The following is a 138720-nucleotide window of genomic DNA, read 5'->3' as shown; positions in this document are numbered from 1 at the left end:
TCTCGCTCCACGGAGGTGGGGGGCGGGGGACAGGGGATTGATGAGCGATAATCTTTTACTAATACATGGTTTCCAAACCTTTTATGAGGAACATGCCTCACTTTATAGCTTCTATATATATATATAATTTTTTTTTTTTTTAAAGACTGGTTTACTCTTTCTCTTCCTCTTTCCTCCCCAGGCTGAGAATCTGTTAAGGCAGGACCTGGGTCTGCCTGTGAATTAAAAAGGCCAACCACAGCCACTGTGTTTGCTGCACTCTGATGGGGTGAGAGGCACGGTTCTGAGGGGTTGGCCTGTATGTACCATAGACCACAGCACAGAAGTTTAGAGATCTGGACCCTGCCGCTGACTCTCTGTGATCGTGGACCAGTGCCACAACCTCCCTGGCCTTCGTTTTCCTAGGTGTAAAATGGGGCTAAGTCACAACCTACCTCATGGGCTCCCGTCTGCCTTCAGAACAGCTCCGGGCAGTAAAGTAAAGGCTGAGTATCATTTGTTTACTAAACACACCCTCTCTCAGCGACCCACAGAGCCATGGGCCAAGCTGGTCTTCATCACCCCTTGCCAACATCCACATCACTCTCGTAAGGCTCAGGTCCACTCAGCTGCCTCTTCATCCCCTCCCGACCACCTCTGCGGCCTTCATCGTCTCCTCAGTGTCCACCTTGTCCCCTCCACCGGATGTGTGTACTCTCCGAGGGACAAGGGGATGGAAAAGGAGCCAGAATGAAGGCAGGAAGCTGGGTGGTGGGCCCTCAAGTTAAGTCACCTCTCCCCTCTGGGCCTTGATTTTTTTTATCTGGGTAATGGGACTAATACTCCTTCATAGGGTTGTTGAGAGGATTAAAGGAGATAATCCAGGTGAGGACTTAGTGCCCTGTTAGACTCAAGGTGGGGAAAAAGGCATTTCGTGAATCCAAGCTCACGGTCATTACTCACTTGACCGCTAGAGGGCGCTCCAGCTGCGCTGAGAGGCTGTCACACAGCCCTCCCGCCCTCCAGCTGCTCCGCCCCATCCCTCCTCCTCTAAGAAGCATCAAGGGTTAAGGGCGCTCCTCCATGGATCCCCTAATGTGTGTCGGTTGGGAACAGGAGTCATGGAAATAGGTCATTCTGGAAACCAAAGGTTCTTTCATGTTTGCTTTAAGTTCAAACCCTTAGCCAGGCACACACCTTTTGGGGTGGGGGTGGGGCTGGAGAGGCCCACCCCACCTTCATGGGGCTTTGCGCCTTTTGCAAGAACTGGAGATGCTGAGGCTGTGCCTTCTGCACAGTCTCTTTCCTGCAGAGTTCTCCCTGCCCTGCCGATGCCGATCACCTGAGTCACAGGCTGTCAGGGTGGGAAGGGGTCCCGAGGCAATGTCAGCACTATTGGGCCGACTATGGTGTCCCCCGGAGGCCTGCCTGCAGTCTTGCCCATCTCCTAGGGTCATCTCACCTTAGCTCTCCGACTCTGACCTTTCTCACTAAGAAAAATAAAACAATCCCCCCCAAAAGCCCTAAGATGGCTTCCTCTGGGGCTAGGTCTCCCTCCCTTGCCAAGGCTAATGTGCTATGCTCCCACTCCCCCCAGGCCCCATCCTCATTAGAACCTCCAGAAACAGCAAGAGGGGGGCGGAAAGCGTTGGGGGAGGGGAGGCAGTGGCCCGGCCCAGGTGATAAACTCAAAGTAAAGTGATCTAAGGTCAAATTCAAGTTGCATTCCCCAGTGAGGAGGCGAGGCACACAGAGCAAATCCTAAGACAGAGAAGGAAGCTGAGGGTAGGGAGGCAAGTGGCCCCCAAAGGCTTCTCCGGTTCCCAGCCCTGAGGGAAACTACATTTACTCTCCCCACGGATCCTAATTCCAGGCAGAGCCCTACCAGCTCAAGGCTGGGGGAGATGAGGGTTCGCCTCATCTGGTGAGTAACCTCCCTGCTACCCGCTCAGGTAGACAGCCCCCACCTGCCTCACCCACCCCCATTCTGGAGCCCCGCTGGCCTGCCCCAACCCTGGTTTCTTCAGCGAGGATTATCCTCCTCCCTCACTCCCCACTCCCAGGCCCCTCTTGCTAAAGCTGGAGCTGGCCAGGGCCGGCTGCCAGGGGTTCGGTCTGGGGCTCACAACCACCCCCTGCCCAGCTGGGGCCCCTCTGGAAAGGTCCGCCTGCCCGGGCAGCCGAGGATCTGTCCCTCCCTTGCAGGCCCCGTGCTGCGCCAGGGCTAGGGGCCCGAGAGGGGGCTGCTGGGGCTGGGCCAGGTTACCTTCAGGAGGAAAGTTTTGGGTTTGGGTCCCCTCTTCTTGGGCCCATACAGCTCACGCTCCCTCTCCCTGCGGCCGAGAAACGCCAAAGGTTAAAAAGAGCCCCTTCGCGGGCCCCACTCCGCGCTGCCCTCCCCGGCTCTCCCGCTTCTCCCGCTTCCCCCGCGTCCCCGCGCGGCGCCCCAGCCGAGCCTTGGCCCCGCCGCCCCTGCCAGCTCCGCAAACTCACTTCTGCTCGAAGGCTGCAATGAGCCGCGAGTCCAGGATGTTCTCCTCAGGCTCCCAAGTGCTGTACCTGCCGAGTCACACATGCACAAAATAAAAATGAAAACCTAAGAGGCAGAGGCACATGCGAGGCAGCAAACGTGCACACTTACCCCCCCCACCCCCCACCACCAAAGGAAAATAAAGGCCCTGGCTGTCCGCTGTCTCCCCTCCCCCCTCGCCCCTGGACCCCAGTGGCACTTACTTGATGGCCCATCCCTTCCATTTCACCAGGTACTCGATGCGTCCCTGAAAAACAGAGAAAAAAAGGGGGGGGGGAGTGGGGGTGGGGAGGATGCGGGGACGCGAGGAGGCGGCGGCGCGGGGGTGGGCGAGAGAGCCCTGGTTAGCGGGACCACTTGGCCCCGACGGGCCGCGGACCCGGACACCGGCTGCGGGGCAAGGCGTCCCGCCTCGGGAGGCGGCTCACCTTTCGGATCCGCCGTTTGATGATGGATTCGGCCGCGAAGACCCGCTCGCCCACTGCAGACAGCTCCATCTTGCTCAGCGGCACCCACAGCCCATAATACTCCCAGCTCCCGCGGCCGGTGCTGCACCGCTCGCGCACGCGCCGCAGCGCACAGGCCCCGGCGGGCGGGCGCGCGGCGGGGCGCGCGCTCGTGTTCCAGCTGCGGGCCGTCACGTGACCCCTCGGGGCAGGCGCGCCGTTGCCAGGACCTCCCCCTCCCCCGGGGCGGTTGCTAGGGAAAGTGTGCGCTCCCGGGGCGGGGGTGCGCGCTGACTCTTAAAGGGGCCTCGCCTGGCGGCGGGAGTCTGGGCCCGGAACCCGGGGGATGTTTGGCTTGCGGGAGGCCTGGTCGGCGCAGTGCAGTCTACCAAACGCTTTCTTACTCCCTCTCCATCTTCCCGGCCCCCGACAGCTGACAACTTCTGCCTCCTTTTAACACCTCTCCCTTGCAAGTCTCCGTAGGCCCCAGCAGGGGAAGGGCGATGGAGTCTCCGCAGCTGCCGCGCATCCTCCCAGCAGAAGTTTGCAAACAGTTAAATATGATACAGCAGAAATGCATTTGCTGTTGCCTTGCCAGGCCCTGCGGGAATTTCTTTAAAACATTGCCCTCCCCCTCCCCAATCCATTATTTATGTATTCGTGGGAGTGTGGTTTTGTAACCAGTTCAGATGAATTAAAACAAAAACTCCACCGCAGGAAGAGGGGTGGGGGCGGTGACTTCGGGTGGAGGAAGACCGGGAGGATCCAGTGTGTCTGTTCTTCGGCCGGGGTCTTGGGCGGCACCTGCCTTCACCCTGGAGGCGGGGTGAAGATCGCAGCCAGGACTATGTGGCGGCGAGGGGAGGGACAGAGAGGCTGTGGGGTGAGACGGGTTTCTGGCACCCCAGATCAGGCCCGAGTGGGTCATCCTTGGGTCATTTGGCAGAAACCACCCACAGGACCTTGTCTGTATGTTTTCTGATTCCCAGGCCCCCTGGCCTCGGCGCTCTTCGGCTGCGTGCAGCTCCTTCGTTGGGTCCGCCATTGCTCCCCGGGAGACCAGACCCCAGCTTCCTATTTTAGGAGAGACCAGGAGACCTGGCTGTCGCGGAATGGACAGGAAATAGCCCTGCCACACAATACGCTCCATTTATTTTCCTTTCAATTATGTAGAATTTATTTTTAATTACACCAGTGGTCTTGTTCTTTGTAAATTAAAAAAAAAAGGCTGACCGTCCATAATCTCCATCAAGCCGTTGTTAATATCTTCATGAATCCTCTCCCAGCCTCTGTTCTACTTCTATACAAACACACGTCTATATGCATATGTATACATTATTGTACATAGTATATATATTGATTTCTTTTTAACAAGATGGGTTCTTATGAATCACACTGTTTGGAATCTGCTTTTCTCCCTTCACGATATAAAGCAAACCTCTCTTGGTGTCAGTTGGAAATTTTGCCACCATTTGCGTGGCTGTGGTGGGGCTGAGGTGGAGGTGGAGAGGAATGGGGATGGAAGGATCAGGATCCTCTCCTGCTTTCACCACTTGCTTATTAGAAAGGAGGATTTTTACATTTCTGTATCGTAATACCAATTCTTGTGGTTTCAGATCAGTCGCATCAAAATTTCTGCTTCTCCTCCCTGTATCTATGCAGATTTGTTCAATTATTATCTTGGGAGAAATCCCCCTCACCTTCCTTAAAATCAACATGCTCTTGAAAAATAGATATTTGCTGGCCAGTCCAAAGCGGGCTTTGGTCTAAGAGTACAGCTGCCTTCCTGGGGTTGATCAGGGTGCTCGGAAGATGAGCTATGTGCATATGAGTGTGTGTGTGAGTGTGTGTTCAGACTGAGAGAGACGGGCAGCCAGATAAAGTGGGTAAACAGTTCACTCAGCGGCTTTTGTGATCCTTTTTAAGATTGTGTTCAGCCACCTAAACAAAGCTGCCCCAGGCTTGAGGAGCTCTTATATGAGAGGTACCTGCCCCATAGTATGACTAGTGCTGCAATAAACACGCAGTACTTTCCTACGCTGCTGTAACAAATTACCACATACTTAATAGCTTTAAGTAGCACAGACTTATTATCTTACAGTTCTGGAGGTCAGAAGTCCCAAATCAGTGTCACGGAGCTAAGGTCAAGATATCCCTAGGGCTGGTTCCTTCTGGAGGCTCTAGAAGAGAATCCATTCCTTCCTTGCCTCTTCCAACTCCTGGAAGCTGCTGGCATTCCTTGGCTCATGGCTGCCTCACTCCAAAGTTTACTTTTGCCTTCCCCTGACTTAACCCCTGCTTCTTTCTGATAAGGACCTTTGTGATTACATTGGGCTCACTCAAATAATTGAGGATTATCTTTTCATCTCAGCATCCTTACCTTAATCATATCTTCAAAGTCCCTTTTACCCCAGAGTGACATATTACACAGTGTATGTAAGGTATCAATCCCAGGAGCTCGGCGTCATGACCTGTGCTTCAAAGGCAGACGCTTCGCCAACTGAGCCACGCAGGTGCCCCTCATAGAGCATCTCTATCCTATGAGAGGAAGTCCCTTCTACCTCTTCCACAGTCTGTCCTTCTGAGATTTGGTCCAGCACTGCAAGGGAAAAGTTTAATCTCCTGGACTGTGCGAGTTGTTGCCCAGAGAAAGGGCATTTCAGCTAGTCTGTGCTATAAACCACCATCATTTGGTGGTTTCATACACAAGAATCTATTTTTTATAAATCTGTGGGTTGCCTGGGCTCGGCTGGGCCATTTGTGTGTGTGTGTGTGTGTGTGTGTGTGTGTGCGCGCGCGCACTTTGTTTTGTTTTTACCTGGCCTTGCTTTGGGTCCTTCGTGGGGCTGCAGTCAGAGACATGGCCAGAGTCTCTCATGTTGGGGGGCTTCGTCCTGGGTGTTAGCTGCACCTCGCTCTCCTCGTGGCTTCTCACAATTCAGTCATCCAGTGCAGGCTTCCTTCCAGCCTGCAGGGCCCTATAAGGAGGCAGAACACCACAAGGCCTTGCAAGGTCCAGCCTTGGAAGTTACACAACAGAGCTTCTACCTTGGGCTGTTGGTCAGAGTCGGTGGCAGAATTCAAGGTCATCAAGATTCCTGCTTCCCTGTGCACCCTCCCCGGGCCCCCTGTGCTTGTCTAGCATAATCTCTTCCCCCTGCCCACCATCCTCATGGGGATCCCCACCATGAGGATGGCGCTTGCCATGAGCTGGATTTTCTCCCATGATCAGGTTAAATGAAAAGGTAAGGGCTTTTGCAATGTAATGAATGTCCCCAACCCACCGACATTGACTTAATCAAAGGGAGTCTGTGATCCGGTTCTCTTCTCACAGTACTTGTAACACCAAACATGTGGGTTTGCTCCTCACCCCAACAACCAGATTTCCAGCCTTTTTTTTTTTTTTTTAAAGATTTTATTTATTTATTTGACACAAAGGGAGAGAGATCACAAGCAGGCAGAGAGCCTGATGCAGGTTCGATCCCAAGACCCTGAGATCATGACCGGAGCGGAAAGCGAGGCTTAACCCACTGAACCACCCAGGCGCCCCCAGATTTCCAGCTCTTTAGATACCAGCTGGATGTCCAATGTTTCAGTCCAACTGAGATGCCAGCACCCAGAGTGAGCGCGGATCCTGCAAGACCCCCCACTTCAAGCACGGATAGCAGACTTCTGGCTGGACAGCTGGACATAAAGGATTTCCACGACCCTCTCCTCAGTGTTCATCATTGGCTACACTAGCTCACAGGACTCCGGACAGAAAGGCCATAACTCAGAACAGCCAAATGGAGGAGATGCGGAGGGCAAGGCGCACAGGGCGGGGTGCAGACCTACCATGCCCTCTGGGGCATGCCCCCTTCCCAGCACCACAGTGTGTTTGCCAGCCCAGATGTTCATCTGAGCTCCTTCAAGGCTGTCCAGTGCTGAATCCCCTTCTCAGAGGCTGGTGGGAGCGCTTAAATTTCCAACCACTTGTTCTAATCCCTTGGTCTCTCTGGTGACGAGTCTGGTCCTGAAGCTACCCAGGGGCGGGGCACCAAGCATCACTTCTTTAATATTAACTCAGGTGTGGCTGAAGGGACCTAACGACCGAATTAACACAAGACCCTTCTCTCATCCCATCACTCAGGAAATTACCAAGGTTTTCGGAGCTTTGTGCCAGGAGCCCAGGAAGAAAACCAAGTCTTTCTTTCTTTCTTTTTTTAAAGATTTTATTTATTTGACAGAGAGATAGAGAGCACAAGTAGGCAGAGCAGCAGGGAGAGGGAGAGGGAGAAGCAGGCTCTCCGTTGAGCAGGGAGCCAGATGCGGGACCCAATCCCAGGACCCCGGGATCATGACCTGAGCCCAAGGCAGACATTTAACCCATTAAGACACACAGGCACTCAGGAGAGCAGTTTAAAAGAGATTCCAGGAACGCCTTGCTTCTCCCTCTTCCGCTCCCCCTGCTTGTGTTCCCTCTCTCGCTGTCTCTCCCTCTGTCAAATAAATAAAATCCATTAAAAAAAATAAGTAAATAAAAGAGGATCCAGGTGTTTGCTGAGGGGAGAGGTTTGAAGCAGCAGTAATCTTCTGGAGGCAAACTGCCATGGAAAGGACCACATGGCAGGAACAGTGGGTGGCTTCCTGGCCTCGAGAGCCCCAGTTGTACAATCTGGAGGACCTGAATTCTGTTAACAACCAGTGAGCCTGGAGGAGGATCTCCGCATTCAGGTGAGAACACAGCCCCGGCCAACACCCCGACTGCAGCCGGAGACCCGAAGCAGACGATCCAGTGGAGGTGTTCTGGACTTCTGACCCACAGAGAATGAAATGGTACATGAGTGTTGTTTTAAGCCACTAAGTTTGTGGCAGTAATTTGTTACAGAGCAATAGAAAACTAATACAGAAGTTTTCTTTTCTTTTCTTTTTTAAGATTTTATTTATTTATTTGACAGACAAAGATCACAAGTAGGCAGAGAGGCAGGCAAAGAGAAAGAGAGAGGGGGAAGCAGACTCCCCACTGAGCAGAGAGCCCGATGCAGGGCTCGATCCCAGGACCCTGAGATCATGACCTGAACTGAAGGCAGAGGCTTAACCCACTGAGCCACCCAGGCGCCCCATATGTAAATTTTCTATTCAAGTTTTCAAATTCAAGGATGGGGAAATAGAGTACACCCCGGAATAGGAGAACTGACAAGGTCACATTGAAAGGTGAATTCAGGCCATTCTGGTAATAATTTATGACAGTGGCGTTCCTAGTTGGGGCACAGCTCACACTCAAAGCTAATGGGATCCTTGGGGTCAGATGCTCTCTCCATCTGGGCCCCTGCAGAATTCTGGGCACCTGGCTTAGTGTCTTCGATCAGCTGGCTAAGCGGGTCCTTGGTAAACGTCTGCTGGACAAAGGAAGCAATCAGATGTGTTGAAGCCTGGGGCTTTGCCAGGGCTGAGGGTGAGGCCTTTGCTAGAAAGGATTTGCCTGCACTTGGGGCAGGGAAATACTCAGATATGGAGAAGGAGTTTTGTGACAGGCTTGGATGCCAGCCGGGTGTGGTTGATATGCTCAGACCGTCTCTTGAGGCTTTGAGTAACCTTAGAATTGGAAAAGAATATCTTAGTACTGGGGCTAAGCCTGGGTGGCTCAGCTGGTTAAACCACTGTCTTTGGCTCAGGTCGTGATCTGAGGGTCCTGGGATCAAGTGCCGCATTGGGCTCCTTGCTTGGCGGGGAGCCTGCTCTCTTTCTGCCTCTGCCTCTCTCTCTCTCTCTCTGACAAATAAGTAAATAAATAAAATCTTTTAAAAAAATACTATCTTAACTTCTTTCTCTCTGAAGATTGATCCAAGTTCACTTTCCAGACAGGACCCTCCCCTTCCTGATACTAAAAGACAGTGCTTTGAACTCAGAGCCACAGGCCACAGACCTGAATGCTGCCCCCAGTTTGGGACCCGGAGGACTGGACTGGGGGATATAATACAGACGGGGTAGCATCTTATGTGCATAAAACTCGACACAGCCAAATCTATGTATTCGTTGCCATCATTTAAAAAACAGAAACTGTTCTGCAGATGTATTTATTACTATGTTCTGCAACATTACCCATTGTATGTTTGTTTCAGGTAGTCAAGTGACTTAGCAGGGATGTGCTCCCATGAGGATGCTAAGGGGAGTGGGTGAAGCAGGACAGGAAAGGAGAGAAGCCAAGCGGGGAACAGAGGGGTCATCTCTGATGCCATCCTGAGAGTGTGGCTAGCCCAGACTGATCCAGGAGGAGAGCGCTGGAATGAAAGTCACTCCTCCATACTTGTCCCCACCCTCCAGGAACTGGTTAAAGGCTGCACGGAGATGCCAGGAGGGCACCTGTCAATTCCCAGGTTCTTCCTACTTTCTACCTCAGTGTGCAAAGTGGCTTCAGTGTCCTGGGGAGGTCAAAAGGAGAGGCACAGGTGCTGGCTGTTGGAAGGAAAAGTACATAGCACCTAGGTGGGGTGGGAGTGAGGATTTGACAAAGGGGATGCCCTGGGGGATCTAGGTAGCTGGCAGATATCGCTGTACAGGGCTGAGCTACAACACCATGTTGTTTCACTTATGGGCTCTGCAAACTCCAAGCTTATTCCCATCCCAGAACCTCGACACTTGCTGTTCCCTCTGCCTGGACACTCACATTTTCTCCTGATGGGCACATGTCTTGTTTCCTCACCTCTTTCAAGCTCTGTTCAAATTTCATTTCTGCAGAAATGTATGCTCTGACCTCCTTATCTGAAGTAGTACCTGTCACCCTTTATTCCCTTAGTTACCTCGTTGTTTCTTCCTGGCTTTTAACACTGCCTGGTGGGATATTAACCATCGAGTTAGTGCCTCCCTAGACTCCAAGCTCCATGGGGTCAGGGAGGTGCCAGAAGGGCACCTGTCACTCCACGGGGACTTTATCTCCAGTGTTGGTCAGGGCCCTGCACATAGTAGGTGTTCAATAAATAATTTTTGGATATATAAGTAGACCATAGAAAGGGCTTTCAAGAGTAATTTTGACCATATAACATATACAGGGATACAGACCCAGCAAACACACACTGGGTATCCCAGTCACTCCCTGATTTGGGCTTTGCGAATACAAAGAGAGGAAGAATGGGGTTTTTGTCCTCTAGGTACGGAGGTGCAGGGGGGATGATGGTCCAAACAAGTGCAGTTTGAGCTGTGCAACTTTTAGTTGTCAACCTCTCTGTGCCTCAGTGTTCTTCATCTGTAAAATGGGGGTAATCATTCCTATCTTGCAGGTTTATTGTGTGAATGATGAGATAACACATGTATGGCACCTGGAACTCTATTGGACACATAGTAGGTCTGTGAGAGTGGGAGTGGAAGTATGGATAGCCCCAGGCTGGCTCATAGCTCAAGGGGAACGGACACACTCATGCACACACAACGTATATAGTTATGTGTTTTTCTCCCACTGAAACTCAGTTTATTGGGTCAACTCTAGAAATTGAATCTGCGTTGGTCAGAGAGAACACCGAACACTTTGATACACTATATCAACTAACTTAAAGCTCAAAACAGTCTTAGCGGCCAGATACTAGTACTATGATCTCCTCACCGTTGCGGTTGCTGGGTTTCTCTCCAAAGATGAAAGACATGGAGTTAAGCTGAATGAAGCGTAAGTCTTAGTCTATCAGACACTCTTCGTCTCCTCCTGCTACCCCACGAGATCTGTCATGTGATGTGACTTAACTTCCGAAACTGGACCCCCCCCCAAAAAAAAGCTGAAAACATGCGGTCAGGTGACGACATGAGTCTCAAGGAATTGAAGCATGTATAGTTCCTTCTGTTCCTTCTGAAAGATTGTGCCACGAACTTCTGTGCCCCCGAAGAAAAACTAACTATTTTTAGAAAGAGGGCAGTAGAGTCTTTTGGAAATATGCCTGAATATGGTCATAATTGGGCAAGGGACACAGGGAACTCCAATTTTGGCAGAGGGATCTTTTGGAAGTGCAGTTCTGAGCAAGTCATCCCTCTGTTTAAGACTCTTCAGCATGGGAAGGAGCCAAAATATCAACAGGGAGAAACCCTCATAGTGGCCAATTGCTGTGTCTAGAAGGAAGCCCAAGTTCTTTCTCTTGAAAGAGGGACCCCTCCTGAGGGTCTCTGCTCTCTTCCTTTGGTCTAACCAAACTGCTTATTGTTTCCTGAATGATCCCTGGTTTTTTGTTTTGTTTTGTTTTGTTTTGTTTTTTAATACCTTTATACCTTTGGTTCACCTGGGAAACATCCACATATCTTTCAAAACTCAGTTCTGGGGAGTCTTTCCATATGAAGTTATATCTGGCCTCCCAGGTGGAATGAGCCAGTCTTAACTGGCCACCATTTGAGGGTTTGCAGAACACAGGAGAGTTCTGTTTGGTCCCTTGTCATCTCTGGTAAAGCCCGAGCTCTCTGCGGACGGGGACTTTCCTGACACTGGGCAGTCAGTCAGCTGTTACTTACTGGCCACCGACCTTGAGCCTAGCACCTAGGCATGGGGGATGTAGCAGAGAAGACAGACAGACCCTTGCCTTCAAGAAGCTTAGATTCTTATGAGGGTACCAGACAGACAATGAACACACGAGACAAGGAGATGATTTTTCAGGCCAGAGTTGTGTCGTAAAAAGACTAAATTCAGTCATGTGGTAGAGAGGGACAGAGGGTATGGATTGGGTGCTCAGCTAGGGCCGGCAAGGCAGGCCTCTTGAGGAGCCACACCTGAGATGAGACCTGATGAGGAAAAGGAGGCAGCTGCATTAATCTGGGAGAAGTGCAGCAGAAGAAGGAGCAAGTGCAAAGGTCCTGAGGTGGAGACATGCTCAGCATATCTGAGGGACAGAAGGAAGACAGTGGGGCTGGAGTGGAGTGGTTGGGAGGCTGAGGTTTGTTTTGTTTTGTTTTTTTAAAGATTTATTTATTTATTTATTTGACACGAGAGAGAGAGAGAGAGAGAGAGAGAGAGAGAGATATCACAAATAGGTAGAGAGGCAGGCAGAGAAAGAGGAGGAAGCAGGCTCCCTACTGAGCAGAGAGCCTGATGAGGGGCTCGATCCCAGGACCCTGGGATCATGACCCGAGCCGAAGGCAGAGGCTTAACCCACTGAGCCACCCAGGTGCCCCAAGGCTGAGGACTTTGAGGAAGGCAACCCCACATGCAAACCTTATAGCCACAAAGGAGAGCTCAGTCTTTGTTCCGAGCACAGCAAGGAAGCTCCAGGAGAAAACTGATTGCAAGAGGAAGAAGGACCCATCACAGTGAGCTTGATGCAGAGGCAAAGCCTTGCTTGGGTTGTTGGCAAGGTTCCGAGGCCCAAGTGGTTACTGCTTCTCAAACCTGACACCGCCCAGCCTCCTCCATGTACATTCAGGGAGGTTGAGGCTGTAAGTAAATGTGGAAAGAGCTCTTTCTAGAATTTCCAAGCCTGGGTACCCTCCAACAGAAAGGTGGACAAAGGTGAGGAAGCCATTCCCCCGTTGTGCTATTTAGTTTGGGCAAATGTTAAGCTTCTCTGCAAAGATACCCCAAATACAATGATGTTTCTCTCTTGGATAACAATCTGGCTTGTCAAGGCTGGTGACCCCCAGCAAAGTCAGCAGAGCTGTTGTGGGGAGGGGTCAAGACCTTGGTTGGGGGGAACAGATGCCTAAGCAATTACGAATAAAATCAGGGATGATTCTGGCTCCTGTGAGCCCCTGGGGTCCCCGACGATCCCTCCCTCTTCTAGAGAATGCAGAACAGAAGAGAAGGGCCTTTCTCCCTCATCCCCCAGCCCAGTGCTGCCGGCTCTGGGCAAACTTACCCTCTGTCTGCTCTTCCTGTTATGCTGGGAAACTTTTTCAAATACTTTTCTGTTGTTGGGGGGATGTTAATTTCCCAGATGCTTTTTCGAGGCAAGGAGGGGTTGGGCATCGGGACAGGTGGATGCCAGGAGGCTGCATCTGAGAGGGGGTGAAGGAAGAGGCTGATGCTTCTTTTTATTCTATCCTGCCAGCTCTGTCCAGCAGTGTGGTCCCTGCCCAGGCAAGGGCAGTGGGCCAGCACCGGGGCCAGAGAAGCCCAGAGGCTGACCGCGTGCTTGTCCATCCTGGCCTCAGTCCCCTGCTTCTGCTCACGGGGACAACAAGTGTCGCACCAAGGCCAGCCGTCCTGCCGGACTCTAGTGTCACATCACCCTTGTCTCCTTCCCTGGGTCCTGAGGGAGACCTTAGAATGGTAATAAAGATCAAAATCTTATATATATAATTAATATATAATATATAATTATATATATATACATATATATATGTGTGACAGTAACTCTGTAACTGTATCAACCCACTGAACCTTCACAGTGATCCTTAATCCTATGATGTAGGTTATTGTGATCACCCCAGATTTCAATATGAGTCAAAGTAGGATTACATGACCCAGCCAGGATCACAGAGCTAGAGCACAACCTGATTCAGATGGAACCCAGGCGGTCTGACACCGGCCCCCCGCTCTAACTATTTCCGTGTGCTGCAATTGTTCAGAATTTTCAATGTGGAAGCAGCATCATTAAAAGAGAAACAAATCTCAGGCTTAAATTCCAGGTTTTAATAGAACCTGCATGGAAGGGTGCAAAAACAGGGCAAGCAGTGCACTGAAGTTTTACCATGTTTAGAATAGAATATCATGCCTGTGGACCACCTCTTTCTTTCACTGACATAGAGATGACCTGCAACATCATGTTGGTTGTAGGTGTGCCACATAATGATTTGACATACGTGTATGTGGAGAAAATATTCTCTTGAAACATTTCAAAAATGCCAACAGTGCGTTCTTTGTATTCCAAGATGTCAATGACTTTATTTTTCCTGGTAGGAAAAAACCACATATGCTCACAGTAAAAAATTAAATAGAACATAAAATGTAAATGAGAAGATAAAAATCATCCTAAATTCCACTACCCAGTGATAATCTTTGGTGAAATTTGGTACAGCTCGACCTTCTGGAATCCTCTTCATATATATATACACGTATATATATATATATATACACGTATATATATATATATACACACACACACACATATGTCTTAGTCTCTATGTATGTATGTATGTATGTATCATGTCTCTCTTTCCATACCAATGAATATTGATCTCTCATTACCCCTTATTACTACATAGTAGTCCACTGTTCAGTTGAGCATTATTCATCAATGCCATCCCAAATTGATGGATCTAGATGTTGTTTCCATTTTTTTTTAATTACAGAGAAGCTGTGACAAAGACCATTAAGGACACATCTTCTTGAATTTGCCCAATTATCTTCTTAGAATATGTCTAGTAGCCTGAGTTTCAAGAAGGTCTTAAACGTTAGAGGAGGATAGACAGCTGATCTTGTTCCATCAGGTCCAGCTGCAGATTCTCATTTCTCTGCAAACCCTGGGGCTCCCTGACTTCTCTGAACAATGGTTTCATTCTGCTGGGGACCCCCTGAGGATGTAGCACAGCCTCATACCCAAAAATGGAGCTGTCTTCACCTGCTGCTGGGAGAACTGGCCAGGGAGGAGACTTTTCCCGTCCTAGCTGGGGAATTTCCATACCCTGAAATTTCCCCGTTTGGACAGATATAGTCATATTTTGGCCACAAAAATCCTCTGCCATCTGCCCTCCTTCCCACTGTCAGGGCTGGGCTTGTACATAATGTTTTTCCCTCCCTGATAGACCAGAATAAGAGAAATGAAGGAGGTAAGGGAGTTGGGTCCAGAATTTTGCAAATATAGAGCCAAGACAGAGGCTGGGTTCTATGGTCCTACTGATTTTGTTTGCTCGCCAGCCAGGCTAGGTGCTGGGGAGACCCAGGGAAATTAGACAGTCTCTGATCTTGAGGAGTTAGCTGTACAGTAGAGGAGGCAGGCCCACGAACAGATTACTGAGAGAGATATGAGTGATGATAAACCTGCTCTAGGTTTTGTGAAACAAAGGAGGGGGCACGGGGGAGAGGTTACCCCCTCATCAGAGTCTTTAGAGAGAGCAAGACCTACCACACAATCTGTTTCTGAAGTCCACTGGTGAGTCACTCAAAATAATATTTTCAAGTGTCTTCCATTTACCAGATACTAGGTGCTGGGGACCAACTTTTGTTATCATAGCAGCAGAAGTGTCTATTATTATTGTAATAGTTTGACAATGATGTCAGCTGTCCTCTGGCACAACCAAAGCACTGGCCATCTAGAAAGGAAGGACACTTGGATGCCCTTGGACCAAGATAGAAGGGACCCAGGAGTTAGATGGTCCCAAATCAATTGTCCCCCAAATGCTGTGGTTTTTCTAAATCAAGATGCAGGGTCCAACCTGTTTACATTCCCAAAAATCTCTTTAACTTTAGAACAGTCCCTATTTCCCTAACATTAGTTGAAGGGGCTAAGCTACTGTTTTGTAGAACATTCTGTCTTCTGGAGGTGTCTGATGATTTCCTTGTGAGTTTAACTCATCCTTCGGTCTCCAGCTTTTCCAACATCTAACACCTTTCACCCAGTAATTAGCTGGGGCAAACAACCCTAACAAACAAGCAAACAAAAGGGTAGAGAAGACAGGAGTTACAGGATGGCAAGGGATCACATAATGGGGATGCCTAGAACGTTTCACCAAGTAACTGGAGACATTACATTCTCTTCAAGCACACCTGGAACATTTATGAAAATTGATCATTTATCTCACCAAAATGCAATCTTTGGTTACTGCTCAAAAAGTTGGATTGAACAAATAACATTTTCTGACCACCATGTAACTCAAAAAGTTAATCACAAGAATATATAGATATTTAAAAAAAAACTCTCTTTAAATAATTCCTGGGTAAAAATGAAAGAATTGGCTTCAGAATATACCAGAAGGGAACAATAATAAAAATTTCACATATCAGAACATGCAAGAGGCTTAGAGGAGATAAAAATGCTGAGAACCTGACAAGCCAAACATTCAACCTACGAAGTTAGCAAGAGAACAGCTGAATAAAGCCCAAGAAAGTGGGAAAAAGGAAATGTAAAAGATAAGAGCAGAAATAAATGACATAGAAACAACCATAAAATAAATGTGAATAATGAAGCCAAATCCTGGTTCTTAGAAAAGAGTAATAAAACTGCCACACATCTGGCAGATCTCATGGGAAACCAAAGATAGAACCCGCAAACTATTGAAAGGAATTGAAAGGAAACTTGACTTCAGACAAAGAATAAATTAAAAATATAGTAAAGGATATTATGAGCAACTTTTGGGCAATACTTTGAAATTTTAAATCAAATGCATAGTTTTTCCACATTTACAAGTAATGAAATTTGTCTCTAGAAAAAATTTAAAATGTGAAAAATAGGAACCATCCCCAAAATTAAGTTGGTGATCAAAAATCTTCATACCAAAGAAATACCAGAACCAGATTAAAAAAAAAAAAAACCCAGGGAGTTTCACCAAATATTTGAGGATTGAATAGTTTCAATCTAACACAAACTCTTCCAGAGAGGAGAAAAAATGCCAGTACTCCCTAATTCATTTTTTTAGGAAGTTGGCATAATCTTGATGTCTAAACCAAAGGCTATTGTAAATAAGGAAATGTAGGTCAAGTTTTTCATAAACATATGAAAGGTAATACATCATGACCAGGTTGGACTTGTCCCAGGAATGCTTCAGAAAAATCATGTAATGTAATTCATCACATTGACCGATAGAAAGAGAAAAACCACATGATCATCTCAATAGATGTAGAAAAGTGTTTGATAAAATTCAACCTCCCTTTATGATTTTAAAAAAGTTCCAAGTAAACTAAGAATACAAAGAAATTCTCTTAGCTCGATAAGATTTTTGAAAACCTACATATTTGTACACCAGCTATCTTTGGGGTAGTACTTTCCTGTTATGTATTTTTCATTCTTTTATTTTCAAACTTAGATTTTGTTTCTACCAAACTTGACAAATACTTGCCTTTTTTTTATTGTTGTGAAATACACATAAGATTAACCATTTAAAGTGAACAACTCAGTGGCATTTAGTACATTCACAGTATTGGACAACCCCCACTTCTATTTGGTTTCAAAACATTTTATCACCCCCAAAGGAGACCCCATACTCATTAAGCATTTACTCCTCATTCCCCTCATTCCCAAACCCTACAACCACGGATCTGCTTTCTGTTTCTATGGGCTTACATGTTCTTGATATTTCATATAAATGCAATCATACTGTTAGGTCCGTTATTAAGCGAAATGAGACTGAGACAAAGTGAAATTTATTTAAAGCTTTATTTTATGACAAGTATTAGAAATTAGACTGATTGACCAGGGGAACGACACTGAGACAAGGTGAAAGTTATGCAAAGCTCTATTCTGTGCTAAGCATTAGAAGTCAGACTGACCAGCCATGGCCGTCTCTGAAGAGAGCGACCCCTCCCAATCTTACAGGCTACTTTTTATTGGGTAAAACTGCAACCCATATCTTGGTATCTCACCTACTGGGTTTGTGTGTCTCTTGCTGATTGGCTAGTTCCATCTGGTCTGGTGACTTGTTATTCAAGATTACCCCCATACAAGGAACTGTTACAAACAGTACTTTCTGGGAAGGCTTAGTCAGTTAACATATTCAGTGTGAATAGTAAGATCTTCGTCCTTCCCAAGATGGAGTCATTTAGGTTTGGGCAAGACCTTCTCACTGTTGGAAACAGTACTTTGTACTGATTAGATGTCTCCATCTGGCCTGACTCGTCCTCGTATTCTGGGATCTGTTATCAGGAACTAGCCGACTACATTTTACTGGTTTCCCAGACTTGTTTCTAAGTAAGTTTCTCTGGTGGGGGAGGGTCAATTGAAGTTTTACTGTACAAACAACAAAATGGCTATTTAACCAAGACGGAGTCGCTCTGGCTAAATAGGTCCTTACACATACAATATGTGACTTTTTGTGTCTGGCTTCTTTCTCTTAGGATAATGTTTCCGGGTTTATCCGTGTTGTAGCATGTGTCAGTATTTCATTCCTTTTTATGGCCAAAGAATATCCCATCATATACTACAATTTGTTTATCGATTCATCCACTGAGCAGCATTTGGGTTGTTTCCACCTTTTGGCTATTTTAGTGCTGTACGAAATGAGTGCATGTATATTTATTTGCATACTTATTTCTAAGTCTTTTGGGTATATACCTTGGCATGGAATTGTTGGGTTATAGGGTAATTCCATGTTTAACTTTTCGAGGAACTGAAAAACTATTTTCTGCAGCAGCCGAACCACTTCACATTCCCACCAGCAATATACAATAATTCCAATTTCTCCATATCCTCACCAGCCCTTGATATTGTCTGTCTTTGATTATAGATGTCTCTGTGGGCTTAAAGTGGTATCTTATCATTATTTGGTTTGGACTTTCCTAATAACTATTCATGTTGGACATCTTTTCATAGGCTTATTGACCATTTGTACATCATCTTTTTTTTTTCATTTGTGTAAGATGACACTTACCTTCTAAGCTTATTTTCTTTCTTTTTTTTTTTTTTAAAGATTTTTATTTATTTATTTGACAGACAGAGATTACAAGTAGGTAGAGGAGATAGGCAGAGAGAGAGGAGGAAGCAGGCTCCCTGTTGAGCAGAGAGCCTGATGTGGGACTAGATCCCAGGACCCTGGGACCATGACCTGAGCCGAGGCAGAGGCTTTAATCCACGGAGCCACCCAGGTGCCCCCTAAGCTTATTTTCATTGTAAAATCTTATCTTCTTTAAAAAATGTCTTTTCAAGTCCTTTGTATGTTTTAAAAATTGTGTTGTCTTTTTGTTGTTGAGTTCTAAGAGCTCTTTACATATTTGGATATTGGACAAAGTTGAATATAGAATGGTGAATTAGAGCTGAGAGACAATACCTTTAGGTATATGATTTGCAAGTATTTTCTCCCGTTCCGTGGCTCATCTTTTCACTTTTATGATAGAGTCCTTTGAAATACAGAAGTTTTGAATTTGGGTGAAGCTCAATTTGTCTGGTTTTTTTTTTTTTTTTTGGTTGTTTGTCCTTCTGGTGTCCTATTTAAAAACCATTGCTTAAAAAAGAATGGATAAATAAATAACCATTGCTTTATCCTAAGTCATGAAAATATATACCTGTGTTTTCTCCTAAGATTTTACTCTTTAGCTCTTATTCCATCCTTCTCCTCATACTATCTCCTTAACATCCTTCACCTTATTGTCTCTTTATCTTATTTTCATTATCCTTCACACAATCTCCAAACTCAACCAAAATATCCAGAGACTGGCTTGCTGCTTCCCATAGTTGCCCCAACTTCCCAAATGGTTTGGTTTCAATGTCAAATTAACATAACTTAAATACCTTTAATTTACCATGAGAGTCTTTTACTAACTGTCATCATGCTATTTATCGATTTGTTAACTTGGTTACTGAAAATGAATTCCTGCCATGTCAATGGTTTGGTTTTGTTTCTAAGTAATCCTAAGTAATCCCCCTGCTACCCTACCATTTCCTTCTTTTTAATTATACAATAGATGCATAACAACACACTGCCTTCCCAGCATAAATGTTTGGCTCCAATGAAAGATCTTTGCCATTGCTTGCTCTGTCAGATAATGTGAACTGACCAAGCCAATGTGGTCAAGCCAGCTCCTAGCTTTGTTTTAGTAGATATTGGTAACTGTTAAAAGTTTGAGGTGATAATGAATACTGTTTTTCTGAAAATAAAATAATTGGAAAAAAAATGAATGAAAAAAAAAAGTTTGAGGTGAATGAGGATGTGCTACCTATTTTTTTCCATCCAGATTCTGCCACATATAAGTCTATAGACTTAGACAATTTTTTATGATGAAATATTTTAGACTAATTACAGACATTATGATAAGCATTTTTAAGATTAAGAAGTTCTAGAATGAGAGTATGCTGTTGGTAAACTCAGTTTTTGTCTGAAAGTGTCCTTATTTTGCTCCCATTATTGAAGGATTGTTTCACTGGAAAAACAATTCTTTTTCATGATTTTGTAGGTAGCTCAAGGCTTCTGGTTTGCTGTGAAGAAATTAGGCATCATTATTCCCCTGTAGGTCATTTGTTTCTCTCTACATTAGCTTTGAAGCTATCTGGCTCTTGTCGTTGTTGCTGCATAGAGTTTCTGGCAACCACAAACAGGACATAAAGTACAATCCAGTTGACCAAAGTGAAAGCTTCAGTGGGATTTTCACAGATTAAATTTACCAAAGAACTCACAATCAGAGATTTCTAAGCATACAAAAAGTTGAGGTAGTATGAGTTAGAGTCAGGAAAAGAGCAAACATAAAAACATGCAGGGGCACCTGGGTGGCTCAGTCGTTAAGTGTCTGCCTTTGGCTTAGGTCACGATCCCAGGGTCCTGAGACTGCCCCACCTCAGTCTCCCTGCTCAGCGGGAAGCCTGTTTCTCCCTCTCCTGCTTCCCCTGCTTGTATTCCCCCCTCACTGTCTCTCTCTATGTCAAATAAATAAATAAAATCTATTTAAAACAAAACATAAAAACATGTAGACCACTAGTGACTGGATATTGGAAATGATATATAATTTCAGATTAAGATTCTATACAAAACTATTGTTAACACATTTGATGAAATGAAGGATACACATACACACATGAATGAGTTTCAAGAGACTATAAGTAATGAAAAAGCGGATTGGAAAAAATAAACAAATAAAACTTAAAATGAAAAATATATTGGAATCAAATATTCATTGAATGGATTAAGCAGCATATTAGATACAACTGAAGAGAGAATTAGTGTACTGAAACATATCTCTGAAGAAATTCTCCACAATCAAGCACAGAAAATTAAAAAGACATGGAAAAGGAGTTGAGAAATATGGAAACAAAATAGAAAGGTCTGTGCAGAGTCTCAAAGGAAAGAATAGAGAGTTCAAAAGAGAGGCACAATTTGAGAAGAAAATAGCAATAAAAATTTCAGAACTCATGAAAAGAGATGAATCCACAGATTCAAGAAATACAATGGAAGCTGGGGACCTAGTTGGCTCAGTCAGTTACATGTCTGCCTTCAGCTCAGGTCATGATCTCAGAGTCCTGGGATCCAGACCCAGCTTTCAGGGAGCCTGCTTCTCCCCTCTTCTCCCTGCTCATGCTGTCTCAAATAAATAAATAAATAAATAAATCTTTAAAAAAATACAATGGAAGCATTTCACATCTGTTAATGAAGAACAAAAACAAAAAAAGACTTCATTCCATTAGTAACAACAGTAAAAACCTAAATAGAATTAAAAACATATTTTAAAAACTGGCCTAACAAGGGGCAATGTGCGTCAGAAAGTCCCAGTGAACCAAATTTACATAAAATAATGGGGGGCACCCAGGTGGGGTAGTCTGTTAAGTATCCAACTCTTGGTTTTGGTTCAGGTTGAGCCTCGTGTAGGACTCCTGGCTTAGTGCAGAGTCTGGTGGAGATTCTCTCTCTCCCTCTGCACCTCCCCCTGCTTGTCCTCTCTCCCTCTCTCTCTCTCTCTCTCATAGGACATAAAAAAAAATAATCGTTAAAAAAAATTTTTTTTAAAGAAAAAAATAATGGGTCCTTCACAGGTGAGTGGGTAACCTATGGCAGCTTCTTTCCCAGAGGCAGGCACCTGGTCAAGATATGGGTAGGTTTTTCCACTCATCAAGAGAAATTACCTGGGCTTTGGATGACTTCCAGTTCAAAATACTTTCTAATTTTTTTGTGACCTCCTCTAATAATTATTTAATAGTGTGTTGCTTAATTTCCAATTTTGGAGATTTTCTAGGCTTCTTTTTGTTACTGATTTCTAATTTATTTGTATTTTATTTTATTTTTTTTAAAGATTTTTTTATTTATTCATTTGACAGAGACAGATCACAAGTAGGCAGAGAGACAGTCAGAGAGAGAGTGTGGAGGAAGCAGGCTCCCTGCTGAGCAGAGAGCCCGATGTGGGACTCGATCCCAGGACCCTGAGATCATGACCTGAGCCGAAGGCAGCGGCTTAACCCACTGAGCCACCCAGGCGCCCCTAATTTATTTGTATTTTAGTCAGAGTACATACTCTATATGATTCCAATCCCTTTACACTTATTGAGACATGATTTGTGCCCCAGCATACAGCTAACTTGGTTAATGTTCCATAAGAACTTGAAAAAATGTATATTTTAGTTTGTGGATGTAATGTTTTGTAAGTGTCAATTAGATTGCTTTGGTTGATAGTGTTGTTCAAATCTACTGTATCTTTACTGATTTTTTTCTATTTGTTCTATCAGTTACTGAGAATGAAATATTAAAGTCTCCAACTCTAATTTTATAGTTTTTCTCTTTTCCTTTTAGTTTTCATCAATATTTATCAATATTTGTGGGGTGGAAGAAAAGCAATGCTTAGAGGAAAACTTATACCTTACAGCTATGTAGCTTATAAAGGAAAATTTACATGTTGATATTGGAAAAGGAATAAAAAGTTTAAAATCAATAATCTAAGCTTCCACTGTAACAATTTAAACAAATAAGAGTAAATTAAAACCCAACTATGCAGAAGAAAAAAATAATAAAGATAACAGTTAGAAAAAAGAAAAAGAAAACAAACAAGTGGTTAAAAAATCTACAAAGCTGAAAGTTGGTTCTTCAATGGGTAACACAGTTTAGAACTCATATAATACTGAATAACAATAGCTTATAATTAAAGAGAGGTAAATCAATGTTAAAGGGTTCTAAGTTTCTTGAATTGTTCAGGAGAGGATAGAATAAGATAATGTTTAATTTTAGACTTTGTAAATTATATATGCATAGTATAATTTCAAAGATCATCCTTAAAAAAGAATTAAATGTATAAATCAGAGAATACATAAAATAGAAAATACAAATAGAAATAGAAAATAAGAATAGGAAAATTAAAGAAAAACTCAGTCATTAAAGAAAGAAAAGAAAAGAAGAGGCCAAGAAAGAAAAACAAAGAAGCATCAAATAGAAAATGCAAAGAGAAAGAATAAGAGTGTAGAAATAAATCCAAATTTACCAATAATCACAGAAACAGATAGACTATACTTATCAGGTAAAGACAGAAATTTTCTTCCTTTTTTTCTTTTAAAGATTTTATTTATTCATTTGAGAGAGAGAAAGGGAGAGAGTGCACAAGGGGAGAAGAAGAAGCAGGCTCCCTGCTGAGCAAGGAGCCCCACTGTGGAGCAAGACAGAAATTTTCAAAATGTATTATTAACCACCTATCTCCTTCCAGCTCTCTAAGAGATGTCTTCAGTATAAAAGGGTGCAGAAACCTTAAAAACAAAAAAGATGGAAAAAGTGTACCAAAATAAACTATTTAAATTATATTAACATGAGGTAAAATATTCATTAAAGAAGAGCCATTACTAAGAATAGAGAGAGTAACTATGTAGTGATCAAATATTCAATTTACCAGGAAGTCAAGTCAATTCAAAATTTACATGCATCTTATAAGATAACCTTAAAGATGAGTAAAGCAGAAATTGGCAACAAAAACTTGACAGATCCATCGCCACTGTGGAAAAGGCTAACACATTTCTTGCTATCATTGACAGATCAAGCAGAAAAAAACCCTGTAAGGATGTAAAAGCTATGAAATATAATTACCAAGTATGACTGAATGTTAATTTATATAATTTTTTTAACAGGAATTTGAAAATACACATTCATTTCAAGCTTCTGTGGAACATTTGTGAAAATTCACTGTATGTCACTAAGCAAATCTCAACATATATCAGCAATTGAAATTATACAGATCACCTTTTGTGGTTGTATTGCTTATGTTATAAACAGACAATAAAAATATAATAAATTATTAACATATTTGGAAATTAAGATGCTTACTTTCACGTAATCTGAAAGTTGGAGATGAAATTATAACATTGAGCTGAAAGAGAATATAAAAATACCACAAATTAAAATTTGTGACAAGCTGTTAAAATAGTACATAGGAGAAAATTTATAGCCTTAATTTCATTTTGGAAAATAAGAAACTGAAATTAATGATTTGCTCATTTCAAGAAGTTAGTAAAAAAAATACAGCAAAACAGACCCAAAGAAAGAGAAGGAAGGGGCGCCTGGGTGGCTCAGTGGTTAAGCCTCTGCCTGTGGCTCAGGTCATGATCTCAGGGTCCTGGGATCAAGCCCTGCATTGGCCTCCCTGCTCAGTGGGGAGCCTGCTTCCCCCATTCTCTCTGCTTGCCTCTCTGCCTACTTGGGATATCTCTCTCTCTCTGTGTCAAATAAAGAAATAAAGTCTTAAAAAAAGAGAAGGAAGGAAATAATTAAGAGCAGAAATTAATGAAAAATAGAATATACAGTAGAAGACATACAAAGACAACAATTAAGTCTTTAAAAATACTAATTAACTCTTAATTATAGAGAAACAACTTATGGTTACAGAGGGTTGGGGGTGGGGGATGAGGGAACCAGACAATGGGAATTAAGGAGTGCGCCTGTGGTGAGCACCTGGAGAGGTATGGAAATGCTCAATCACTATATTGTACACCTGAAACTAATATAACACTGTGTTAACTGACTGGAAGTAAAATAAAAATTTAAAATAAAACTAAAATTAAATACCAATGAACTCAATAAACTTCTGCTGAGACTGATCCAGAGAAAGAGGGAAGGTGCAAATAATATAATAAGAATGGAAGAAGGAGAATATAACTCCAGAAGCTGCTGATATCTGTAAGATAATAATGGGATATTATAAACAAATTTATACCAATATATCTGAAATTTTATACTGGACAATTTTTTAGAAAAACATGTCTTACTACTAATGACTCAAGAAGATGTAGAAAACATGAATAGTCCTATAATCATTAAAGACATTGAATGAATAGTATGTAAGTTGGGTCTATTCAGGGAATAAAAACTACACATTATTTGAGACAAGAGAATTGAAAAGAAAGAATTGTTAACTAGGTATAAAAGCATTGACTAGGTAACTGAAAGGGTAAAGAGATCCTTTTAAGATACGGAGGAAGTAAATTTATGATGCAGCTGTCACTCCTAGGGTTGGGGAAACAAAGGGAAGATGTTGGAATTATTAAAATTTAGTGACTTAGAGGAGGGGCCTCATAGAGGAGAAACTCAGATCTCTGAAGAAGAGGTCCTATCAGGCTGGAGCAAGTGTTGCTCAGTCTGGAGGAGTCCTCCAGGGTTGGAAAACAGACTTCCTAGGAGGGAACCCAGGCTGGCTGGTGCTAGTGTCTTTGGATTATGCATGAGGAGCATGAAGAGGGTGGTCTACAGGTGTTGGACTTATTTCAAACTGGGCTCAGCCGCTGTGGTAGAAAAGACCTGCTAGGTGACTCTCACAGGAAAAGCAAGCTAATGGGAATCAAGTAAGAAGCAGATGAAAGTAGCCGGCCCCTTTTTCCCCCTCTCCTGGGTTCCTACTGTTCCCCTAGTGCCCCCTACTGGCAGAGTCTAGAATGGCACCAGCCGACCAAACTGTAATATGGTTTAGAGTCCCACGTCCTCATCACAAAGCTGAGTATAGAAGGGTGCCTTTAGAGCTGGGAGACATTACTTTGTGTGGCAGTCCTTCTCGTTGGCTTCTTAGCATTCATAGTCACCATTACACATACATTTGACCTTCATGCAATAAGAAAATAACTCTATGTTTCCATTTAACATGATACAACTACTTTCATACAAAAAAGACATTCTCAGTCTCTCCCCAAAATGAGAAGACACAAAGTCCCAAGGGGCCATATTCATCTCTGGTCAACTAATAACTTCTTGAATCCAATTACAGTCCTGCCTGAATATTCTGTTACCTAAATATGAAATTGGAAAGTCAACCTCCAATAAAAGTCACATAAAGTAATAACGGGAAGCGAGAAGAAAAAATGGTTAATATACACAAACACACACGTATTATAGAGCAAACAAGGAAGAAAATATTCACAGTTGATTCAGTCTTTGTTTCTGTGACCGGTCATGAGGCTGTGGCTGACACTTCTAACTCCTTCTTCCCCTCTTCATTCTACATATCCTTCCTTCTCAGCTGGATAGGATTCTTTACCTGATGAGGCATGCTAAATTTTCTTTTCTGAAGTCTCTGAGTCCTTAGTGGTTCTGCCTTTTGAAACGCTGTAGCTTTCCATTCATTTTTACAATGGGACATGGAAGTACTAAGAGACATCCCAGAACATCCTCTGGGTTTACAGATATAGTCCCCTCCATCTCCACTGTGTAGCAGCAAACGAATTTCACCTTGTAATCAAGATCAATTCCCTAGGGTAATAGAGTAACCCCTTTCTTCTCCTCTTGGTTTAGTGCAAGGAAGACTCAAATCGGCTGGTAGCAATCCAACTTCCCATTTAATGAAACTATACTTGTGCCCTCTGGTAGAAACATTCTTCTCTTAGGAAGCGAGACTTCCAAATATACAGAGCTCAGAGTTGGGGGGAGGGAAGTAAAAATTCTGCAAGCAGGTTACTAGGTGTAATGGTGAGAGGACTCACTCCTATTTCCATCTCTTAATTCCTGGACACCTATATTCCAGGGATGAGAGAGAAAGTATCAGATATACGTTTCTTTTTTTTTTTTCCCATATATAGGTTTCTATCCCAAAATATAAACTGAATCCTGTCAGATACAACTCCATCCTTCTAAGCTCTCCTACCTGGAAGCCTGGAAGATTTCCTCTTTTTTTTCTCTGAGATATGTGTCTTACCAGGATGTGCCCTCATACATGACTTTCTCATTAACCCAGATAGAACTCAACGAGCCTTTCAATCAGCTGATGGATGTATTTTCCTCAGCTCAGGAAGATTTTCTTCTGGTATTCAATTAAGACTACTTCTCCATCTGTTCATGCTTGTCTCCATCTGGAGCAGCTATTATTTGTCCATTAGATCTCCTGGTTTTGTTCACTCTGTCTCTTTTCCCTCATAAATTACATTTTAAAAAAAAAGATTTCTTCTCCATGTTTTTGAGGTATTTCTTGCCTGTCATCTTTGGGGTCATTAATTGGGTCTCAGGAATCTTTCATTTACCTGCTGAGGTTTTTAGTTGAAAATCGTGTTTTGTGCTCCAGGAAGTTGTGTATGTGTGTGTGGATGCAGCACTTGGATTTTTTTTTTAAGATTTTATTTATTTATTTGACAGAGAGAGAGAACACAAGTAGGTAGAGCAGCAGGCAGAGAGAGAGGAGGAAGCAGGCTCCCTGGTGAGCAGAGAGCCCGATATGGGACTCGATTCCAGAACCCTGAGATCATGACCTGAGCCGAAGGCAGAGGCTTAACCCACTGAGCCACCCAGGTGCCCCAGCACTTGGATTTTAGATCTTATTTTTAAACTAAGCAGTTCCATTTCTCTAGGCATATTAATTCTCAACTGCTCATGTAACAAGCACAAAGTGACCATAACAGAACATGAACGTATTATCTTAGAGTTCTGGAGGTCCGAAGACCAAAATACGTTTCACTGGAGTAAAATCAAGGTGTCAGTTTCCTTCTGGAGGCTGCAAGGGGAGAATCTGTTCCTCACCTTTTCCAGCTTCTGGAGGCCACTTACGTTCCTTGGCCCATGGCCCTACCCTGTATCTTCAAAGCACATCACTCTAACCTCCTGTGCTATTGTCCCGTCTCTTCCTTCTGACTCTGACCCTCTCGTCTCCCTCTTATACAGATCCTTGTGATTACACTGGGCCCTTCTGGATAATCCAGGATAATCTCACCATTTTACAATCCTTGGCATACTCACAACTGCAAAGTCCCTTTGGCTATACCAGGTAACATATTCAAAGGTTCTGAGGCTGAGCTGTGAATGTCTTTGGAGGAGTAGGCCATTAGTCAGCCTTCTACATCAGGCATGGGTTCAACTTGGTGCTCCTCCCTCTGGCAGCAGGGATGCCTCGTTTTATTCCTCCGTCAGCCTGTTGGGACTGAGGTCTGACTCTGGGAATTTTCTTAAGGGCAGGAGTCCAGCAAGCCCTGAAAAGCAGAGGATTTATATGCTGTGTGTGCCAGTGGTTCAAGGGTGGGGTCTGGCGTTAAGCCCGCCTCCCAGAAACTCCAGGAGGTATCTCCCAGCCTTGAGTCGGAGCAGGCATTCAGGTCATTGAATATTCTCAATATACTTCTTTAAAGTCATTGTCATATAAGATTACTTAATCTGTAGTGTCTTCATGCATTGATTTTGCTGGCTTCTTTCTTAGCATTCCATTTCCTCGTAGGTTTTGGGATTCTGGTTTGCAGAGTTATTTTGAAAGGAAATCGTTTTGTTTTTGTATTTAATTTCCCCCATTCTCCTCCCCCACCCTGACTGCACTCCTTAACCAGCATTTTTCAGCTGCTGGGTCTTTCAGGCCCCCAGTATTGATACTATTTCACAGTGGTAGTTCTGGTGGTTCTGCTGTTAAATTGGGCTATGACTGATTCAGTTACAGGACAGTGGAAGGTCGGCACTGCCCCTGCTCTTTTATACCCCCATATCCCCCCACCCCCAGGCTCCTGATCTTCTCACAGGCAGGGGGCAATCCATCCAAGATCCAAGACCTCAAACAGTGAGCCTGGGTCCTGCCCTCTGTTTTGTGAGCAGTCCCTGGGGGGCAAATCAGCTTTGTTTCTGGGTTGCACTTCCCTCTGTGTATCTAAGCATCACTGGCTTTCTCTTCTCCATCTATTTTCAGTCTCTCAGATTACTTTCTTTTCTATGACTTCCCTTCCTTTCTCTTCCTGATTATGGGCTCATTCATTTTTAAATCTTTACTGTCTCAGAGGAGTCTCCAGAGACAAATGGGCTGGCTGCATGTGATAATCTCATCAACTTCAACTGTCTGTCCAGACTATCAGCTAAAACCCTATTCTTCAGGGGCGCCTGGGTGGCTCAGTTGGTTAAGTGGCCAACTCTTGGTTTCAGCTCATGTCGTGATCTCAGGGTCGTGGGATTGAGCCCTGTGTCTCCAGTGTGGAGTCTGCTTGTGGATTCCCTACTTCTCCCTCTGCTCCTTCCCCCGCTTGTGCTCTCTCTAAAAACAAACAAATAAATCTTCATTTAAAAAAAAAATCCCTCTATTCCTCAACCTACATATATTTTGGTTCAGAAAATATTGGGGGAACTGGTGATTTAGAGACTCTTCTAATGAAAGGATGAAAGGTTTCATTAGCAGATTTAACAAGGGAGGGAGGGACGGACAGGAAGAATCGCAGGTAATTCTATATTGCTAGCTTAAGGGACTGGAGTTTAAGAATCCAGGATGGTGGGATGCCTGGGTGGCTCAATTGATTAAACAGCTGCCTTCGGCTTACGTCATGATCCCAGAGTGTTGGGATCGAGTCCCACATCAGGCTCCTTGCTTGGCAGGGAGCCTCCTTCTCTTTCTGCCTCTCCGCTTCTCTCTCTGCCTCTCGGCGGGGAGCCTGCCTACCACTCTGTCTGCCTGTGCTCATGCTCTCTCTCTCTAACAAATAAATAAATAAATATTAAAAAAAAAAAAAAGAATCCAGGATGATGAAACAGACTTGGGCGGCAAAGACAGGGAAGTGAGATCAGAGGTTTGAGACAGAAGGAAAGGAGGACAGAGAGAAAGAGAACAAACGTAGTAGTCCAGACTTGCTGTTGTAGAAGGAAGAAGAAATGTCGGTTGAACAGTTTTACTATGAGAGACATCGCTCTAAAAACAGAGTCTCGAGGAGGGGAAAAATCAACCCTTTCAAGTGCCACATATGGGCCAGCAGAAAAGGATCAGGCATACCTTGGACTCGGCTCTGGGCTTCTCTTACTGGGGTATTCCTCTGTGAACTCTCATGCTTGGAATCATTGACTGGCTTGAAGAGGAGGCTTAAAGCAGAAAAGCACTGTGACTTGGCTTAGAAATTGCTCTTGGGCAAATCCACAAATGCCAAGTCCCTTTACATCTGCTTACCCCAGAAGGTGACAGTTGGGTTTTCCCTTTCTCCGTGCATTGGTCCAAATGGAAAGCATTCCTGGGTATTTTGGGTTTTCAGACTCATCTTCCAGCCCCCAGAGTGTTGTAATAGTTCACAACACAAGCTCTGGTGTAGATCGTTCTGTGGTAGCAGGAGCCAATCCTACAAGAGGCAGGAAACTCTGCCATCAGAATGGGGGCAGTAAGGCCATGGGCTGGTAGGACTCACCTGTTTCCACTAGGAGACCAAAGCCTGGTGCTGTTCATGGTCCTGAACTACAGTTACCGGTCTCTATTGAGCTGTTAACTCCACTTTCCATAGTGACTCCTATTCAACCCCTCCCAGGAGTTGCAAATCAGGTGAGCAAGGGTGTGTGAGAGAGAATATTCGGAAGAAAGCAGACCAAATCCTTTGGAGAATCCTGTTGCTGGGACATTTCTGGAGAGAGGAAAATGGGATTTTTTTTTCCTTGCAATCATCATTTACAAAGTTTTACATTCTCCAAGGTCTCTGTTGGGAAACACATGACCCCATTATTTCTCTCTGATGTGTATATGGTAGGTGTTCAGTAAATGTTGGTTGAATTTATAAGATGTGTGTAAGAGATAGCCTAGATTAGGTACTCGTTTACTTTCATCCCTGCTCTGAAGGAGGGCAAAGGAGCTAGCATTTGAGAGTCGCCTGTGCCCATCATTCGAAATTAGTTTCCTTAATTTAATCCTCACGAAAGATTTGTCATAAATTTTTCAGTCAAGAATTAAGCTCATAGAAACAAGCCTCTTGAGTGAGATCCCATTGATCTAGCATGACTCTAGGGCTTGAACTTGGGCCCTATTTTTCCCACCCCCATTGCTATTTTCTTCTTATGCAAGGAGAGACAAATTTCACAAGGGAAAGATGGGCTTGTGGTCTGTACAAGCATCTTGTTTAATGCCTGGAGATTGTGTCAATGATAAGAAAGCTGATTTTGTGATGGTAACTACTGCTGATCAGGTTTTGGAACCAGGAGCTGAGATCTAAGGTTAAGGAGGGAAAAGAAATGAGCTCAAACCTTGACAGGTCCCAGAGTTTCCCCCTATCTTAGTGCCTCATACAAAACTAAGGAGAAATTCCTAACAACAGAAGAAGTCATTAGGAGATCCCATAAAGACACAGTGGATCTGATATGGGAACAAAATACAGCTCAGGTGATGAAGTATAAGGCTTCGCAGTCTGAGTCACAGCCAGGAGGTTTTCTCCAGCTCCTGAAAGAATCAGCTTGGCAGTCGCCCAGATTTCAATCAGATCCAGAGATGCGGCCAGCCCTCCCCTCATATTACTGGGGAGCAGGGTTTTCCAGTCAGCTGGGGGCTTACCCTGAGCCCGCAAGGTCTGCTTGAGTGCTACTCTTCACTAGTTGGGCAATACTGTCCCTGTCACCCTGAAGAACTGTCTTTTCATGAAAGATATACTTCGCAGAGGAAGTCGGTATGTCTTCCACAGGATATGTAAACTCTTTGAAGTACTTACTGAGCCCTTTGCTGCCATCCCCCTTCCTCCCCACACCAGTGGGCCCCCCAGGCTTCCATGGCTAATTGGACCAGGTGTGGACACCTGACACAAGAGGCACGGATCAGAGTCTCTATTCTGGAGAGTGAGACGTGCGAGAAGACGTGGTTCTTCCAGGTTAGCCTTGGTTGCTAGACCTGGAAGGTCCAGGAGATCTGGGGTTTAGGGAGCCACTTTGGAACAGACATCCAGTATAATCCTTGCACAAACAGAGAAACCAGACTGATGAGGAAACAGAATGAAGGAACTGAAGAAGGGGAAGCAGAAACAAACAGGGAGAGGCAGACAGAGGTGCGGTCATGGCAAGGACAACCTGCAGGGAACACTGACATTGTGGGGCTGGTGCCCAGTAGGCACAGAGTTCAGGGCCATGGTATAGTAGAAAGTCCCGTCTGGTGCTTCCAGCCATCTCCCTGCCATTTACCGACTCCATTCACCACAAGGGGAATGGATGAAGGAAAAGTTTTTATGCAAGGATTGTGCGTCAGGGATCAGATACTTGAAGCATCCTTGTAAGGCACAGTGCCTCAAAGTTTTCACACCACAGATCACCAATTGGTAGTAAAAAAAAAGGAGAGTTTCATCAACAATTTTAAATTACAAGATAAAACAGTATTTTTAAACCTTAAGAACAGCTTCATATCAGTGAGAAGTTCTCCCTCCTGCCCTTCTTGCTCCAGATTTCCTGGCCCTCTGCCATCAGGGCAGGAGTGGAGCAATCAGAGGGTTCCACACCTGCCCCCCCCAGCCATACTGTGATTGGTGTGAAAGTGGACATGTGACCTAAGCCAATCCAATCCTTGTGAATTTCAGATCTTTTTCGGGGAACTTGGGATTGGTCTGGATGGTGTGGGGTGAACGTGGGGGGCTTGATGCTGCTGTACCATTTTTCTACCACAAGGGAAGCGGGTCTGAAAAGAAGCCAACGCAAGGAGGCAAACAGAGCCAAGGCACCTGCAGCGAAATGGAGCCAGAGCCCTGACATCACAAATGATCTAATTAGTTCCACTTATTGCTTAATCCACTTGGAACCAGGTTTCTGTCATCCCTGAATGAAAGCATACTGACCTGTGCACTACCTGGTTTTCCTCACAGCATGCCGAAAAGATGTGCATTTAACTCTGCCAGGATTCAAAGATATTCTTTATTATTATTATTGTCATTATTATCATTATTACTTCCAACCCTGAATCAAAGTCCCGACGCATTTTGTTGACCATCAACTCTTTTCTGTGAACAAAGCAGTGCGTGGAGCAACCTCTTTTACTCACAGAGCCGAGCCCTTCCTTAGGGCAGCCGTGGTTCCCTCAACTCTGGCACTAGTCCCAAAGCACCATTGCTAGCACATGACTCACAAAGTAAATAATCTATAAATGAAAAGCCTCTTATCATACTTTGGCGCGACAAACAAAATGACAAGCCAGGCAGCGTTTTTCCTCCATGTTTGAACCCCGTATGTGCCAAGGGCTTGCTTCATAACCCCTCACGTGAGAGCTTTGGCTCGCTCAAAGCCAAGTACCCACTAGCCTGTGTATGCACTGATTGCTTTTCTACTTTGTGTGTTCTTGATGTTGTGTAACCTCCAACCGTGTTATCTGATAAAGGAGTTCTGCCAATAGTCCTTTGGCTTGCTCTCCACGCACAGTCTTTATCATTATTTTTGCAGCTGGCTTACAGGCTTCTTGGTAATTGTACGACTGACTTTTCTGTGCGTTTGTGAATAGGACAGCAATTTCGAATGGTGCCCTGTACCTCTGGCCTCCTCTGTTATCTTTAGTAACAAGAACAATCAATCTTACATTAGAAAGCATTATTTGGGGTTTGTCCTGTTCTGGGAAAACTGGATTGGTCGCTTTCGGGGAAGATAATGGAAAATATTTTTTATGGCCTCAGACTACTATTTATTCCAGCTTTAATGTTATGGTAACATAATGCGGGCTAGGGGCAAACACACTGCTGGTACAATCAGTGAAAATTTCAGGAATTTCCCATTGGACTTACTGTCACAATTTTCATTTATGGTTTTATGTGTGCAATAATTACCCAAAAATTTGTTTGTCCCGGAACACATGGTTCCCTATTTCTTTGCCACACTGGAGAACCGCTTATTCATGATGTGTGCTGAGTTCTTCTGAGAATTTATATTGCCATTCTCATCATTAGTTTACAATGTGAAGAACTTGTTCGAGCCATTGATTTGCTTTTGTGAACTGGAGAGATAATGCAACGTAATAGTAAACACAGAAATTCAAAAATAGCAAACACAGCAGCTTGCAAGCCAGAAGCCCTATGTCAATCTGATCTGTGTTCAGTTAGGAGAGGCAATATACCTCTCCCACCAGCTCGTTTTTAGGATTTATTTTTATTCCCAACTTTCTGAAGCTCCACGGTGTTGGTTTTTGGTGTGTGTGTGTGAGAGAGAGAGAGAGAGGGAGCGATGGGAGGGGAGGGGAGGCGGAAACAGATGTATAAGACACTGCAAATCTGAAAAAATATATCAGGGGACACCTTGTGGCTACATCTATTGAGGGACAGACTCTTGATTTCAGCTAAGGTCATGATCTCAGTGTGGTGAGCTTCGGATCCACACTGGGGCTCCATGCTCATCAGGAAGTCTGCTTGTCCCTCTCCCTCCTCTTCTGCTCCCCCCCTTCAACTGCTCTCTCTCTCTCTCTCTCAAGTGAATAAATAAATCACACACACACACACATATATATCAGGATTGTGAGACCATTAATACTTTGTCTTCAGCTCTTTCCCTCTGTTCTGGTCTTTCTGTAACCTAGAAATAATGACAACTGTTTCCTCTTCCAATGATCACACCTCTTTCCCTTTCCTTCGCTGATGCATTGGCTCCAACCTTCACCAGGAAGCTGGCTTAGGGCGGTGGTGCTAGATGCAACGGCCATCAGCGCTGCTTGTGAACATTCCCGTTTTTCTTCTTCTGTCGCCTCGGGGAGCTCCACTTCGCCCACACCTTCGAGTTTAGGTGTGAGCGGGTGATTTGCTTTGGCCAATGAAATGTGAGCAGAAGTGTCACATCACTTCCAGGTGGAGGCTTTAAAAGCCGGGGGTCATGGGCTGTGGCCCTGCCAAGATGCTGAGCAGTGATTGGGCTGAAGGCTTCGGGTCAGCCCCCCTATCTGGAGGAGGATCGCTAGGCAGTGTCCCCCCCCCCACCTCCCCCACCTCCCCCACCTCCCCGCCGTGGGCGGTTAGCATGAGCAAGAAAGAGAATTCGTTGTTTCAAACCACCGAGATCTTGAGGATTGCTGGTTCCTGCAGTGCGGACCCAAACGGGGGTGGCGGTGGGGCCGAGTGCGCGTGTAGATGAACGCGGGTCCCATTGCCAGACTGGCTTCCAGAAAGCTGACCCCGACCCGCCGCCAGCAGCATGTCCTCAGGGTGCCTGTCCTGCACTCCCCAAAGCCCTCGTTTTTTTCACAGAGAAGGACACCCGTATATTTCCAAGCGTTCATCATTCTAGTGGCCATTCTTGCATTTTCGGTTTGTCAATCACGCACCAAGAGTCAGGAATATTCTTAATAGATCTCAGTGTGGATGTTCAACAAACAAAAATAAGCCCATTCGCATTAAACAAACAAACAGACCCGGCACTGAACGTAATGGTGGCCTGCAGTCCCCGGTGGTAATGAGAAGACAAAGATCTGTTTAACATTCAGAGGTTTCCGGGGCGCGGAGAATAAGTCACTGCGCGGACCACCGGGTCGCTGACGCTGGGGCAGGCGGCGGCGGGAGGGGCCAGTTGGCGAGCGGGCACGCCCACTGGCACGCGCGCCCGCGCCCCCGCCTCGCCATCGCCCCCCGCCGGCGGCCGCCGGAACTGCAGCGGAGGGTGGGCGCGGACCGAGCGAGCCGCAGGAGCCGGCGGTGCTGGCCAGGGCGTCAAAGGCAGATTCTGGAGACCCCGGGGCGGATCCGATCCGAACCAAGACATATTTAACAAATATGATTGCTATTAGAAATAGAGGGCTGTTGCACTTCAAGAAAATTGGTGTCTCCTTCGAAAACGCCGATGCCTCGCAGGACGTACTTAACATCTTAGCATCCCTGGGATATTAGAAGGTTGGGGAGATTCTGTGGATATGGCAGGGCAGAGATGGAGTCCCCGGAGAAGAACCGATCACAGTTCTCCATTGTCAAACTGAACACGCAGAGCTCTGCAAAGCCCCTTCCCTCCAGACCACTTGTTTGGGACCAAGCGCAGACCTCTGGGTGTCACAGAAGAGGAAGGACCTGACACCAAGACTGGCGGGGAGAGGCCGCTTTATGTCCCTTGGCAACCATCTGAATGCGGCTTGCAAGCTGCATTTGCCAAGCGGTGTTTTCAAACAATTTGCACGTTTTCCAGATGTTCCGAACCCCCCCTTTTAAATAATGTAAAATATTTTGATAGGCCAAAGCCATGTGGATTTAAAGATTTTAGCTGAGCCCTAACTGTGCTCCCTCCACCTTGTGTTTCCCTGGTTGTCATTTTTTCCCCCAAAGCATTCAGATGAGTTTTGTCCATTTGACATCAGTCTGTGGGCTATTTTCTCCTGGTGGCTTCTAAAAGTCAGACCCACTTGAACTTGTGGGTACATATCTTCCGTTTCCTCTTTCACGGGATCAGCGTATTCCACAGCGCCTTCTGGGGTGGAAATTGATGAAAATGATCATTTGGGGGCCTAAGGAAATTTCACATCTACTCCAAAACTTGTTTCATAGGGTCACTATTTAAATTTAATTTAATGCAAATTTCAGATTTGGGCTAGTTTTATCTTGTCCAGTATTCCTTTTGACAAGTGATTTAATTTGCTCTTTTCAGGAATTTGCCAACTCCTTCGTGCCAGTTTTCACAAGAAGCAGTAGTTTGACACCAGCGTCCTGCTGTGATTATGTCCTCTACTACGTCAAGAATAATTGGGACGCCTGGGTGGCTCAGTCGGTTAAGCCGCTGCCTTCGGCCCAGGTCATGATCCCAGAGCCCTGGAATCAAGTCCCACATCGGGTTCCTTGCTCAGCAGGAAACCTGCTTCTCTCTCTCTCTGGATGCCACTCTGCCTGCTTGTGCGCTCCCTTGCTCCCTCTCTCTCTCTCATTCTGAGAAATAAATAAATATTTTAAAAAAGAATAATTTAGGGGCACATTGGTGGCTCAGTAGGTTAATTCTCTGCCTTCAGCTCAGGTCATGATCTCAGGGTCCTGGGATCAAGCCCCACATCAGGCTCTCTGCTCAGTGGGGAACCTGCTTTTCCCTCTCTCTCTTTCTGCCTGCCTCTCTGCCTACTTGTGATCTCTCTCTGCTAAATAAATGAATAAAATCCTTTTAAAAAAGAGGATAATTTAACAAAGTATCTCTGGACAGAGCTAGGGATGTTCAGGGAGGCATTGTTAACAAAATGCAGTTTTCATCCTGAGATGTAATTACTAGTGGCCGTCAGTGTTGTTTGCTTGACTAGTTGACAAATGACTTTTTTTAAAGATTAAGTTCCTGCTGTCCCATTGTTACAGAATCTAATATTGCCCATACAGGGACCTCAGAATGCCTCATCTTCTATGGGTTCTTGATAGGTACTGTTTCTCACATGCCTAGCTTTCGGTGCACATACTGTGAACTCAGGATTTCTTTGTCTTTGATTTGCCTTTATACTCACTTGAAATCCAGAATCCCATCCAAAATACACAGGTGTCTTTTCAGAAACTTCTCCACTTCCTCCAACCAGGTTCAAAATGAGGGGGCTGGAAAATCCTTTGAGTAAGAGGTGGGATGGGAGAGCGAGAAAGATCACCCTGGAAGTAGATTATTCTTCCTTTCAATATATTTTTTAAAGATTTTATTTATTTATTTATCTATTTGAGAGAGAGAGAGAGCACAAGCTGGGGTCGGGGGAGAGGGCAGAGGGAGAGGGAGAAGCAGGCATCCGCTGAGCAGAAAGCCCAATGCGGGACTCGATCCCAGGACCCTAGGATCATGACCTGAGCCGAAGGCAGATGCTTCACCAGCTGAGCCCCCCAGGGGCCCTTCTTTTCAATATTATAGCTGGTAAATAGTGAGTAGAAAGTAGAAAGTAAATATAGTTAAAACATTTTGTTCTACAAGTTGTTAACCTTTTAAAAAATATAATGGCTGCTAAAAATTGAGTGTTGTTTACACTTCAGAGAAATTGGTGCCACTGTTTTGGTAATGAGATCTTGTGCCATAAATGCAACCGAGCTAAATAGAAACCTTAGTTTACAAGTGAATGCAATCAACAAATGAGTGAAGTAGAAAGTAACTTTTTACCAAAGACATGATTTCATTCTAAATCACGTAGTATGATTAAATATGGTCATCCAGAAGCCTGCTATTTTTCTTTGTACAGAAAGTATGTAGTCTGGATTTTTTTAAAAGATTTTATTTATTTATTTGACAGACAGAGATCACAAGTAGGCAGAGAGGCAGGCAGAGAGAGAGGAGGAAGCAGGCTCCCTGCTGAGCAGAGCCCGATGTGGATCTCCATCCCAGGACCCTGAGATCATGACCTGACTGAAGGCAGAGGCTTTAACCCACCGAGCCACGCAGATACCCCTGGATTTTTTTCTTTTAATTTGATGTTCTTAATTCAAGTGAAACTAATCCACAGATTGGGGGAGCACAGTGCCCCACAAACGGTGGAACGTGCTGCCCCGGGATGTTTTTTAAAAACCAGACATTTTAAATCCTACATGGTCTTTGCTATCAATCACTAGTGGACTAAGTTTTTTTTCCCACTAATCCCTTTGTTTTCTTTAAGATCTCTACCTTAGCAGTGGAAAAACCATATTTTTTTTTTCTACCTAAAAAACCATCACAAGATTTATCTTGGGGGTTTATCACGTACATGGTATTTTTTCTTAAAGATTTTTTATTTATTTGTTTGACAGAGAGAGACACAGTGAGAGAGGGAACACAAGCATGGGGAGTGGGAGAGGGAGAAGCAGGCTCCCCGAAGAGCAGGGAGCCCGATGTGGGCTTGATCCCAGGACCCTGGGATCATGACCTGAGCCGAAGGCAGACACTTAATAACTGAGCCGCCCAGGCGCCCCATGTACATGATATTCTTAAAAGAAGTAATGTATGATCCTATTTTATTTACGCTTGAACTACTAATCTGACATGTATCATGTGCATAGGATTGATGTTTGCCATCTCCCAAAAGTAAAAACGTGTTACAGAATATTCTTTGGTCATTTGGACAGAGCAGGACCAAATGGGTCAGGATTGCTTTTTCAATTCCATTTAACAGACAGCCTGTCTTTAATCAATGCAACTTGCAAAATTTTCAAGTCTGTTCGTGTATGCAACAGAATGTTTCACAACTGGCACACTCTGAATTTGTGGTTCTAGCTCCTGAAGCTTCTAGAGTCCAGTCTAGCAAAAGTAGAAGAAAGACCTGAAAGGGATTTCTTTTTCTTTGGAGAATAAGTCAGAAATTTCAGGCTAAAAGAGTTGAAACTACTGTAGGTGGCAGATAGTGTCTACTATCCTAATCCTCCAAAAATTTGCAAAGCTGGGACTGTCTTTTGTGGGTTTTGCCTGGTGGCTGAATAAAATTGGGTAGCTAATTTTACAATCCTACATGCCTTCTAAATAAAAAATTAAAAAAAAAACAGAACAGAATTCATTATTGTAAATTTAGACTTGCAGACACAAAGTAGAAACTGTCCCCCAGTTTCCTTACCAGATGACATTTTGCCAGGGGCTGAGGGGAGGGGGTAGGGAGCGTCAGCGTGTAATGGGACAGAGTTTCAGTTTGGGATAACAAAAAATGTCTAGAGACAGTGCGGATTATTATACAACCATGTGAATGTGCTTAATGCCATTGAATTGTCCAGTTAAGAACAGGATACTTGGGGCACCTGGGTGACTCAGTGGGTTAAGCCTCTGCCTTCAGCTCTGGTCATGATCCCAGGGTTCAGGGATAGAGCCCCACATTGGGCTCTCTGCTCAGCAGGGAGCCTGCTTACTCACCTCTCTCTCTCTCTCTTTCTCTCTGCCTGCCTCTCTGCCTACTTGTGATCTCTGTCCGTCAAATAAATAAATAAATAATCTCTTTTAAAAAAACCAACAAAAAAAAAACCAAGGTACTTAATGTTGCATTTTTTTTTAACCATAGTAAAAAAAAAAAAGGCCTTCTGTGTCCTGGCTTCCATGCCAACTCAGTCCCATCTCCACTCCTCTTAGCTCGAAGGTCACCTACCAGCAGCGTCAGGGACTGCTGGCCATCCCCTGCCATCCCCTCTTCTACTCGCTTCCCTGTCTTTGCTCTACTCTGCTCCTTGTCAGCAATGCCCCCCCTCATCCACTTTCCCTGGCTCAGCTGTCCCTCACCTTTCCTATTTAGAAAGTGGACAGTTGGGGGTCACATACCTTTTGAAAGTCAGCGTTGGGAGTCCATCTGGGATCTGAGTCCCCCCTCTGTCCTTTTCATGAGCAGCTCAGCTCATGAAACCTGGGCAGTTTCGGGGACCCGAACTTTTGTGTCTTTTGTGGGTTTTGCATGGGTTTTCCAAGAAACTGGAAGTCTTGCCTGAGGTTGAGGGACAGCAGCTGTCATGCAAATTTCCCCCTTGTTCAAAAGACCCACCCACTGCCTGCCACGCCCCGCCCCTCCCTGACTTCCAGAGGAGAGGGAGCAAGGCTCAAATCTGTCCGGGGGGGTCAGCGTTCTGGAAAGTCTTTGGGGATCTTGCGGGAATGTCACAGACTGAATCTTAGTGTCCCCCTAAAAGTCATATGTTGAAAGCCTATCCCTGTCCCCGTGGGATGGTATCAGGAAGGGGAGGCTCTGGGAGGCTTTAAGATTAGATGAGGCCACGAGAGTAGAGTCCTAGAGAGGGCAATGCTCTCTTCATGGACCTTGAAGTGTTTAACACGGAAGCAAAACTCTTCTTGATTCAGGAGATCCAAGGAGACCGAAAGACGGTAGCACACCCTGTCTGGGGGAACGTGGCTTCTGTGCGTGGCTCCCGTGCCCGGGGCCACCACGGCTCTGTCTGAGGATGGCTTCGGGAGACTTTTCTTCCTGATGAACTCTTGCGGCTGTAAAAACCACACTCACTTGTTGTGGGCAATTTAAAGACCCGACATAAGTTGTGACAGAAAAGGATCCGTATGACCTCCTACGGAGAGCGAACATTTTAATTTTATTTTTTATTTGTTTAAACATTTTATTTTATTTTGAACTTACAGAAAGTTGCATAGAAAGAGCGTCCATATGCTCCTTACCCAAATTTACAGGCTGGAAACAGTCTCCCCGCGTGCTTTAGCTTCAGGTTTGCCTGCTCGCTCCTTAGCTGTTCGCTGCCGCAACTGGATCTCCTGATCTATCCATCGATCTGTCATCTGTCCACCCCTCTGTCATTCATTTCGCACGTAGAGGAAAGAAATGACAGGTTGCTGTATTCCGGGGGACCCCTGCTCCTTTGCATGATATTCATTGCCAGAATTCTGTGGGGGAAGGAACGTGGTGATTGCAGGAGCCCGGGCTCCAGAACAGAACAAGAACCAGATTCATCCTGGAACAAGTGATCATCATGTTCCCGGGACCGTCCCAAGGCCAAGCGAGACTCGGCTGCCTTGCCGGCTCCGGCGTCGCTGTGGGGGACTTGCAGCAGACAGCCCAAAGGTGTCCAGAAATGCCATCCTGGCTCTGCGGAGGGATCGGCCTATTTATGTCACTATCTCTGGTCTTTTCTCTATGATCTTACAAGAAAAAGTGCTTTAGGTTAAGCACCTGCGGATAGCAGTGATATGAAATGCAGGGGACATGGAGGAAATGTGGTTTCAATAGCTCTGGGGAACATGTGGCAGGAGAAAAAGCCCAACTCTGGTCTCCCCAGAGGCTCCGCCTCACTCCCTTCTCCCCATGCCCCGCTCCTGGGCTTAGGGGGGCAGAGATGCAGAAAAGGGAGACCCTGGGCAGGCAGGGACAGGGGACCAGGGACAGCAGAGCTCAGCTGAACTGAGCACAGATACTAGAAAGAGGCAGCAGGAGCCTGGGGGAGAAGGAAAAAAAACAGAAAGGAGGATCTACCCCAAAAGGAGGAAAGGCCAGTGAGAGGGACATGGGAAGGAGAGAGGGCAAGGGGCCCAGGACTCTTCCTGCACCTGGGGGCAGGCCACACCAGGGCTCACAGGCCTCCTTGGGGTCCCTGAGTCCTCCTGGCATCCTGTGAGCTCTGTAGTGGGAGAGGAGACAAGTACCTTCCCTGCAGGGAGCAGAAGCCGCCCTGCTACACAAAACCCCTGTCTGCCTCCTCGCCCCACAGGGACTCTGTAATTCTCTCCAGTGTCACCTACCCCAGGACCCTGCCCCCACACTCACCACAGGCCAGAATCCTACCCCTGGGGGCTGGCTGGGCACTCCCCAGCACCCCTGCCAGACCGCTGAGCCCCGAAAGCCCCACCCCACCGTGCCACCCTCCTCGCCGGGTCCCAGCCCTTGTCCATCTGCGGGGATGACCCGAGGTAGGGTCCTGGCTGCAAAGTCCTCAGGCAGGGGTATCTGTGCTCAAGTTAGGGATGTAGGACGTCAGGGCACATTCGGAACCAGGACTCCAGGAAATGGCCCATGGGACCTGGCAGGCCCTGTGTGCTCCCAGCTACCCCAGAATGTTCTCCAAGCACGTGTGCCCCATTTCCACATGGCGAGATTCCTGCCCACAGGGAAGGCAAGTCTGGCTCAGTCCTTCCCTGTGTCCCCCAGCCACTGAACAGCACCCAGGAGAACCGCCTCAGGGACCCACCACAGCAGGACCCAGGGATGCAAGGCCAGGCCAGGCAGTGTCCTGCCCTCAAGGACATCGCAGTCTGAAGCAGACAGGGGAGGACCCGGGGCCCCACTTCTCCATCCCGCTGACCCGCTCTATCCATGACTTTTCTCTGGTGGAGCTGGGGACACGGTCACCCCTGAGACCCAGGGTCTGCCTCCTGCCTTCCTCAGGCCCCCTATGTGTGATGACTGTCCCCAGGGCCCCCGCCTCAGGTCACTGATCCACTGTCCACATGGCCGCTGGGCTTCCTCCCTGCCCATGGCCTCTGACCCCACGGGTCCCAACCCAAACCCCTTCTCCGTTAGGGGACAGCTTAGGTGGTCAACATAGGACTGTCTAACGGGGTGGCACTGCTGACCCCATGTGGAAGGTGGCCTTCCTCCACGGTGATGTGAGCTCAGCGTCACAGGGATTTTGTTCCAGAAGAGAGGCCAGGACCTGGTTTGGGGCTGATCTGCTCCCAGGCGGAGGGGGGGTCCTGCTCCTCCCCTACCAGGAGCCCCAGATGCAGCAGGGCTGGGTGGGGTCCCCAGGGGCCTCTCTCAGCCTCCAGGCGGAGAGGGGCTCCAAGCAGCATGTCACAGGGACATCTGTCCAAGTGGACCGACACGTCGGCATCCAGTTCCTGGGGATTTCCTCTGGCCATCTGCCTACAATGCCCGACCACCGCTAACACTCAGTGCAGTGGCTTCCTTGAGAACACTGCATGCTGGGACCGACCCTACACATGCTCCTGGGGGACTTGTGGGATCCAGTGAACAGGGGATTCTCCGCACGTAGAACATCGCGTATCCTTTTGAATATTGATGCTGTCCCCCCAGTATTTGAAGAGTGAGCATTCCTTTTAGGACAGGTTTCAGACTTGGGGCAGCGAGTATGACAGGCCGGGGGCAGAAGGGGGCCAGCAGGTGCGGACACAGTCTGGGCTCCAGTGCAGGGCAGCGGACCCCCGTGGGACAGAGGCCGACCCCTCTCCCAGGCCTGTGCCCGTGTTCCTCCCTGACTGTTGGCTCCTCCTGAGTCTCAGCTGGAAGTCAGGGGTCACTGGTTTTCCAGAGCCTTATCGTGGGCAGGAAAGGGGGAATAGGGGAGTCCTAGGTCAGCTGTCTTGGGTCTCTTTCTCAAGTCCGGACATGGCCACTGGGTGCTCCCGTGGGGTCCTATTTAAAGCCCGGTTTAAGTAAACGATAAGAAAGCGTGTTAATGGTGGGCTTAGTGTTTGACAGGGGAGGGTTTAGATCCTTGGGAAAGTTCTGTCTGTGAAAATAAAGGGCCAGTGGGCTTCCTTTCCGAAAAGTAATTGTTTCCTGTAGGAGCCTGTCTAACTTCCTCTTCCAGAGGAGCCCCTTTATGATTTCGAACAGGGCATCTCAGCTTTGGCTCCTGTTGGTCAAACTGCATACATTCTTGTCCTCACCACTCTCCACTCTGGGGAGGCCCCCGCTGCCCGCGCACTCGGCCTCCTCGGTGCCAGGCTGCTCAAGCCGGGAGCCAGAAGGGGCAGGACCGGCGGGGGAGGTTTTGTGGCCTGAGGGTCCCCAGGGGCAGAGACGTGCCCTCCATTCTGCACCAGCGTCATCTTGTGTGTGGGGGACAACCGTGTCACCCCTTGCCCTGAGCCCTGGACAACGACCAGTCACACAGCCCTGCCCAGTCCCGGTCACTCTGCATCTGCTCTAGTGACAGGCCTGGAGGCCCATCTGGTTTCCTCTGTAGCACAAAAGGGTCTCCAGAGGAACCCCCGGTGGGAACCGTGTTTCCGGGGTCTCCCGTCTGCCACCGTCCAGGGACGGCCATGGCTCTTGTCCACTGAAGGACGCACAGGCTCCGAGGCTGTCCGGTCTGTTCCTCTCTCTCCCGCCCCGGGACTGAGCCACGCCGGATAGAGGAGCTGCTCTCTGGGGGCGGCTGCCACTGGGGCCCCAGGAGTCTAGCAGGAGGAGACAGGCGCTGGGAGGGGAGCCGGGGGGGGGCAGGGCCAGGGGCAGGTGCTCACAGCAGCCTGAGCTCCCCAACTCCTGTCTCCTGGGAGAGAGCCCCGAAGCCCACAGCTGGGGGCAGCTCTCCCTGGCGGGCAGCCCCTCTCCCCCAGCGCCCTGTCCTTAGGCTGCTTCTGTCCTGTCCTCCCCTGGGCCCCTCTCCTCTCCATTCTACCCTCTCCCTGGTCCCTTTGCTCCACCAGCTCCTTCCCTGTGGGGTGCAGCCCTCCCTGACCGAGCCCCTTCCTCCCCCGGGGGCTGCGGCCCTCTCTCCCTTCCTCTCCGTCCCTCCCTTGTCTCCACCTGAGTCAGGACTCTCCCCAGACCCTTCCAGTCACCCTGGGAGGCAGGACACCCTTTGGGCCCTGACAGGGGCGCAGGGTCTGTGAGGACGGACTGCGGACTTGCTCTGGGCCTCAGGCAGGCCTCGTGCATACCCACCAGCTGCCAGGCCTCCCCTCAGGGAGTTTGGGCGCCACGGAGAGCAACGGGAGGGAGACCCTGGCCTGTGGGGGTCCTGCCCTGCTGTGTGTCTTGTGTGGGCCCCAATAGGGGGTGCTGTGTCAGGAAGGGGCACAGCTCAGCTGCTGAGCAGGGAAGCCCCTGCCTCTGGCTTCCTCCCCAGGGCAGCCCAGGGGTGAGGACTGGAGAACCTCCCACCGCCCCAAACCTCAGGTGTGCGGGTCCCTCCCCAGTATTTAGGTTCCTTCTTTCTATTCTCTTGCAGCAAGGCTGTCATTTCCACTCAGTGCCCTGACAATAGGATTGGTTGGCGGGGAGGGGGGGGTGTTGGAGGGTGGGTTCTGATTTCTAGAACCCTCCTCCCCCAGCAAGTCAGGCTTAGCAGATTCTTCTCCCAACAGAGGGAGTTGGTGTGATCCCGCTGAAGGGCCCCCCTTGAAGGGAGAGGTATCTGCCTGTGGCTCTCTGGACTCGGGACACATTTCCAGAGGAAACCTTTGGTAGAAGATCCTTGACATTGCCGTTCATTTCTCTGCATTTGACATCAATTCGTCACTTCTCTAAATGTGGAAAACTCTTCTGACAGCTGTGAGTATGATCTTAACCCGTTTATTTGAACCTAAGGTAGATTTTCCAGGACAAGTAAATCTACTCAGATTTTTTTCTTTCAAGACAATTTCTTCTGGGCTCATGGCCTTTTGCTGGTTTTCGTGGATCAATCTGGAGGGCGGTGGAGAGCAGGTCTGCAGGCTTGGGAGGAAATGTTTTATTCTGCTGTTCACAGAGGCCTCCCCTGCGTGGTCTTTGGCGAGACTGAAGTCCATCCTCAGGCTTCCTGCTGAGGGAGGAGACCGGGGACTTGCATGGCACAGGCGGGCAGTGAGACAGGTGGGCGGGGGCAACAGAGAAGGGGTCTGGCAGCCCCAGAGATGGGGAAGGGAGGGGACCCCAGGGGGTGAGGGAGCAGAGGAATCTCTCCAAGGGGGCAGGAGGGGTGGCATGGCCCCAGGAGGGAGCAGGTAACCCAGCGGAGGCTGTGAGAGGGGCAGGGAAAGGCCAGGCAGTGGAGAGGAGGGAGGAGGGCAGGGGAGGTGGCGGGGAGCGGGGAGGCACCTCACCTGGAGAATGCTCTGCAGGGTCTCAGAGAATTTCTGACTCTCCTTGTCCAGACCCTCCCAGGGCTGGAAGCTTCTTCCCTCGTGGAGCACGAAGGTGTCCCAGCAGTGTTCAAACTCTGCAGGGGTGGGGGGTAAAGGAACGTGAGCCCTGCTCCAGGGAGGGGTGGGGGCCACCTCGGGTCTGACTCTCAATGACAGGCTGTGTCCCTCCTAGCTGCACCCCTGCTCTCTCTCCTCTGGGGCACTCCTGGAACCCCCCAACCCCAGGACTCTGTCTTCAGGCTGGAACCTCAGCCAGCCTGGCCTCCCTTCTTCCTGCAAACCCCAGTGTCCCTGGCATGCCCACCCACCATTCCCCCGGCCCTTCTGCACACACCTGTCCTGCGCTGACCTCTCTCTCCTCAGCCACCCTGCTGTCCTCTGCTGTCCAGGCACCCTAGCCTCCCCTCCGCAGGCAGCCCACAGGGGGACCCCTAGGGACACTACTCTTGTCCCCCCCATAGCACCCCCACCAGGCCTCTCCCTACCCTCCACCCACCACCCCTGTGCCCTGCAGGAGGCCCACACTGACCCCTGGCGGTCATGATGGCGATGCTGGCCCCAGCCCTCTTCAGGGTGCGCAGCCCCTGCTCATACTGTCCCAGGCTGTAGATGCGGGAGGCATAGAGGTTCAGGCTCACGTGCCTATTGTCCCCCAGAAACTCAGCCATACGCTGGGCACAATCAGCACAGGGGCTCCAGGAGAGAAAGCAGGTGACCCTGTACTGGTGTTCCGGGTTCAGTTTCCAGGACTGGATCCGCTCCAGCAGGAAGGACTCCGCATGGCGCGAGAGCATGGGGTCCGGGTCACTCTGGGCACACAAGAGGCAGGAAAGGCTTCTGTCATTGGTGGTGAACATGTGGATGGGGGCACCAGGGAGAGGCAGGGAGGTCCTGGCCTCAGGCACAAGATGCAGGGGGAGCCCTTCTCAGAAGGAGAGGAATGGGATTTCCCTGCAGTGCTCCCAGGCTCCAGGCTCCCCACCACTGGCTGACAGGCCCACTAGGGCAAGTTCCCAGGGACCCGGTGAGCGACTGAGCACCTTGCATCTGCCTCTGTCGCTAGGGCTCTGCATCCCGCTCTACCTGCCGGGCCTTCTCCAGATTTTGAGATTTCACTTATCATGGGATTTGCCTCAAGTTTGACTTTGAGAAGATTGCGTTACATTACGTTTCAGCGTGACCACGGAGTTTCTATGTTTGTGCCCCAGGGAAGGGGCTTCAGGACCCTCACCTAGCGGGGCCGTGCAGACAGCAGCAGAAGAGCCCCTGGAAAGGGAAAGGGGGACCAGGGGAGCTCCGAGTTCCCTGGCCTGGTGCCCTGGCAGTGGAGGCCTCCTCCAGGCAGGGATCCAGCCCTGTCTTCACCCTCCGCCACCGAACCCCACTCCCACCTTGGCCCAGTGCTCCTGCAAGCTTCTGCCCTGGCCCTCACCCTGCGCTGAGCCCACGGGTGACCCAAAGGGCTCACTCTGCAGGGAGGAATAGGGAAGGGGCACCCAGCAGACAGGTGTTGGGCATGGGGTGAAGGTCATTGTCAGGGTTCACAGAGATGTGGAGATGGGTACAACCTGTCCAGAGAGGGATTGCCAGCCCGGGTCCCGGAGCAAGTCAGGTCAGTGGTACAAACCCAAAGATCTGGGCAGAGTGGGATGGGGACTTGGGGACCGAGGGGGGCTCCCTGGGCGATGCTGGAGTGGGGAGCAGTGCCCTGGGCAGGATCTCCAGCAGTGGGCAGGGGTGCTGCCAGGGCCCCCGCTGGTGAGCAGGGGGAGCGTCAAGAGCCAACGGATCTCAGGGTCTGTGGCAGGCAGCCGCCCCAGGCAGGGGCCAGGGAAAAAGCTGACCCCTTGTCCAGAAGCCTTTTCCCCTGTCCTAACCCTTCCTCAGAGGCTCAGCAGTTGGGGTGGGGGTGAAGGAGTGTCATTCGGTGACAAGAGGTGGTGGTGCCCGTCCCTGGGACAGTGTGACTGCTTTCTGACGTGTGGCTCCAAGCCAGAAACCACAGCAGAAACAGTCCCCACCTGACACTAGGCTGAGGGGTGGCCGTTGTGGGGACCGAAGGGGAAACATTGATGAGACCCGCTCAGGTCCAGCTAGAATATTCTACCGCAAACGTCCCAGGATGGGGAGGCCGTGCGAGCTGGGGTCCGGCTGGACTGGTCACCTTATTGCGCAGGACACCCTTCTCCTGGCCCGGAGGAATCCCGGATCCCTGACCGGGATGCTCGACCTCATAGCACAGGTAGGTCCTGGACGCCCAGATTTCATTGTGGAAGTTGTCGGTGAAGGAGCCCTCGTCCAGCCTGTGGACAAAAGGTTTGGGGAGAGGCTGACAATGTGGCCTCTCCCTGGAGTATGGAGAGTCCTCTTGCTGAGGGATGTTTGGCACAGAAGAGAGATTTTACATTAAAAGTGAAGATACTCAGGGCGCCTGGGTGGCTCAGTGGGTTAAGCCTCTGCCTTCGGCTCAGGTCATGATCCCAGGGTCCTGGGATCGAGCCCTACATCGGGCTCTCTGCTCAGCAGGGAGCCTGTTTCCACCCCTCTCTGCCTACCTCTTTGCCCACTTGTGATCTCTCTGTCAAATAAATAAATAAATAAATAAATAAAATTAAAAAAAAAACAGTGAAGATACTCAATGTATCTTTCTCAACTCTTTCTCATGGGCTCCTTGTCTTTTGCTGGTATCCCACACCCTTTTCCCCTGTACCTCACATTCTGGCCAGACCCACAGATGATGGGCTTCCACTGGCTTTGTTGGATCCACCCAACTTACCTCTGGGACCCTTTCTGGGAGATCCCAGGGGGCCTGCCTGCTGCTCTGTCAGGGGACACCCAGGAGTCGCCCAGGGCGCTCAGACCCTCTGCTGGGTCCTCTCCCTCTGCCCGTGGTAGGCTCTCATCCCTTCTGGCCTCGCTGTCCATCCTTGTCCCCGAGGAGCTACTCCCCTGCGTGGAGGGACATCCCGGGGCTTTCCCCTTTGGTTCAAGGTTGGCCCACTCCGCGGTGCGCACCAGGCCCACACACACCCGTGCAGTACCACTGCCAAAAAGAGGACGCAGGAGCCTCGACTTCTTAAATAGTGGTGGGATTTTCCCTAAGGATGAAAATACCAAAGCCCTTTGCTGGCCTGAAATCTTAAAGCTGAAAGGGACATCCTGGCCTTCAGCTCAGAGGGATCCCTCAGTAGGAAGCATAGACTCTCAAGGAGTCTACTCCCATAGATTCCCCAGAAGCCCAGGCGAAGCCGGTTGGACAAGCAGAATGGGCATGAGCGGACGGGGCTCGGTGGGCGCGGCACGGGCCAGCAGGAACAGGCAAAGAAGAGCAAGAATCCTCTAGGGTCCAGGAGGATACCTCGAGGGAGTGACATGTCCCCATCGGGCAGCCCCGAGGAGGGGCTCAGGAGCAGAGGGGATGCAAGGGGAGGTTACCTGTCCCAGGCCTCTGCGCCGGCATCCATGTCTCGGTCCCTTCACCACGTCTGGCTCTGTGTCTGCGGCTTCTCTGTCTCGTCACGTCTATGCCGTGCTCTCGGGGTGTTCATCAAGGACCCAGGCGCCTTATAAGCCATCAGAGCTCCTGGAACCAGCTGAGCTGGCATGACTGGGACACACCCCTTCCTAGACTCGGGCTACTCATGCCGCCCTCATGGGTATTGACGAAGGAGGAACTTCTCTGCCAGCGGTCACATCCCTAGGTCCTCAAGGTCAAGTTAGGTTTTGGTTTCTCTGTTCTGACAAAGGCCCTACCTGGAAGCCTCGAGGAGTGACCGAGGGCAGATGGGGTCCAGGGAGAGTCTGGTCCCTCTGGGCAGCAGGGCCCAGCACGGCAGGAAGTGAGAGGACAGGTGTCCGGGCCTGGAGGAAGGTCCTGTCCCAGGACACAGTGCCCCAGAGGGAAGGCTCCCGGGGAGCCCCACCCTGGGTACCCCTCGGCAGCCAGCAGGGGCAGGGCCTGGCCCAGGCTCCCCTGGACCAGCTGGGGGAGACCCCTGCACGCACTTGCACACAACAGGGGCGGGTGTGGCCGGGAGCTTCTGGTCCAAGAGCCTCAGCAGAGCCTTCATCCCTGCACCTGCCAAGGGAGGACGATAAACCCGGCTGAGCTGCCCTCAGGAGCCCAGCACCCAGTGGAGGATGGCAAACTGGCCGTGGGGCACTTGTACCCCGTTACCTGCAGGGGAAAGAGAGGCTCCCAGTGGGAATGGGACCTGCCAGGACCGCACGGGTTTGAAGGATGCAGCGATGTTGTGGGGATACAGGCCTCCCATGGGGCCGTTCTCTTGCTCTGGTGTTGCCCTCAGGACCACGAGGAATGAGGGGGAATTTGCATGCCCGCCCTGAGCCGGTCCCGGAGTCCCAGCTGGACTTGCGTCCCCTTGGCCTGCCCCTCTGCCCCACTGACTCCCCCATTCTGGCTTCCCCTGAACGCGCAGTCCTGGCCCAGGGCCGCCCCTCCCTGGGGGATGTGTCTGTCCTGGGGTTACCTGGGACACCTGGGGCCTGAGTCACAGCCTGTGCCTGCACCGAGAGCCGCCGGGCTCGTCCCCCTCCCAGGCTGTCGCATCTCATCCTGACGCTGGGAACCTCAACACCGTGACCCCTTCTTCTCGGGCGGGCATCCCCGGACCCGGAGAGATGGGAGGCTGCCCTCCCCGTACCTGCACTGAGGTTCCTCCCCTGTCCTCCATCCTTTAGACCCGGTCCCCTCTAGTGCTGATACCGTGCCCTGGGGCCCAGGAGGTCCCCGGCACTCTCGCCCAGTACTCCTACTTCCCAGTCCTAGCCTCTGCACACAGCAGACCCGCACACCCAGCCGTCACCGGCCCTCCTGACCTGGAGCCCTCATCCCTACCTGGGCTGGGGCTGCAGAGGCCAGACGTGGGCCCCTGAGGATTTCCCCGACCCAGTCCCTAGCTCTCGCCTTCCGTGGTGGGGTGGATGGGAGGATGCAGCCCTTAGGAGAACAAGCTCTCCTCCAGGACCCCCCGAAGTCTCTCCAGGCCCTCACCCGCTGGGGTGATCTCTGTTGGTTCCCGCACACACTAGGTTTCCTTGGAGGGACCCCTGTGCACTAAGGCCCTTACTGGGGGCAGACGGTGTCTCTAGGAGTATGGAGTCCTTCTGCACAAGCCCCTGGCCCTTGGTGGCCCTCGGCGGGCAGGGCCCCCCCACATCTGCCCCTGCCTTCCCAGGGGGCACCAGTGAGCAGCTGGAGCGCCCATGTCTCTCTGGGCTGAGCCTGCATCACTGGCTCTCCTGACCAAAGGTGCCCCTTCAAACATGCTGCCACGTTTGGCGGGGAGACAAATGGGGGCCCCGTGGCAGGGAGGGCACTTTGCTTCTGCGTCCCCAGGGACAGACTCCCTAGCAGTCTCCCTCCTCTGCTAGCAGCTCTGAGGCCTCCAGTTCTGGAAAGTTCTCTGGTACCCCATCCTTCCCAGATCCCCTGGCCCAGCCTGTCCTGACCCCCCCACCCCGCGTTGGGTGCTGCCCGCTGCCACCTGGCTGCCTGCTCAGAGGCAGACAAGACCGGTCCTGTGCGTCTCCACGTCCTGAACTCGCCTTTGCAGTAAGCGACCAGAACACGGGCAGAAAGAGGGTCTGTGTCCTGGGAATGCCAGAGGGACATCGTGGGGAACAAGGGTTTTTCTTCTCCCGAAGCTTCTGTCTTGAGTCACCTGTCTGAGTCTGGGCGATGAGGGCCAGGAGCTAGAGGGGACACTGCGTGGGAATAGGTGGACCTCCCCTCTCGGTTCTCATGCCCCGGTCCTTCCAGAAGGACCCCCGCCCCGGCATCCTCCCACCACCTCCCTAACCCCCCGGAGCTGGGCTCCCTGGCGCAGCAGAGGCCCAGGGACTAGTGTGCTCCCGGGCCTGAGCTCCCCGAGGCCAGGGGAGACCATGCTTTGGTAAAGCCTGGTGGTGAACTCTGGGTCCAGGAGTCACGCTCGACACGCCGGACGTGGCCATGACCTGAAAACACGCAGGCGGCTTTCCTCGGTCCCCAAGGCCAGAAGCTAGAGCAGGGCAATCGTGTCCTCCATGGGAATGACCGTCTCCTCCCGCAAGTGTGCCTCTGGACCACTGAGTGAGCCTGTGAAACGATCCCTACAGGAATCCTGCTGAAATTCTCCCTCAAAGCACGCCAGGGTCCCAGAAGGGAAGGGAGGACCTGGGTCCCTTGTGAAAGCAGATGTGTGCTCACCCCCAAACCCCGGGCAGGGGCAGGCCATGCCAGGACTTCTCCTGTTCCCCTGTCAGGAAAACTGAGAACAGGGCGGTCTGCCCCGGCGGAGCTGAGACTGGGATCCCAGACACAGACTGAAGCCAGAGGGCCCCAGGGAGGGTGCACGCACCCCTGCTCAGCCTGAGTCTCTCTGGCACTCGGGGCGTGGAAGGTCCCGTTCGTGTCTGGACCCCAGGCCAGGCTGCTCTGGCTGAGGTCCCAACCCTGTCTGCTTGTGGATGGCCCCCAAACACTATAGCTAGGGGCGAGGACAGACTGCCCATGCCCTGCCCAGGACGGGGTAGCGTTTCCGGGCTGTGTCATGTCGTCTTTCCTGCTCCTCGGGGTCGTCCCTGGCTCATGGGCAAAGTTCTGGGACTGGTGTCCGGGGATGACACTGTGGTCCTGGGGCGACAGGGCCCTGGGGACAGATCTTCCTGGAACCTACCCTCTGAAGACACTGGCTGTGGGGACCCTTCCTACTTTGGAGACTGTCCTCTACGTGGATTGCCCGCTCTGCCCTGAGTGACGGCATTGTGGAATTTTTTGGTGATTTGCTTCTAGCGACAGAAGTAAGGATGGTGTCAGAGCCCAGAAAACAAAACCTAAAGAGTGATTTCATGATGACTTTCTTCCAACAAGTACCCCTTGGGAAGTGTTGACATCCTCTGCTTTCCTGCCTTGGTGAGAATGATTTGGGTGTGTCTCGGAACCCCAAGGAAGTTCCCTTTTTTTACGTCACTCTGCGTGTGTGTGTGTGTGTGTGTGTGTTTATCTGTGATTCAGGGCAGCTGCCCAGGCACTGCTGTGTGCCAGGTCTCACATGTGTTTGTATATATGAGACGCCTGAGTTCCCAGGACAGCCTGGTGAAACCAGGAACTCAAATCCAGCATAAGCCTGTGGTCTCAGAGCCAGGAAGCAGTGCCACTGGCCCTGGGGACAGACCCAGCAATTAAGCAACATCCTTGACCCCTCTGTGACTCCTGCACTAGGTCTGTCTCAGTTCTGAGCACCTGCTCTGGGATGGAGTTCTGAGCTCTCCTTCTTGGTGGTTCTGTCTCTTGGTGGCTGCTCCTTTCCCCCTGGGCCCTCTCTGGGCACGTCCCTGGACACCCCATCCTTTCCCCTGCTCCTTCCCCAGGAACTGGCTCCATCCTGAATCTCACGGTGAGCGGTGAGCGCACTGTGCTGAGGCCACAGCTCACCCTGCCCCCTGCCGTGTATACCCTGTGGGGCTGCTTGGGTATGAGCTGGAGGGGGCAGAGGACGGAGGGATGTGGGTGAATTGAATGAGTTATTAAACAAGGATAACCGCTCCATTTTTTTAAAATAACATCATCATTTGTTGAGGAATAATGATCTCAGACATAGTCTAAAGCACTTGACACTTGGTTGGTCATTTAACTGCCACAGCCATCCCCATGGTCCCTCACTGACAATGTCCCCGTGTTTCCGGGGAGAAGCCCGAGGCCCCTGAGCATGGAGAAGTCAGCGCTCAGCATGAAGTCCAGCCTCTTCTGTCAAACATCCCTACAGAGACCCCATAGGAGGGACACCTGCAGGACCACAGGAGGGAGGGTCCAGCCAGGAGACTAGAGGGGGGAGTGGGGAACTGGGCTGCAGGTGAGGAGCATCAGCAGAGATGAGCGGTGGAGGAGGGTGTGGAGATAGAGGAGGGTAAGGGGCTTGCGTGGGGGACACCCCAAAGAAGGGGCCAGTAAGCAGGAGGGCTCAGAAAGGGGAAGGACAAACAGGGTCTCCAAATGGAACACCACTAGGAACCGTAAACGAGGGGGTCTCTCTCGGACCACATTCACATTAGGGAACCACGGTTTCCCAGCAGGCGCCAGGGTGTTGGGCTGGCCCTGCCCTCTCTCTGGTCCTGGGATGAGACACGGAGCCTGGAGATGCGCAACCCTCCGGTCATGGAGGAGTATAGCAGAAAACAAACAGGAAGGGCTGAGCTGGGGGAGTGGGGGGCCTGAGTTCCGACAGCATCCCCAACTTTATAAAATGGATATTTCCGTGCGACAGAGAAGGACACCCAGGAGCCCGGGGAGGGAACTCTCGTTCAGAGCCGAGAAAATGCCTAGACGGCGTGTCAGTTACATTTTGGTGATTCGTCTCTCCTGAGAGCCCAGGATGGAGGCCAGCCCCTACTTCCCACCATGGAACCTCCTGTCACCCCCAAAGTCTGTACACACACACACACACACACACACACACACACACACAGGGGCACGCAGAACACAACAGTAGGCACAGGAAAGGGAGGGGGAGAGATCCAGGAAAGGATCCAGGAGCTCACAGCCCCAAGGCCTAGGTCTCTATCCCTAGGAGGAGGGGCCGTCAGAGAAGGGAGGGACAGCACTGGCCCAGACCAGGCAACAGCCCCAGCTTTCCAGAAGGCTCAGGTTGTCAGAGCCTGAAACAGAAACAGCCTCCAGACGCCTTCCTCGGAGAACTCAGAGGTGGGCAGTGGAGGGCCCCACAAGGTTCAGTGTGTCTTGGGAATGGCAGAAACTGGGTATGCTGGGCGCATCCATAGTCTTTTCCCGCCTCAACACCTGTGTCTCTCTGCAACAGGTATATGATGGTCAAGTGAACAATACCAATATTACCAGTCAGTTGCCCCGCGAGCTTCTGGGCTGAGGGTCCGAGGGCAGAGCAGAGTCAGGATTCCAGCCCAGCCCAGGAGGAGGCCCGGAGCAGGCATGGATAGCCAGGGGCAGAAACAGGATTCTGAGCAGGGAAAATGTGCTGTGGGGAAAAGGGAAAGGGACACTGGGGTGTGGCTCACACCAGTGAGGTCCTTCTCCCAGGCTGAGGTGAGGCGGGACATCAACCTCTGTCTCCAGGCCGTGAACTTCGCATATACCTCACGTTCAGTGGGTCCCTCCTCCCGATATCCCTGGGACTTCAGGACACACCGCTATGACGAAACCTGCCGTCGCATTCACCTGTGCCTGAGCAAACCGCCCAAAACACCATGATCGAGCAACGATAGTCCTACAAGACCGGACATGACAAAAGGGAACAAGCCTGGGATTACCAGACACACCCAAGTGTCTATCTGGGCTCAGACCAATGTCAGAATGTTGAAACTTTTCAAAGGGTAGTTGTTGGAAGAAACTCATCATGAAATCACTCTTTGGGTTTTGTTTTCTGGGCTCTGACACCATCCTTACTTCTGTCGCTAGAAGCAAATCACCAAAAAAATCCACAATGCAGTCACTCAGGGCAGAGCGGGCAATCCAGATAGAGGACAGTCTCCACAAGAGGAAGGGTCCCCACAGCCAGTGTCTTCAGAGGGTAGGTTCCAGGAAGGTTCCTGTTTCCTAGCTCAGGGCCCTGTCACCCCAGGACCTGTCATCGCTGGAACCCAGTCCCAGAACTTTGCCCATGAGCCAGGGACGACCCCGAGGAGCAGGAAAGACGACATGACACAGCCCGGGAGCAACCCCGTCCTGGGCAGGGCATGGGCAGTCTGTCCTCGCCCCTAGCTATAGTGTTTGGGGGCCATCCACAAGCAGACAGGGTTGGGACCTCAGCCAGAGCAGCCTGGCCTGGGGTCCAGACACGAACGGGACCTTCCACGCCCCGAGTCCCAGAGAGACTCAGGCTGAGCAGGGGTGCGTGCACCCTCCCTGGGGCCCTCTGGCTTCAGTCTGTGTCTGGGATCCCAGTCTCAGCTCCGCCGGGGCAGACCGCCCTGTTCTCAGTTTTCCTGACAGGGGAACAGGAGAAGTCCTGGCATGGCCTGCCCCTGCCCGGGGTTTGGGGGTGAGCACACATCTGCTTTCACAAGGGACCCAGGTCCTCCCTTCCCTTCTGGGACCCTGGCGTGCTTTGAGGGAGAATTTCAGCAGGATTCCTGTAGGGATCGTTTCACAGGCTCACTCAGTGGTCCAGAGGCACACTTGCGGGAGGAGACGGTCATTCCCATGGAGGACACGATTGTCCTGCTCTAGCTTCTGGCCTTGGGGACCGAGGAAAGCCGCCTGCGTGTTTTCAGGTCATGGCCACGTCCGGCGTGTCGAGCGTGACTCCTGGACCCAGAGTTCACCACCAGGCTTTACCAAAGCATGGTCTCCCCTGGCCTCGGGGAGCTCAGGCCCGGGAGCACACTAGTCCCTGGGCCTCTGCTGCGCCAGGGAGCCCAGCTCCGGGGGGTTAGGGAGGTGGTGGGAGGATGCCGGGGCGGGGGTCCTTCTGGAAGGACCGGGGCATGAGAACCGAGAGGGGAGGTCCACCTATTCCCACGCAGTGTCCCCTCTAGCTCCTGGCCCTCATCGCCCAGACTCAGACAGGTGACTCAAGACAGAAGCTTTGGGAGAAAAAAAACCCTTGTTCCCCACGATGTCCCTCTGGCATTCCCAGGACACGGATCCTCTTTCTGCCCGTGTTCTGGTTGCTTACTGCAAAGGCGAGTTCAGGACGTGGAGACGCATGGGGCAGGTCTTGTCTGCCTCTGAGCAGGCAGCCAGGTGGCAGCGGGCAGCAGCCAACGCGGGGTGGGGGGTGAGGACAGGCTGGGCCAGGGGATCTGGGAAGGATGGGGTACCAGAGAACTTTCCAGAACTGGAGGCCTCAGAGCTGCTAGCAGAGGAGGGAGACTGCTAGGGAGTCTGTCCCTGGGGACGCAGAAGCAAAGTGCCCTCCCTGCCAAAAAGGGGCCCCCATTGGTCTCCCCGCCAAACGTGGCAGCATGTTTGAAGGGGCACCTTTGGTCAGGAGAGCCAGTGATGCAGGCTCAGCCCAGAGAGACATGGGCGCTCCAGCTGCTCACTGGTGCCCCCTGGGAAGGCAGGGGCAGATGTGGGGGGGGCCCTGCCCGCCGAGGGCCACCAAGGGCCAGGGGCTTGTGCAGAAGGACTCCGTACTCCTAGAGACACCGTCTGCCCCCAGTATGGGCCTTAGTGCACAGGGGTCCCTCCAAGGAAACCTAGTGTGTGCGGGAACCAACAGAGATCACCCCAGCGGGTGAGGGCCTGGAGAGACTTCGGGGGGTCCTGGAGGAGAGCTTGTTCTCCTAAGGGCTGCATCCCCCCATCCACCCCACCACGGAAGGCGAGAGCTAGGGACTGGGTCGGGGAAATCCTCAAGGGCCCACGTCTGGCCTCTGCAGCCCCAGCCCAGGTAGGGATGAGGGCTCCAGGTCAGGAGGGCCGGTGACGGCTGGGTGTGCGGGTCTGCTGTGTGCAGAGGCTAGGACTGGGAAGTAGGAGTACTGGGCGAGAGTGCCGGGGACCTCCTGGGCCCCAGGGCACGGTATCAGCACTAGAGGGGACCGGGTCTAGAGGATGGAGGACAGGGGAGGAACCTCAGTGCAGGTACGGGGAGGGCAGCCTCCCATCTCTCCGGGTCCAGGGATGCCCGCCCGAGAAGAAGGGGTCACGGTGTTGAGGTTCCCAGCGTCAGGATGAGATGCGACAGCCTGGGAGGGGGACGAGCCCGGCGGCTCTCGGTGCAGGCACAGGCTGTGACTCAGGCCCCAGGTGTCCCAGGTAACCCCAGGACAGACACATCCCCCAGGGAGGGGCGGCCCTGGGCCAGGACTGCGCGTTCAGGGGAAGCCAGAATGGGGGAGTCAGTGGGGCAGAGGGGCAGGCCAAGGGGACGCAAGTCCAGCTGGGACTCCGGGACCGGCTCAGGGCGGGCATGCAAATTCCCCCTCATTCCTCGTGGTCCTGAGGGCAACACCAGAGCAAGAGAACGGCCCCATGGGAGGCCTGTATCCCCACAACATCGCTGCATCCTTCAAACCCGTGCGGTCCTGGCAGGTCCCATTCCCACTGGGAGCCTCTCTTTCCCCTGCAGGTAACGGGGTACAAATGTCCCACGGCCAGTTTGCCATCCTCCACTGGGTGCTGGGCTCCTGAGGGCAGCTCAGCCGGGTTTATCGTCCTCCCTTGGCAGGTGCAGCGATGAAGGCTCTGCTGAGGCTCTTGGACCAGAAGCTCCCGGCCACACCCGCCCCTGTTGTGTGCAAGTGCGTGCAGGGGTTCCCCCAGCTGGTCCAGGGGAGCCTGGGCCAGGCCCTGCCCCTGCTGGCTGCCGAGGGGTGCCCAGGGTGGGGCTCCCCGGGAGCCTTCCCTCTGGGGCACTGTGTCCTGGGACAGGACCTTCCTCCAGGCCCGGACACCTGTCCTCTCACTTCCTGCCGTGCTGGGCCCTGCTGCCCAGAGGGACCAGACTCTCCCTGGACCCCATCTGCCCTCGGTCACTCCTCGAGGCTTCCAGGTAGGGCCTTTGTCAGAACAGAGAAACCAAAACCTAACTTGACCTTGAGGACCTAGGGATGTGACCGCTGGCAGAGAAGTTCCTCCTTCGTCAATACCCATGAGGGCGGCATGAGTAGCCCGAGTCTAGGAAGGGGTGTGTCCCAGTCATGCCAGCTCAGCTGGTTCCAGGAGCTCTGATGGCTTATAAGGCGCCTGGGTCCTTGATGAACACCCCGAGAGCACGGCATAGACGTGACGAGACAGAGAAGCCGCAGACACAGAGCCAGACGTGGTGAAGGGACCGAGACATGGATGCCGGCGCAGAGGCCTGGGACAGGTAACCTCCCCTTGCATCCCCTCTGCTCCTGAGCCCCTCCTCGGGGCTGCCCGATGGGGACATGTCACTCCCTCGAGGTATCCTCCTGGACCCTAGAGGATTCTTGCTCTTCTTTGCCTGTTTCTGCTGGCCCGTGCCGCGCCCACCGAGCCCCGTCCGCTCATGCCCATTCTGCTTGTCCAACCGGCTTCGCCTGGGCTTCTGGGGAATCTATGGGAGTAGACTCCTTGAGAGTCTATGCTTCCTACTGAGGGATCCCTCTGAGCTGAAGGCCAGGATGTCCCTTTCAGCTTTAAGATTTCAGGCCAGCAAAGGGCTTTGGTATTTTCATCCTTAGGGAAAATCCCACCACTATTTAAGAAGTCGAGGCTCCTGCGTCCTCTTTTTGTCAGTGGTACTGCACGGGTGTGTGTGGGCCTGGTGCGCACCGCGGAGTGGGCCAACCTTGAACCAAAGGGGAAAGCCCCGGGATGTCCCTCCACGCAGGGGAGTAGCTCCTCGGGGACATGGATGGACAGCGAGGCCAGAAGGGATGAGAGCCTACCACGGGCAGAGGGAGAGGACCCAGCAGAGGGTCTGAGCGCCCTGGGCGACTCCTGGGTGTCCCCTGACAGAGCAGCAGGCAGGCCCCCTGGGATCTCCCAGAAAGGGTCCCAGAGGTAAGTTGGGTGGATCCAACAAAGCCAGTGGAAGCCCATCATCTGTGGGTCTGGCCAGAATGTGAGGTACAGGGGAAAAGGGTGTGGGATACCAGCAAAAGACAAGGAGCCCATGAGAAAGAGTTGAGAAAGATACATTGAGTATCTTCACTGTTTTTTTTTTAATTTTATTTATTTATTTATTTATTTATTTGACAGAGAGATCACAAGTGGGCAAAGAGGTAGGCAGAGAGGGGTGGAAACAGGCTCCCTGCTGAGCAGAGAGCCCGATGTAGGGCTCGATCCCAGGACCCTGGGATCATGACCTGAGCCGAAGGCAGAGGCTTAACCCACTGAGCCACCCAGGCGCCCTGAGTATCTTCACTTTTAATGTAAAATCTCTCTTCTGTGCCAAACATCCCTCAGCAAGAGGACTCTCCATACTCCAGGGAGAGGCCACATTGTCAGCTCCTCCCCAAACCTTTTGTCCACAGGCTGGATGAGGACACCTTCACCGACAACTTCCACAATGAAATCTGGGCGTCCAGGACCTACCTGTGCTATGAGGTCGAGCATCCCGGTCAGGGATCCGGGATTCCTCCGGGCCAGGAGAAGGGTGTCCTGCGCAATAAGGTGACCAGTCCAGCCGGACCCCAGCTCGCACGGCCTCCCCATCCTGGGACGTTTGCGGTAGAATATTCTAGCTGGACCTGAGCGGGTCTCATCAATGTTTCCCCTTCGGTCCCCACAACGGCCACCCCTCAGCCTAGTGTCAGGTGGGGACTGTTTCTGCTGTGGTTTCTGGCTTGGAGCCACACGTCAGAAAGCAGTCACACTGTCCCAGGGACGGGCACCACCACCTCTTGTCACCGAATGACACTCCTTCACCCCCACCCCAACTGCTGAGCCTCTGAGGAAGGGTTAGGACAGGGGAAAAGGCTTCTGGACAAGGGGTCAGCTTTTTCCCTGGCCCCTGCCTGGGGCGGCTGCCTGCCACAGACCCTGAGATCCGTTGGCTCTTGACGCTCCCCCTGCTCACCAGCGGGGGCCCTGGCAGCACCCCTGCCCACTGCTGGAGATCCTGCCCAGGGCACTGCTCCCCACTCCAGCATCGCCCAGGGAGCCCCCCTCGGTCCCCAAGTCCCCATCCCACTCTGCCCAGATCTTTGGGTTTGTACCACTGACCTGACTTGCTCCGGGACCCGGGCTGGCAATCCCTCTCTGGACAGGTTGTACCCATCTCCACATCTCTGTGAACCCTGACAATGACCTTCACCCCATGCCCAACACCTGTCTGCTGGGTGCCCCTTCCCTATTCCTCCCTGCAGAGTGAGCCCTTTGGGTCACCCGTGGGCTCAGCGCAGGGTGAGGGCCAGGGCAGAAGCTTGCAAGAGCACTGGGCCAAGGTGGGAGTGGGGTTCGGTGGCGGAGGGTGAAGACAGGGCTGGATCCCTGCCTGGAGGAGGCCTCCACTGCCAGGGCACCAGGCCAGGGAACTCGGAGCTCCCCTGGTCCCCCTTTCCCTTTCCAGGGGCTCTTCTGCTGCTGTCTGCACGGCCCCGCTAGGTGAGGGTCCTGAAGCCCCTTCCCTGGGGCACAAACATAGAAACTCCGTGGTCACGCTGAAACGTAATGTAACGCAATCTTCTCAAAGTCAAACTTGAGGCAAATCCCATGATAAGTGAAATCTCAAAATCTGGAGAAGGCCCGGCAGGTAGAGCGGGATGCAGAGCCCTAGCGACAGAGGCAGATGCAAGGTGCTCAGTCGCTCACCGGGTCCCTGGGAACTTGCCCTAGTGGGCCTGTCAGCCAGTGGTGGGGAGCCTGGAGCCTGGGAGCACTGCAGGGAAATCCCATTCCTCTCCTTCTGAGAAGGGCTCCCCCTGCATCTTGTGCCTGAGGCCAGGACCTCCCTGCCTCTCCCTGGTGCCCCCATCCACATGTTCACCACCAATGACAGAAGCCTTTCCTGCCTCTTGTGTGCCCAGAGTGACCCGGACCCCATGCTCTCGCGCCATGCGGAGTCCTTCCTGCTGGAGCGGATCCAGTCCTGGAAACTGAACCCGGAACACCAGTACAGGGTCACCTGCTTTCTCTCCTGGAGCCCCTGTGCTGATTGTGCCCAGCGTATGGCTGAGTTTCTGGGGGACAATAGGCACGTGAGCCTGAACCTCTATGCCTCCCGCATCTACAGCCTGGGACAGTATGAGCAGGGGCTGCGCACCCTGAAGAGGGCTGGGGCCAGCATCGCCATCATGACCGCCAGGGGTCAGTGTGGGCCTCCTGCAGGGCACAGGGGTGGTGGGTGGAGGGTAGGGAGAGGCCTGGTGGGGGTGCTATGGGGGGGACAAGAGTAGTGTCCCTAGGGGTCCCCCTGTGGGCTGCGTGCGGAGGGGAGGCTAGGGTGCCTGGACAGCAGAGGACAGCAGGGTGGCTGAGGAGAGAGAGGTCAGCGCAGGACAGGTGTGTGCAGAAGGGCCGGGGGAATGGTGGGTGGGCATGCCAGGGACACTGGGGTTTGCAGGAAGAAGGGAGGCCAGGCTGGCTGAGGTTCCAGCCTGAAGACAGAGTCCTGGGGTTGGGGGGTTCCAGGAGTGCCCCAGAGGAGAGAGAGCAGGGGTGCAGCTAGGAGGGACACAGCCTGTCATTGAGAGTCAGACCCGAGGTGGCCCCCACCCCTCCCTGGAGCAGGGCTCACGTTCCTTTACCCCCCACCCCCGCAGAGTTTGAACACTGCTGGGACACCTTCGTGCTCCACGAGGGAAGAAGCTTCCAGCCCTGGGAGGGTCTGGACAAGGAGAGTCAGAAATTCTCTGAGACCCTGCAGAGCATTCTCCAGGTGAGGTGCCTCCCCCCTCCCCGCCACCTCCCCTGCCCTCCTCCCTCCTCTCCACTGCCTGGCCTTTCCCTGCCCCTCTCACAGCCTCCGCTGGGTTACCTGCTCCCTCCTGGGGCCATGCCACCCCTCCTGCCCCCTTGGAGAGATTCCTCTGCTCCCTCACCCCCTGGGGTCCCCTCCCTTCCCCATCTCTGGGGCTGCCAGACCCCTTCTCTGTTGCCCCCGCCCACCTGTCTCACTGCCCGCCTGTGCCATGCAAGTCCCCGGTCTCCCTCAGCAGGAAGCCTGAAGGATGGACTTCAGTCTCGACAAAGACCACGCAGGAGAGGCCTCTGTGAACAGCAGAATAAAACATTTCCTCCCAAGCCTGCAGACCTGCTCTCCACCGCCCTCCAGATTTTTCCACGAAAACCAGCAAAAGGCCATGAGCCCAGAAGAAGTCGTCTTGAAAGAAACAATCTGAGTAGATTTACTTGTCCTGGAAAATCTATCTTAGGTTCAAATATACGGGTTAAGATCATACTCACAGCTGTCAGAAGAGTTTTCCACATTTAGAGAAGTGACGAATTGATGTCAAATGCAGAGCAATGGACGGCAATGTCAAGGATCTTCTACCAAAGGTTTCCTCTGGAAATGTGTCCCGAGTCCAGAGAGCCACAGGCAGATACCTCTCCCTTCAAGGGGGGCCCTTCAGCGGGATCACACCAACTCCCTTTTTTGGGAGAAGAATCAGCTAAGCCTGACTTCCTGAGAGAGGAGGGTTCTAGAAATCAGAAACCTCCCCCTGCCTACCGATCGTATTGTGAGGGGCACTGATTGGAGATGACAGCTGCGCTATGAGAAAATAGGAAGGAGGAGTCTAAATATTGGGGAGGAACCCACACACTTGAGGTTTGGGGCTGTGGGAGGCCAGCCAGTGGCCATGTCCAGATTGAGAGAGAGACCCAAGACAGCCGAACTGGGCCCCCCGTCTTCCCCCTTTCTTGCCCACGGTAAGGTTCTAGAAAACCAGTCACCCCTGAATTCCAGCTGAGACTCAGGAGGGGCCAACAGTCAGGGAGGAAGACTCAGGGGGCCAACAGCACAGGCCTGGGAGCGGAGTCGGCCTCTGTCCCATGGGGGTCCGCTGCCCTGCACTGGAGCCCAGACTGTGTCCACACTGCCGGCCCCTTTCTGCCCCCGGCCTGTCATACTCGCTGCCCCAAGTCTGAAACCTGTCCTAAAAGGAATGCTCACTCTTCAAATACTGGGGGGACAGCATCGATATTCAAAAAGACACACGATGTTCTACACGGGGAGGAGCCCCGCTTCACTGGAACCCACAAGTCCCCCACGAGCACATGTAGGTCGGTCCCAGCGTGCCGTGTCTCAAGAATCCGCGGCCTGAGTGATAGTGATGCTCGGGCATTGTGGGCAGAAGGCCAGAGGAAATCCCCAGGAACTGGAGGCCGACGAGTCGGTCCACTTGGACAGACGTCCGTGTGAGATGCTGTTTGGAGCCCCTCTCCGCCTGGAGGCTGAGAGAGGCCCCTGGGGACCCCCACCCCGCCCCCAGCCCTGCTGCATCTGGGGCTCCTGGTAGGGGAGGAGCAGGACCCCCCCCTCCGCCTGGGAGCAGATCAGCCCCAAACCAGGTCCTGGCCTCTCTTCTGGAACAAAATCCCTGTGACGCTGAGCTCACATCACCGTGGAGGAAGGCCACCTTCCACATGGGGTCAGCAGAGTCACCCCGTTAGACAGTCCTATGTTGGCCACCTAAGCTGCCCCCTAATGGAGAAGGGGTTTGGGTTGGGACCCGTGGGGTCAGAGGCCATGGGCAGGGAGGAAGCCCAGCGGCCATGTGGACAGTGACCTGAGGCGGGGGCCCTGGGGACAGTCATCACACTAGGGGGCCTGAGGAAGGCTGGAGGCAGCCTCTGGGTCTCAGGGGTGACCGTGTTCCCAACTCCACCAGAGAAAAGTCATGGATAGAGCGGGTCAGCGGGATGGAGAAGTGGGGCCCCGGGTCCTCCCCTGTCTGCTTCAGACTGCGATGTCCTTGAGGGCAGGACACTGCCTGGCCCGGCCTTGCATCCCTGGGTCCTGCCGTGGTGGGACCCTGAGGCGGGGCTCCTGGGTGCTGTTTGGTGAAACTGGTGTTACACTGAAAGTGGTGCACCAGACTTGCCTCCCTATGAGTGGAAATCTCGCCATGTGGAAATGGGGCACACGTGCTTGGAGAACATTCTGGGGTAGCTGGGAGCACACAGGGGCTGCTGAGTCCCATGGGCCATTTCCTGGAGTCCTGGTTCCAAATGTGCCCTGAAAGCCTACGTTCCTAACTTGAGCACAGACACCCCTGCCTGAGGACTTTGCAGCCAGGACCCTACCTCGGGTCATCCCCGCAGATGGACAGGGGCTGGGACCCAGCGAGGGGGGTGGCACGGTGGGGTGGGGCTTTCGGGGCTCAGCGGTCTGGCAGGGGTGCTGGGGAGTGCCCAGCCAGCCCCCAGGGGTAGGATTCTGGCCTGTGGTGAGTGTGGGGGCAGGGTCCTGGGGTAGGTGACCCTGGAGAGAATTACAGAGTCCCTGTGGGGCGAGGAGGCAGACAGGGGGTTTGTGTGGCAGGGCGGCTTCTGCTCCCTGCAGGGAAGGTACTTGTCTCCTCTCCCACCACAGAGCTCACAGGATGCCAGGAGGACTCAGGAACCCTAGGGAGACCCTCGAGCCCTGGCCTGGCCTGCCCCCAGGTGCAGGAAGGGTCCAGGGATGGGACGCCCTGGGCCCATTTCCCGCTCTCCTTCCCATTTGTCCACTCAGTGGCCCTTCCTCCCTTCGGGGGAGATGCTCCTTTCTGTCGGTTTTCCTTCTCCCCCAGGCTCCTGCTGCCTCTTTCTAGTCCCTCTGCTCACTTCAGCTGAACTCTGCTGTCCCTGGTCAGTCACTTGTTCCTGTGTCCCTCCCTTCCTTCTTCTGTATCTCCCTCCCTCTCTCCTTGCTTCCTTCCATCTTTTTTCTCACGGATCCGTTGCTTCTCTCCATTTGCCCAGAGTGTTTTATCTTCCTCTCAACCCTGGTTCTTATCTCCCACTCCAGTTTCTCCTCTTGCCCGTCATGGTTGCCTTTATCCTTCCCTTGAAGCCTCACCTCTGTCTATTAGACATGACTCTTCTTTATCTCTCTTAGATCCAGCATGAATTAAGGCCTTTAGTTTTGTCTTCGACCCTCTGGGACTTTCCTCTCCAAGATGTCCTGGCATGAGTCGCCTTGCATGACCGTGGCCTGAAAAAGCCCTTCTTTGAGATGCCACCTTGGACCCTGAGCTACATCCCTGGCTCACTGCAGACAGATGATGCCCTACTGTTTCCCTTTTTCCGGGGTCTTTCTGGTCTCCTCATCAGAATTTGGAGTACGTCTTTGCATCCTTGCTCTTTTAGAGGAGGAAACAGCATCCTTTCCTCCCTCACATTGAAGTCCAGGTGCTACTGGAGTGACAGCCACAGCCCACTTGTCCTCAGATGCCCAGCTCAGTCCATCTTGGGAAAAAGCATGCACCTATGGACACCATGGATGGAGGCTCTGTCCCATCCCACTGCCCATTCTGTCCTTGGCTCCGCAACTCTGGTTGCCTTTCAGTTGGGGACCATAAAAAGAGGACTCCTTAAAATCGTCATGGGGTGTATTACTTACCACCACAACAAAACTCATTAGGAACCCATCCTTGTATATATTTTGAAAAAAATTTAATAGGGTTGGCTTCTGGTAAAACACGCAAGCATCTTGTAATGGGTTGAGTAAGAAGAAATTCTCTTCTTCCATGCCTCCTGCCCATCCCGCCCAACACTTTAGGGGTGACCTGTTTCTCGTGGTTGTAGATCATCAGTTTTCCCAGCTGCAGAATATTCCATTCAATGAGCACAAGACACTTCCTTTATCAGCTCTGTTGTCATGGGCCCTGGCTGCAGGCAGGAGACTGTGACAGAGCTCAGGAGGCCATAAGGTTAGGGGTGTAAGAGGAACTGAGGCCATCCGAGCTGAGCTTCGCCAGAGCTGTGCTCCTTCCCCAGAATACCCCTCATTGACTCATTCAGTTAGTCTCTTCGATGTTTTCCAATCAGATATGGGCTCTGGTGTTGGTCCTCGTGTGTACTCCCTGACTGCCAGGGAAGAGTTAAATGTGAGGTCTTTGCTTTAGATTCTTTTCAAGGGAAATCCTATCCACCTTTTTCCTTCTCTTTATTTTTCTAATAGGTGGCTCTACCAGCCTTCTAGTGGCTTCCCTGCTCACTAATAATGTTTCACAGCCTCATTCGAAAAAAATCTACAGATATTCGTAAATACAAAAAAATGTAAGATAGAGATGAAGCTGTCCCTCCCTGCCACCACAGCGATTGAGGGAGAGAGATCTTGCTGTATTATAAAATTAATGCATAGAACTAGTTCAACAAATCTGAAGATTCAAGTCTTACATTCACAGAGCATCAGTCTTGATTTTCTGTGCTATTGTGTGAACACCAGCAGCTGTTACCCAGCAGTATAGAGTAGTGGAGGGAGGAGAGATTTTGGAAGCCAGCTGCCTGAGTTCCAATCCTGCCCCTACCACTTCTTGGATGATGACATCTGGCAAGTTCCTTAGCCAAATTATAGGCATATAAATTGGAATAATAAGAGAACTTTCACCTAGGTGTTTGTGAGGCTTAAATGAATTTCTTTATATTTATATCTACATATATTATGAAGAGTGCCGGACCTATGATAAACATGATAGGAGTGTTTGCTATTATTACTAGAAATCTGTCTCTGAAAACAACACTAAACATCATCTTGCAAAAGTGTCTTAGATCCATACACTGAAAACTACAAAACATTACTAAGAAAAAGCAAAGAAGACGTTTAAAAAAAAAAAAAAAAGGAGAGCTATACCATGTTCATGGCTCAGAAGGCACTATATTGTTGAAGTGTCAATTCTGTAGGTTCCAGGTAATCCCAAATGCATTCTCAGGGTTCTGCCTCCCTGCGACAGCTCTGATGCACGGACTTGGCCAGGCTGAACTACATTTACCCTAATTCTCCTTACAGTAGTGTTAGATAGGGGTGGGTCACGAGAGAGGTTAGTTTGGCGACTTGAGTGGGACGCTCTGAAGAAGCAGTCTTTTCTAACAGGCTCCTGTGTGAGGTGCTGACTTGACTCACCTCTTTAGTGTGAAACCAAGCTGTAAGAAACGTCCCCGCATCCTTCTTGGGCTTCTCCCACCCTGGAGCAAGGCGTGTTTGCTAGTTCTGTGGCAAAGGAAGTGTTAAGAAAGAAAAAACAAGCACAAAATGGAGTCGGTTGCGCCCCATGACAAGAAGCCACGATTCCATTGCAGGCTCAATCCATCCTAAAAATGTGACCTTTTAACAGTCAATCTGAAATTTTGTAATCAACACTAGTGAAGTCATCCGCTTGATAAAAGGCCTCCCCCAACAAAAAGAAGATGTCCCGGCCTGAAACAACCCTTTCTTTGTTTTGCTACCAACTTCCTTGTTCGATACTCTACCTGTGAATACCTTCAGTGGTACAATGCCTCAGAGCATCTCTACTTGCTAGGTGGGATGAAGCATTTAATGTAGCCAATTAGATCTTCAAATTTACTCAGTTGAGGTTTGTCTTTAACAGGACCCCACAGGACACCTAGACCACTAAAGACAGGACCAAGAACAAGGATGTGGGTTTCTGCCCATTCTCTTGAGCTCTACAGCTCATCCTTTAGGTTCTAGTTTGTCTTTGCTCTCTCACACTCTACATCCACCGTCCCATCCCAAAGGGCTTGTCCCATGGGCTTCATGTCTGCTACACACCAGACGTGAAGAGAACACCTTACTGACACTGCTTAACCTGCCCCTACAATGGCATAAAGTCAGAGTCCCATAAGAAGTCCTTGTACGTTCCATATGATCTAGCAATCCCACCTCTGGGAATATAGAGCAAGATAGCTCTGTAGAGAGCAAGATGAAGTCGCTTGGGTCAAGCTGTGACTCATGTCAAGCAGTGATGTAGGCAGCCAAAGGCACTGCAGATAAGAACAAATATCCCCGAAACCAGCCCAGGTTGATAGCACCCAGCACCGATAACCAACAGACCAAAGGGCAAAGGCTGATTAAACTCCAAAGGAGTTTTAAAACGAACTGTCGTGAACTGTCCCGTCTCTCCAGATGCAGATCCTTCTTCAACTGGCTGCATCAGAAAGGCAACTATGGCCAAAGGCTCCGCAAATCGATCTCTGAACATAACACAGATCCTCCACTGCTAGACCATAGTAAGCAGCAAGTGCCAAGAGCTGACCTGGACTGGATGGAGACCTCATCTCAACTGTGTTCCCGCAGACCGGCTTCGAGTTTGGTTCATTAACTTCTTAACCCTTGTATCTTGTGTGTTGTGTAACCTTGTCTTGTGCTTTGCTTGGTGTGACACGTATGAAGTCAAGTTAAATGCATATGAAATACCATTGAGTTTTGAATCCTGAACTTGCTTTACAATTACATTAACCTTGCTTTATGACTGAATAAAGCCGGCATTGGGGAAAGACAACTCGCATACGCACCTTCGTACCGTGTTTGTGATTTTATATGTATATTACATATAGTACATATAAATTTAAATAATAGCCATATTAATTTATAAACATAGATGCAAAAATCATAATTAAACTGGTAGCAAACAAATAGTCAAACCAAGAAAGATTTAAAGAGTATAGGACTTCAACTATACTAAAAAAAAAGAAAAAAATTATTTAAAAAAAATAAAAGAACATGGGGGTTAGCATTTTCTTTTCTTTTTGATGATTTTGTTTATTTTTCTTTGTGAGAGAGAGAGAGAAAGAGTGGGGTGGGGGGACAGAGAGAGAGGAAGACTCCCTAGAGCCTGATGCAGAACTCAGTCAGAGCACCCAGGGATCGTGACCTGAGCTGAAGGCAGACACTTAACTGACTGAGCCACTCAGGTGCCCTGGGACTTAAAATGTTCTATTTCCCCTCTTAGAAGAATTTTCCTTAAAATGGAAGAATAGACGAGTCCCCCTTATGACTGCCACTGTTCAACACTGTGCTGTTGTCCAAGTCAATGTCCCAGGAGCCACAATAAAGCACAAGGGCCCTCGGGATTGCAAAAGAACAGAAACTACAGGAAATAATAAGCAAGTTCTCAGTGAGGTGGGTAAATACAACTTCAGTATAGGAAAATTAATAGTGATCCCAGTTACTAGCAACAGCAAAAATAAAAAGTATGAAGGTAGATGAAGGTTACAATAGCTCCCAAAAGGTTTACTGGAGGGGACCTGGGTGGCTCAGTGGGTTGAAGCCTCTGCCTTCGGCTCAGATCATGATCCCAGGGTCCTGGGATCGAGCCCCGCATCTGGGTCTCTGCGCGCAGGGAGCCTGCTTCCTCCTCTCTCTCTCTCTCTGCCTACCTGAGATCTCTCTCTGTCAAATAAATAAATAAAATCTTTAAAAAAAAAAAAAAGTGAACCTAACAAAATGTGTGACACCTTTATGAAAAAGTGCAAGAATCACTGAAAATGTAAAAAGAAGACCTATATAAGTTGAGGTATATACCATGTTAATGGATAGGACCTCAGTGCCACAAAGAGGTCTATGCTTCCCAAAATTTCTCTCCCTCTCTTGCTCTCTTTCTCTCTAGCAGAGGCGGGACAGTACCCAAAGGGAAGTACCTTGGGTAGAAATGTCCCCTGTCAAGGCTGGGCCTTATAATAAAGGGTAAAGTAACAGCCAAGGGAACCTGCACAGCCAAAGAGCCCAGGCTGGGGAGGCAGCAGGAGGGACCCAGTGCCTATCACTGCTCTGTCAGGATTACCCTCAGGCCAGAGGGTGTGGATGCCCACAGTCTCCACCAGAGATGCCAGCTCCAGGGACAGCTCCTCTAATTTGCACCCGCTCTGCATCTACTTCCCAGCCAACAGGGCTTTGCTTCTTTTATTCCCACCAGGAAATCCCCATCCCCCTAGGAGCAGCCCTGGCCCAGCTACCATCAGTAACATTCTGGGCCTCCCCTGACCTAGCAGGGAACATGACCTCCGATCTCCAGAGACGCAGCCGCACAGCCTGGAGATTCAGCTCCGGGTGTAAGCCAACACTCACCCCTCATGGGGCAGTGTGACAAGGTCAGCCATCCTGTCCCTGAGCCAATGAAAGGAATCCCATCAGTCACAGCTGTTATGGGCTGAATGTGTGTGCCCCCTAAATTCCTATGTTGAAGCCCTAAACCGCAGTGTGGTGGAATTTGGAGCAGGGGTGTCTTTGGGGTGATTAGGTTTAGATCATACCATGAAGGTGGGACCCCATGAGGGGATTAGTGTCCCAAGAAAAGGCAGAGAAACTAAAGCTGTCCCTTCTTCTCCCTTTTCTTCCCTCTCCATCTGTCCCTCTCTGTCAGATGAAGGCTGAGGGACCTTAGGCAGGGGACCCACTGCAGAATTAGGAGCTCAAAGCACACCTGAGCCCCCCACCGCTGGGGAGTCAGGAGAAAACACCAGAGTCCTAAGGCCATATCCACACTCCTTTTCTCTTCCATGCATTCAGCAGACAAGTGGAGAGCAACACCTGGGCCCAGACTTGGCAGCACAGGGGTGATGAGGTGAGGGCTCACTCCACTCCCCAGAGAGCCTGCCTCTCTGGGAGCTGGCCTGCAGGCCTCCTTCCTGCCTTCCCCAGCCAGGCTGTCCCAACCCCCTCTGACATCCTACTTTCTCTTTCTCTTTCTCTTTGCAGTAACACAGGTCCTGTTGCCTGGTGGGACTCCACCCGGGGCAGCTCTGTCTCAGAGAAAGAGAGATATTGGGTCTGAGCCCAAGGAAGTGCAGCCACTGGAGGGCCCTCCCACCCCACCCCACCCCATCCCCGTAGGCCAAAGCAGGAAGGAGGTGGGGCATCCCCAGCAGTGGCCTGGAGGTATCAGTTCTGGGAGCTTTCCTAAAGCAAGGCTGGTGAGAGGAATGGACCCCTGGCACCACGACCCCAGGTACCGGCCTCCAGTCTCCCTGTCTGCGGCCCTCCCGCCCCCTTTTGCAGCAGCACGCCCTTCCTGGTAGCCCTGCCCATGTCTGCCTCTGTCCCTGGCCTCCTCCTCCTCCTCCCCGCGGGCCCACTTCCCTGCTCTCCCTCTCTGAGCTTCTCTGCAGGACCCACTCCTGCTGGGTCCTCACCCTTTTCTGGGGATGCTCCCACTACAGCTTCTGAACATGCCCCTCCTGTGCCTCTACCCAGCTGCTTGGTCCTCCAGACCAGCCTCAGGGGCTGATAGTCTGTGGGGACTGCCCCTCCCGGGCTTTCTTCTGGAAGTTTCTGTGCTCTGTTTAACTAAAGGATGGGCGGAGCAGTGGGTGGATTTAGTTTGAAACACTTTGATGGATTTTTTCAGAATGCGTACAGGCAAGGGGTGAAGGCAAGGGGTGACGTCACCTGTTGCAGGGCTCTCCCAATCACAGGCAGACACATAAATGCAGCCAGTTCTCAACCCTACCCCCAGCCCAGCTTCACTTCACGCAGTTGGGGGAAGATGCCACAGTCAGGAGAAAGGCGGCATATTTAAATTGAAATGGAGGAAAAGGCAGAGGACAGCATCCTGCTGCCACTGCTGTCATGGGAGGTCCTTGCTGGAAAGAGCCTGGGGACCCACCACATGCCCATCACTCACTAGCCCTGGGCGGGGCCAGGCTACTCCACCTCCTGCCCCTTCCTCCTTCCCTCTACAGTTGGGGTGACTCCCTGGGGATCTGAGGAGGACTCTGTGAGTCCAGATATTTAAAGCACTTAGAATATTAACCTGGATGTCAGAAGGTATCCATTAACCTAATACAATTTAAAAAAATGCATTGGTTAAAAAATCAGGAAGGAATTGCATTGCAGAATTAGAAAAGCTGTTCTCTGGGGATGTGGGGGTTCCTATTTCTCTTTGCAATTTTTCTAATGCATGAGCAGGAAAATTAGTGTGGCTGGACGGAGCAGGACCCAATGGGCACCTACAGGAGAGGTTCCCGTCCCTGCTGTCCCTGGCAGTAGCCGCCTCCCCACCCCCTTGCCCCATCCAGCCTGGAAAAGCAGAAGGCAATGCTCAGGACCCCAGAGTGGGGAACTGGGCTGGGTGCCCCACCCACCTCACCCCCCACTCCTCCAATTCCACCCCCACCCTGCCCTGGCATAACTCCAGGGACCGCTCTCTGCATTTTCTGTTTTCTTTTGCCCCCAGAGACCCCCTGGAGAAGATAAGTCCTTGAATCTTCTTCCTCCTCTTCCCAAGCCTGTGCTATGCTTCAGGGCGGAGACTCTGCTACCTCTGTTTCCAAGTGGAAGGAGAGGGGAGGAGGACTCCTGGTATGACTTGGGGGTCTTTCAAAATAAGGTAAGGCCCTTGACAAGCAGGAGCTGAGTCAGCTGGGTGGTGGGAAACAATGGAATGAGATGTCACTCAGGGGCTTTCTGTGGGGCTTACTCCTTCCTCCTTCCCTATGATTTTGGCTCAAGAGCTCCTTGCTTGACCCTCCTGGAACTGGAGACAGGATAGGTTTGACTTAGCCCGTGAGCCTTGTTCAGAGTGTCTGCAGGCATCCGTCTCCAGGTCTTCTCATGGAGCTCGGCCTCTAGCAATCTTGGATGAAAGAGCATCTTTAGAAAGTCAGGGCCATTGGACACCGGAGCCTTTTCTGCCCTAGTGATGGTTCTGCCGGTCGGGTCCTACCCCGCCGCACCACGCACCCGTCTGGACCCGTCTGAACTTCTGGTCCCTCAGGGGAGTGCCCGCACCCCTTGTCTGTCTGCCCGCCCCAGGTCTGCTCCCAGACCTGTTCCCTGGAAGGCTGCCACTGCACCCATGACCAGCTTCAGCAGGTGCTGGAGCCAGGCCACCCCCACCCCCTGCCCTGTCCCCTAACCACCTGTCCCTCCCGAGAGACCTCCCACCACACCACACCCCTGCCATCTCCTCTCTCCTGACACTGCAGGCTTTTCAAAACCTCTTTGCAGGAGAGAGCCTTTGTGGGCTGGGTCAGGGGTACCCCAGTACTAACCCATAGAAACATCAGGGTCACATATGTCATTTGAAATCTAGTAGTACCAGTGTTCAAGGACTTAAGAGAAATTGATAAGCTTAGTATTGGTAATGCATTGGGAAATAGATCTAAGAGATTATTTCAGGTTATAATTAATACAAAAATTCTTGACGAGGTCCTTTACATTCATTATTTTTACTGTCATTGGAACGAATGAGTATTTACACTTGCCCCACATCTCAATTCAGACAAACCACGTGTCAAGTGTTCTGGAGACACTTGCCCCTGCGGGGTAGCATGGCTGTGTGGCCCTCCCCAACAAACAGCACCCCTGGAACCAGCCTGGACCCCAGTGGGCCTGGCCTGGGCCAGTAGGATGCCTGTAGGATGGATGGATGGGTGGGTGGATGGATGGATGAAGAGTGGATGTTGGAATTGATGGTTGATGTGGAAGGAATGGCCCAGTCAAAAATGACAGTGCAGGGAGAGTTGGAAACGAGGGATAAATCAATGAAAAACGTGCCCCTGGGCTCCTGCCCTCTCACCCTTCCTCCCATGGCAACCAGCCGGACCCACCGCCTGCTTTGCCAGCCAAGAGGATCCCCTTCTCTTCTCTGCCTCTCCCAGGTCTATCCCCAGGCTCCCTGCCACGCAGAAGCCTGCTTCCTCTCTTGGTTCCGTGACCAGAATCTGCACCCTGAAGAGCATTACCGTGTCACCTGGTTCTTATCCTGGAGCCCCTGCCCGACCTGTGCAGAGGATGTGGTTGAGTTCCTGGAGGAATACAGGAACGTCACGCTGAGCATCTATACCGCCCGCCTCTACTACTTCTGCGACCCAGATTTCCAGGAAGGGCTCCACAAGCAGGGGTCCATCTGGACATCATGTCCTTTGAAGGTGAGAGCAGAAGGAGCTGGGGAGACAGGACTGTGGGAGGGAGTAGGACTCGGGCAGGGGGTGCTGGAGGACCTAGAATGTCCGTAGGGAGAGTGCATGGGAGGAGAGCCTGGGAAACTGAGGCAGGACTGGTGGCGCCTGGCAGGGAGGTCACGGGAGGGTCATGAGAACAAGGCCCCCCAGGGCCCACCTGACAACCCTCTTCCCTCTTTACCTCAGATTATGAATACTGTTGGGAAACCTTTGTGGACCACAAGGGGATGCGCTACCAGCGTTGAGATCTATTAAGAGATAATGATTTGCTGGCCGCAGAGCTCGAGAATATTCTTGGGTGAGGGTGTCCTCGGCCTCCTGGTCTCTCCCTGCCGCTGCCGCTCCTTCTCCTGGGCTCCAGCCACCTTCACTTCCCTCCCCAGTCCCTCAGGCTTCCCGCTTCCCTCCTGCACATCCCTCAAGACTTCCCTCTGTCCCGTGAGGGTCCCCCGACCCGATTCCTGCCATCTCACCGCATTAACCAAATCATTAATAAACTGACAGTAAATGGGCATGAGTACGTCTAAGTGTGAAACTCGGAAGCTGTGAGAAGCATCCTTCCTGAGGATGTGACTTCTCAGAGAACCAGGGTCCTTGCTGACAGTGAGCTGCTGAGGAGGGCTTCTGTGGTGTGTCCTCTGCGCTCACTGCAGGGGAGCCCCTGCTGTCCCTCAGCCTGTCCCTGTCTCCCCTTCTCCTAACAATATCAGGCAGATTGGATTCGGGACCATCCTAACGGGCCTCGTTTTAACAACCATCTTTTAAAAATCTGTACCTCAAAGGTCGTCGTGTTCTGAGGCACTAGGGTTGAGACTTTAGCTGATGGATTTGGGGGGCACACGGTTCAGCCCAGACAATGACCGAGGGCCTTTTTGAGCTGAAGGTGTGCGGCCAAAGCAGGATCCTTATTCTGCGTATCTATCTCCTGGGTTATGCCCGAGCTGCCCCTGCCTCCCCTGCTTCCCTTGCAGCCCTCACTTCCCTGGACCCCTCCTCCCCAGGGCCACCACTTCTCTCCAGGTCACCACTGCACCTGCCCTCACTCCCATGTCTCTTGTCCCCTTCCCACATTGCTGCCAGAGGGGAGGCTTCAAGCAGGTTGCAGCCTGGAGACAGCCATGGAATGTGAGCAAGAAATTAATCGCTCAGTTTACATTTAAATAATTTTTTTAATTTTTTTTAATGTAGGATGGGATATAGGAGGACTGAGTTCATCAGAACTTTTCCAAAAAAGCAGAATCAATAGTGGCAGGTGGCTGAGAATCAAGTCGGGGAGACAGGGAAACACGAGCAGTAGAGGTGAGACAGGGACCATCTGGTTCTTTGCCCACAGAGCTGAAGACACCATGAACACAGTGGGAGGGGCGAGGGGGGAGGAGTCGGTGGCAGGGCCCCACAGGTTGGCCTCAACAGGAGCACAGTGAAAAGGACGAAGAGATCAACCTGAGATGGTGGGATTCCAGGCACGCAGAGTCAGGGAAAGCAAGAGGGCAGGTGTTCCCATTGGAAGACATCCTTAAAATCATTGTGGAGAACGTCTCAGGTCCCATTCAGACCAGCTGTTTCTCTCTCTGATCTTGGCTGGCTAGCTGTGTCCCTCCCCGAGGCACCCTGTTTGTCCTGCTGCCTGGGGGCCACAGGCACAACACAGAAGAGCTCGGGATGTCCCCCACGGTCTGTCCTGCTGCCCATGCAGGAGGCACGTGGGGAGACACCCCTCTTGACTGCCTATAACCTCAATACAGGCCAAAGTGTCTAGCTCAGAATATCCCCTTCTTCTGGAGAAAAGAACCAAGCAGAAGGCCAGTCTTAGAGATCTGTGGGGGCTTTCAGGACATTCCCTCCAAAACTGCCACCGTCCTGCTCTGGCTCACCCTGTTCTCTGCCCAGCTCCGATGGCCAACGAGAAATCAGCCTTCCCCCCACGCTTCCTGCTTCTTGGGCCAGAGGCATCTTAACTGTCAATTTGACCAACAGCTGAGTACACAGATCCGGTCACTCTCTTGGAAGGACCCAGACCCAGCTCATTCTGGAAGCTTCTTCCAGAAGTTGGAAGCTGGGGACATGAGAACAGATCAGAGTAGAGGGAATGCCATTCCCTCAGACCCTCTGTTAGGGCCAATTTAATGTTAAAACCTGTTTGACTATTAGGGCCTGCTTAGCCAGAGCGACTCCATATTGCCTAGGTAGCCATATTGTTGTTTATATCCACAAAATTCATTCCAGGAATAAATGCCCCAGTAGTTCCTGGTATGGGTTCCAGGTATTGATTCCAGGAGTAAACGCCTTAACAATAGAAGCCATGTACCTTGGGTCTGTGGTTATGCCCTATAAAACCAGCCTGCGAGATCGGGATGAGGTTGCTCTCCTCAGAAGTGGCCCTGGCCGGTCACTCTGACATCTAATGCTTGGCATGGAATAAAGCTCTTTCACTTTGTCTCTGTCTCGTTCCCCTGGCTGGTCAGTCTAACTTCTAATGCTGGGCATAAAATAAGGCTTTGCATAACTTTCACTCTGTCTCAGTCTCATTTCTTTAATGGACCCCAGCATTCTGGGGGCTCGTCCGGGATCAAACGACGAGAACTGAGTCAGCATCAGAATTTCTGAGAAAAGCCTCCAGAGGTAAGATCTCAAGATTTTATTTGCAGGATCTGGTCTGTCTGTCTGGTTGTGGAGCTCCAGGGGTATAGCCCACCGGGGAGAAGCTGGATGTAGCATTGATCCCCAGGGCTGGAGTGGATGCAGGGATGCCCCATCCCTCCACTGATAGATCGCCAGGAGGTTCGAGTCCCCCTAGGTGATCAGGGGACCTGCCAGGGGGTTCGAGTCCCCCTAGGCAGTCAGGGACCGAGAAAATCCCCACCAGCAGCAGTTTGTGTTTTTGAGTTGGGATTATATCTTGCACACCCTTAGACTTGATATCTGGTCGAAGAAGGGCCACTGTGTCTGTGGTTGTCTTTGTCTTGTCTTTTTGTTATCTGTTCTGTTGTTTGCTGTGTTTGAAGAAATGGAGCAAGCAGAGAGTAAGGGGACTCTGACTTTTATCTCTCCATTACTCCTAATAGATGTGGGGCTTCTCCCTTACTTTTGCTAATGTCTCAAGACAGAGTCTTGAAGGAATATTCCCAAGTGACTGCCAAAACTCCCTTTGTTTTAGGGAAGTTCCCTGTCTTCTCTGGCCCGATGTGAACTGCCTACCTACCCCCCCACCCCCCGCTGGTGGGAAGGCATGACAAGCTCCTCTGTTGGGACTGATGGGCTCTCAGGCTGGCATCCCTTTCTCTGCCTTCTGGCATCACTTTGTTCTTCTGTCTTCCCCTTCTGTTTCTGCATCAACTTGGGTGCAGCCTGCATAACTGGCCTCTAGACCATCCTCAGTTCTTCCCGCACCACAGCTCCTTCCCTCTGCACTGCCAAGGAGCAAGAAGAGTGGCCCCTGGACCTAACTCCCCCCACTCCAGGTCTTCCCATCCGTGTCTCTGGTAAACATTAAAAGTGGAGTGGGTCCAGGTGAGATGTAATCAGTATTTGAACTAAGTTAAGTTTGTTGGTTTAATTAAGATAGACATGTCTTTAAGGTTAAATGTGAAACTTCACTCAAGTTTACTGAAGGTCAAATAAGCTCATGTTATTTGTTAAAATCTGTTATCAAAGAAATAACTGAACTGATGGTTAATTGTCTGTCTCAATGCTTTAATGGGTAATTGTTAAAATAACTTTAAAAGTCTTTGGTAACCTGAAAGTTTAAAGTTTTGGTTGAATGACAAATGAAATTAAATTATGAACATCTATGTCTTAACCAAATGGGATAAAATGCTAAAGCATTGAGCACTTGATGTAGATTTGTACTTTTGACTTCTTACTGAAAAGGAACTAAAAATATTTAAATCTGTTGGTAAACATGTTTTGCGCTTAATTGATTGATAAATTTGCCATTTACAGAATTCTGTTGTAACTGATCACAAGTGGTTAATATTTAGCCATCACTAGAGACTGAAATGTTTCTAAAAATAGAAAATTTCCTAACTGTAACTAAGACTGATGGAAGTAAGGGAAACAACCCTACATGTAAAAAGTAGATATGTAAGAAAGATGAGGAATGAGAATACATTTTGTTAAAGATAAAAGGTAGTTTTGTCCTAAATGATATGGTTGTTTTAAAGGAAATGGCTTGGGACAAAACCTGAATGCAAAAGAAAGTTGTAGAAGGTTTGTGAAGGGAAATCATCAGAAAAAAAAAAAATAGGTATGGTCAGACGGACTACCAAAAGAAAAACGCTGTAAGGTTTTTATTAAAAGGGTAGTTGTTGGAAGAAACACACCATGAAATCACTCTTTTGGTTTTGTTTTCTGGCTCTGACATCATCCTCACTTCTGTTGCTAGAAGCAAATCACCAAAAAATCCACAATGCGTTCACTCAGGGCAGAGCGGGCAATCCAGGTAGAGGACAGAGTCTCTACAGGAGGAAGGGTCCCCATACCCAGTGTCTTCAGAGGGTAGGTTCCAGGAAGACCTGTTCCCTAGCCCAGGGCCTTGTCACCCCAGGACCTGTCATCCCCAGACTCCAGTCCCAGAACTTTGCCCATGAGCCAGGGACGAACCAGAGGAGCTGGAAAGACAACATGACACAGCCCAGGAATGCTAGTCCATTCTGGGCAGGATATGGGCAGTCTGTCCTCGCCCCTAGTTATAGGGTTTGGGGGACATCCACGAGGGGACAGGGTTGGGACCTCAGCCAGAGCAGCCTGGCCTGGGGTCCAGACACGAATGGGACCTTCCATGCCCTGAGTCCCAGAGAGACTCAGGCTGAGCAGGGGTGCGTGCACCCTCCCTGGGGCCCTCTGGCTTCAGTCCGTGTCTCAGATCCCAGTCTGAGCTCCCCCAGGACAGACCACCCTGTTCTCAGTTTTCCTGATAGGGGAACAGGAGAAGTCCTGGCATGGCCTGTCCCTGCCTGGGGTTTGGGGGTGAGCACACATCTGCTCTCACAAGGGACCCAGGTCCTCCCTTCCCTTCTGGGACCCTGGCGCGCTTTGAGGGAGAATTTCAGCAGGATTCCTGTAGGGATCGTTTCACAGGTTCACTCAGTGGTCCAGAGGCACACTTGCGGAAGGAGGGCGGTCATGTCCCCAGGACACGATTGCCCTGCTCTTGTTTCTGGCCTTGGGGACCGAGGAAAGCCGCCTGCATGTTTTTAGGTCATGGCCACGTCCAGGGTGTCGAGCACGACTCCTGGACCCAGAGTTCACCACCAGGCTCCACTGTGGCCTTTACCAAAGCATGGTCTCCCCTGGCCTCGGGGAGCTCAGGCCCGGGAGCACACTAGTCCCTGGGCCTCTGCTGCACCAGGGAGCCCAGCTCCGGGGGTTAGGGAGGTGGTGGGAGGATGCCGGGGCGGGGGTCCTTCTGGAAGGACCGGGGCATGAGAACCGAGAGGGGAGGTCCACCTATTCCCACGCAGTGTCCCCTCTAGCTCCTGGCCCTCATCGCCCAGACTCAGACAGGTGAGTCAAGACAGAAGCTTCGGGAGAAAAAAAAACCCTTGTTCCCCACGATGTCCCTCTGGCATTCCCAGGACACAGACCCTCTTTCTGCCCGTGTTCTGGTCGCTTACTGCAAAGGCAACTTCATGACATGGAGCCGCATGGGGCCGGTCTTGTCTGCCTCTGAGCAGGCAACCAGGTGGCAGCGGGCAGCACCCAACGTGGGGTGGGGGGGTCACAACAACCTGGGGTCAGGGGATCTGGGAAGGATGGGGTACCAAGGGATTTTCCATAACTGGAAGCTTCAGAGCTGCTGCCAGAAGAGCAAGCCTAGTAGGGAGTCTGCCCCCTGGGAGGCAGGAGCAAAGTGCCCTCCCTGCCACGGGGCCCCCATTGGTCTCCCCATCAAACGTGGCAGCATGTTTGAAGGGGCACCTTTGGTCAGGAGAGCCAGTGATGCAGGCTCAGCCCAGAGAGACACGGGCGCTCCAGCTGCAGGTGCTCCCTGAAGGCAGGGGTAGATGGTGGGGGGCTGTCCTCCGAGGGTCACCCGGGGCAAGGGCTTGTACAGCAGGACCCTGCACTCCTAAAGACACCGTCTGTCCCCAGCATGGGCCTTAGTGCACAGGGATCCCTCTAAGGAAACATAGGGTGTGTGGGAACCAGTAGAGATCATCCCAGCAGGGTGAGGGCCTGGAGAGACTTCGGGGGGTTCTCGAGGAAAACCTGGTCTCCTCAGGCCCGCATCCCCCCATCCACCCCACCACGGAAGGCGAGAGCTAGGGACTGGCTCAGGGAAATCCTCAGGGGCTCACGTCTGGCCTCTGCAGCCCCAGCCCAGGTAGGGATGAGGGCTCCAGGTCAGGAGGGCCGGTGACAGCTGGGTGTGCGGGTCTGCTGTGTGCAGAGGCTAGGACTGGGAAGTAGGAGTACTGGGCGAGAGTGCCGGGGACCTCCTGGGCCCCAGGGCACGGTATCAGCACTAGAGGGGACCGGGTCTAGAGGATGGAGGACAGGGGAGGAACCTCAGTGCAGGTACGGGGAGGGCAGCCTCCCATCTCTCCGGGTCCAGGGATGCCCGCCCGAGACGGAGGGGTCACGGTGTTGAGGTTCCCAGCGTCAGGATGAGATGCGACAGCCTGGGAGGGGGACGAGCCCGGCGGCTCTCGGTGCAGGCACAGGCTGTGACTCAGGCCCCAGGTGTCCCAGGTAACCCCAGGACAGACACATCCCCCAGGGAGGGGCGGCCCTGGGCCAGGACTGCGCGTTCAGGGGAAGCCAGAATGGGGGAGTCAGTGGGGCAGAGGGGCAGGCCAAGGGGACGCAAGTCCAGCTGGGACTCCGGGACCGGCTCAGGGCAAGAACGCAAATTCCCCCTCATTCCTCGTGGTCCTGAGGGCAACACCAGAGCAAGAGAACGGCCCTTTTGGAGGTCTCTATCCCCACAACATCGCTGCATCCTTCCACACTTGTGCAGTCCTGGCAGGTCCCATTCCCTCTGGGAGCCTCTCTTTCCCCTGCAGGTAACGGGGTACAAGTGCCCCACGGCCAGTTTGCCATCCTCCACTGGGTGCTGGGCTCCTGAGGGCAGCTCAGCCGGGTTTATCGTCCTCCCTTGGCAGGTGCAGGGATGAAGGCTCTGCTGAGGCTCTTGGACCAGAAGCTCCCGGCCACACCCGCCCCTGTTGTGTGCAAGTGCGTGCAGGGGTTCCCCCAGCTGGTCCAGGGGAGCCTGGGCCAGGCCCTGCCCCTGCTGGCTGCCGAGGGGTACCCAGGGTGGGGCTCCCCGGGAGCCTTCCCTCTGGGGCACTGTGTCCTGGGACAGGACCTTCCTCCAGGCCCGGACACCTGTCCTCTCACTTCCTGCCGTGCTGGGCCCTGCTGCCCAGAGGGACCAGACTCTCCCTGGACCCCATCTGCCCTCGGTCACTCCTCGAGGCTTCCAGGTAGGGCCTTTGTCAGAGCAGAGAAACCAAAACCTAACTTGACCCTGAGGACTTAGGATGTGACCGTTGGCCAAGAAGTGCCTCCTATTTCAACACCCATGAGGGCGGCATGAGTAGCCCGAGTCTAGGAAGGGGTGTGTCCCAGTCATGCCAGCTCAGCCACTTCTAGGAGCTCTGAGGGCTTATAAGGTGCCTGGGTCCTTCACTAGCACCCTGAGAGCACGGCATAGGCGTGACGAGACAGAGAAGCCGCAGACACAGAGCCAGACGTGGTGAAGGGACCGAGACATGGATGCCGGCGCAGAGGCCTGGGACAGGTAACCTCCCCTTGCATCCCCTCTGCTCCTGAGCCCCTCCTCGGGGCTGCCCGATGGGGACATGCCACTCCCTCGAGGTCTCCTCCTGGACCCCTAGGGGTCCCTGCTCTTCTTTGCTGTTCCTGCTGGCCCGTGCCGCGCCCACCGAGCCCCGTCCGCTCATGCCCATTCTGCTTGCCCAACCGGCCTCGCCTGGGCTCCTGGGGAATCGTCCCTGAAGGTCCCCATCCTTGGCTCCCTCCAATGCCCTTGGGAGTCTATGCTTCCTGCCGGGGGATCCCTCTGAGCTGAGGGCCAGGCGGTCCCTTTCAGCTTTAAGGTTTTGGGCCTGCAAAGGGCTTTGGTATTTTCATCCTTAGGGAAAATCCCACGATTATTTAAGATGAGGCTCCTGGGTCCTCTTTTTGGCAGTGGTCCTGCACGGGTGTGTGTGGCCCTGGTGCGCACCGCGGAGTGGGCCAACCTTGAACCAAAGGGGAAAGCCCCGGGATGTCCCTCCATGCAGGGGTGTAGCTCCTCGGGGACAAGGATGGATGGTGAGGCCAGGAGAAGGGATGAGAGCCTACCACGGGCAGAGGGAGAGGACCCAGCAGAGGGTCTGAGCACCCTGGGCGACTCCTGGGGGTCCCCTGACAGAGCACGGAGCAGGCCCCCCAGGAGCTCCCAGAAGGTGTCCCAGAGGGAGGCTGGGTGGATCCAGTAAAGCCAGTGGAAGCCCATCCTCTGTGGGTCTGGCCAGAATGTGGGGTGCTGGGGGAAAGGGCATGGGGCACCAGCAAACGACAAGGAGCCCATAAGAAACAGTTGAGTTGTTTAAAGATTGAGTATCTTCACTGTTTTTTTTTAAGATTTTATTTATTTGACAGAGAGAGAAATCACAAGTAGGCAGAGAGGGAGAGAGAGAGAGGGAGGAGGAAGCAGGCTCCCTGCCTAGCAGAGAGCCAGATGCGGGACTAGATCCCAGGACCCTGAGATCATGACCTGAGCTAAAGGCAGAGGCTTAACCCACTGAGCCACCCAGGCAGCCCCAAGTATCTTCACTGTTCTTTAAAAAATATCATTTTATTCATCTATTTGACCGAAAGATCACAAGTGGGCAAAGAGGTAGGCAGAGAGGGGTGGAAACAGGCTCCCTGCTGAGCAGAGAGCAAAATGCAGGGCTCAATCCCAGGACCCTGGGATCATGACTTGAGCCGAAGGCAGAGGCTTAACCCATTGAGCCACCCAAGCACCCTGAGTATCTTCACTTTTAATGTAAAATCTCTCTTCTGTGCCAAACATCCCTCAGCAAGAGGACTCTCCATACTCCCGGGAGAGGCCACATTGTCAGCCCCTCCCCGACCCTTTTGTCCACAGGCTGGACGAGGGCACCTTCACCGACAACTTCCACAATGAAATCTGGGCGTCCAGGACCTATCTGTGCTATGAGGTCGAGCATCCCGGTCAGGGATCCGGGATTCCTCCGGGCCAGGACAAGGGTGTCCTACGCAATAAGGTGACCAGTCCAGCCAGATCCCAGCTCACACGGACTCCCATCCTGGGATGTTTGCGGTAGAATATTCTGCTGGACCTGAGCGGGTCTCATCAATGTTTTCCCCTTCGGTCCCCACAAAGGCCACCCCTCAGCCTAGTGTCAGGTGGGGACTGTTTCTGCTGTGGTTTCTGGCTTGGAGCCACACGTCAGAAAGCAGTCACACTGTCCCAGGGAGGGGCACCAGCACTTCTTGTCACCGAATGACCCTCCTTCTACCCCCACCCAAACTGCTGTGCCTCTGAGGAAGGGTTAGGACAGGGGAAAAGGCTTCTGGACAAGGGGTCAGCTTTTTCCCTGGCCCCTACCTGGGGCGGCTGCCTGCCACAGACCCTGAGATTTGTCAGCTCTCGACGCTCCCCCTGCTCACCAGCGGGGGCCCTGGCAGCACCCCTGCCCACTGCTGGAGATCCTGCCCAGGGCACTGCTCCCCACTCCAGCATCGCCCAGGGAGCCCCCCTCGGTCCCCAAGTCCCCATCCCCTTCTGCCCAGATCTTTGAGTTTGTACCGCTGACCTGACTTGCTCCAGGTCCGGGGCTGACAATCCCTCCCTAGACAGGTTGTACCCATTTCCATATCTCTGTGAGCCCCGACAATGACCTTCACCCCATGCCCAGGTGCCTGTCTGCTGGGTGTCCCTTCCCCATTCCTCCGTGCACAGTGAGCCCTTCTGTGTCACCCGTGGGCTCAGCGCAGGGTGAGGGCCAGGGCAGAAGCTTGCAGGAGTGCTGGGCCAAGGTGGGAGTGGGGTTCGGTGGCAGTGGGTGAAGACAGGGCTGGATCCCTGCCTGGAGGAAGCCTCCACTGCCAGGGCACCAGGCCAGGGAACTCGGAGCTCCCCTGGTCCCCCTTTCCCTTTCCCGGGGCCTCTTCTGCTGCTGTCTGCACGGCCCCGCTAGGTGAGGGTCCTGAAGCCCCTTCCCTGGGGCACAAACATAGAAACTCCGTGGTCACGCTGAAACGTAATGTAACGCAATCTTCTCAAAGTCAAACTTGAGGCAAATCCCATGATAAGTGAAATCTCAAGAATCTGGAGAAGGCCCGGCAGGTAGAGCGGGATGCAGAGCCCTAGCGACAGAGGCAGATGCAAGGTGCTCAGTCGCTCACCGGGTCCCTGGGAACTTGCCCTAGTGGGCCTGTCAGCCAGTGGTGGGGAGCCTGGAGCCTGGGAGCACTGCAGGGAAATCCCATTCCTCTCCTTCTGAGAAGGGCTCCCCCTGCATCTTGTGCCTGAGGCCAGGACCTCCCTGCCTCTCCCTGGTGCCCCCATCCACATGTTCACCACCAATGACAGAAGCCTTTCCTGCCTCTTGTGTGCCCAGAGTGACCCGGACCCCATGCTCTCGCGCCATGCGGAGTCCTTCCTGCTGGAGCGGATCCAGTCCTGGAAACTGAACCCGGAACACCAGTACAGGGTCACCTGCTTTCTCTCCTGGAGCCCCTGTGCTGATTGTGCCCAGCGTATGGCTGAGTTTCTGGGGGACAATAGGCACGTGAGCCTGAACCTCTATGCCTCCCGCATCTACAGCCTGGGACAGTATGAGCAGGGGCTGCGCACCCTGAAGAGGGCTGGGGCCAGCATCGCCATCATGACCGCCAGGGGTCAGTGTGGGCCTCCTGCAGGGCACAGGGGTGGTGGGTGGAGGGTAGGGAGAGGCCTGGTGGGGGTGCTATGGGGGGGACAAGAGTAGTGTCCCTAGGGGTCCCCCTGTGGGCTGCCTGCGGAGGGGAGGCTAGGGTGCCTGGACAGCAGAGGACAGCAGGGTGGCTGAGGAGAGAGAGGTCAGCGCAGGACAGGTGTGTGCAGAAGGGCCGGGGGAATGGTGGGTGGGCATGCCAGGGACACTGGGGTTTGCAGGAAGAAGGGAGGCCAGGCTGGCTGAGGTTCCAGCCTGAAGACAGAGTCCTGGGGTTGGGGGGTTCCAGGAGTGCCCCAGAGGAGAGAGAGCAGGGGTGCAGCTAGGAGGGACACAGCCTGTCATTGAGAGTCAGACCCGAGGTGGCCCCCACCCCTCCCTGGAGCAGGGCTCACGTTCCTTTACCCCCCACCCCTGCAGAGTTTGAACACTGCTGGGACACCTTCGTGCTCCACGAGGGAAGAAGCTTCCAGCCCTGGGAGGGTCTGGACAAGGAGAGTCAGAAATTCTCTGAGACCCTGCAGAGCATTCTCCAGGTGAGGTGCCTCCCCCCTCCCCGCCACCTCCCCTGCCCTCCTCCCTCCTCTCCACTGCCTGGCCTTTCCCTGCCCCTCTCACAGCCTCCGCTGGGTTACCTGCTCCCTCCTGGGGCCATGCCACCCCTCCTGCCCCCTTGGAGAGATTCCTCTGCTCCCTCACCCCCTGGGGTCCCCTCCCTTCCCCATCTCTGGGGCTGCCAGACCCCTTCTCTGTTGCCCCCGCCCACCTGTCTCACTGCCCGCCTGTGCCATGCAAGTCCCCGGTCTCCCTCAGCAGGAAGCCTGAAGGATGGACTTCAGTCTCGACAAAGACCACGCAGGAGAGGCCTCTGTGAACAGCAGAATAAAACATTTCCTCCCAAGCCTGCAGACCTGCTCTCCACCGCCCTCCAGATTTTTCCACGAAAACCAGCAAAAGGCCATGAGCCCAGAAGAAGTCGTCTTGAAAGAAACAATCTGAGTAGATTTACTTGTCCTGGAAAATCTATCTTAGGTTCAAATATACGGGTTAAGATCATACTCACAGCTGTCAGAAGAGTTTTCCACATTTAGAGAAGTGACGAATTGATGTCAAATGCAGAGCAATGGACGGCAATGTCAAGGATCTTCTACCAAAGGTTTCCTCTGGAAATGTGTCCCGAGTCCAGAGAGCCACAGGCAGATACCTCTCCCTTCAAGGGGGGCCCTTCAGCGGGATCACACCAACTCCCTTTTTTGGGAGAAGAATCAGCTAAGCCTGACTTCCTGAGAGAGGAGGGTTCTAGAAATCAGAAACCTCCCCCTGCCTACCGATCGTATTGTGAGGGGCACTGTTGGAGATGACAGCTGCGCTATGAGAAAATAGGAAGGAGGAGTCTAAATATTGGGGAGGAACCCACACACTTGAGGTTTGGGGCTGTGGGAGGCCAGCCAGTGGCCATGTCCAGACCTGAGAAAGAGACCCAAGACAGCCGAACTGGGCCCCCCGTCTTCCCCCTTTCTTGCCCACGGTAAGGTTCTAGAAAACCAGTCACCCCTGAATTCCAGCTGAGACTCAGGAGGGGCCAACAGTCAGGGAGGAAGACTCAGGGGGCCAACAGCACAGGCCTGGGAGCGGAGTCGGCCTCTGTCCCATGGGGGTCCGCTGCCCTGCACTGGAGCCCAGACTGTGTCCACACTGCCGGCCCCTTTCTGCCCCCGGCCTGTCATACTCGCTGCCCCAAGTCTGAAACCTGTCCTAAAAGGAATGCTCACTCTTCAAATACTGGGGGGACAGCATCGATATTCAAAAGGACACACGATGTTCTACACGGGGAGGAGCCCCGCTTCACTGGAACCCACAAGTCCCCCACGAGCACATGTAGGTCGGTCCCAGCGTGCCGTGTCTCAAGAATCCGCGGCCTGAGTGATAGTGATGCTCGGGCATTGTGGGCAGAAGGCCAGAGGAAATCCCCAGGAACTGGAGGCCGACAAGTCGGTCCACTTGGACAGACGTCCGTGTGAGATGCTGTTTGGAGCCCCTCTCCGCCTGGAGGCTGAGAGAGGCCCCTGGGGACCCCCACCCCGCCCCCAGCCCTGCTGCATCTGGGGCTCCTGGTAGGGGAGGAGCAGGACCCCCCCTCCGCCTGGGAGCAGATCAGCCCCAAACCAGGTCCTGGCCTCTCTTCTGGAACAAAATCCCTGTGACGCTGAGCTCACATCACCGTGGAGGAAGGCCACCTTCCACATGGGGTCAGCAGAGTCACCCCGTTAGACAGTCCTATGTTGGCCACCTAAGCTGCCCCCTAATGGAGAAGGGGTTTGGGTTGGGACCCGTGGGGTCAGAGGCCATGGGCAGGGAGGAAGCCCAGCGGCCATGTGGACAGTGACCTGAGGCGGGGGCCCTGGGGACAGTCATCACACTAGGGGGCCTGAGGAAGGCTGGAGGCAGCCTCTGGGTCTCAGGGGTGACCGTGTCCCCAGCTCCACCAGAGAAAAGTCATGGATAGAGCGGGTCAGCGGGATGGAGAAGTGGGGCCCCGGGTCCTCCCCTGTCTGCTTCAGACTGCGATGTCCTTGAGGGCAGGACACTGCCTGGCCCGGCCTTGCATCCCTGGGTCCTGCCGTGGTGGGACCCTGAGGCGGGGCTCCTGGGTGCTGTTTGGTGAAACTGGTGTTACACTGAAAGTGGTGCACCAGACTTGCCTCCCTATGAGTGGAAATCTCGCCATGTGGAAATGGGGCACACGTGCTTGGAGAACATTCTGGGGTAGCTGGGAGCACACAGGGGCTGCTGAGTCCCATGGGCCATTTCCTGGAGTCCTGGTTCCAAATGTGCCCTGAAAGCCTACGTTCCTAACTTGAGCACAGACACCCCTGCCTGAGGACTTTGCAGCCAGGACCCTACCTCGGGTCATCCCCGCAGATGGACAGGGGCTGGGACCCAGCGAGGGGGGTGGCACGGTGGGGTGGGGCTTTCAGGGCTCAGCGGTCTGGCAGGGGTGCTGGGGAGTGCCCAGCCAGCCCCCAGGGGTAGGATTCTGGCCTGTGGTGAGTGTGGGGGCAGGGTCCTGGGGTAGGTGACCCTGGAGAGAATTACAGAGTCCCTGTGGGGCGAGGAGGCAGACAGGGGGTTTGTGTGGCAGGGCGGCTTCTGCTCCCTGCAGGGAAGGTACTTGTCTCCTCTCCCACCACAGAGCTCACAGGATGCCAGGAGGACTCAGGAACCCTAGGGAGACCCTCGAGCCCTGGCCTGGCCTGCCCCCAGGTGCAGGAAGGGTCCAGGGATGGGACGCCCTGGGCCCATTTCCCGCTCTCCTTCCCATTTGTCCACTCAGTGGCCCTTCCTCCCTTCGGGGGAGATGCTCCTTTCTGTCGGTTTTCCTTCTCCCCCAGGCTCCTGCTGCCTCTTTCTAGTCCCTCTGCTCACTTCAGCTGAACTCTGCTGTCCCTGGTCAGTCACTTGTTCCTGTGTCCCTCCCTTCCTTCTTCTGTATCTCCCTCCCTCTCTCCTTGCTTCCTTCCATCTTTTTTCTCACGGATCCGTTGCTTCTCTCCATTTGCCCAGAGTGTTTTATCTTCCTCTCAACCCTGGTTCTTATCTCCCACTCCAGTTTCTCCTCTTGCCCGTCATGGTTGCCTTTATCCTTCCCTTGAAGCCTCACCTCTGTCTATTAGACATGACTCTTCTTTATCTCTCTTAGATCCAGCATGAATTAAGGCCTTTAGTTTTGTCTTCGACCCTCTGGGACTTTCCTCTCCAAGATGTCCTGGCATGAGTCGCCTTGCATGACCGTGGCCTGAAAAAGCCCTTCTTTGAGATGCCACCTTGGACCCTGAGCTACATCCCTGGCTCACTGCAGACAGATGATGCCCTACTGTTTCCCTTTTTCCGGGGTCTTTCTGGTCTCCTCATCAGAATTTGGAGTACGTCTTTGCATCCTTGCTCTTTTAGAGGAGGAAACAGCATCCTTTCCTCCCTCACATTGAAGTCCAGGTGCTACTGGAGTGACAGCCACAGCCCACTTGTCCTCAGATGCCCAGCTCAGTCCATCTTGGGAAAAAGCATGCACCTATGGACACCATGGATGGAGGCTCTGTCCCATCCCACTGCCCATTCTGTCCTTGGCTCCGCAACTCTGGTTGCCTTTCAGTTGGGGACCATAAAAAGAGGACTCCTTAAAATCGTCATGGGGTGTATTACTTACCACCACAACAAAACTCATTAGGAACCCATCCTTGTATATATTTTGAAAAAAATTTAATAGGGTTGGCTTCTGGTAAAACACGCAAGCATCTTGTAATGGGTTGAGTAAGAAGAAATTCTCTTCTTCCATGCCTCCTGCCCATCCCGCCCAACACTTTAGGGGTGACCTGTTTCTCGTGGTTGTAGATCATCAGTTTTCCCAGCTGCAGAATATTCCATTCAATGAGCACAAGACACTTCCTTTATCAGCTCTGTTGTCATGGGCCCTGGCTGCAGGCAGGAGACTGTGACAGAGCTCAGGAGGCCATAAGGTTAGGGGTGTAAGAGGAACTGAGGCCATCCGAGCTGAGCTTCGCCAGAGCTGTGCTCCTTCCCCAGAATACCCCTCATTGACTCATTCAGTTAGTCTCTTCGATGTTTTCCAATCAGATATGGGCTCTGGTGTTGGTCCTCGTGTGTACTCCCTGACTGCCAGGGAAGAGTTAAATGTGAGGTCTTTGCTTTAGATTCTTTTCAAGGGAAATCCTATCCACCTTTTTCCTTCTCTTTATTTTTCTAATAGGTGGCTCTACCAGCCTTCTAGTGGCTTCCCTGCTCACTAATAATGTTTCACAGCCTCATTCGAAAAAAATCTACAGATATTCGTAAATACAAAAAAATGTAAGATAGAGATGAAGCTGTCCCTCCCTGCCACCACAGCGATTGAGGGAGAGAGATCTTGCTGTATTATAAAATTAATGCATAGAACTAGTTCAACAAATCTGAAGATTCAAGTCTTACATTCACAGAGCATCAGTCTTGATTTTCTGTGCTATTGTGTGAACACCAGCAGCTGTTACCCAGCAGTATAGAGTAGTGGAGGGAGGAGAGATTTTGGAAGCCAGCTGCCTGAGTTCCAATCCTGCCCCTACCACTTCTTGGATGATGACATCTGGCAAGTTCCTTAGCCAAATTATAGGCATATAAATTGGAATAATAAGAGAACTTTCACCTAGGTGTTTGTGAGGCTTAAATGAATTTCTTTATATTTATATCTACATATATTATGAAGAGTGCCGGACCTATGATAAACATGATAGGAGTGTTTGCTATTATTACTAGAAATCTGTCTCTGAAAACAACACTAAACATCATCTTGCAAAAGTGTCTTAGATCCATACACTGAAAACTACAAAACATTACTAAGAAAAAGCAAAGAAGACGTTTAAAAAAAAAAAAAAAGGAGAGCTATACCATGTTCATGGCTCAGAAGGCACTATATTGTTGAAGTGTCAATTCTGTAGGTTCCAGGTAATCCCAAATGCATTCTCAGGGTTCTGCCTCCCTGCGACAGCTCTGATGCACGGACTTGGCCAGGCTGAACTACATTTACCCTAATTCTCCTTACAGTAGTGTTAGATAGGGGTGGGTCACGAGAGAGGTTAGTTTGGCGACTTGAGTGGGACGCTCTGAAGAAGCAGTCTTTTCTAACAGGCTCCTGTGTGAGGTGCTGACTTGACTCACCTCTTTAGTGTGAAACCAAGCTGTAAGAAACGTCCCCGCATCCTTCTTGGGCTTCTCCCACCCTGGAGCAAGGCGTGTTTGCTAGTTCTGTGGCAAAGGAAGTGTTAAGAAAGAAAAAACAAGCACAAAATGGAGTCGGTTGCGCCCCATGACAAGAAGCCACGATTCCATTGCAGGCTCAATCCATCCTAAAAATGTGACCTTTTAACAGTCAATCTGAAATTTTGTAATCAACACTAGTGAAGTCATCCGCTTGATAAAAGGCCTCCCCCAACAAAAAGAAGATGTCCCGGCCTGAAACAACCCTTTCTTTGTTTTGCTACCAACTTCCTTGTTCGATACTCTACCTGTGAATACCTTCAGTGGTACAATGCCTCAGAGCATCTCTACTTGCTAGGTGGGATGAAGCATTTAATGTAGCCAATTAGATCTTCAAATTTACTCAGTTGAGGTTTGTCTTTAACAGGACCCCACAGGACACCTAGACCACTAAAGACAGGACCAAGAACAAGGATGTGGGTTTCTGCCCATTCTCTTGAGCTCTACAGCTCATCCTTTAGGTTCTAGTTTGTCTTTGCTCTCTCACACTCTACATCCACCGACCCATCCCAAAGTGCTTGTCCCATGGGCTTCATGTCTGCTACACACCAGACGTGAAGAGAACACCTTACTGACACTGCTTAACCTGCCCCTACAATGGCATAAAGTCAGAGTCCCATAAGAAGTCCTTGTACGTTCCATATGATCTAGCAATCCCACCTCTGGGAATATAGAGCAAGATAGCTCTGTAGAGAGCAAGATGAAGTCGCTTGGGTCAAGCTGTGACTCATGTCAAGCAGTGATGTAGGCAGCCAAAGGTACTGCAGATAAGAACAAATATCCCCGAAACCAGCCCAGGTTGATAGCACCCAGCACCGATAACCAACAGACCAAAGGGCAAAGGCTGATTAAACTCCAAAGGAGTTTTAAAACGAACTGTCGTGAACTGTCCCGTCTCTCCAGATGCAGATCCTTCTTCAACTGGCTGCATCAGAAAGGCAACTATGGCCAAAGGCTCCGCAAATCGATCTCTGAACATAACACAGATCCTCCACTGCTAGACCATAGTAAGCAGCAAGTGCCAAGAGCTGACCTGGACTGGATGGAGACCTCATCTCAACTGTGTTCCCGCAGACCGGCTTCGAGTTTGGTTCATTAACTTCTTAACCCTTGTATCTTGTGTGTTGTGTAACCTTGTCTTGTGCTTTGCTTGGTGTGACACGTATGAAGTCAAGTTAAATGCATATGAAATACCATTGAGTTTTGAATCCTGAACTTGCTTTACAATTACATTAACCTTGCTTTATGACTGAATAAAGCCGGCATTGGGGAAAGACAACTCGCATACGCACCTTCGTACCGTGTTTGTGATTTTATATGTATATTACATATAGTACATATAAATTTAAATAATAGCCATATTAATTTATAAACATAGATGCAAAAATCATAATTAAACTGGTAGCAAACAAATAGTCAAACCAAGAAAGATTTAAAGAGTATAGGACTTCAACTATACTAAAAAAAAAGAAAAAAATTATTTAAAAAAAATAAAAGAACATGGGGGTTAGCATTTTCTTTTCTTTTTGATGATTTTGTTTATTTTTCTTTGTGAGAGAGAGAGAGAAAGAGTGGGGTGGGGGGACAGAAAGAGAGGAAGACTCCCTAGAGCCTGATGCAGAACTCAGTCAGAGCACCCAGGGATCGTGACCTGAGCTGAAGGCAGACACTTAACTGACTGAGCCACTCAGGTGCCCTGGACTTAAAATGTTCTATTTCCCCTCTTAGAAGAATTTTCCTTAAAATGGAAGAATAGACGAGTCCCCCTTATGACTGCCACTGTTCAACACTGTGCTGTTGTCCAAGTCAATGTCCCAGGAGCCACAATAAAGCACAAGGGCCCTCGGGATTGTAAAAGAACAGAAACTACAGGAAATAATAAGCAAGTTCTCAGTGAGGTGGGTAAATACAACTTCAGTATAGGAAAATTAATAGTGATCCCAGTTACTAGCAACAGCAAAAATAAAAAGTATGAAGGTAGATGAAGGTTACAATAGCTCCCAAAAGGTTTACTGGAGGGGACCTGGGTGGCTCAGTGGGTTGAAGCCTCTGCCTTCGGCTCAGATCATGATCCCAGGGTCCTGGGATCGAGCCCCGCATCTGGGTCTCTGCGCGCAGGGAGCCTGCTTCCTCCTCTCTCTCTCTCTCTCTGCCTACCTGAGATCTCTCTCTGTCAAATAAATAAATAAAATCTTAAAAAAAAAAAAAAGTGAACCTAACAAAATGTGTGACACCTTTATGAAAAAGTGCAAGAATCACTGAAAATGTAAAAAGAAGACCTATATAAGTTGAGGTATATACCATGTTAATGGATAGGACCTCAGTGCCACAAAGAGGTCTATGCTTCCCAAAATTTCTCTCCCTCTCTTGCTCTCTTTCTCTCTAGCAGAGGCGGGACAGTACCCAAGGGGAAGTACCTTGGGTAGAAATGTCCCCTGTCAAGGCTGGGCCTTATAATAAAGGGTAAAGTAACAGCCAAGGGAACCTGCACAGCCAAAGAGCCCAGGCTGGGGAGGCAGCAGGAGGGACCCAGTGCCTATCACTGCTCTGTCAGGATTACCCTCAGGCCAGAGGGTGTGGATGCCCACAGTCTCCACCAGAGATGCCAGCTCCAGGGACAGCTCCTCTAATTTGCACCCGCTCTGCATCTACTTCCCAGCCAACAGGGCTTTGCTTCTTTTATTCCCACCAGGAAATCCCCATCCCCCTAGGAGCAGCCCTGGCCCAGCTACCATCAGTAACATTCTGGGCCTCCCCTGACCTAGCAGGGAACATGACCTCCGATCTCCAGAGACGCAGCCGCACAGCCTGGAGATTCAGCTCCGGGTGTAAGCCAACACTCACCCCTCATGGGGCAGTGTGACAAGGTCAGCCATCCTGTCCCTGAGCCAATGAAAGGAATCCCATCAGTCACAGCTGTTATGGGCTGAATGTGTGTGCCCCCTAAATTCCTATGTTGAAGCCCTAAACCGCAGTGTGGTGGAATTTGGAGCAGGGGTGTCTTTGGGGTGATTAGGTTTAGATCATACCATGAAGGTGGGACCCCATGAGGGGATTAGTGTCCCAAGAAAAGGCAGAGAAACTAAAGCTGTCCCTTCTTCTCCCTTTTCTTCCCTCTCCATCTGTCCCTCTCTGTCAGATGAAGGCTGAGGGACCTTAGGCAGGGGACCCACTGCAGAATTAGGAGCTCAAAGCACACCTGAGCCCCCCACCGCTGGGGAGTCAGGAGAAAACACCAGAGTCCTAAGGCCATATCCACACTCCCTTTCTCTTCCATGCATTCAGCAGACAAGTGGAGAGCAACACCTGGGCCCAGACTTGGCAGCACAGGGGTGATGAGGTGAGGGCTCACTCCACTCCCCAGAGAGCCTGCCTCTCTGGGAGCTGGCCTGCAGGCCTCCTTCCTGCCTTCCCCAGCCAGGCTGTCCCAACCCCCTCTGACATCCTACTTTCTCTTTCTCTTTCTCTTTGCAGTAACACAGGTCCTGTTGCCTGGTGGGACTCCACCCGGGGGCAGCTCTGTCTCAGAGAAAGAGAGATATTGGGTCTGAGCCCAAGGAAGTGCAGCCACTGGAGGGCCCTCCCACCCTACCCCACCCCATCCCCGTAGGCCAAAGCAGGAAGGAGGTGGGGCATCCCCAGCAGTGGCCTGGAGGTATCAGTTCTGGGAGCTTTCCTAAAGCAAGGCTGGTGAGAGGAATGGACCCCTGGCACCACGACCCCAGGTACCGGCCTCCAGTCTCCCTGTCTGCGGCCCTCCCGCCCCCTTTTGCAGCAGCACGCCCTTCCTGGTAGCCCTGCCCATGTCTGCCTCTGTCCCTGGCCTCCTCCTCCACCTCCCCGCGGGCCCACTTCCCTGCTCTCCCTCTCTGAGCTTCTCTGCAGGACCCACTCCTGCTGGGTCCTCACCCTTTTCTGGGGATGCTCCCACTACAGCTTCTGAACATGCCCCTCTCGCACCTCCACCAGCCGCTTGGTCCCACAGACCAGCCTCAGGGTCTGAAAGTCTTTGGGGTCTGCCCCTCCCGGCCTGTGCAGGCTTTCTTCTGGAAGTTTCTGTGCTCTGTTCACACTCAGAATTTAACTAAAGGATGGGCGGAGCAGTGGGTGGATTTAGTTTGAAACACTTTGATGGATTTTTCCAGAATGCGTACACCGTTATAAACCCAATGGGAGCCTAGCTCTTGGAGGCAAGGGTGTCGTCACCTGTTGCAGGGCTCTCCCAATCACAGGCAGACACGTAAATGCAGCCAGTTCTCAACCCTACCCCCAGCCCAGCTTCACTTCATGCAGTTGGGGTAGATGCCACAGTCAGGAGAAAGGCGGCATGTTTAAATTGAAATGGTGGAAAAGGCACATCGAGGACAGCATCCTGCTGCCACTGCTGTCATGGGAGGTCCTTGCTGGAAAGAGCCTGGGGACCCACCACATGCCCATCACTCACTAGCCCTGGGCGGGGCCAGGCTACTCCACCTCCTGCCCCTTCCTCCTTCCCTCTACAGTTGGGGTGACTCCCTGGGGATCTGAGGAGGACTCTGTGAGTCCAGATATTTAAAGCACTTAGAATATTAACCTGGATGTCAGAAGGTATCCATTAACCTGATACAATTTAAAAAAAAAATGCATTGGTTAAAAAATCAGGAAGGAATTGCATTGCAGAATTAGAAAAGCTGTTCTCGGGGCTCCTGGCTGGCTCAGTGGGTTAAAGCCTCTGCCTTTGGCTCGAGTCCTGATCTCAGGGTCCTGGGATCGACCCCCACATCAGGCTCTCTGCTCAGCTGGGAGCCTGCTTCCTCCCCCTCTTTCTCTCCGCCTACTTGTAATCTGTCTGTCAAATAAAAATAAAATCGTAAAAAAAAAAAATAAACTGTTCTTTGGGGATTGGGGGTTCCTATTTATCTTTCCAATTTTTGTAAAGGGTTGGGGAATGCATGAGCAGGAAAATCAGCGTGGCTGGAAGGAGCAGGTCGATCTCTGTCCCTGCTGTCCCTGGCAGTAGCCGCCTCCCCACCCCCTTGCCCCATCCAGCCTGGAAAAGCAGAAGGCAATGCTCAGGACCCCAGAGTGGGGAGCTGGGCTGGGAGCCCCACCCACCTCACCCCCCACTCCCCCAATTCCACCCCCATCCCACCCTGGCATAACTCCAGGGACCGCTCTCTGCATTTTCTGTTTTCTTTTGCCCCCAGAGACCCCCTGGAGAAGATAAGTCCTGGAACCTTCTTCTTCCACTTCCCAAGCCTGTGCTATGCTTCAGGGCGGAGACTCTGCTACCTCTGTTTCCAAGTGGAAGTAGAGGGGGAGGAGGACTCCTGGTATGACTTGGGGGTCTTTCAAAACAAGGTAAGGCCCTTGACAAGCAGGAGCTGAGTCAGCTGGGTGGTGGGAAACAATGGAATGAGATGTCACTCAGGGGCTCTCCGTGGGGCTTGCTCCTTCCTCCTTCCCTGACATCTTCCTATGATTTTGGCCCAAGAGCTCCTTGCTTGACCCTCCTGGAACTGGAGACAGGATAGGTTTGACTTAGTCCATGAGCCTTGTTCAGAGTGTCTGCAGGCATCCGTCTCCAGGTCTTCTCATGGAGCTCGGCCTCTAGCAATCTTGGATGAAAGAGCATCTTTAGAAAGTCAGGGCCATTGGACACCGGAGCCTTTTCTGCCCTAGTGATGGTTCTGCCGGTCGGGTCCTCCCCCGCCGCACCACGCACCCGTCTGGACCCATCTGGACCCGTCTGAACTTCCGGTCCCTCAGGGGAGTGTCCGCACCCCTTGTCTGTCTGTCTGCCCGCCCCAGGTCTGCTCCCAGACCTGTTCCCTGGAAGGCTGCCACTGCACCCATGACCAGCTTCAGCAGGTGCTGGAGCCAGGCCACCCCCACCCCCTGCCCTGTCCCCTAACCACCTGTCCCTCCCGAGAGACCTCCCACCACACCACACCCCTGCCATCTCCTCTCTCCTGACACTGCAGGCTTTTCAAAACCTCTTTGCAGGAGAGAGCCTTTGTGGGCTGGGTCAGGGGTACCCCAGTACTAACCCATAGAAACATCAGGGTCACATGTGTCATTTGAAATCTAGTAGTACCAGTGTTCAAGGACTTAAGAGAAATTGATAAGCTTAGTATTGGTAATGCATTGGGAAATAGATCTAAGAGATTATTTCAGGTTATAATTAATACAAAAATTCTTGACGAGGTCCTTTACATTCATTATTTTTACTGTCATTGGAACGAATGGGTATTTACACTTGCCCCACATCTCAATTCAGACAAGCCACGTGTCAAGTGTTCTGGAGACACTTGCCCCTACGGGGAAGCATGGCTGTGTGGCCCTCCCCAACAAACAGCACCCCTGGAACCAGCCTGGACCCCAGTGGGCCTGGCCTGGGCCAGTAGGATGCCTGTAGGATGGATGGATGGATGGATAAAGGGGTCGATGGATGGATGAAGAGTGGGTGTTGGAATTGATGGTTGATGTGGAAGGAATGGCCCAGTCAAAAGTGACAGTGCAGGGAGGGATGGAAATGAGGGATAAATCAATGAAAAACGTGCCCCTGGGCTCCTGCCCTCTCACCCTTCCTCCCTTGGCAACCAGCCGGACCCACCGCCTGCTTTGCCAGCCAAGAGGATCCCCTTCTCTTCTCTGCCTCTCCCAGGTCTATCCCCAGGCTCCCTGCCACGCAGAAGCCTGCTTCCTCTCTTGGTTCCGTGACCAGAATCTGCACCCTGAAGAGCATTACCGTGTCACCTGGTTCTTATCCTGGAGCCCCTGCCCGACCTGTGCAGAGGATGTGGTTGAGTTCCTGGAGGAATACAGGAACGTCACGCTGAGCATCTATACCGCCCGCCTCTACTACTTCTGGCACCCAGATTTCCAGGACGGGCTCCACAAGCTGTGGTGTGCAGGGGTTCATCTGGACATCATGTCCTTTGAAGGTGAGAGCAGAAGGAGCTGGGGAGACAGGACTGTGGGAGGGAGTAGGACTCGGGCAGGGGGTGCTGGAGGACCTAGAATGTCCGTAGGGAGAGTGCGTGGGAGGAGAGCCTGGGAAACTGAGGCAGGACTGGTGGCGCCTGGCAGGGAGGTCACAGGAGGGTCATGAGAACAAGGCCCCCTAGGGCCCACCTGACAGCCCTCTCCCCTCTTTACCTCAGATTATGAATACTGTTGGGAAACCTTTGTGGACCACAAGGGGATGCCCTTCCAGCGTTGGGATCTATTAAGAGATAATGATTTGCTGGCCGAAGAGCTCGAGAATATTCTTGGGTGAGGGTGTCCTCAGCCTCCTGGTCTCTCCTTGCCACTGCCGCTCCTTCTCCTGGGCTCCAGCCACCTTCACCTCCCTCCCCAGTCCCTCAGCCTTCCCGCTTCCCTCCTGCACATCCCTCAAGACTTCCCTCTGTCCCGTGAGGGTCCCCCGACCCGATTCCTGCCATCTCACCGCATTAACCAAATCATTAATAAACTGACAGTAAATGGGCATGAGTACGTCTAAGTGTGAAACTCGGAAGCTGTGAGAAGCATCCTTCCTGAGGATGTGACTTCTCAGAGAACCAGGGTCCTTGCTGACAGTGAGCTGCTGAGGAGGGCTTCTGTGGTGTGTCCTCTGCGCTCACTGCAGGGGAGCCCCTGCTGTCCCTCAGCCTGTCCCTGTCTCCCCTTCTCCTAACAATATCAGGCAGATTGGATTCGGGACCATCCTAACGGGCCTCGTTTTAACAACCATCTTTTAAAAATCTGTACCTCAAAGGTCGTCGTGTTCTGAGGCACTAGGGTTGAGACTTTAGCTGATGGATTTGGGGGGCACACGGTTCAGCCCAGACAATGACCGAGGGCCTTTTTGAGCTGAAGGTGTGCGGCCAAAGCAGGATCCTTATTCTGCGTATCTATCTCCTGGGTTATGCCCGAGCTGCCCCTGCCTCCCCTGCTTCCCTTGCAGCCCTCACTTCCCTGGACCCCTCCTCCTCCCCAGGGCCACCACTTCTCTCCAGGTCACCACTGCACCTGCCCTCACTCCCATGTCTCTTGTCCCCTTCCCACATTGCTGCCAGAGGGGAGGCTTCAAGCAGGTTGCAGCCTGGAGACAGCCATGGAAAGTGAGCAAGAAATTAATTACTCAGTTTACACTTAAATAATTTTTTTTTAATGTAGGATGGGGTATAGGAGGACTGAGGTCATCAGAACTTTTCCAAAAAAGCAGAATCAATAGTGGCAGGTGGCCGAGAATCCAGTCGGGGAGACAGGGAAACCCGAGCAGTAGAGGTGAGACAGGGACCATCTGGTTCTTTGCCCACAGAGCCGAAGACCCCATGAACACAGTGGCAGGGGCGAGGGGGGAGAAGTCGGTGGCAGGGCCCCACAGGTTGGCCTGGACCGGGGCACGGTGAAAAGGACAAAGAGATCAACCATAATGGTGGGATTCCGGGCGCGCGGAGGCAGGAAAAGCAAGAGGGCAGGTGTTCCGTCTGGAAGACATCCTTGAAATCATTGTGGAGAACTTCTCGGGTCCATTCAGACCAGCTGTTTCTCTGATCTTGGCTGGCTAGCTGTGAGTTGTTGGTGGCCACAGACCCCTGTCCCTGCCCAAGCCACCCTGTCTGTCCTGCTGCCTGGGGGCCAAGGGCACAACACAGAAGTGCTCGGGATGTCCTCCCTAGTCTGTCCTGCTGCCCATGCAGGAGGCACGTGGGAGACACCCCGCTTGACTGCCTACAACATCAAAACAGACCAAAGTGTCTAGCTCAGAATATCCCCTTCTTCTGGAGAAAAGAACCAAGCAGAAGGCCAGTCTTAGAGATCTGTGGGGGCTTTTAGGACATTCCCTCCGAAACTGCCACCGTCCTGCTCTGGCTCACCCTGTTCTCTGCCCAGCTCCGATGGCCAACGAGAAATCAGCCTTCCCCCCACGCTTCCTGCTTCTTGGGCCAGAGGCATCTTAACTGTCAGTTTGACCAACAGCTGAGTACACAGATCCGATCACTCTCTTGGAAAGTCCCGGGCCCAGCTCATTCTGGAAGCTTCTTCCAGAAGTTGGAAGCCGGAGACATGAGAACAGATCAGAATAGAGGGAATGCCATCCCCTCAGACCTCCATCTCTTTCCTGTGCTCCTATTACCCCCTCAGGGCAGTCCCACAGCCTGTAGGGCAAAACCAGGTGTGTGTGGTGGGGGCCGCCAGGTGGGAGAAGTTCTCTAGGGACTCTGTGTGTCTGCGGTCTGGACTGTGGGTGACAGGTGGCAGTTCTAGGACCTCTCTAGTATTCAACTTATCCCAGTTGCTCTTTGTTTTTCCATCCGGGGGTCTTGGTGGACATGTGAAAGGCAAGTGGATAGCTTGTAGGACGCACACTTCACATCCAGGTCCCTGATCCCTGACCTAGGAGGCCTTGTGGGGGCAGCAAGATCCCTCTTCTTGCGCCCCAACCTCCAATTCCCAGTCCTGGAACATCAAAGAAGTGGGAGGAGCCAGGCCAGTACCCCTGGAAGGCGTCCAGCTCTGTGGTTTGTTTGCTGTGTGGTTCCAGAGAGTAGCTTAGCCTCTCTGTGCTGGAACCTCACTGAAGATGTCCGGATAATGATAGGCCCCTCCCAAAGCTTCTGGGGGCTATGGTAGAGGATCTGCTCAACATATCTGCCTTCTCCAGGGTTGGAGATGAAGATCTGACCCATAGACCTCGCCTTCCAGATGCCCAGAGTCCTGACAAGATACTGAATGACTTCTAAGGGTAACACAGCGGTCATGAGGAAAGGGCTCACCCCACTCCTCAGAGAGCCTGCCCCCTCCCGCCGCAGGAGCCAGCCTCCTTCCTGATTTCCTCAGCCAGGCTGTCCCAACCCCCTCTGGCATCCTACTTTCTCTTTCTCTTTCCCATAACCCGGGTCCTGTTGCACAGTGGGGCCTGTCTCCCCCGGAGGGCAGCTCTGTCTCAGAGAAGGAGAGAAGCTGGAGCCCAAGGAAGTGCAGCCTCCCGAGGGCCCTCCCACCCCTGAAACCAAAGCAGGAAGGAGGTGGGGCCCCAGGGGAGAGGGGAGGCAGCTGGGCAGCCATCCAGCCAGCCGGGAAGGTCACTCCAGATGGGGGCTTTCCTAAAACAAGGCCAGTGAGAAGAATGGAGCCCTAGTGCCCCAGACAAAGGGCAGGGCTGGGATAAGCCCGCTCAGGAGAGGCAGCGGCAGAGGCACCCCCAAGGTCAGGTAAGTCCGGAGGAAAGAAGGTGGGTGGAAGCCCAAAGAAACAGTCAAGCCAGGACCTCCCACCCCAGCTTTTGCCTGGCAGGAAAGGGGTGGGTCTTCTACTCGGACTGTTGTGGGAGGACACTCTCAGAGAAGGGGCTTTCCCAAGGCCAAGAGCAGCCTTGTGAGAGGGAAATGGAGCTGGAGAGCGCAGGGCCTGGGCCAGAAAGAGGCAAGCCTGCCAAGAAGCCTGGCGCAGGGCTGCAGGGACCAAAAGGGACCTGCTCACTAGGCTCTCTGCCTCCTTCCTGCTCCCAGACAGACTTCACTCCCTCTCTGACACCTCGTCCTTCATTCTATCTGTCCCAGTATGCAGGGTCTGTTCCCTGCCTCTGGCCTGTGGGTACGACCTGGGCAGGTGCCCATCCCCCCACCTCCACCCAGATCCCACTGCCTCCCGCAACCTGTCTGCCTGGGGGGGGGGGCCTCTCCCCTAGGTGTGACCCCTGGGTCTTCCTAAAACACTTCATTTAAGCTTCGTGATAGACTTCAGATTCAAGGGTGATTGAGACAATCGCTGGAGTCAACGATCAAAGCGATCAAAGCGTATTTATTCATTCTATTTTAAAGACTTGCACAGTTTTGCAAAGAGCGCTCTAATTTCTGTAACTGACGGGAACAAGAGTTCATCTGCCTGATGTTCAGGGAGCCAAGAAAGAAATGCCATGGGGTTTCTGTGCTGAAGAGACAGGCTAGTTGCTGGTGTGGGGCCACCCAGGAGAGCCAGGAGCTCGTGTTGGGAGGTCCTGAACTCCCCAATGGTTTGCAGGTAAAGACATTGAAGGGCTAAAATTCAGAGTTAGGGGTCCCGGCTCATGAGTTCTTCTGATTGATCAGGGATGAGATAAACTTCAAGGTTGATGAACTTGTCTTTCTGGTACCAACGGTGTGGTTTCACCCAGACTGTGGTCAGCGGCCCTACTCTTTCTGCTGTCTAGGTCTGAAGAGCAGCTCAGCAGTTCGCATCAGTGATGCTGGCTTTGTTAGCAGAAGCAGAAACCAAGCACCTGGTAGCTAGGATGACCACTGTAGACCATGTCCGCTGGGGAATGTTCATCATCTTAAGCAAAGCATCCTCTAAGTTGCCTTGGGTGTTTTCCCCAGCAATCTTTAACGGCAGGGCGACACGCCTTTCTGCAGACTTAATTCTGTGGCTGGTTTCATTTCTGCTCTGTGGAGGGAAATATCATCTCCAAGATGAGAAGATAAATTGTTTCCCATGAAGATGCTACCAAGTGTGAAAAATTAAATTAGTCTTCAAATGCTTCTTACAAGTTGTGTCTATCATCCCTCTATTTTAGCTGTTCAAGGTGAAGCTTCATGCTATTAAGACAATGCACTTGTCTAAACTTGGAAATATGTCAGCCTTGAGTGTCTGGTTTGCCAGGGACTGGGGAGCTTCCTGGGGCATGGGAAATTCATTGTCAAAACTGGGAAGCCAGGGAGCAGTTGGTTGTCCTAAGTGCCCTATGAGTGGAGGTTTCCGTTCTAACCTTCATGCTGAGGGCAGCCAGGTGCCCAGAGAGTACCGGTTTCGGGGGAGGTCACTGGCAGGTAATCCAAGGCCACAATCCAGAGATGGCTTTTTCAATGACAGTCACCAAAATGCACCTGAAGCTTTACTCATGAGCGTAAGGGGGAGCAGAGATGGGTTTCCGTTGATGACATTAGTGGCTTTATTAATTAGCATAACAGATGACAGAAATGGTCTTTTTTTTTTTTTGAGATTTTATTTACTTATTTGACACACAGAAAGAGAAATCACAAGTAGGCAGAGAGGGTGGGGGACGCAGGCTCTCTGCTTAGCAGAGAGCCCGATGCGGGACTTGATCCCAGGACCCTGAGATCATGACCTGAACTGAAGGCAGAGGTTTAACCCACTGAGCCACCCAGGTGCCCCCAGAAGTGGTCTTTTGTTGGTAGAATCCATGTTTCAGTGAGTTGGCTGGAGGTATAGGGGAGGCATTTCTGGCCTTGTAGGAGCAGGGTATCCCATAGTCTGTGCCCCAAGGCATGGCACCCTTCGCTTGAGTCCTGTGTCCGGTTCCAAGCATCTGTGGTCGCCTGAGCCAGACTCCGCGGTCGGCCAGTTCACACTAGCTTGGAGTGGAGGGTCCAGCGGGCGAATGGGCTGGGGCCCCGTCAAGCTTCCCTCGCTCCTTCGGACTGTTCGGCGTCTGCTTGGTCAGTAACCTCCACACTCAGGATGGACGGAGTTCTCATGCACCTGCCCGCGGCGGGCAGGAAGGCTGTAGTTCCGTCCACCTGTTTGTGTCTTTGCTGCGTTGAGAGCATTTATGGAAAAGAATCCCGTGCACACATGCCCGCGTGAGCCAGGTCACTGTGCCGCTGATAAACAAACTAGAACGTTCTCTAGAGTATAATCACAACTGGGGGTAAGACAAGCTCTGTGAGTCCTTCAGCCACAGTCACTGTCACAATACTCCCTGGTGACAACAGAGTTTCCTGTCCACCAGCCTCTCTGCGCTTTGTACAGACAGTCAAGATTGGGACACCCACACCTAAGCAAAGAGCACAATTAGAAGAAGTACCAGGGCAGCCAGCCCATCCCTCCACAAAGAGAGGGCTGTGGCATTGGACATCGGGGTTGAGATGTCCGTGGGACCTGAACAGAGATGTCTGGGGCACAGGACAAATATGGGTGAACCACAGAAGGACCTATGATGTCAAGTTCTTGGTGGGGGTGGGGGGTGGTCAGCCAGCCGGAGGCATGTGGCTTCAGTGGCCTCCAGCATGGGCATGGCAGGCCCTGTGGGGCACCCAGGAAGTGGATCCGGGTGTGGCTGGGAGAGCTCACCCTCTTCCTCCTCCCTCCCCACCCCAGGGGCCCTCAGGGGACCCACGGAGTTGGGCTCAGGAAGTGGCAGAGCCTGGACTAACACCCGAAGACACTCTGAGCATCTTTGGTTTTCTTCCTCTCTCGCAGAAGCACAATGAAACTACAACGAGAAATATTCTACCATCAGTTCGGCAACCAGCCCCGGGCCCCAAAGCCCTTCCACCGTAGGAAGACCTATCTGTGCTACCAGCTGAAGCCACATGAGGGCCCCATAAAGCCCCCAGTCTGCCTCCAAAACAAGGTGTGGGGCGGGAGAGGGGCTGTCTGGACAGGGGTGGGTGTTTAGGGGGATCTTAGGGGTGAATACCGAGGCTTACCCAGGTCTCTGTCCTGCTTCCTGGGACCTCTCCATGGTTTTCCCATCCCTGGGCCTCCACAGAAGCTGTTCTCTCCAGCAGAACGCTCTTTCTGCCCTCATGGAGAATACAATCTTTTCTTGTCCTCTGGATGTCAGTTCAGTCGCTGCTTCTGAGAAGCCGAGCAGTCTTCCAAGGACAGACCGCTCAACCCCACATCCAAGAATTCCCTCTTAAGAACCTGCCCTTTGCTTTTGCGCCCACCTTCCCACCTGCCCCGTCCCGCCTCCCTCCCATTCTGACCTGCTCCTTGGGAACCATGTTCCAACATCCCCTGATGTCCAAAAGGCAGGGTCTGCTGAGCATTTGGGAATTGGGCTGTGGGGTGTCTGTCCACCAACCCATCTCCTCCTGGAGTGGGGGGTTGGGTCTGATTCAGATCAAGCTGCGGATGCTTCGGGGGAGCTGAATTAATGGAGGAGTGAGAGAAGGAAGGTAGGAAGGTTCTTTCCCTGTCCTAGGCAAGTTCACAGGGCAGAGCCCCTTATCCCCAGTGTTGCCCTCACTACGCGACCTCTGGCCTCTGCGTTGTAACCAAACCTCTCTTCTCTCTGTCTGGGACCCTTTCTAGAAAAAGCGCCATGCAGAAATCCGCTTTATTGACAATATCAGGGCACTGCTGCGGCTGGACCGGTCCCAGAGATTTGAAATCACCTGCTACCTGACGTGGAGCCCCTGCCCCACCTGTGCGGCGGAACTGGCTGTGTTTGTCCAAGACCATCCCCACATCCGCCTGCGGCTCTTTGCCTCCCGCCTGTATTTCCACTGGCGCTGGAAGCATCAGGAGGGGCTGAAGCTTCTGCATAAATCTGGGATCCCAGTGGCCGTCATGAGACTCCGGGGTAGGGATAGGGCTGAGTTGTCAGGGATGGAAGGGTTTGCAGCTCCAAGAGGGAAAAGTCACTGGGGGGTGGGGGTGGGGGTGTGCGGCGGTGTGTGGCCGGCCTGAAGCGTGGCCCAGGCTCTGACACCACCGGGAAAGGCAAAGGAACGAAGGGTCCCTGGAATTGCAGGGTGCATGCTCCCCTGCCCCTGAGGGCTGACTGCCTTCCTTCTTCATCTCAGAGTTTGAGGACTGTTGGAGCAATTTTGTGGACAGCCAGGGCGAGCCTTTCCAGCCCTGGAACAAGCTGGCACAGTACAGTGAAAGCATAACTCGTCGGCTTCAGAGGATCCTTGAGGTGAGAAGCTGTCCCCGCCACAAGGATCCTGCATCCCCCCGCCCCGCCACCCCTCTTCCCAGCTTTAACGTCCCCTAGTCTCTGTCCCCACTGTCCCCCCACAGCTTTCTCTTCTCCCAACACCCTTCCCCGCGCCCCAACAGCGGCTCCCAGTTCCTTTTTTGTCTCCATTTTCTTAGGATCTTGTCCATTCTCTGGTTCCCTCGAGGCTTCCCTGTCCCTCTTTGACCTCCTTGTCCCCTCGCCTGGGCTTGCTCCCCACACCGCTGCCTGCCAATGACACTTCTGTTCTCTTTCTCTCTTAGCACCCCCGGAATAATTTAGAGAATAACTTCAGAAATTTGCACATTTGAGAACCATCAATCCCCTACCACATTCCTGGAGCAACTCAGTGCTTCACAAACTGCTGATTTTAGCAGCAACTTGTGAGTTCCACGGGCACACCTGAGCCTCCCCCGAGTCCGGAAAACCTTCCTTTCCTCCTTCGTTCTTTTGTTTGTTTGTTTCTTTTTTTTTTTTTTTTTTAATAAGTGGGTATGTATTTTTATAACTGAAAAAATAAACATAATTTTTAAGTCCATAAAAGTTGGGTTCCTTTCTAAAAGGGAAATAAGGACTGGTCCCCATAAAAAAAATGAATACAAAGGCCTTTTTATCCTACTGCACCAAGAAAAAAAAAATGTGTTTGAGAATTCCCTCTGGAATCTAGAACAGTTGGGTCATGTTGTCATCCCAATATTCTCTGTTCCTTCTCAGTATCTACTGTGTGTCTAAATAAATAAGATGAAACTGTTGAGGGCATGCAGTTGCTCACTGAACTGAATAAAACCAGTTGGAACAGTGTTATTTGGTGTTCTCCATTGAAGCAATAAAGCCCCAACACCAGCTGATTAAAACAAGAAAAAAGGGGGCGCCTGGGTGGCTCAGTGGTTTAAGGTGCTGCCTTCGGCTCAGGTCACGATTTAACGATTAACGATTAACGTCCTGGGATGGGATTGAGTCCTGAACTGAGCTCTCTGCTCAGCAGGGAGCCTGCTTCCCCTCCTCTCTCTGCCTGCCTCTCTGCCTACTTGTGATCACTCTCTCTGTCAAATAAATAAAGAAAATCTTTAAAAAAGGGGCACCTAGGTGTCTCAGTGGGTTAAGCCTCTGCCTTCAGCTCAAGTCTTGATCTCAGGGTCCTGGGATTGAGCCCTGCATTGGGCTGTCTGCTCAGCGGGGAGCCTGCTTCCCCCTCTCTCTCTGCCTGCCTCTCTGCCTACTTGTGATTTCTCTCTGTCAAATAAATAAATAAAATCTTTAAAAAAAGTATTAACTCCAGTTCATACAAAAGTCAGTTGTGCTACTATGCACTAATAATGAACAGTCTGAGAAGGAAATTAAGAAAACAGTCCCTTTTGGGGCACGTGGATGGCACAGTCAGTAAAGCATCCAACTCTTGATTTCGGCTCAGGTCATGATTTCAGGGTCATGAGATCGAGCCCTGTGTCAGGCTCCACGTTCAGCAGGGAGTCTACTTCAGATTCCCTCTCTGCCTCTGCTCCACTCTCCCCCTCGAATAAATAACTAAATAAGAAACAATCTCATTTAATCAAAAAGAAGAAAATACTTAGGACTAAGCTTAACCAAGCAGGCACAGGCCTGTAAATGACCAATTACAAAACATTACTGGACGGAACCAAGGACACGAATACCAGGAAAGATGTCTCATGTTCATGGCTTAGAAAACTTAACATTGTTAAAATGTCCACAGTACCCAAGGTGATCTACAAATTCAGGGCAATCCCCAGCGAAATCTCAATAGCATTTTTTGCAGAAATGGGAAAAACCATCCTAAAATTCCTGTGAAATATTAAGAGACCCCTAATTGCCACACAAACTTCGAAAATGCATTAGTTTGGAGAAAGATGCCAAGTTTCCAAAATTAAAAATCTGTATGACAAAGGAAAAATTAATAGTCCCCAATGCCACAAATAAATATTGTAAAACAAAACAAAAACAAAAACAAAACAAAACAAAACAAAACGAGACCAAGCCTCATGATGGAAGGTTTCAGTTTAAATCTCCCAAGTGTGCCTCTCAGTAAGGAAATCAGTCTAGGTGACTCAGAATCTGCCCTCCCGACGGGCCTGGAAATTTTGTGTCTGTTTGGCCTATTATTTAAGATGTCTGGAGGGGTCAAAAGAATCAATCACACTAGACTTGTAATTGCCATCTAGGTTTTGAGGAACTATAATTAATCACATTAATAATAATGTTTAAATGTTCAAGGAAATTGATTTCCAGAGTTCTATTGCTTTCATAAATTGTTCAATGCTACTAAGTACCAGTAAAATTGAGTGCTGCCCTCCAGGCACAGAAACCTGGATATTAAAGAACTATCAAAACTGTATTAGCTAAATTGAGACTCCCTGAAAGTAACAGGAAGCCCCCAAACCAGGGGCTGAAACTAGCTAGGAACAGGGGCCTCTGAGCATGGTCTGTTCACCACCAAGCTCCTAGGTCTCTGTTCACGTCCTCTGCGGTGGGAAGGTGCCCCCTGGGTTTGTGCAATGCGGAAGCCCCAGAGGAACGTTTATCCCAAACAGAAAAAGTCCAGATGTGAGCTGCTGAATGAGGATGGCCCAAGCTGCTTCCAGCTTTCCATTCTCGTTCTCGGGATGTGTGCAGTCTTTGTCCTCGTGTCCCCAAAATGTAGCGCAGGCATAACATCTGCGTTCTGCCAGCTCGGATGGGGAGGTGGAGAAGAAAGGGGCAAAGGACCCAGCTGGCTGTCTCCTCGGAAGGGTCCCGGAAGCTGTCATTTGGCCTTTATTGTCACATCTCATTGTCTAAGACTTAGCCATTCGGCCCCATCTGGCAGCAAAGGGCTCTGGGAAATGTAGCCTTTCTTGGGGATGGTCATGTAACTTGGGGAAAGTCAAGGGTTATACACTGACAAAAAAGAGAATAGAGTGGGACAATTAGTATCTGTCACGTAAGTGAGAAAGTATCTAAAAATAAATGTGAAAGGTGTGTGTGCTAAGCGGGATCGCATCCCCTCTGAAATGCGTGTCCTTTTCCAGAACCTCAGAATGTGACCTTATTTGGAACTAAGGCCATTGCAGATGTAATTATTTAAGATGAAGTCACACTGAAGTAGGATGGGCTTTATTTAAGATGAGGTCACACTGAAGTAGGATGGGCTTTTAACCGAATACAACCCGTGTCCTTACGAGAGGAGGGGAGACCCAGACACAGGCTTGCAGGGAGAAGGGCCTGTGAAGACCGAAGGAGAGTTTGGATCCACAAGCCGGGGAACGCCAAGGATCGCCAGCAACACCGGAAGGGGAAAGGCACCATCTGTAGAAGACACAAGAAAGATCCTCCCCTAGAACCTTCAGGGAAAGCACGGCTGGCGGACACCGTGATATCAGACTTATAGCCTCCAGAACCAGAGAATACATTTTTGCTGCTTCGTACTTGGTCATGGCACCCTGGAACTCTCCTTCGGTCTTCACAGGCCCTTCTCCCTGCAAGCTTGTGTCTGGGTCTCCCCTCCTCTCGTAAGGACACGGGTTGTATTCGATTAAAAGCCCATCCTACTTCAGTGTGACCTCATCTTAAATAATTACATCTGCAATGGCCTTAGTTCCAAATAAAGTCACATTCTGAGGTTCTGGAAAAGGACACACATTTCGGAGGGGATGCGATCCCGCTCAGCACACACACCTTTCACATTTATTTTTAGATACTTTCTCACTTACGTGACAGATACTAATTGTCCCACTCTATTCTCTTTTTTGTCAGTGTATAACCCTTGACTTTCCCCAAGTTACATGACCATCCCCAAGAAAGGCTACATTTCCCAGAGCCCTTTGCTGCCAGATGAGGCCGAATGACTAAGTCTTAGACAATGAGGTGTGACAATATAGAAATAGAGTTCTTGGGGCGCCTGGATGGCTCAATGGGTTAAGGCCTCTGCCTTCGGCTCAGGTCATGATCCCAGAGTCCTGGGATCGAGCCCCGCTTCAGGCTCTCTGCTCATCAGGGAGCCTTCTTCCCTTCCTCTCTCTCTCTCTCTCTCTGCCTGCCTCTCTGCCTACTTGTGATCTCTGTCAAATAAATAAATAAAATCTTTTAAAAAAATAGCATTCTTGTGAACTAATGATCCCCAATTTATGAGTATTTATGTGGGGTTAGTGGAGTGATGCTATGCTTGACAGTCACGAAAATTATGAAATGCATAGGAAAAGCCCTAAGGAGAAAGATGTACACTTTATGAATATAACTTTATTTTTTTAAAAAGATTTTATTTATTTGACGGAGAGATACACAGCGAGAGAGGGAACACAAGCAGGGGGAGTGGGAGAGGGAAGAAGCAGTTTCCCTCGGAGCAATGAGCCCAATGCAAAGCTCGATCCCAGGACCCTGGGATCATGACCTGAGCCGAAGGCAGACACTTAACCCACTGAGCCATCCAGGCACCCCTATGAACATAATTTTAAAATGCGAATAAAGGACATAAAAATCGAAGCTATATGAAATGATGAAAAATTTAATATCCTTACAGAAAGTATTCTTTTTTCTTTTTCTCCTATAAATTCACAGCAATCCTAACCAAAATTTCCTTTGAATCTGTTTCCGTGATTTGGCCTCTCAGTTTTAGTCTCAATATGAAAAGAGAAAATCTGTAAGAACAGCCAAGAGAATTCCGAAAAAGAGTAACAATGTTGGGAGGAAAGAGGGTTTGCCCTATGAAGTATTTTAAAACTTTAAGGACATTGAATATTAAACATACCCTAAAGCTAGAAGAGTTAAACTAGCTTACAGGGCCTCCCGCTAGCCAAATCTGAGAAATTCTGAGCACTCAAGTAAGTAATAATATAATGAAAGATAGCCCATTGAATGAAATAGAAGACCATGAATCCGTACTAATATAAATATATAATTACTTTGAAAATGTGAAGAATGGGATAATTACATAGTTTCAAAAGTTCTTCGGGGAAATAGTTCCTCATTTCAACAGGAAAAGGAGATAGCGGACACCCCATTAATCAAACGATCCAGAGGACATGATGAACAATGAGGCAAACAGACATCGTGTGCTATGTCCCGAGGTGTCGTGAGAACACAGCATCACCTTGGTGATGTCCCCGCTGAAGATGCATGACCTGAATCTCATCGAGAGGAAACATTGGATGAGCCACAATTCAGGGGCGGGCTTGTAAATTGCTCCCTCGCCCATCATTGGTCCTATAGCACCCCTAGCGGTGGGGAGCGGCATTTCGCTGGGTCAGTTGTTGCTTCCTCTTCTTCCAAATGAATGAAGAATTCTGTATGCAGGAAGGCGAGTTGGGCCTTGGTGGTTAAGTGTTACGACTCAACCGTGTCCCCTGAAAAATTCCTCTTTTTTTTGGGGGGGGGTAGGCTCCACGCCCAATGTGGGACTGGAACTCACGACCCTGAGAACAAGTTCAAGAGCCACAGGCTCTATCCCCTGAGCAAGCCAGGCCTTGAAAAGTTCCTATACTAAAGTCCCAATTGCCAGGACCTCAGAATGTGACTGCATTTGGAGACAGCCTTTAAAGAGGGGTTGAAGTTAATGGTGTCAGAGGGGTGAACCCTAATCCAATAGGATCTGTGTCCTTATAAGATAAGGAGATTACCAGGGCACCAGGATTAAGCATCTGCCTTCCGCTCCAGTCATGATTCCCGGGTCCTGGGATCGAGCCCTGTGTCAGGCTCCCTGCTCAGTGGGGAGCCTGCTTCTCCCTCACCCTCTGCCTGCCTGTGCTCTCTCTTTTGCTCGCTCTCTCTCTCTCTCTCGAATAAATAAAATCTTGAAGAAAAAAAAAAGAAGAAGAAGAAGAAGAGAAGATTAGGACACAGACACACATGGAAGGAAGACCAGGAGAGAATACAAGGAGAGTGGCCATCCGCATCCCCAGAGCGAGGCCTCAGAAGAAACAACCCTGCCAGCACCTTGATCTCGGCCTTCTAGCCTCCAGGACTGGGAGAGAATTTACATGTTGTTGAAGCCCAGCACTCAGTTCTGGCGGCCCTGGTGCATGACTACAGTAAGTGCCGGTGTCAGCTGCAGCAAGATGCTGGCTGGGGGAAGGCAGGACTCGGGAGAGTCCGTGCACCCAGGCCCTTCAACGAGAAGTAGGTACAAAGCCAAAGACGGGGTGAAGGGGGTTTTCTCAGCTGTTGGAACCACTATCTTCCCTCCTCCCTGCTGTGTTCCCTGACCCTGATGTCCTCATCAGAAGCACACTGGGGATGCCCCCCGCCATAGGAGCCCCCTGGCCAGTCATTTTTGGGGAGCTCCTGGCCTAGCTGACTTCTCTTTTTTGAGCATCGTAAGGCCCTACACAAACAGGTCACAACAGCCAGAGTGTGGAATGTTCTCGAGGTCTATTTGAGAAACTTGATTCGGTCGCTGGAAAGCCAGCCTTCGGTCGCTGGAAAACCTCCTCCTTCTCTGTCCTTCTGGATATGCCCTTTACCTTCTGCTGGTGTGCTCTGATGTTCCCTCTGCTACTCTGCCCTCGGCCACCTTTACACCTTCTGGAAATTCTTCAGCCTTTGTCCTGTGTTGAATGGCCTTGCCTTTCCAGGTTTCTAGTTCTGCTAGCCATAATTTCTTGTTTTAGTTTTCATTTTGTTGATTGGTTGCTCGGTTGTCATCCTACTGGGATTTTAGGAGGAGGGAGAGGTAAAGGCTTGGCTCGGCTTTGCCCTCTTGAGCCAGAAACGCGGGTGGTGTTGGCTGGGTGGTTGGACAGATGGAAGAAGATGGGAAAGGGCATGAAGAACCGAGTGGATGAAGAACTCTCACTCTCGTGGGCAAAGCACAGCCCTAGTAACTGAGGGCGGGCAGGTGGAGGGCTCCAGGGTCAGCCTGATCGCTGGCTTAGTCGTTCAGCCAGACTTTTGCCTGCCCTTCTTGGCCGCCCTGAGACTCCCTGGGCCACATGTCTTCCTCGGCAAGACACCTTCCTGTATGGGGGTGCGCCGGGTCCACATCCCACTCGCGCCCTCCCAAGGCCTGAATGCACCCAGTGTGGAGAGAGGCGGAAGAAACCACTGGAAGCCACTGGCTGAGGGCAGGAGAGATGAAACCCAGGAAGGAGCATCAGAGCACAGGGCCGGTAGGATCACACCAGGCTCAGACGGCATCTGATTCCGTCTAAGAAGGGGGTACCGGGAGTCAGCCGAAGGCCCTGTTGTGAGATGCAGGACTGTGGGCTGGCCTGGGACCCGGCTGTCTCTTCTCCTTTGCACTCAGATTAACAAGGACCGTTGGGAGACCTTCAAAAGACAGGACAGCTGCGGGCCCCCCCGAGCGGAGTCCCAGCAAGGGCGGCCTCCCTCCCTCTCCCCCACCGTCCGCGGACATGGTCCTCCTCTCATTTCTCCACCGTAGCTGGTTCCCCACGCAGCCTCTCCAGCGCTGATTCCTCAGCATCCAGCTTCCGCCCCCCTCCGATGCCCCAGCTCCTCTGATCCAGGGTGGGACCCCTCTCGTCCTCTGCCCAAACACAGCTCGGAAGTACGAGCGACTCGACAACCCGAGCATCCTGGATGCTGAGGGACAGATCCCCGTGGGTAAACAGGTCTGCCTCGGTCCTTCTGGAGGAGGCTTGAATGGTTCTCAGAAAGTCCACGTGGAATCAAGCCCCCGTTGCCCATAGCATCGACCTCAATAGCCCCCAGCCCTCACTCCTGCTTCCTAGAAGGCCCACCTCCCAAATAAAGCATCCACACCCAAGCCTCACCTCCGACTCTACTCCCCAGATGCGGTACCAGCTCACGGGGCCGCCACAGTGAGAAGGGGGAGGTTAGATGGCCCCAAACAACAGAAGTCTATTTGCTCATGGCTCTGGAGGCTGGAAGCCTTCCGTCAAGGTGTTAGCAAGTTTGGTTCCTTGAGGCTGTGAGGGAAGGACCTGTTCCAGGCTGGCTTGGAGACAGTCGCCCCCCCTCATGTCTTCATGCCCTTCTCTGGGCCCCAACTTCTCATTTTATTAGGACATCAGTCACGTTGGATCGGGGCCCATCCTCTGACCTTGCTCTCACTTCATTATCTCTGGAAAAGAACCTGCCTCCAAATAGAGTCGTATTCTGAGGTACCTGAGGTTAGGGCTCTTGTATATGAATCTGGGGAGGCAGGGGGAGGCGGGGACGTCACAGAACCCCGGGGACGGTGTGGGCTCAGTGGGAGAGCCCGGAGGAAGAAAATCACAGCCAGTCCGGCCACTGTGGGTTCAGGCTATGCTGCGAAGGCCAGAGAGCCTCTCGGAGGCTTTTTGTTTGGGAAAATAGAATTATTTCCATATTTTTTTCCACATGGGGCACATCTCGCAGACCACTGGGTCCAATATTTAGCCTTGAGGGGAGCAGAGGGCACCGCATGTTGCCTGGACGGGCCTCTTACGCCAAGTTGGGGACTGACAGGGAAGGAACAGTAGCCATTGCCCTGGGATGAAAACATTTGGGATGAGGGGTTTGAGGAGTCTTCTGGCCACTGGGACTGGCAACATGCAGCCGGTCACTGTGACTGGGGAAGGCAGGCCTCTTGCCCAGTGACCGTGGGAAGGCCCTGCCCGGGGCAGGAACCTCTCCAGATTACACTTTTTCTTCTCAAGATTCACCTCCGCCTCCTTTCCTGACCCCAGCACGGACCAAGCAGGGAAGTCCTCCCCGGCCCAGGAGGAAATCACTCACCCGTCCCCAGTGCTATGGAGCCAATGACATCCCCGAGCAGGAACGAGGGGTACGTGTAAGGGGGGGGGGCTTGGGCGCTTGCAGGCTGAGTGGGGCAATAAACGGTCCAGGAGAGTACCCCCCCCGACTTGGGGGTTACCCGCCTGACCAGGACCCCTGCCACCGGCCCCTGCACCCTGCCACAACGGCCCTGTGGGGCCGTGGCCCAACGACAGCCCACTCCAGGATGGAGACACTGTGACGAGGGGTCTGAAGCCCCTTTTTGATGTTTAGCCACTGGTAGCTTTTAAGCCTCACTCCCCACTCCTCCCATTGTACCGTCCAGGTGGTTCATCTGCCGTGGGTTCTGTTGTGTCCCCGCCTCCCCCCCACCTCCCACGGACTTCCTGCGTCTGTAACCATGAGCAGATATATTTCTGGTTTTTGGGCCACCAAATGGACAACTCTGGGAGAAGTGGCTGTAATTGTCGGGTCATCTCAAGTGGAATGACACAGCTGCCCATAATGGGGACCTCAGGAATGCACCTTCCCGTGCTTTTCTTCCTTCCCCGACCCGTGCTACCCCCACTCCTGCTCCTGGGATCACTCCCCAGAGAAAACCCCTGTCTTGGGCTCTGCTTCTGGGGGTGACCGAGGTACCTCCAAACCTGCTTCTCCTTCAGCCTCCGTCCAGATGAAGAAGCACCATTCACTCCGAGGTCCAAACTGGAAACCCGGGCATAATCGGGACAGCTCCCTCACCGTCCCACCATACCACTGCCCAAGTCTTGACAAGTCTCCCACCTAAGTTGACCTCCAGCCTCTCTGTTCTCCCTCCTTCACGGACATGTCCCTGGCTGTGGCCACCACCACTCCCGGCCTGGGTGGCCGCGGGGAGGGCTGGGGCGTGAGCTGATTCTTTACCTGCTGTCACCAACCCTGTGTGCGCCCCTGTCCAGCCTCTGCCCTGAGCCCGGGGCGAACCTAAATGCAGAGAAGCTTAGAGGACTCTCCCAGCTGTCACTCATTTTGGCCCCGACCACCCCCCTCTGGGCTCAGACAGCTGTGCTCAGCGTGGCTACACAGCAGAGGAGCGTTAGCTCGAGGCAGGCCTGGCTTCAAGAGCCTGCAATTACTGAGACCCGGGATACTGACCACCCCCTGGGTTCTAGAATGGAACACACTTGGCAGGAAGCAGAGAAAAGGTGAAGACATCAGAAGCACCACTGGGCCTCGGATGATACCCTGTGGGGCCCCCACGGTGGGCGCCGCCCATCTACGTGCCAGCTTCCACTTCCCTACACCCCCCTGCCCAGTTCATCTCACTGTACATCTGGAGGGCTCTGGAAATGGGCTGTGGCCCAAGATTATGGTCGGTAACTGGTGGACCGGGGACCTCTGTCCCAGGCTGCCACCCTGGGGGCTGGCGCTCCTCCCCAGGCCCGGCTGTGACACTGTCAAAAGCGAAGGCTCGAGTGCAAGAGCTTTTTTCAAAATCATCTTTAATGTATCTTTAATAATTTTTTTGCCTCATTTACCAGATAAATCATCTAAATAAATAGATGCTATACAGTCTCTTACCAAGATCAGTACAAAAATAAACCGCGCTCTGCACCCGCTCTAGCCCTCCCAGCACACACACACTCGGAAAAGGCATGTGCTTGGAATCAGCCCGCACCCCCAACCCTCCCAAATACATTCACGTTGTCTGAACAAAGCTCGACGCTCATTCCGTGCAAAGGCAGCGTTCTTGTGCTGAGATGTGGAGGCCAGGCCGGCTGCTTCCGAAGCGAAGCTAAGCCACCCCCCACGGGCACAGCGCCTCCCCCTGCGGGTGGGGAGTCAGCAATGGGACCATCCCCCTGGAGGGATGTCAGGGCTCGGCTGGGCATGGCAAGTGGCCGGGCCAGGGGTGGGGGAATCCTCTCCTGGCCCCATCCCACAGCAAGAGGAAAGTACCACCCAGGCTCTCTACATTCAAAATGGGCGGGGGCTGGGGAGGGAAGGACAGGCTGTCCCACTCGTTCTAAGCGCCCCCACCCGGGCGAGTACTGGCCTTCTGGGGAGGGGAGGGATGGGGTGGGAGCTCAGTATCCCAGGCCCCGCTGGGACGCTCAGGGCTGGACAAAGGTCTGCAAGACCACACCCAGCCCCTCATAGAGGTCTCGGTCCTGGGGAGCCGTGGGGAGCCCTGGCTCATAGGGTTCTGCCCTCTCTGAGCTGCGGGATGCCCTGTGCATCACAAAGGGCTGAGGAAGAGGCAAGATCTGTCCTGCGGCAGCAGACAGAAAGTCAGCTGTCTCACTCCACAAATGGCCCCCAGCACCCCCCCCCAATTGCACAAACAGCTCTTTGAAAGAGCCCAAGAGGCAGGACGAGGTCCCACATCCCCTGGGGGATGGGCTGTAGGCCTTCTATTGCATGCTGCCAGCCCAGCCCCAAAGCCACAGCCAACAGCTTTCGATCAGAGAGGACCCCCTGCCCGTGCCGCTGGGCCACCTCCACTCCACCACCCTCACGTCTGTTGGGAGCCCATGTCCTGAGAGAGACCCCCAACTCCAAGTTGCCCTTCCGGGACTCAGGGTCTCACAGCTGGATGGGGCGGGAGCAGGGGTAACTCTGCTGCCCCCCTTCCCTGGTCTGCCCCTATATACTCCTCTGGAGTCAACTTCCTGGGCTGGAAGGAACCACCAGAGGGGACCACCCCCCAATGGAAGCACTGAATTGACCCTGGACAACGAAGGATTAAGGAGGAAGGGGAGAGAGACTCAGGGATTTAGGAATCTTGCCAGCAGGGCACCCCAAACAAAAATGGGGTCCAGGCTGTCTTTGGTTTGGGAACTTGGGAAGAAGGGGTCTGGGGGAAGAATGGCCCTATCCTCCTCTCAGCAGGGTTCTGCTGACTTCCTCAGGACAAAGCAGAGTGGGGAGAGGGCCCCGGGAGAGGGCAGGTCCCACCTCCTAGTGCCCCAACTCAGGATGGGGGAAGTGGAGGGAGGTGGCCTTCTACTTTTGCTTCCCTGGTGCCCAGCCCCACCTGGCTTTTTCTCCCTTACCGGGCTGGAGAAGGGGCAGGGGAACAGCCCCTCCTCATGACCTGGGAAACTACTCTTGGCCACAGGGCACATCTGTGCAGACAAGAGCCCCTCCTCTGGCAGCCACAGCCCCTTGCTGGCTGGGCTTATGCACAGCCTGACCCACCATCCAGGGCAGCCCCACTGCAGAAAGACATGGCAGAGGTCCCCTCCCCTGCAGGAACACTAGGTCACTCCCGGCTGTGGCATTTAGGTTGAATGGGGAGGGGACGTGGAAGGGAAGGAGGAAGGGTTTCAGGAGTCGAAGGCTGCCCTGAGAAGGTGGTGGGATGCTCCCTCCCTCTCTGGGAGGACAGCAGAAGAGAAGAGTGGGTAGGGTTGAAAAGTCACCTGAGTCAGAGAAAACGAGAGCCCCTTAGGGGAGGAAGGACGGGGCCCAAGTGCCTCAGAGCCTGTGCTGACCCTCGGCACCCCTGCAGCTGGCCGGGAGAAGTCCCAGCCCCGCACCGCATGCCCAGAGCCTCGGAGGCCACCTGGCCCTGTGCGGACGACTGCGTCGGGAGACCCCGTCCTGTGACGTGCTGAGCAAGGCTAGTAAGTGTGGGCTGCCGTGACAAGTTCTGAGGCGCTTGGAGTCACCCCACAATTCACCAGGTCGGGGTTTCTAAACAGGAGGTTTGCAAGACCCACTGTGCGCATCTGCAGACATAATGCCTCCGGTCCCGGGGTCTCAGGGCCGACGCCCGTGCGGCTGGGTGTGCACGTGAGTGTTTCTCACAGGCCAGGTAATGTGGGGGGGCTCCCGGGAAGAAGGGGCTCAGCTGGCAGCCACCCCTAGGGAAGGGCATGGGATGTACCCCACAACCTCAAAGGCCTCCTCCTGCCCCCTTGTCTTGACCGGGTCATATTTGGTCAAGGCCAGCCTCCATGTCCCACCACAAAGCTGGAGTGGAAAGTTAAAAATAAGGACTCCCCCCACCCCCAAAAAGGAAAAGGGAAACCACCCAGAAAGGCAAGAGTGGGGGGGCTCAAGAGAGAGGGCTTGGGCCCTCCCATTCTCCTTTGGTTCCTGGGACCAGCCGCTGTGTCTCTAGAGAAGGTGAGGGAAGCATCCAAGAACAGGAGGCCCGGTCTCCAGCCTGGCCCAGAGAGGACCCCCTGACTGGCAGGGCAATGCCAGGCCACCCCAGCCCCGGCCCCCAAAGCAGACCACGGAGCCTTTCTGTAAATGTCAGGCGCAGAGAAAGGGGGCGAGGTGGCGGGAAAGTGCCGGGATCTTGCCCCCTGCTCCTGTTCCATATTTTTTTAAATAAAATAATTACCCTGCCCCCAACCCCTCCCCATCTCTGGAAGTCCCCACCCCAAGCCCAAAAGCAAACAGTTTAGAAGAGTAAAAATGATGACTCAGAACTTCCCGCCGCGGTCCCGGAAGAAACCCTCAGCCGCCTGGGCCTCGCGGAAGGTGACCGTGACGGAGTTGGCGGTGATATCGGTCACTGTCACTTCACTTGGGGGGAGCACAGGAGTCCAAGGAGGGGGGCCCTCGGCCAGGTCTCCATCTGCGGCAGGCATGGGAGAAAGATGGAGAGATGACGGCAGCCCTGACCACAGCACTGAGAAGGCGGGAGCAGGAAGTGGGGGCGGCATGCAGACCCCTGCCCGCCCAGCTCTGGGCCTGGCTCAAGGCTGGACACCCAGGAGGAGGTCACTGCATTTGTCTTCCCTGCCTGGACCACCCTGCCGCAGCAGGGTCACAGGAAGGGCAGGGGCGGTGCCAGCGCCCCACTGGCTAGGTGGCCTCGGGAGCGCCCTGGGCCCTCTCTGGGCATGGCAGCAGCTGGACCTGCCGACTCCAGGGACCTCCCCAGCTCTCAGGGGCTCCGGGCCGGGGGCCGAGGGGCCACCTTACCCTCCTCCTCGGGGGGCTGCTCAGCAGGCTCCCACTCGCTGGCCGCCTGCAGGACGTCCGGGGCTGCTGGCTCCTGCAGGAAGAGCTCCCGTGGATGGCTGTGACTCTCCAGGTCAGGCCCGCGGGGCGGGAACTTCTTGCGTGAGAGCCGCAGGTACTTGTGGGCCTTGCGGGGCTTGCGGAGCGGGAAGGGCAGGGTGGGCACCAAGGGGCCCTTGTCCACCAGCTCGGGCGCCCCTGCCTTGACCACCCCCTCAGGGCTCCCGCTGCCGAGTGGGCACGTCAGGGAGAAGCAGAGCTTCTCCTTGCCCTTGGCCTTGTGGGAGCTCCGCAGGTCCATGCTGTACAGCCGCTGCGGGGGCAAGCCAGGGCACGGCGGGTCAGCCCTGCCCTCCCCGCCGCTGCCGCGCCTTTGCTCATGCTGTTCCTCCCGCCTGGAGTGCCCTTCCCTGTGTTCCGTGGCCCGGAGCCACCCATTACCCCAGCCCCACCAACCCGGCCCAGAAAGCCACCCCTGACCAGCCCCAGCCTCAGGCCTGGCCTGGGGCCACCGCATCTCCCTGAGGGGTAGGAGGGGGCTCAGGGACAGAAGTCACACAGTAGGAGAGCATCCCAGAGGACAAATTGAAAACTGGCCAAGAAAAAGCAAATCTGGATTTATGAAGCAGATAAACTACGGAGTTATTCATCACGGGGAAGGTATGTTTGCCTACTAAAGGACCCCCAGGGCTGAAACAGCCAGCTTGGCAAGGAGATGGTGTGACATGGATGCCCTGAGATTCTTGAGCAAGTACCCAAGGGGGGCACATGGCACTGGCTGCCCTCTGCCCGCAGCCCCGGGGCTACTCCTCAGCCCCAAGCTGCGGCACAGCCCTCTGGGGATGCCACCTCTCACTCTGGTTAAGATGGGGCTAAAGGACACGTGTTCTAGCACCGGAGGGCTGCAGTTCTGTACTCCAGGATTTGTCTCACTGACTCCGGCCAAGTTGTGCACAAATCCAAGGAAGATCTTTGGTGCTAAGGCCCGGGTCCCTCCGGGACAACACCTTCTGCTGCCACCTGTCACCAGAGGCCAAGAGCCCCCAGGAAGAGAGTAAGGCCATGAGATGGGGCCTGTAGGTCAAACGCTCCCCAGCTGGGAGCAGAGATCACACCCACAGGCTCCAGTCTCCCGTCCTGCCCGCGTAGGCCTGGCACTCGGCCCCGGGTGCAGGGTGTTACGGGCCAGGAGGCGGGCTGCAGGGCAGGGGTCAGGACAGTGCTGCAAGGCTGGGAGGGCTTGTCCCATTGCAGCGTTACCTAAACCTGCTTCTTCAGCCTGGCTCGGCAGCTATCTCGAGCCCAGTAAACTCCTCCGACCCTGCAAGACGATGCTCTCTGCCCTTCTCCACCTCACCACGAGAGGACTGCAGCTCAGAACAGGCATCCTGGAGTCCCCGGGGTCAGACCAGGCTGTGACACCCTGGGGAAACTCCTGGCCCCCCCGGAGCCTATTTCTTCATCAGTGCGACGATGAAGAAACCAGACTGGCCAGCCCCCAACGGGGCCCCAGCAAGGCCCACCTCATGGAAGTCACCCCACATCCCCTCGGGCCCCGGGTGATGTGCCACACAGATCGTGGGGCTCGCGAGGCTGGCCCATGAAAGTCTGTGCTTCTCCCTTGCTCTTGCTCTTGGATCGTCCGCTCTGGGGGAAGCCAGTGGCCACACCGTGAGGCCACCGGGGAGCCCTTGGAGAGGTCCACGTGGAAAGTACCAGGCCTCCTGTCAACAACCAGAGCTGACTTGTGGGCATGTGACTAGCCGCCTCGGCAGCAGAGCGCTCCACTCCGGCCAACTCTCCAGACGGCGTGCGCTGGTTGACATCACGACCGTCACCTGAACTGGAGTCACTAAAGCAGCAGCTACAGGAATCCTGAACTCCGGACTGACACTGTGTGACACGCTGAGTGTTCACCGCTCTAAGTTGCTAAGTTCGGGCAAGACGTCTGACGCAGGGATGCTACCTTCCGTCCTGGGACCCAATTCACGCCAAACCCCACGGAAAATGCCCACTGCGTGAGGGGAAACCCATCTTTTCTGCCCAAAGCCTCGGGTGATCCACACTCAAGAGGGGGCAGGAGACTGGCCGCGGCTCACACTGTGTGTAGACCAAGAAGCCTTATCATTCGGCTTCGAACCCCGGGGTGAACCTCACTCAACTAGGGGGAGCAGGTACGCTCGTCATCCCAATTCTACAGATGAGAAAGTTCAAGCTGAGAGGGGCAGAGACTTGCCTCAAATCACCTCACTTCCAACTCCATCCACTTTCCAAGCAAAGCAGTGAAGTGAGCAATGTGGCCCCAAGACCTGGGTAACTTGGGGTGCCCCCGGAGTCTAGATGCCCGCCTCTGGCAGAGGACTGGAAAAGGGGACCTGTAGGTTTCCCCTTCCTCAAAAATTCCCCATTTCTAGGGCATCCCATGACAACAGTTCCAGAATTCTGAGTTTCCCTTCCTTGGGTTCTAAAATCCCAGGCTCCCATGTTTCCTCAATTCTAAAGTTTATGTTTCTGAGGTCCCCAAATATTACAATTTTGTGTTTTGGGGATTTTGAGCCTCATAAAGGCTTATTTACAAGATTCTAAGCTTTCAAAATCTTCGGCTCCCATCGCCATATATCCACCCTCCCCCGAGCCCCACAGCACCTCCCACCCAGGCTGTCTTCCTTCCCTCCCTGCCCCCACAGAGACTTACCCACTGAGTGCCCGCACCCCACAGTGCCCTGAGCAGAGCAAGGAGGGCAAGTGGTCCAGCTCAACTAGCTGGTGCAAGTGCATGGGGCGGGGGAGACCGGCGGCGGGGCGGGGGGGGTACAGGGGGACCTGTGGGTGGGCACCAAGGCTGACGGGGTTACCTGCAGCAGAAGCCGCTTGGGTTTCGGACCTCTCTTCCTATACCCCGACGCTCGGTCTCGCTCCTCCCTGGGGTGCAAAGCAGATGGCAGAAGAAAAGCAAACACGGGTGACATTTAAGGGAAAGTGAAGCGTCCGCTCCACCTCACACTCTGCAGTCTACAGGGAAAGGGGGACCCGCCATACGTCACCCCCTAATCCTAGGGCAGGCACTCCTCCCCACTGCTCTCTTTACACCGTAACGGTGGGGTCCCATGTTCAAATCCCAGGGCCTCAGTCTCCCCATCTGGCAAAAGGGCGGGGGCACAGCCACTGGTTCCAATTGCAGAGGGGGTACTTGGGTGACATCTCCGAAAGTACGTGGGTGTTTACTGGGCTCCAGAGTCACGCCAGAACTCGGCTCTCCATACCACTGGGTACAGCCCCCAAAACAACACAGATCGGTTCCCGCTCTCGGGAGAGGGGTACAGAAACCTGTCAATCAAATTTGCCTCCAGTGACCCCGGGGGAGCTGCTGGGACTTGGAATGGTCCTCATGTAATGAAGCTCTGCCCAGGTCTTTCCCCCTTTGGGATGTGCGTGACCCAGGTGGAGAGGACAGGCTCTCGCCTGTATCATCTGGCTCGGGAAAAGGAGAGAAACTCGCCTGTACTGAACCCCTAGTGGATGCCAGGCTCTCTGCCAGGGGCCCTGCCCACATCCCAAACGCACAGGCACAACCCGAGGATGCGTACAAAGCCACACACGACACACACGAGACAACACAACAGAGACTCCAATGACAGCAGTGCCGGAGGTGGTGAAAACTTCAGAGCCATTTTCATTCTGCCAATTTCACTTCATTCCGCCCCACTTTCTGTGGCCCCCACTGCAGAGGCCATGTGGGCAGCTGAGAGAATGTGGAGGCCGGGAGTGCACCCCTACTTCCCCTCCTGGCTGTGTGACGGTCCTGGCGGTCTCTCCTTCTGAGCTCTGGGAGTCCAGCCCGTCCGGGGCAGCTGTTTCCACCCCTCGCCCTCTCCCTCAGCCCTCCTCCCTCCTGGGGAGCTGCGCCTTGTGCACTGGGCCCTCCCGCCGTCCCCGTGGGGTCAGCCCACTCTGGGGCCCAGGAGCCAGCCGCCTGATCGCACTGTGACACTAGCCACTCAGCTTGCCAGGACCAACCTGCCGGCCTTTGAGGGTGAGACTCTTCTCTGAGAAGCCGCTGCTGGGCCCCCCGGACCCCCTGTTCCAGGCCCAGCTCCACCCTGACCCACGGGAGACCTTGGCCAGTCACCTCCCCTCTGGACCTCAGTGTCCTCGTCTGGAGCAAGAGGGTCCCTTCTCCCCTGGCCACCAGGGCTCTCGGGAGAAGCAAGAGAGATCCCTGGGGTCTATCAAAATGGGGGGGCGGGCAAGTGAAATAATAAAGTGAGGTAGAAGAGAGAGGGATAAGAAAGAAGAGAGGAAGAGGAGGAAGACGGGGAGAGGGAAGGGCTGGAGGGGAAAGGAATGGAGATGCTGGCGCGTCTCCAACTTCTCCACGGTGGTGTCTACGATCAGCACACACGGGACACTCTGCACGAGCCATGGCTCTCCCTCCCCCTCACGGCCGCCCTGTAAGGGAGCCGCAGTTACTCTCCTCACCTTAGCGTCAGGGAAACTGAGGCACAGAGAGGTCAAGTCCCTTTCCCAATGCCAAAATTCTGACAGCGTCGGCCGCTGAGCTCCAGGCTCCAGGCCTAGTGAGGGTCAGGCCCAGGGTCCAGCCAGGGCCAGCAGGGCAGGCCCGGAGCCCAGGCCGCACGACCCTGGTTTCTAACCTGCAGTGTGCGTGCGTGCACGCCCGCGTGTGTGCGTGTGCGTGTGTGTGCGTGCACGACGGGGAAGGGGTCTGTTCTATCCAGACTCACCACCATCCAGGGCCTGGTTTCTGTCAGCCTTGGATCCTGCCCGTCAATGTCCAGGGCTGCAGGGCAGTGGCACCCTACGAGGCGTGCCCTCTCAGCCTTTCCCTGCGGGCGGGACCCCCGTAGAGGAGCCCCCTGGCCAGACTCCTTCTGAGTCTCTTTAAAACCCTGCAAGGCGCAGACTGGGGCGCCTGGGAGGTTCAGCTGGTTAAGCATCTGCCTTCGGTTCAGGTCATGATCCCAGGGTCCTGGGATCAAGCCCGCAATCGGGCTCCCTGCTCAGCAGGGTGTCTGCTTCTCCCTCTCCCACTATCCCTGCTAGTGTTCCCTCTCTCACTGTCTCTCTCTAGCTGACAAATAAATAAACAAAAATCTTTTTAAAAATTTTTTTAAATTAAAAAATAAAATAAATAAAACCCTCCAAGGCAGGGGTTAAAGGGACGTCATCCCCCTTTTACCCCTCTTCACCAAGACTGGGAGAGAAGCAAGCCAAAAGTCACACAGTGGGTCTGTAAGTCTCCAAGCTCTTCCTTTGTTCCTTAACTGTTACATTTTTTGACTCATTCAAAGTAAGATCCAAATCCTCCAGTGGGACTTATGAGGTACTCCCTGAGCTGTGCTCCCCCTTCCTTCAGCTGCCGTACTCCTGCCTCAGCTCCCACACCTCGCTCAACTCACACCACTCCAGCCAGCCACACTCAGAGCCACACTTGCCTCTGTGCTGTTCCCTAAACACTGGCTTTCACCCCAGGGCCTTTGCACAGACTGTTCTCTTCACCTAGGATGTTCTTCTCTAAAATACTTGCTGGGCTCATTCCCTCAGGACTCTGGTCAAACACCCCCGCCTAACCATCCCACTGATCCCTGCACCTCTCCCCCACCCCCTCCCCCCAACCCTGTCTTTGCAGCAGTTATGACCGTCTGATATCATACACACTTATTGGTTTTTTTTTTTTTTTTTTTTTTTTTTATTGTGTGTCTCTGTGTTGGAATTCGAGCCCCATGAAAATAGGGATGTTTGTTGGTTTTGATCCTTCGCTGTGTCCCCAGCACCAGGGACAGTGTCTGGCTTACGGCAGAACCTCACTAAAGACTTGTTGAACGAGCCAAAGAATGATCCTTAGTTACCGTCAGGGAGATAATTTGCACACCTGTGCCCACACTCACTGATCTACAGAGTGCTTTCATACACCTTGCTCCCCATGAGAACCCTACAAGGTCAGTACGACTGTCCCCACTCCACAGATCAGGAGGATGAAGCCCTGAGAGGGAGGAGACCTCGCCCGCCGGCGCACAGCGGGCGAGCGGCAGGGCCAGGACTCTAATTCAGGACTTGGACAGCGGCCTGACGCCCTCCTCCATGCAGTCCACCACATTCCACAGGATTCTCCCAAGCACCAGTCCTTTTGGATCCAGGCCCCACCAAGCGCCCAGGAGCCAGAGAACAGCTGTGGGACGGGGACACCCTGATTTTTAAAGTGAAGAACAGGGGTGACTTTTCCTTGGAATGGGCAGCGAGACACTTCCTGCAGAGAAGCAACGGGAAGGGGGGCAAGGAGGGGCAGGGGAAGGGCACCGGACTGGGATTCGGGAGGCCCGGGTGAAGCCCTGGGTAGGCAGCTTCCCAGCTGTGAGGTGCCCCCCAACAAGCTCCTTAGCTCCCAGAGCCTCAGTTTCCTCATCTGTCAGATGAGACTCTCATCCCCATCTCAGGAGGTTCCTGTAAAGGGCCAAATGGAAACGATTTTGTGCCAAGATCCCGCCCTGTAAGGGTGGGCAGTTGGGAAGAGGCACAAGGATTTGGGCTGCCTGCTGGCAGGGAGGTCAGTAAAGCTGGGGCTCCTGCAGCAGATGGGGGTGGCTGGACTCAAAAGACTCCCCCATCAGGAGCAAAAACACTTTGTCAAAGCTCCCCCCTGAGATGCATCGCCACTGCCCTTCAGTGGAGCCGCCAATCACTGACCTACCTTTGGAATCAGAGCAGAGCACGAGCAGATAAGGGACACTGAGGCCCAGAGGAACCTTGCCCAGGGCCACTAAGCTGGGAGGTGGCCAAGTGGGACAGACTAGAACTTAAACATCCTTGCTCCAAAGCCATAGTCCCTCCCCTTTCTCAAGCTTCCACTGGACTTTCCTTCTCTTGGTGAGAGAGTCTCTACGGAGAATCTCTCTCGGATCTGTCACCAAGGTCATGACTGCCCATTAAGGACATTTCTGCCCCTCACACAGGGCCAGCTCTGTAAAGCATTTTTATACCCATCACAGCAATTGAAAGTCCTACCTTGGGGGGATCAGAGCTGGTGTTATGAGGGATGGCCCACTTTAGCAGAGAATGAGGCGTGGGGAGGTTAGAGAAGGGGCCAACAACACTCAGCAACAGGAAAGGGAGCCAGGGCCCTCAGCTGCTCTGGGACCTGATGTCCACCCCACTTCTCCCAGCAGCAGACTAGACCCAGCTGTCCCTGCCAAACCCCCGCCCCACCCCATGCCCATGCCCCTCGTTCAGAGCCAACCCAGCAGTAGGCTCCATGTGAAACCTCAAAGCCTGTCTCATGCCCAGCCCCAGTGGCAGGCTGAGGCCCCCTTACTTCTCCTCATAGGCCATGACCAGGCGGGGGTCCAGGATGTGCTCTTCCGGCTCCCACGTGCTGTATCTGGGGAGAGAAGCAGGAGGTCAGAAGCTGCCCTGCTCCCCACCAGCATTCCCTGCAGGCTCTCGACCCCTGCCTAGGCCCCCATAATTGCCACCTACTCCCAGAATCTGTACCTGGCTGCCCAGGCTAGGTCGGGGGCTCTGACGACACAAGAACTCCCCTCATTCTGAGTACCAATCACACCACCCTCCAAAGAAATGTGTCCAATTCCCAATTAGACCTCATGCTCCGAAGTACAGGGCACCGCTCCTGGGGCTCCCTTTGGTGAGAAGCCTGAGCATGTGGTCAAGGGCAGAGGCATTGGCACCAGACCACCTGGTTTCAGATCGCAGCTCTTGAAGGATTTACTCAACGTCCCTGTGCCTCCACTTTCCCATCTGTAAAGAACTCTTGTGCTGCTGAACGTGTTCATCTAACTGCCTAGTACAGTGCCTGGTGCACAGGAAGTGCTCCGTGCTTCCGGCTGCTGTCCCTGCCCACCCTTCCAGCCCTGGTCCCAGTGCAGCCTCCACTGACTGGGCTGAGCTGCTCCCTCCATCATTAGCACACAGCTGTACCTTCCCAGCCTGGCCTGAAGTTTCCTTGCCAGGCCTGGCATGCAGCAGGAACCAGGTAGATGGCTAGCGACTGAATGGTGCCGCAATCCCACTGGCAGGTCCCTTTGGTATTTCGAAGGGGGACCCTCCACCACCCCAGACCACAGAGCGCCCCCTGTTGGGCCAGACTTGGGAGTGACAGCTCAGCACTTCATAGCTCAAGCCATCTTCCTTCCACCTGCGCTATTTACTTAACGTCTGCCTCGAAAGCAGCTCACTTGTTTTGTTTAATTTTATTTAAAAAAAAAACTTTAGGGGTGCCTGGGTGGCTCAGTGGGTTAAAGCCTCTGCCTTCGGCTCAGGTTATGATCCTGGGTCTTGGGATGGAGCCCTACATTGGGCTCTCTGCTCAGCAGGGAGCCTGCTTCCCCAGCCCCCTGCCTGCCTCTCTACTTGTGATCTCTATCTGTCAAATAAATAAATAAAATCTTTAAAAAAATAAAATAAAAACAAACTTTAGGGGCACCTCCCTGGCTCAGTCAGAGGAGCATGTAACCCTTGGTCCTGGGCCGTGCATTTGAGCCCCATGTTGGGTGTAGAGATTACTAAAAAAAAAAAATAATAAACTTACCAAAAAAAAAAAAACTTTATGATTTCCATAAATGGAAAAACTAGGGTCACTCACCATAAACAGATGCTAATAAACAGAAAATGAAAAGTTTTAAAACACGTACCTGAATGTGTCTGTATATACACATCTTCAAATATACAACATACGTACAAACATATAAACACGAGTATGTTCATGTGCATACATGTATATGTACAAACAACACCAAAGCAACGGACTATGATTCTGGCCCAGGCTGCACCCAGCTCTGCTGGGCAACAAGGGAGGTGAACAGGTATCAGGAAGGTGTTAGGAGGCAGGAAGAGGCTGGGTAGAGACCCTGCTCCTGCTGTGTCCTAACCCGCTGAGCTAAAACTTTCATCTTAAACTGACAGCTACCAGTAGTCCAATCCGGATTCAAAGAACAAGCTACCCGAGGACAGAATCCTTTCCTCCTTCCTTCCACCGGCACTTCCTCACACCGACTTTGTGTTGGACCCGTGTCAGGCTCTCTGTGCACTCAGCAACAAAGGTCTGAGCCCTGAGGACCTCACAGTCCCTACCCAAGCGCCCCATGCCCAGCCTGATCAGGCACAGTCACGCCTCCCTTGTACAGGCTGTGCTCTCCACCCGAGGGCCAGTCCCTCCATGATTTCCTCCTCATCCTTCAAGCGCTTCCCCTGACAGCCTCCTCAAGCTCCCTGCAGAATTCACCCTCCCCTCTGCTGCTCTCCACAGCCTGGTGCATTGACACCTGCCAAAATTTCTGATGAATCCAGCTGGCATCCTGGCGGGCAGACTGCAAGCCCTCTCCAGGGTGCCCAGCCTCACACCCTGGGTGCTCTGGGAATGATATAGAAGCCACTGCAGAGTTCTGTTCACCCTAAAGAAAGGTTAAGAGTGAAACGGGTTTTTCTGATACTTTGCATAAAACCCAAAGTATAAGCAACCAGAGACTGGCAGAGACTCCAGAACTTCCTCTTGCAAAACAAAGGTTAGATTTCTTCAGCAGTAACTAGTTACAAGAAAGGAGGAATTTTGTGTTCCTCCTATGACCTCTGCCTCGCCCTCTCTCCTCTAGCTGTTAAGATATCTCTACAGAGTTCCAGTCTTCTCTGTCCTGCCCACTTCCCCACTGTCCTGCCAATTTTTTGTTGATGTGGGTGCTGTGTGGTTCCCGGCAAGTCCCTAACCTTCGCTGGACCTCAATTTCCTCATCTTAAGAATCACCACCATCACCATCATGGTAAGAGCACCACTCACTGCTGGGTACTCATCTATTCCTCATAAAACCCCCATAGGGTAGGTTACCCTATTTAAAGATGAAGAAACAGGCACAGAGGTAAGCATCTTGCCAAGGTCACTGAGACAGTAAGTGGCCCGTCTGTGGTTGGAACTGTTGAATCTTGGCCACTCTCTACCTTTGGGTCTCTCACTTGTCCCTGCATCTGGCTCCCCACCGGTCTGTGATGTTCTTGGGAGACGGAGAGTGCCTGACTATGTCCTGTGTCTGACCGGGACCTTGCACACAGTGGGTGCACAGAAAGGCTCAGTAGATTCAGGGGGAATTGTTACAGGGCCAGGAGGCGTGTTGACAGGCTCAGACTATGTAAGCAACAGGAGGGCTGGTCCTGCTCCATGCTGTGGGAGAGGAATGGTTGGAAGTCTGCACTACGGTCTCAATTCTCTGGACATCTCCGCCCCCTAAAGTGGAGGCCATTAACACCGCTCCACGATGCGGGGAGCCAGGGGCCACAGCCACTGCAAACGCGCTTTGGGCGCAAGCAGGACCAGAGCGTGCAGCGGGCGGGCGGCAGGGCGGGTGGAGCGAGCAGAGCAACTGGCGGGCAGGGCGGGAACCGAGCGCTCCGTGGGGGGCGGAGAGCCCTACTTTGCCCCGCCCCGCCCCCTGCAGGGCAGCAGCCGGGCGCGCGCACGCACGGAGGAGGGCGCGCCCCGGATTACCAGGCCAGCCAATGGGGAGCGGGGGCGGGGACGGAGCGCGCCAGCCCCGAGGTAAACACGGCCACGTGACCGACCGCCCCGCCCCCGAGACCGGGTAAACAGGCTCCCGGCCGCCCCGCCTGAGCCGCGCTGCGCAGGCTCCCGCGGCGCAGGGGCGGGGTCCCCCAAAGCCAGGCCCGCCCCAGTCCCCCCAGGCCGATTTAAAGCTCCCCAAAATGAGAAGCAGCGCGACGCGCTCAGCTCCGAGATCGAGGGGCGCGGCGGTGCGCAGGTTAGTCCGTTTACTCATCCGTGAAGTGGGACTACCAAAGGTCCCTGTATTGGGGGTTTCAGTGACCATTAGATGCGCTCAGCGACGTGAAGCACTTAGCTCAGTGTGATACATAATAAAAGCAAATACGCGTTAATTAAATCAGTAACAATGGAGTGCGAAAACCTGCCAGGCCAGAGCCCTGGACTCTGCTGCTGTTGCCCAAACCCAGCGTTGAAAGAGGACGGCGCGCCTCCTCCGTCCCTGGCACTGGGTTATGAAACTTTTGTCTCAGGCAGCCTTCCACAGGGTCCTGTGAGGCTATGGCCTTACTTTACAGGTGGAGAAATGGAGGTGCAGAGGTAGAGGGCTTTGTAAAGCTACAGAACTAGGGTTCAAAGGCAGCCTGATCTGGCTCCAAAGCCTAAGCACTTCCTTTTGAATGGTCAAGAGAGGAACAGGCAAAAGATCCTCAGTTGCAGAGCTGATGGTGTATCACAGGCTCTAGTCCCCGAGCCCTGGGATCAGGCAATCCATAGTGCAAATCATCCCAGTTGTATTTGAACCTGGGCACAGACTCCTCTGCTAGAGATTTCTGTGTGCCCATCTGTAAAATGGGTTGCCAAGAGGCAATTAAAAATGGGCCAATGCCTGACTCATACAAGGTGCTTATGGATTAGCAGCCTGCTATGCCCACTGACAATATCATTACCAAATCTCCACGGAGGCAGTCCTCCCTAAAAGATGGGGTCCTATTCACAAGTGGGAAAAGAAGCAAGGAATGCATTTCCAAAGCGGGAACAGCAGTCCTGGGCAGGCGGGGTATCTGAGGGTCTATTTGGGTCAGAGAGCCTGGAACTAACGATTTGACATCCTCTGCCCTGTGCCCCCAGCCCCTCCCTGGGCAATTTGCTGTACCTTCCAGAACAAACAAGATAGCTCCTCTGCCCCATCTGCTGGGGAGGAAGGGCAGTCATTTGTCTGCAGCTGGGGACAGAAAATGGGCAAAGCATGTAATGGTCTAACAGGGGCCTGGCACAGAGTGAGTATATATCTAAATTATGCTTTCTGTTATTTAATATAAGCCTCCTTGATCAGGGCGAGGAAGATGTTGCTGAGCAGGAGAATCTGACTCTCCTCCCTACCAAGGCTGGCACTACCCTAGCCAAGGCTCCCAGGCCTGCAGGGAACAGCCTGCCCAACTACCCACTCCCCCCACTCTTTCGCAGCCTCTTCTCCAAGCAAGGGCCCCTGAGGTGGGGAGGGAGACTAAAGCCCAAGTGGATTACAAAGGAGCCCGGGGTTCTTCTGCTTCTTCCCCTAATTGAACCTATTTTCCTCCCCAGTGAAGTAGGGTGATACAGTGGGTGGCAGAAGTAGGTACCACACCGCATGGGGTTGGAAATTATAGTCTTATCATGGTTTCCTCTCTTTGGGCCTCAGTTTCACCATCTGGGACTGACCTAAGCCATCTCTAAGCCTCCTCTGAGCTCCTATGCGGAATGGAAATCTCCCAGATCCCTTTCCTGGCTGCAGGGAGACCTAGAGGCTGAGCTGTCTAACTTTGCATTAACAGCAAACATTTCCTAAGTGCCTGGCCATCTGACAATGCCCTGGGTACCTATCTCCATCACCCAGTCCTCACAACAGCACTGTGATAGAGGCTTCATTATTCCGACTTATAAATCAGGAAGCAGAGGCCCCACCATGTTGGGGACCTGGACAGCTGTGAGCCAGCCAGGAACCCAGGACCAAAGTGCAAGGGAGCCATCGGTACCCCAGATCATCTGGTTCTAGCTCCCAGAACCCCTCCAGGGAGTCTGTCACAAGAGGCTGTCACTAGGGCCCACCTGGTGGCCTCAGCATGTGACGAAACAAACAGCATCAGGGCCAGGGGCTCAAGCCAGCAGAAACATGAGGGAGTGCTCTTGGAGTGCTAGGCCCTTCTCTCCTGGCTAAAGCTCTGATAGGCAGACATATCCATGTGGGATTGAAAAAGCGAAAGAAGGAACTTTTCCTTGATAATACCTCTGTTTAGAGAAGGAAATCTTTTAAAAGCTGGGGTCTTTTGAGGAGGAAAAATTGCCAGCAGTGCCTGAAAGGCCAACAGGCTGGTCATTACGCTCCAATGTATTGCCTTCCCGTGCAGAAGCTAAGGGAGAGAGCACACCCAGGGGGTCGGTGCTCCTGCTGCCCACCCCAGGCATCTTCCTTTCCTAGCCCTGCCTCAACTCCTCCTGCTCCTTCACCCAGCCTAGAACGCCACTTCTCATGTGCCCCAGGGAGGAGGGGATCCTCCTCCAGGTCCAGGGTGTTGGCAGGGGGAGGCAGCAGGAGTAGACCAGCGCATTCTCAGGTTGGCCAGTCTCCAAGCCCGACCTCAGGATGCCTGCAGGTCGCCCTGAACACCTGCACCCAGGACTTGCACCCCACAAGGGGAAGGAGCATTAAGAGAGGAGAGCTGGGCCTGCCCTCTAAAGTCTATTTTGCAGATCGGGAAGCTGAGGGAACACAGGTTGTATTTCCCTCTGCTGTGTCTCCCTACCAGGCCCCCAAGATGCTCCCAGCACCCAGGACCAGGTCAGCCCTCAACACAAGCAGGGCAGAAAGCCCCTGGCACACCAGCAGACGCTCTGGGCAATGGGGGTTTCCGGGAGTCAGTCCCCAGCACCGAGGGCAGGGAGGCAGGGCACCCACAAACCAATGAAGAGGCCCCACGACTGGTTCATTCCCTCCCACTGCCACCCCCTTGTTGGGAGGTGATTGGTTAGTAAGAAGGTTCCTGATTGGACCTCAGCAGGAGAGGTGGAGCCACTGGGAGAGGTCCTAGACCCAGCAATCTACCCCCCAACTCTGAGATGGAGGAGTCATAGAGGAGATACCCGAAACTGGAGAGGCCCAGTTCAAGTCCCACCTCTGCCTCCACTTGCTGTGTGACCTAAGGCAAGGTGCTTACCTTCTCTGAGCATGTGTTCTCATCTTTAGAGATTACCATCATACCTACTTTACAAGGCTGTATGGAAACCTGTTTGGTAGACTGTAGAGTGCTGTCCAAAGGCAAAGTGGGCTCAGGCTCTGGCCCTAGCTCTGTGGTACTGCGGATTCATGCCTCACCGGCTAGACTTGTCTTATCCAGCCCCCCCAAACCGCACTCAGCTCTGTATTTGCTCTACCTCTGCCTGGCCAGCAGCCATCGCTGAAGCCAAGATACTGGGCCCTCACCTCCTAGGTGCCAGGAAAAGCCAGAAGAGAGGAGGGGAGGCTCCAGCAAGAAGATGGAGCTCAACCCAGAGGGCAGCAGGAGAGAAGAGTGGGGCCCACTCTGACCCTCATGTCCCTCTAGCCCCTCAGCTGGCAGAGGGGAAACAAGAGGCCCAGAGAAGAGGAAGATTTAATCAAGCTTCGAATGCCACTAAAGCAGCTGGAGCTAAAAGCTAGGTGGGAGAGAAGCAAAAGGCAAATGAAGGATGAACAGTTAGGCAGACACAGACACACAGAGGAGCCTTACTTTGGAGGCCATCCTTTCCACTTCACGAGATACTCGACTTTACCCTGGGAAGAGAGAGAAGCAGACACAGTGAGCTACACAGCTGCCCCAGCAACCACGCACAGGACAGTAAGGCCCAATACTTTCTGCAGACTGATGTTCCCCCAAGACATACACAGTCCAGGGACACTCCAGCCCCTGCTCACTCTACACCAGATCCCCACCAACCCAGAGACACCCAAACTTTGGCTACTGCATGACTACCCCAGACTGTCCTTCCTGTGAAAGCACAGGAAGGCATCTGGCCCCAAAGATTTCTGGGGCTTCTGTGGCAGCTCAGAGCCCATGTCACACATGGGGAAACTAAGGCCACATGGGGCGTGTATCGCCAAAGATCCAGTGCCCAGAGTCCCAGGGCTAAGACCATAACTCCTCTAACTTTTTCGAACAGAAGACTCTCCAAAGGAATTCTAGAAAATTCCTCACTGGCATGTTTCCAATGGCTCTAGCCGCACCAGCTGCTTCCCTGGGAGAGGCTGCCTCTGGCCCAGGGGTTGACAAGCAGATGACTTTAGGGCTTTTAACTCAAAAGACCCTGGCAGGACCCCGGAAAAGGCTGACAAAGTCTCCACCTTCAGGAGTGATGGTCACCCCTCCAGTAGTTAGAAAATAGAGTCTGACCCCTCCCTTCCTCATTGACAGGGGCCTGGCTTTCCAGTCCCACACGATGGGCACCAGAACTCTAAGACCAAGATATGTCACCTCCTCAAAGATGCCCGCCCTGACTAATCCTTCTAACACCATCCCTCCCACCTTCCAGTTCTCCTCCTGCATAGCACACAGCTCCCCTGGAAGGCATCTGTGTTTATTTCCTTGTTCATTGCTTGTCTCCTCTGCCAGAAGGCTGGCTCCATGAGGGAAGGGATGTCTGCTTCCCTGGGGCTTAGAATGGTGCCTGGTACATAACAGAACCTCAATAAATATATTTTGAGGGAACAGCTGAAGGAATGATGTCCTTCACTTTCTGGCACTACCATAAGGAGGATAACCACTGTATCTGCTTGGGCTACTGTGCGTGGAAAGCACTGGGCTTTGTGGAATAAATTAAAATCGAGGAAATCCTGGAGGAAGGGAGAAGGAGGAGGGGCAGCCCTAAGAGTTCAACCCCATCAGAGCAGAAGGAATAAAAGCCTCTGGCACAGCTCGACCTTCATCCTTGGCTCTCGATGCCAGGACTGAGTTTTCTCTCTCCAAAGATGAGCTAGCCATTAGTCAACTTGAGCTCCTGCTCTACCCCCATCTCTGCCTTGCTGTGTGACCTTGACTAGGTCATTTCCTCTGCCTGGGTCTCAGTCTCTGCCTCTGTCAAACAGGAGCCGGTGACCTCTAAGACCCCTCCCAGCCCTGCCCCTGGAGCCTCCCAAGGGGCTGCAGAGGGGAGATAAGGGGAAAGGATGGTGGTGAGTACCGGAAGGACTTTCCCCAAGGGCTTCCATCCCCCACCTCTCGTCTGAGGAGACCACTCTGCAAACAGGTGCACAGGAAGTGTGAACCCCCGAGGCGCGGGTACCCGAACCCAATGGAACAGATACCTCTTTCAATTGCAGGGCATGTTTTGGAGGCGAATGGAAGGGGGAGGAGCTTAGAGGATGCCCCAGCGCTGTAGGCGGCTTCACTGAGCTTGGCCGGGCGGGGCTGAGAGTTGGGGTGGGGAAGCCAGAGAGGTGTGCGCTGCAAGACGGGGAGAAAGCCGGAGGTGGGGGTAGAAGGGATCCGAAAAGGTTGAAGTCCAGAGTTAGACCTCAGAGGCAGGAGGCTGAAGCTCCGCCTCCAACTTCAAAGGTCTCGGTACCGAGCCCGGAGTCCTGAGTTCGAGACCCAGCTCCGACGCCAACACACCAGCGAGCCTTTTCCTTAACTTGGGCCTCCATCTCCCCTTATTTAGAATAAGGGGAGGTTGAGGAAGGATGGCGTTCAGGATCCCTACAGTCTGACCCCAACCTCCAGCTCTGGCGGGCTCAGCTGCCTCCAGGATGCCGGGGCGACAACTTTTATTCTACTCGTCCTACAAGGTGGCAGGGGAAACTGAGGCACAGACTGGGGAGACGAGCCCAGCAGCGCGGAGCCGCCTGGGCCCCCGCCCCCACTTTCCCCCTCGCCGCCAGCGTGGAAGGGACGGTGCTGGGGACAACAGGGGACCCCATAGGGGTCCTGGGAGCCGCCCCCAGGCAGCCTCACCTTCCGCACGCGCTTCTTCCGGATGCTCTCCACCGCGAACACCTGCTCGCCGATGGCTGACAGCTCCATGCGGGGCGGCGGGCGAGCGGGCCCGGGGCCGGGCCGGGCCGGGCCGGGGGCGGAGCTGCGGGGCCGCGGCTGAGGCGCGCGATGCTCGGGCCGGCGGGGACCCCGTCACCCTCGCCCGGGCGCGCACGCGCACGCGCACGCGCGCACACCCCCTCGCGCTCCCTCACGCCGCCGACGTTCCATTTTTGAACCTGCGCAACGTTTTCCTCTGCGCGAGCGAGCGAGCAAGCGAGCGCGCGAGGAGGGGGCGGGGCGGGGGCTCGGCTCGCGCCCGGCAGGTCACGCCCCTCCCTCCTGGGCCTCCCCCTCCCCGAGGGCCCCGCCCCGCTCCCGATGGAGCCCCGCCCCGCTCCGCCGCCGAACCGGGGGCCGCGTGCTGCTGCTCAGCGGCGCCGTTCCGCGGGACTTATTTGGCGCGGGCGTCGCTTGGTGTCGGGGCGGAACGAAATCTCAAGACCGAGACGCGTTTCTTAAAACGCTCCCGGTGACTCTGGGAGGCCGGAAACGACACGCCCCGGTTCGACCGATGAGAAACGGGCCGAGCGCGGAGGCCATGTGTCCCCGCTCCCACAGCGAAGCGGGCGGGGCCGGGGCGCGGACCCCCGAGCGGCGGGAGGGCGGGGCCGGCCGAGATTTCCGTCTGCGGACCGAGGCCTGTGGGTCCGGGCTCCGGAGCGGCGTGGTTGGGCCAGTCCTGAGCAGGCGCTTGTATGTTCGTCCGTCCGTCCGTCCGTCCGTGGGCGGCTGTGCGGAGGCCCCCAGCTAGGCAGTAACTCGCAGCAGGTGTGGAGGGGGCGGGCTTTTCCGCCACGCACTTGGCGTTGGGCACATAATAGTTGTCCCACTGTTTGTGGAATGAATGGATCTTGAGGTCCTCGACGGACTCTGCCTCACCCACGCCATCCCCCTTCTGTTTTCGCTCCGGCGCCACCATTCCTGCCCGCCCGGCACCGCGCCCCTCGCGCTCCCACCGCCTACCTGCATGGATCCCAAGTCCTGCCTCCCTGCCCTGCTTCCCTGCACACCCCTCGTCCTTTCCGCGGGGACTGCAGCGACAGCCTCCTCACTGAGCTGCCGCCCCTCAGAGCCGCGTCCACAGGGTACCAGAGAGCGCTTTCTCCAATGCAGATCTGACCGGGTCACCCTCGTGCTTAAACACCTCCCGTAGCTCCTCATTCCCCTCAGAGTAAAGTCCAAACGCCTCTGTCTGGAGCACAGAAAAAAGAAATGATAGATTTACGCTCCACTTTTTATCAGAAGCAACGGAAGCGAGCCAGAAGGCACTGGAATGATTTATCTAATGTCCAGGGAGAAAATAACCATCATCTTAGAATTACGTACCCAGTGCAAATTTCTTTCAAAAAGTATGTGCCCAGTGAAAATATCTGTCCAGGAGGGGGAGAAATAATAACATATACAAATGCTAAGACTAAGCCTTTGCCACTATCAGACCCTCCCTAAAGGAAATTCCAGCGGAAGAACTTCAGACAGGAGGAAGATGATCACAGACAGAGGTCTGATGCAATAGGGAATAAAGAACAATGAACATTGACGATATAAAACAATAACAATGTCTCCTGGATAAAAGCAGAATTAAAATGCCCAAGAACAATAGCATATAACTTGGATGAGCGGAGTTAAAGGGTTCTAAGATCCTTATGTTTATCAGGAGGCAAGGGGAGATACACTTAGACTTGGCCAAGTTAATGTAAGTTGTGGTTACCAGGATAAACTAAAAGAATGGAAATGCAGCATATAACATTTATCCGAATTATTAGAGGAGGAAAATAGAATGAGATACACCCAATCAATCCTAAAATCAGCAAGAGCAGAGAGAAGAATAAATATCAGAATAAATATCAAAGAGATGATAGATACAGATTCAAATGTGCTAGGAGTCATACATGCAAGTGGGCTAAATGTTGTAATTAAAATGCAGAGACTATCAGACTGGATAAAAATGCAACTCCATGCAATTTAGAAGAGACATCCACCAGAGACATCCCCAAAACGTAAGGGTACTGAAAGAATGAAAGTAAATGCACAGGAAACTACATTATGCCAAGGCTAACAAAAAGAAGGCTCTTCTAGCTCCTTTAATACTGGGGAGAGGGGGGATTATTATTTCAGCGTGGAATAAGAACAGAATGCAATGAAAAGGATCAGCAAAAAGAAAAATTACTTCTATGAAAACCCTCGCTAGAGATAAAGGAAGTCGCTTCATAATGAAAAGGATCCAATTCACCAGAAAGATAGAACCATTTCAAATTTGTGTGCAAATTTTATAATCTTAAAATATAGGAAACATGAAGAGAGCTACACAGAAAATAGACAAATCCACGATTCTAGTGGGAGACCTAAAAACATACCCCTTTGTAACTGGAAGAAGAAACAGAAATATATTCACTAAGAGTCTAAGAAATTTGACTATTGGACTTTCATAGAACACAGCAGTGACAACTCTAGAATTACATATGGGCTATTTACAAAGAGCAAATCTCAAGAAATTTGTACAGTTTGAAATCAGAGAGTATATCCTCTGACCACAACACAAGCCAGAAGCTGATAACAAAAAGATAACTTCAAAAGCCTCATGTGTTTGGAAATTCAGAAGTATTTTTCTAAATAACCGATGGAAGAAGAAATCTTAGGGAAATTATAAATACTTTTATACTGTAACTGAATGAGGATGGAAACATCACATATTAAAAACTGCAGGGATGCCTAGCTGGCTGGGTTGGAAGAGCCTGCGACTCTTGATCTTGGAGTCATGAGTTCAAGCCCCACACTGGGTGTGAAGATGACTTAAAAATAAAATCTTGCGGGCGCCTGGGTGGCTCAGTGGGTTAAGCCGCTGCCTTCGGCTCAGATCATGATCTCAGAGTCCTGGGATCGAGTCCCGCATCGGGCTCTCTGCTCAGCAGGGAGCCTGCTTCCCTCTCTCTCTCTGCCTACTTGTGATTTCTCTCTGTCAAATAAATAAATAAAATCTTTAAAAAAAATAAAATAAAAAAATAAAATCTTGGGGTGCCTGGGTGGCTCAGTGGGTTAAAGCCTCTGTCTTTGGCTCAGGCTATGAGCTCAGGATCCTGGGATAGAGCCCCACATTGGGATCTCTGCTCAGCAGGGAGCCTGCTTCCTCCACCCTCTGCCTCTCTGCCTACTTG

General features: G+C 52.3%; 6 protein-coding genes across 12 annotated transcripts in view; 3 read left to right on the top strand and 3 right to left on the bottom strand.

Moving 5' to 3' along the window:
• Window positions 1-3066, bottom strand: part of CBX6 (chromobox 6) — a 7757-nt gene extending 4691 nt beyond the window's left edge. Inside the window, exons 1-4 of the mRNA XM_044229399.1 lie at window positions 2938-3066; window positions 2713-2756; window positions 2473-2538; window positions 2246-2312 (exon numbers count right to left, since the gene is read on the bottom strand). Coding sequence (XP_044085334.1) covers window positions 2246-2312; window positions 2473-2538; window positions 2713-2756; window positions 2938-3006 — 246 coding nt within the window. The 5' untranslated portion in view covers window positions 3007-3066. The remainder of the gene's footprint in view (window positions 1-2245; window positions 2313-2472; window positions 2539-2712; window positions 2757-2937) is intronic.
• A 42132-nt stretch (window positions 3067-45198) lies between these two features.
• Window positions 45199-49310, bottom strand: LOC122891844 (DNA dC->dU-editing enzyme APOBEC-3G-like). Of its 2 annotated transcripts, none has more exons than XM_044227836.1 (5): window positions 49201-49310; window positions 47930-48068; window positions 46295-46574; window positions 45724-45839; window positions 45199-45443 (listed from the first exon to the last, which is right to left on the bottom strand). In XM_044227836.1, exons 1-5 carry the CDS (start codon window positions 49227-49229, stop codon window positions 45432-45434), a joined length of 576 nt encoding a protein of 191 aa, XP_044083771.1. In that variant the 5' UTR covers window positions 49230-49310; the 3' UTR covers window positions 45199-45431. The 2 variants fall into 2 exon arrangements, with proteins under 2 accessions (XP_044083771.1, XP_044083772.1); XM_044227837.1 differs by having other exon boundaries at window positions 45199-45440.
• An 8411-nt stretch (window positions 49311-57721) lies between these two features.
• Window positions 57722-62613, top strand: LOC122892338 (DNA dC->dU-editing enzyme APOBEC-3G-like). Its single transcript, XM_044228661.1, has 6 exons — window positions 57722-57818; window positions 57918-58062; window positions 59692-59830; window positions 61186-61465; window positions 61921-62036; window positions 62314-62613. Exons 1-6 carry the CDS (start codon window positions 57722-57724, stop codon window positions 62323-62325), a joined length of 789 nt encoding a protein of 262 aa, XP_044084596.1. The 3' UTR covers window positions 62326-62613.
• An 8285-nt stretch (window positions 62614-70898) lies between these two features.
• On the top strand, window positions 70899-106240 carry LOC122892337. The gene is given in 22 exon segments (XM_044228660.1): window positions 70899-71031; window positions 72259-72364; window positions 72367-72411; window positions 73685-73913; window positions 73916-73954; window positions 74174-74285; window positions 74371-74425; window positions 79462-79492; window positions 81094-81238; window positions 83091-83229; window positions 84589-84868; window positions 85324-85439; window positions 86857-87017; window positions 94191-94433; window positions 95895-96048; window positions 97355-97634; window positions 97854-97965; window positions 100788-100892; window positions 103879-104032; window positions 104719-104989; window positions 105213-105328; window positions 105634-106240. Coding segments are annotated over 22 exon segments (2967 nt in total). The 5' UTR covers window positions 70899-71005; the 3' UTR covers window positions 105682-106240.
• On the top strand, window positions 76573-86016 carry LOC122891513 (DNA dC->dU-editing enzyme APOBEC-3G-like). 5 transcript variants are annotated; one of them, XM_044227228.1, is made up of 7 exons: window positions 76573-76609; window positions 77335-77497; window positions 81627-81734; window positions 83091-83229; window positions 84589-84868; window positions 85324-85439; window positions 85717-86016. In XM_044227228.1, the coding sequence occupies exons 3-7, from the start codon at window positions 81706-81708 to the stop codon at window positions 85726-85728; spliced, it is 576 nt and encodes a 191-aa protein (XP_044083163.1). In that variant the 5' UTR covers window positions 76573-76609; window positions 77335-77497; window positions 81627-81705; the 3' UTR covers window positions 85729-86016. The 5 variants fall into 5 exon arrangements, with proteins under 5 accessions (XP_044083163.1, XP_044083162.1, XP_044083166.1 ...); XM_044227227.1 differs by having other exon boundaries at window positions 76591-76609; window positions 77145-77497; XM_044227230.1 differs by lacking the exons at window positions 76573-76609; window positions 77335-77497 and adding exons at window positions 77764-78484; window positions 81094-81417.
• A 9264-nt stretch (window positions 106241-115504) lies between the features above and the next one.
• CBX7 (chromobox 7) lies at window positions 115505-135563 on the bottom strand. Of its 2 annotated transcripts, none has more exons than XM_044227611.1 (6): window positions 135485-135563; window positions 133268-133311; window positions 126333-126398; window positions 121858-121924; window positions 118964-119315; window positions 115505-118613 (listed from the first exon to the last, which is right to left on the bottom strand). In XM_044227611.1, exons 1-6 carry the CDS (start codon window positions 135551-135553, stop codon window positions 118459-118461), a joined length of 753 nt encoding a protein of 250 aa, XP_044083546.1. In that variant the 5' UTR covers window positions 135554-135563; the 3' UTR covers window positions 115505-118458. The 2 variants fall into 2 exon arrangements, with proteins under 2 accessions (XP_044083546.1, XP_044083547.1); XM_044227612.1 differs by having other exon boundaries at window positions 118964-119036.
• Between the last annotated feature and the right edge of the window lie 3157 nt (window positions 135564-138720).

This window comes from Neovison vison, chromosome 12 (assembly GCF_020171115.1).
Source record: "Neovison vison isolate M4711 chromosome 12, ASM_NN_V1, whole genome shotgun sequence".
Lineage (NCBI taxonomy): Eukaryota > Metazoa > Chordata > Mammalia > Carnivora > Mustelidae > Neogale > Neogale vison.
This window is presented reverse-complemented; position numbering and strand designations above follow the sequence as displayed.

Excerpts from the sequence above, each read along its gene's own strand:
- LOC122891844 (XM_044227836.1), bottom strand. The coding sequence starts at position 49,229 with ATGGATGCCGGCGCAGAGGCCTGGGACAG. Across the intron at positions 48,069-49,200 it reads GGCGCAGAGGCCTGGGACAG|GCTGGACGAGGGCTCCTTCA; the intron begins GTAACCTCCCCT and ends TTTTGTCCACAG. Across the intron at positions 46,575-47,929 it reads AGGGTGTCCTGCGCAATAAG|AGTGACCCGGACCCCATGCT; the intron begins GTGACCAGTCCA and ends TTGTGTGCCCAG.
- LOC122892338 (XM_044228661.1), top strand. The coding sequence starts at position 57,722 with ATGGGAGGCCTGTATCCCCACAACATCGCTGCATCCTTCAAACCCGTG. Across the intron at positions 59,831-61,185 it reads AGGGTGTCCTGCGCAATAAG|AGTGACCCGGACCCCATGCT; the intron begins GTGACCAGTCCA and ends TTGTGTGCCCAG. Across the intron at positions 61,466-61,920 it reads CGCCATCATGACCGCCAGGG|AGTTTGAACACTGCTGGGAC; the intron begins GTCAGTGTGGGC and ends CCACCCCCGCAG.
- LOC122891513 (XM_044227228.1), top strand. The coding sequence starts at position 81,706 with ATGGATGCCGGCGCAGAGGCCTGGGACAG. Across the intron at positions 81,735-83,090 it reads GGCGCAGAGGCCTGGGACAG|GCTGGACGAGGGCACCTTCA; the intron begins GTAACCTCCCCT and ends TTTTGTCCACAG. Across the intron at positions 84,869-85,323 it reads CGCCATCATGACCGCCAGGG|AGTTTGAACACTGCTGGGAC; the intron begins GTCAGTGTGGGC and ends CCACCCCTGCAG.
- CBX7 (XM_044227611.1), bottom strand. The coding sequence starts at position 135,553 with ATGGAGCTGTCAGCCATCGGCGAGCAGGTGTTCGCGGTGGAGAGCATC. Across the intron at positions 121,925-126,332 it reads GTCATGGCCTATGAGGAGAA|GGAGGAGCGAGACCGAGCGT; the intron begins GTAAGGGGGCCT and ends TTTGCACCCCAG. Across the intron at positions 118,614-118,963 it reads GCAGCCCCCCGAGGAGGAGG|ATGGAGACCTGGCCGAGGGC; the intron begins GTAAGGTGGCCC and ends TGCCTGCCGCAG.